Here is a 144179-nt window from a genome sequence, read left to right on the forward strand (position 1 = left end):
TTAATTTTTTTTTTAGATAAAGAAGATCAGAAGCTATTTAGAGATTGAGGTAGAATAACTGAGTGAAAAGAAAAACCAAAGACTGAAGATATAATACGGTATTGGAAAAAAAATGGAAGGAATGAGATTAGGAACCCAAATAGAAGCATTAGACTTAGAAAAGGGGGATGGTATGGCTGAAAAGAGGTAAGCCTTAAAGGTAGATGAGAAAAAGTTGTGAATAGTCATGACTAATACCTCATGTTTTTTCCCCCTCTATGTAATAGGAAACACAGTCATCTTTGGCAGGTATAGGAGACTTGAGAATAAAAAGTCTGTAATAACCTCTCCTGAGGAACAGAATAGGAAACTACCTAGGAATGGGAAGTTCTGCTAAGCAGCATTGAAGGTCCCATGGAGCATATGGCTCTCCTAAATAGTTACAGGTGTTTTGGAACATTTAAGAGAAGTCAATATTAATAAAACAAAGAGACAAAGCCAAGCCCAATTGTCATAAAATATGGATATTTTATTCCTGCTCTGGGAAATGAAAAAAGAGGATAGAGAATATATCCTTCCACAAACCATTCTAATTTAGCTGACATTAATGTCACAGTTGGGAATTGATAGTGGGAAAAAGCTAAAGCAAATCTATGTGTATATAAGTGCATACATATTTTTTCAGATCCTAGTCTCATCTCATAACTGTTCACATATTTACTCTATTTGTTGTTTATAAACACCCTTGTCATCAAATGCATCTTCATCTCTGCCTCTTCACCAATCATTTAATAATGTTTCGATTGTATTTTCTGTTTGTGTTTTAATCACTTCCTTGATTGGTCAAACTGCACATTAGAAGATGTATGGGATAAATTTGCTTTAAATTATGCTCTATGAATCACAATTACCCATTACACGGTTTCTTTCATTATCATTTGGAACTTCACACATCTTGTAATTCTCTACGTAGACTATTTCAGCTTCTAGTGCTGTACATATCTACATCTTCTGGATGGGACTGTCCATGATCCATGAGCTTGGGGTCAGGTATAAACTGTGTAGCACCTGGTAAAGTATTAAAATGAAAAAAAGTTAGTCATTCACTCAGCAAATTTATTGTTGGAACTAGGAATACATCAGTGGGGGAAAAAGTTAAAAATCTCTCCCAATATGGACATAACATTCAAGTTGGGTAAAACAGACAATTAAGTAAAATAAATAATATGTCAGATAGAGGTAAGCACTATGCAGAAAGATAAAACAGGGAGGGGCATATGGAGTACATGGGTAATTTGCAATCTTAAATAGGGTGGCCAGAGAAAGCTTTCTAGAAAAGTGTAATTGAAGGAGATAAGGATGTGAGCCCATAGATATCTTAGGGAAATGCCTTAGAGGAGCAGAACAGAGCAAGTATAACATACCTGAAGCATGTCTGAATAACCACAAAATGGCCAATAGGGCTGAAACAGAGTTGGCAAGATGTGGTGATGATGGATGCAGTGAGAGTAATAAGAGACATGTTCAGAAAACAATAGAATGCTAAGACACAAAGAGACATAAAGTTTTTATTTTTTATTTTAAGTGAGAAGAGAAGCTAGTAGGCAGTTCTGAGCAGAGGAGTGGAATGATATGTTGTTTTTTTTTTTTTTAAGATCACTCTTAGCTATGGGGAGAAGTGACTGTAGGGGGAAAATGGGGAAAGAAGGGAGATGGTTTAGGAAGCTATTTCAGTACAGCAGGAGAAAGATGCTATTGGCTTTAATTAGGGAAGTAGCAGTGAAGGTGGTGAAAAGGGACTGGGTTATGGAGAAGTCCTATGGTATAATGGACAGGATTTCCCAAATGGATTGTACATATTGTGTGAGAGACACTGTAACTTAAAAAAAAAAAAAAAACCCTGCAAGAATGGAGTTGTCATTTATTGAGATAGGGAAAAAATGCGGGAGAAGCATATTTGGGGGAGGCAAATGAAGTGTTAAGCTTTGGATATGTTAAATTTGAACTCCTAAATAGTCATCTAAAGATGTACAGATGTTGACTAAGCAGCTAGCAATGTGAATCTATAGACTGCAGGAGAAGTCTGGGCTGGTTTATAATTTTCACAGTCCTAGCCTATATGCAGTATTTAAAACTATGGGACTACATGAGATCATCTAGAGTAGGGGTGTCGAACTCAATCAGAGAAGGGGCCAAAATCTAAAATCCAGCCTAAATCGCGGGCCGAATGGTTTACTGAACAGTCATAAACTGTCATTGTGATGGAAACGCAGCGGAGTGCAGTGATGACAGCGCGGTGCGGGACACATTGCAAGGCCTGGCGGGATGGATTTGGCCCGTGGGCCTTGTGTTTGACACATGTGATCTAGAGCCTCAGAAAAGAGGACTAAACATTGAGCCATTTGTATACTCCAATTTTTTGAAGTTAAGAAGACTAGGAGAATATAGCAGAGAAGACTGAAAAGGAACAGCCAGTCAGTAAAGTAAGAGAACCAAAAGCAAGTGGTATCCCAAAGGCCAAGTGAAAAGACTGTTTCTTGGAGGTGGGAGCAATAATCTGTGTTAAAAGCTACTGATGGATTGCATGAAGTGGGATTGAGAATTGATTCCTCGATTTGGCAATGTGTATATCACTGGTGATTTTGATCAGCTGCCTGTATGCCAGGAAGGATGCTATGTTATTTTCATGCATTGTCTCTGAATACCACCAAGAGATAGATGAGACATTTATATTATCTTTGTTTTACAGATAAAAAAATTTTAATTTAAAGATGTTAAGAAACTTGGCCAATGTCACTCAGCTGGTAAGTGGAGGAGTAACATGAACCCAGGTTTACCTGATCCCCAACACAACCACCTAAGCTCGTCAGTAAAATGGAGATTAGGAGGAGTAACAATGTCATATAACTATTTTAGCAATCAATATAATAATGTGCACAAAGTTCTGTGTATAATACTCTGTATGTGCCAAGCAAGCAAGAGAGAACTACTTTTATATTTTATGACATCAGAAACAAAATATTTTTAGGAAGTTTTTATTTTAAATATGTTTTTTAAAATCTGATTGGTTTTTAAATGATTTTACTACATTTTTGAAACACACCTTTCCCCCCCACAGACATTTAATTTCCAGTTTTACGGTGAAAGACAAAGATAAGAAATAAATGTATATACAATGATTTCTTTTACACCTGTTATTTTAGGAAAATGATATACCTATATGTAACTTCACCAGTAAAAACATTACAAACAACCAGATCATTAGTAATCACTACCCATGGAACTGATACAGTTTTCCATAGAATGCAGTGCTTAAGTTTAGGGAGGTCTGTGGATAGAATTCGTGTGATCTATGAACTTGGATGGGGGGAATTTATCTTTACTTTCATTAACCTCTAATTAAAAATTGACATTTACTTCAATAATGAATGTAAGAAACAAACCAAAATAGTATTAACAGTATCTTAGATTCTATCACTAATAGAAACAGCAGATATTTTTGTATTACACTGCAGTTATAGTTATCTTAAAATATTTATACTTACAACTACTTCAAAACTATGGCCTTTATTAGGTATTTTCTTATGTATTGTTGATTAATACATTTAAGGAGGTCATATATTACTATGTATTTTATTTAATGCATTAAAAAACATTATTCTGAGAAGGGGCCCATAGCATATAAAAACATTAAGTGGTTCTCCCTGCTCCCTTCCAAAATGTATCTTTACTGCCATCTTGTGGCAGCCTTTGCTCGGTGCCAGTAAAAAGTGTTTCTAGGGAATAGTTTTATCAGGCATACTACAATAAGCATGTAACAAATATTTTATATAAGTCTGAATCTGTCTAATTTGCTTTAAAATGCCATAAACTGACTAAGTTCTCTAACACTTCTATTTATTTTCACAATTTATGTTCTTGTTCAAAAATCTAGTCAAAAATTCAGCTCACACAAATGTGAAAGGCCCCTTTACCTTTAGGCTGTCACTTCTCAAAAATTGTTGAAAGGCTTCAAATTTTTAATTTACCTATAGCTTATGTCAGACATTATTAAATAAAGGAATGAGTTTTTCCTAAAACCACCTGCTTGGAGGCCTCACCACGGGAGATTTTGACTTATATTTCTTAGTTTGAGTGAATTTTAGAAAACAGAAAACAAAAAACTCAAATAATTGTGATGTGGATCCATCTGGTTTAGAACCAGCTAGCCTATGTAATTCTATTCCTGCCTTTTTAGAAGATTCAATCTCATGATATTCTGAGTAATTAAGGCTAATTTCACCTCTCTTATCAAAGGTTCTCTATCCTCCCAAAAGATTAGGCATCATAAAATCTCTATCTTGACTCTTAATCTCCATCGTTATATTGTGTTTCTTTGTACTTCCTTATTTTTATCTCTAATAAAAACACTTTGTGCATAAAGTTCTTAGCAGGCTTTTTTAAAAAAGCTAGTGTTAAAACAGGAAAGGAATAAAGGTGTGTAAAGTTATAAAATAGTAATGAGTTATTGTTATAAATAGCCACTAGTGACATCTGTTGACTAATAATTTAGTTTACATATAATCTCATTTATATTACAAAACATGGGACAGATCAGTAATAAATTGCTGAGTGAAGTTAAAAGTGTTAGACATTATATTTTTGTTTCTTTTGTATAAAATTGGGATGATATCCAGCATTCAGGTCCTCAGTAATTGGAATACTTAAATATACTAGTCCCTACAAGATACTTTCTCATACTTTCTAGTCTTCCCATTCTTTTTGCTCTCTCTGCTTCAGCTGGGCTCTTTTCTATTGACCTCTATTTGAGTTCATTATTTCAGCCCTCCCTTGTACAGGGGAGGGCAAAAGTAGATAGATTTACAGTTGCTAGTATCCTATACAATAAAGAGGCAATATGCAAATTGACCATCACACCATCACACAAAATCGCCACCCCCATGTGGTCACAAGATGGCCGCCACAAGATAGCTGGCAGGGGAGGGCAGCTGTGGGCAGTCAGGCCAGCAGGGGAGGTCAGTTGGAGACAGCAGGGAAGGACAGTTTGGATGACCAGGTCAGCAGGGGAGGGCAGTTGGTAGGGACCAGGCTTTCAAGGGAGGGCAGTTGGGGGCAATTAAGTCTGCAGGAGAGGGCAGTTAGGGGTGACCAGGCCAACAGAGGAGGGAAGTTGGGGGTAACTGGGCCTGCAGGGAAAGACAGTTGGGGGGGACCCAGGCCTGCAGGGGAGGGCAGTTAGGGGTGACCAGGCCTAAAGGGGAGGGTAGTTAGGGGCAAACAGGCTGACAGGGGAGCAGTTAAGCATCAATCAAGCTGGCAAGGGAGTGGTTAGGGGGTGATCAGACTGGAAGGTAAAAGCGGTCAGGAAAGCAGGCAGGTGAACAGTTGGGAGCCAGCAGTCCTGGATTGTGAGAGGTATTTCCAACTGCCCGTTTAGACGGGCAGTCAGACATCCCTCAAGGGGTCCCAGATTGGAGAGGGTGCAGGCTGGGCTGAGGGATACCCCTTTCCCGTGCACAAATTTCATGTACTGGGCCTCTAGTATGTGTGTGTGTGTGTGTGTGTGTGTGTGTGTGTGTGTGTGTGTGTAGTTTGCGAGTTCACCCAATCTATTCTATAAGTTGATTGATGATGGCCATGACTAGTTTCCCCAGCTAATTAATATGCTCCCAAAGTGTGCTCGATGAAAATAAATTTGTTTAATGTCAAATGGCTAATTACAGTAGTCAAATGATAATAATACCTTTTAACATTCATGGAGAGACTAGTATGTGCTTGATACTGTACTCTGTGCTTTACATGCACTATTGCATTTAATTCTCACAACTATGTGAGGAAAAATACTATTGTGGTCCCCAATTTTTGAATAAGAGACTGAGGCTTAAGGATTTCAGACACATGTCTTATTTTAAATCTGTGCTTATAATTACTACTGTTTTTTCAGGTCTTAGACCTTTGGAATTGCATGTAAAAAGTGAAGGATGGAAATGATGAATCACAAGGGTCTACTGCATAATAAACTCTGAATAATATGTGATAAGGATAAATGGTACTGGCATGTCTCTTTTCTCATGTATCCCTAGAATGCTTTTCATATACCAAGTTACCCATGGGAAGGGAGGGGTAAAGGGTTCCAGAATCTATCTATCTATCTATCTATCTATCTATCTATCTATCTATCTTATCTAATCTATCATCTAAATAATGATATTGGTTAGGGATGGATTGGTCCCATTGTAAAACTGTAACATGTTTCAACTTCACAAAGATACTCTGGAATTGACAGGCATTTAGAAAAATGACTAGATATATTATATACTGTATTTTTCGGACCATAAGACACACCGGACCATAAGACGCACCAGTTTTTAGAGAAGGGAAATGAAGAAAAAAAGATTCTGAAACAAATAGTGTCCTAAAATATTTTATGTGCAGTAAAACCCAACATCACAGTCATAAACACATGTAATCAACCCTGTAAAGTAAACAGCAGCATTTAGAACCATTTTAGAGCTGGGCAAGCACACAGAGACCACACAGAGCTGGGCAAGTAAAAAAACTTTTTTTTTTAAAGTATATGTGTAGGCTATATTTGGACCATAAGACGCAGGGACTTTTTCCCCACACTTCTGGGGGGGGAAAAAGTGCGTCTTATGGTCCGAAAAATACGGTACTTGTGGACTGTAGATTACTCAGAGAGAGAGAGTAAAAACTGTATGCCATTTTGGTTAAAAAGGAGAGGTGACAGAGGAAAAGTGTAAAACAAATCAGGTTTGTTACTCAGTAACAGCTTTTATAAAGATTACATGAGAAAGGAAGAGGCTGAAATCAGAAACTAAACTCTGGTTTTAAATTAGCTACTTTGTACACAATGGAAAGATTTTGAACTTTGGTGTCAGGTAGATCTAATCTGTAAACACAACTCTGCTCCTCATGAGCTGTAGAATTTTGGGAAAGGTACAGAGTCTCAGTCTCTTCATCATAAACTGATTACAATTACATGTACATCAGAGGTTTTTGTTTTGTTTTGTTTTTGGGTGAGGATTGAATATCACAATATATTTATAGCTCTTTGCACTACAAAGGAGGTGCTCAATAAGGGCACCTGAATAATGAAATATTATCATTATTTCCTAATTCTTTACCTTTGAGTTAGTCCTATTTCCTTTGCAGTAAGACAACTTAATGGGTAGTACCATTGACACTGTACAAATAGACAAACCTATGTAAGCCAGTGACTGGTGAATTTATTTGAATACATATTGAAATGCTTTAAGCACTCTGTTACCTTCTTATTGATCACAGTAAAACTATTACAGTATTTGTGTAGAAGGTATAATTGTCACTAACTGGTACCACAAAGTTCTACTTGTCATTATCTAATACTAGAGGCCTGGTGCACAAAATTCGTGCACTGTGGGGGGAGTCCCTCAGCCAAGCCTGCCTCCTCTCACAGACTGGGAGACCTCAGGGAATGTCCTACTGACGGGAAGCGGGCCTAAGCCACAATCTGGCCTTCCTCTGCGGGAGGTGACTGGGCTGATCAGAGGAAGGCACCAGCCCCATCACCCCACTGCTGCTGCCATGGTCACAGCCGCCAAGGTGTTTTCATCAACAGGGACTCCAGTCCCTTCACCATGAAAAAAATGACAACTTTCTTTAAGCACTTTCAAGATGTGTCTTTCATAGTATATGACATTTCTTTTTTATTCACCTGAGGATATGTTTCCTTTGTTTTCTAGAGAAGAGAGAGGGAAATACAGAGAGAAACATCAATGTGAGAGGGACACTTCGATTGGTTGTCTCGTGCGTGAGCCCTGGCCAGGGAGGAGCCTGAAACCTAGGTGTATGACCTTGATCAGAATCGAACCCAGACCCTGCGATTGGCAGGCCGAGGCTCTATCCACTGAGCCAAACTGGCTAGGGTAAAATATGAAATTTCTTAGCCCCTGCAGCAGCAGACCTTAGTTTTTCTTCCAGGAGTGTGGTGGAAAAACCCTAGATCACCTTCTTGGATTCTTATTACTCAAATTACCAAGAACACTGTGAGAGGCAGCTTACAGGGAGCTTAGCCAATGAGCCTTCAGAAAAGGTGTTTCCTCTGCAGCTCATGCACAGAGGACCCCCTGCATTGTGTCCCCAGGACTTCTGTCTGCTGGGCAGGGGGTGTGTCCTAAGCCACTTGGAGGCAGCTCTGAGCATGGCCCCAGCCCAGTGTCTGTCCACTTGGGGTGTTCCAAGTCGTGCTGTGGCAGCTCAGAGATCACCCCCAACCCAATGCCCACTTTCTGTCAGCTGGGCTTCTGTCTGCTGGCCCAGGGGCGTGTCCCAAGCATGGAGAAGTGGCTCTGAGCAGCCCCCCGCCCAGCGTCTGTCTGCTGGGCATGTCCCAAATCTTGAGACAGTGGCTCAGAGCAAGTCCCCGGCCCAGCAGCCCAGCATTCTGTCTGTAGCCCTTCCTCCCTCTGCAGCCTGGGAGTGGGACACTAGCACCCCACCCTGGCGCTATGGACACTGCCATTTTTGTAGTGGAGTGATGGTTAATTTGCAAATTACTCTTTCATTAGATAGGATTAGCAAAGCTATTAGTATTATAATTGGTGCTATTTTTACAATTTGATGTTGAAAGTTCTCCTAGTATGTAAACTAAATAAAACTGATGGGGAAAGCCAAGACTGCTGATGGCATAAATAACATAAGAAATGGAAAGCTGATATTCTTCTACCTAGATGTGGCTCATATTTATAGCCTGTAAAGAGACAGAGTGAAGAAAGGTTCATTTCACTCCACCCGATTAAAAAGTTCACATTTATAAAGTGGTTGTAAATTCTTCACTCATCCAACCTGCCAGAGCTACTCTATACCCCCAGTGAAAATATCTGTGTTATGAACTATCAGTCGCAATAAGAAAAGTCCCAGGTACCTGAGTACCTCATACCCTAAAAATACATACAGACTACAGATATGTGAAAGAAAAATATGGAAAAACATAAATACGTTTAAACTAATAATTATAAAATCAGAAAAATTGTAAATAAATAATAGAAACAAAATTGAGTTATACAAACAAACCTGAGGTGAATTCTGATTTTGTCTTCATTTCAGATCTGGGTTCTGTTGGCAAACCCATTGAGTGCTTCGGGTTCTGAGCTGTTTTTGCAGGTATTTCTATTTCAGCAGAGCTTTCTAGCTGTTGAGCAAAAAGATTTTCCTCATGAGTAAATCATTTTACTAAAAGAATGAAATATTTTATAAAAGTTTAGCATGCAAAGGTATTATGTTCCTTCATCTTTTTGTAATTCTGTTGTTGACCTCTGTCCAGGACTCCCATTGCAAGCCAACACCCACCCAAATAAAACTTTTGGTCCCTTTAAACTCCACCTTAATTTTTTCTTTAGGTTCAGGAAGTGACTCCTTTTTGTTGTTTTTTGTCCACAGTGATTTAACTGCTTCATAAGTGTTTTGACTTGTAGCATATGCCTTTTTCCCAGCGACCTAATTAAAACAAAAAGTGAGACAAATGACCTATTTTTAAGAGTTAAAATAAGAAGTATTAAAAATATATGTCAGGTATTTTATATTAATACCCAAGTTAGAAACAACAGAAAGTATATGAATGAATTTTTAGATGATATAATACAAAGCCAAGCCCCATTTTCTAAATCTTATATGAAAAGTTATTTGCCTCATGTAAAAGGCTAAAAAAAGTATATAGTTAGTACAACACCAAGAGTGAATCCTAATGTAAACTATGAACTTCGGGTGATAATGATGTGTTAATGTAGGTTCATCAACTGTAACAAATGTAGCAGTTTAGCAATGGATCAGAGGAAGCTATGCATGCATGGGAGCAGGAATTGTACTGGAAATCCCTGTACCTCACCTTCATTTTATTATAAACCTAAAACTGCTAGAAAAATAGTCTTAAAAACTGTATAGCTAGCACTCACACTGTGAATTTAAAACTAAACCATTTTTGTTATTTTGTTATGAACATAAACTGCTCTAAAAAAATAAAGTCTTAAAATTTTATAGTTAGCACTCACACTGTGAATTTAAAGCAAAGCCAATTTAAGAGGAGTATGGGAAGGATAGTTTGAGATAATAAACAGCTGACTGAGAAAAGATTTTAACATGCTACAAGGTTAATGCTTCTGTTTGAATGTAATGTTGCTTTCTCAAGGTATAAAGAAAAAGAATCAATATATTTCTACAGAGAACAATACTCTTTTTATTTTTTCAGAGACATGAAATAAAAAGTGAACTACAAACACAAAAGCAGAGGCTAGGTTGCTGACTGAATTCTTGAAGCTGCTGTTACACTTTCATTTACATCTCTTCCTGTTTGAAAATCTGACTCCTTCTTTCTTCTCCCATCCTTATTTATGTTCCTTATGGTAAAGGTAATTTCAACAGCTACTGATCATTCACGCTGTAAAGATCTTTTGAGGAGCTTTCCAGAATTACAATTTCTATAAACAAACTTTTAAAAACAATGTTTTCTTCCATTAAGTAGAAATATTTCTATTATTTTTGCTAAGTACATGCTACATTTAAGAAAAATAAATCAATCCACTGGTATACAGAAAGCAGTCTTCCTCCCCCCCAGCATAAGCTTTAATTGTTGCATGTATATTCTTCCTGAACTTTTACTCTTATACTAGAGGCCCAGTGCATGAAATTTATGCATGGGGGTGTGTGTCCCTCAGCCCAGCCTGCACCCTCTCTAATTTAGGACATCTCTCTCACAATCCAGGACTGCTGGGCTCCCAACTGCTCACCTGCATTTCTGATTGCCCCTAACTGCTTCTGCCTGCCAGCCTGATTACCTCCTAAATACTCCCCTACCAGCTTGATTGATGTCTAACTGCTCCCATGCCAGCCTGATTGCCCCTAATTGCCCTTCCCCTGCAGGCCTAGTCCCCCCCAATTGCTCTCTCCTGCAGGCCTGGGTTCCCCCGCAACTGTCCTTCCCTGTAGGCCTAATTGCCCCCAACTTTCCTTCTCTGCCAGCCTGACCAACTCTTACTGCCCTCTCCTGCAGGCTTGATTGCCCCCATCTGCCCTTCCTTGTAGGCCTGGTCCCTCCCAACTGCCCTCCCCTGGTGGCCTGATTGCCCACAACTGCCCTGCCTTGCAGGCCTGGTCTCTCCCAACTGCCCTCCCCTGCTGGCCATCTTGTGTCCACATGGGGTCAGGATCTTTGACCACATGGGGCAGCCATCTTGTGTTGTAGTAATGATCAATTTGCATATTACTCTTTTATTAGATAAGACAGAGGCCTGGTGCAAGGGTGGGGGCCAGCTAGTTTGCCCTGAAGGGTGTCCCAGATCAGGGTGGGGGATTCTCTGGGGGCATGGGATGACCTGTGCAAGGAGCCTGTGGTGGTTTGCAGGCCAGCCACGCTCCCAGCAACCCAAGCAGAGGCCATGGTATCTGGTATTTATTTATCTTCTATAATTGAAACTTTGTAGCCTTGAACGGAGGCCAGGGTAGGCCAGGGTGGGCAACCCAAACCTCCTGCTCTCTCCAGCTTCGTGGCTGCTGCCATTTTTGTTTGGATTTACTTATCTTCTATAATTGAAACTTTGTAGCCTTGAGTGGAGGTCAGGACCAGCCAAAGTGGGTGGGAAGCTTGACTTCCTCCATCACTGGGGTAACTCAAGCCTGCTGCTTGTTCCAGCTCTATGGCCACTACCACATTTGTTGGGTTAATTTGCATACTCACTCTTGATTGGCTGATGGGTGTGGCTTGTGGGCATAGCACAGGTACAGTCAATTTGCATGTCTCTCTTTTATTAGATAGTATAGGGGTGTCGAACTCAATCAGAGAAGGGGCCAAAATCTAAAATCCAGCCTAAATCGCGGGCCGAATGGTTTACTGAACAGTCATAAACTGTCATTGTGATGGAAACGCAGCGGAGTGCAGTGATGACAGCGCGGTGCGGGCCACATTGCAAGGCCTGGCGGGACTGATTTGGCCCGCGGGCCTTGTGTTTGACACATGTGCATCTTGTATACTACAGGCCCAGTGTACAAATTCGTGTACCAGTGGGGTTCCTCGGCCTCGCCTGTAGGATCGGGCCAAAACCAGCTCTTCGACATCCCCCGAGGGGAGATTGTGTGAGGGCGCAGGTCAGGCTGAGGGATCCCAATGGTGCACAATCGAGGCTGGGGAGAGACACAGCAGGTTGGCCAGCCAGGGAGACCACAGGAGGGCTCCAGGGCATGTCAGGACAGTCTTAATCAGTCCTGATTGGGCTGGACCCTAGCAGCAAGCTAACCTACCAGTTGGAGCGTCTTCCCCCTAGTGGTCAGTACATGTCATAGTGATTGGTCCACAGTCAACTGTCTGGCCCCTGGTGATCAGTGCACATCATAGTGAGTGGTTGAACAGCCTTAGCATATCACACTAATATATTATGCTTTGATTGGTTGAATAGATGACTGAATGACCAGGCACTTAGCATATTAGGCTTTTATTATATAGAATTATATACATTCACGCATAGCATTTTAAAACAAATGGAATGTAGCCCAATCCAAGATAGAGGCAAAGTAGAAGGGAGTCACACACACCACTTCCTAGGATCAAACTAGAATTACAATTAAATTATAGAACAATCAACCTGACTAACCAACTGAAGATTATCTAAACAGATGTATTATACCCAAGAATTTACAGAAGAAGACATATCAAAACAGGTAGAAAGGGCAGATATGTGTAAAGGGCTGCTTCTCCCTCCTCCCTTGGGCATGAGCTGAGATTCTGGAGGGATATCTCACCTGCAAAGATATGCTGAGGTTTGTGGTGTCTGAACAAGAAGCCAGGCTTCCCATCCCAGAGCACCAGAGCCAGGAAGAAGCAACCACATATCTAGCTGTGAAATTTGGTGGGGATTATGTCCACCAGGGAGATTTAGAGACAGCTAGGGACACAGGTGACCTCTTTAAGGGCCAATGCACAAAATCTCATTCACAGCCACTCACCCTGGGCTCCAGCTGAGGGATGGCAGAGCAGACTAAATTCCAATGAGCAGATACTGGATTTTGTAGCTCTGGGGAGAGATCTGTAGGGCCAGCCTCCAGAATCCCTGTGCTGAGTCCATCTCCCACACCACAGATAACATCTTTCTTGGGTGGAACACTTCCTTCATTAGGACATCAGCCTAGGGGAATGCATAGCCCCAGCCTCTAGAGTCTCCGTTGCCCTACCCTATAGAGCAGTGTTTCCCAAAGTGTGGTACGCGTACCCCCAGGGGTACAGGAGGAGTTTGGTGGGGGTACGTGTTGCACCGGAGTTTGGTGGGGATATGCACTGCACCGTGCTTAGCTGCGCCTAATTCTACGTTCTCATGAGTACGAGGGGTACTCAGCATTACAAAAATTATAGAAGGAGTACACATATGTCAAAAGTTTGGGAAACGCTGCTATAGAGCATCACCTTGTGGAAGTGTCAGTTGCCAAGGTTGGTTGTAGAGATTTGGGCAGACTCAGGCTGCCAGTGAGTGAGTTTTGTGGTTTTGAGGTAGAGCCCATTATGCACACTTTCTGGTGAACCTGACAGGTGCCTAACCCTCACAGGAGATACTCTAGCCCCACACTTTAGGCTCTGGGTAGCCCTACCCTCCCTAATCCTGTGGCCACTGCCCTGATGAACATGGGCTCCCCAGGAGTTCTAGGAATAATCCAAGACAAACTGAATAGTGTGGCTCTGGGGTTAGGGGCCACTACCCCAACCTTCCCACAAGACTGACCAGCACCACTCCCTCATGGGATGTCTACTAGTTCAACCTTCATGATTCCCAGCAGTCCTGCCCTGGTAAGCTTGGGCTATTGGCAGAATCTGGAGCAGACTGAGTTTTGTAGCTTTCGGATAGGGGAAATTTTTCCCTTACACATCTGATCAGTGCAGAGCCCTCCCTTTACATAGTCAACTCTTGGTCTCTTTGGACCTGATAAACTCTGTAGGATTCACCCTGATGACTCTGAGACCCTATCCCACCACAAAGGTCTGCTGGCACCTGGGGGTGGCAGCTAGACTTGATATACCTTGTGACTTTTCTGAGTGGCCTCAATCCAATCACTGGCACTGAATTTGAACTATCAATCTGGTGAACACAACTATCCCCTACCTGGTGATTCAGCTTCATCCTTCCAATGCACACACAGGCCCAGTAGAGGCACCCACAAACTGTGGACTGCTTTGTAGCATCAAAAAGGCTACTCAGAGCCAGTCACAAGCAGTGTCTGATATTGCTCTGCACCAGAGTCCCTCCCAAGAGGCTCCCAAAACAATAAGACAATGACCAACTTCAGATAACAACAGGGCAGGGTCAAGTTAGCTTCAAAAATGGCATATTGAAAAGAAATTGCAGCAGGCACCAGCCCCTACTGAGGTGAATTTCACTTTGTGTGGTCAGCACCTGCATAGAATTGTACACTGTGGTCAGAGCTAACCCTAACACTAAGCCATTCTGAATGTCAAACCCATGCATGAATGAGCCAAAAGCAATCAAGATTCAATTAAAAAAGGGAGCACTCACAAAACCAATAAAGGATATTTTTGAAGCACCCAGCTCAGGTGATCAAGGAGACTGTGCTACTGGATCCCAAATGAAACTTACTACATAAAGCCACCTTGCCAAGACTGGGAAACACAGAAGATCTGCCTAATACATAAAACATACACAAAAGAGGCAGCTAAAATGAAAACACAAAGACACATATCCCAAATGAATAGGAGAAATATCCAAAAACAGCAAAATGGAGGCAAGCAATTACCAGATATAGAGTTAAAAATATAATGGTTATTAGAATGTTCAAGGAACCTAGTGAAAACTTCAACAATGTGAAAAAGGACATAAAAACCATAAAGAAGAACCAATCAGAAATGAAGAATACAGTTTCTGAAATGAAAAATTCACTCAAAGGAATAAACAGTACGTTGGATGAAACAGAGGATCAAATCAGTGATTTGGAAGATAAGGTAGCAGGAAACATCAAATCTGAGCAGCAAAAATTTAAAAAAAAGTAAATGGCAGAGATAACTGGGAATGCAAGAAAATGGAGAGGACCATAGAATGATATGGCACCTGCCCCTATCTATACTCTATCATTGATTTGGAACCCCAGAGGGCTTCAGCTTCTAGAAGTATTCCTGGGAGGGGGGAGGGGGGATTCCAAAATGGTGGCAGAGTAAGTGAAAGCTACACTGACATTCTCCCAGGACCAGTTTGGAATTACAACTAAAATACAGATAAGTCATCCTGAATAACCAATTGAAGGCTGGCTGGAGAGAACCCTTACAATCAAGGACATAAGGTGGAGGCCACATTGGGACTAGTAGGAAGTAAGGAGACGCAAGAGGGCTGGCCAGGCTCACAAGCAGCAGCTGAAGTTTAGAGAGATATCTCAGCTATGGGGGGTTCCCACTGAGAACTCTGGGGACTAAATCCCAAGCTAGGCTCCCCTGCTAAGCATAACAGAACCATGAAACGTGCCCACATAACATCTGGCTGTGAAAAGCACAGAGGATTCTGTCCAGCAGGAAGAGATGGCAAGAATCACAGGCACCCTCTTAAAGGGCCAACACACAAAATTGTGTGTGCAGACACCTTGGGCTCTGGCATAGAGAGGGAAGAGTGTACTAGAACAGTATGAGGAGAGTCTCAGGTTGGTGGCTCTAGGAAGAGAGCTGAGAAAACAGCTACCAGTATCTTTGGGCCGAGTCATTCCCTCATGCTGCAGACGTTATATCGATATTTCTCAGGCAAAGCTTTCCCATCAATGCAGCTTTAGCCTGGGAGAAGAAATTGCCTCACCCATTAGAAACCTCCTCTACCAATCCTTTGGAGTTGATGCTCTGCTAAGGACTACAACCTGAAGCTCCTTTAGTGAGGGAGACTAACAATCATAGGTGGTTCTCTGATTATTTGAGTAGTTGCCTGCCCTACTTCTGGCCCCGAGGCTAGGAAATCACACTTCTGTGCTTGCTTGGTCATTTCTTTACACATCCAGCCCCAGCAGAGGGAGCCACAAGATGTGAATCAATTATTGCTCCAAACAGGGTACTCAGGTCCGGTAACAAACAGTTGCTGACACTGGCCTGCATCAGAGACCTTTGAAGAGGTCCCAAACCAACAAAGCTAGTGGCTTGCTTAAGACAACTACGGAGCAGGATCTAAAAAGCTTCACATGCAGTATGTCCACAGGAAGATACTGGCAGGCTCCAAACCATGCAGAGGTGAATTCCACATCCTATGATAGGCACCTGAACAGGAGTGTGCACACTGTGTTAGGGTTTGAGCCTCACTGACAGCCAGCCTGTGAGTGGAGCACAAGCACTAGCCAATAGTAATCAAAACTTAATTACAACAGGAGTGACACACAAAGCCCACAAGGGACACACTTAGAGAACCTAGGTTAAGTGATCCAGAAGACTGGGAGTCATAGTAGATCTACCTAATACATAGAAACAAACTCAAACAGGCAGCCAGAATAGGGAGACAGAAAAACAAGCCCAGAATGAAAGGACCAGAGAATCTCCAGAAGAGGAGCTCAATAAAATGGAGATAAACAATTTATAAGAGTATCGAGTAATGACTTTAACGATGCTCAATAGCATGAAAAATACCATAGAAATTATGAAAAATAACCAGTCAGAAATGAAGAATGACATAGCAGAATAAAAAATACAGTGGAAGGAATAAACAGCAGATTTGAAGAAGCTGATTATCGAATCAACAAATTAGAAGACAGGGAAGAAAAGAATTACTCAATCAGAGATGCAAGACAATAACAATTAAGAAACATGAGGATAGTTTAAGGGAACTGTGTGACAACAATGCAGTGTAACAATATCTGCATCATATAAAAACAGAAGGATAAGAAAATGAGCAAGTAGCCATTATGCTCAATTAATATTTGACGAAGTTCAGAGCATACAATGGAGTCAAAACAATCTCTTTAATAAATGGTGCTGGGAAATTTGGACAGATACATGCAAAAAAATGAAACTAGACCACCAACTTACATCATACACAAAAATAAACTCAAAACGGACAAAGGACTTAAGTTTAAGATGGGAAACCGTGAAAATATTAGAGGAATCCACAGGCAGCAAAATCTCAGACATATGCCGAAGCAATATCTTTATAAACACAGCCCTTAGGGCAATGAAGACTAAGGAGAAAATAAACAAATGGGACTATATCAAAATAAAAAGTTCCTGCACAGCAAAAAACAAACAAACAAAAAACAAAAAACCACCATCAACAAAACAACAAGAAAGCCCACTGCTTGGGAGAGCATATATGCCAATGATATTTCTGATAAGGGTTTAATCTCCAAAATTTACAGAGAACTCATACAACTTAACAAAAGGAAGATAAATGATCCAATTAAAAATATGGTCAAAGGATCTGAATAGACACTGTTTTGAAAGAGGACATACAAAAGGCCCAGAAACATATGAAAACATGCACAAAGTCACTAATCATCTGAGAGATGCAAATCAAAACGAGATACCATCTCACAGCTGTCAGAATGGTTGTCATCAACAAATCAACAAATGAGAAAAAAAAATGGCAGCGATATAGACAGGTGCAGAGCCTTGTCCGGGAGCAGATAGAAAGAACAGCTGAGGGTAGCACGGGGAGTATTTGTTGGTGAGTTAATGGACAGCTGTCCTCCAGGAGAAGGTGGGGTACTGTTGGATGGGGTTCCCCTGACAGGGCAGCCCCCACTGCTGCTGGTTCTTCTATCAGAACTGTGGGCTTGGACTTGGAGACAGTGCCATCTTGAAGGGGAAAGTGGTCTTCTTGGAGGACTGAAAAGCTACCACTGTGGCAACCACTAAACAGCTGAGAGCCCCATAACACAGGGCCCAATTGACACAAACACGCAGATTCAGAGAAGCTATGCATCCCACCATGGAAAGGTCAGATTTTGCCTGGGATAAGGTGAGTTCTCTGGTCCCAGTGGGAGAGAGAAATGCATGCTTTGTGGGAGCTGGAGGACCAGGGAAGTTGGTATCTAGAAAAATCCATTGATATTGGGGCTGGTGGGATTCGTGAATGTAGAAGTGGGTCCTCAGAGCTGCTAACATAGGTGATCTCTAAAATGTGGCCCATTTTGTTCTGACCTAAAAGGACATCCTAGGAGTCCTAAAAGTGTGCCGGCTGCTTAGACCCAAGGGGGAAAGGACTGTGCAGACTTGCCCGCAGCCCCGTTGTTCACACACTTGGACTTTTCCTTTTTAAATCCTTGCTTCTGATTCCTAAACCCAATACATAGGATCACCCAGTTGGGACATTCTGGGAGACTGCAGGGGAAAGTTGTTTTTCTGGAACCTGGGGATCGGAGTGGGGAATGACCATCAGAGAGCCAGCTCTGAGGGAGCCCACTCCCACACACCGGTATTGAGTGCCACAGGGAAAAGAAGGCTCTAAACACAGGCTAGAAAGACCATATATAGACCTGGAAGTCAATCCAGAAACACTGCCACCCAAGGACTGAATTACAAATTGACTCTTGTGTAATCAAAAATAAAAAAATACGAGAAATTACGACATTGTCTGCTTAAAAATCAGGACTGGCTTACAACACTGAGGAGCAGTGGAACACAGCTATCTGCAACACTGTCCTGACTGGGAAACTGGCTTGCCAAACCGAAGAAAGTGAATGACCTTCACTATAGCAATTTTATTTTTTTAAATATTTATTTTTTATTTTTATTTTCTTCACTTTTACTTAAGAAACTATTTTTTAATTTTTTTCCTCACTTTATTTTACCTTTTTTAATTATTACATTATTTTCAATCAGTATTATTACTACTACTATTTTACCTTTTTTTAAGTGCCATTTTATTTTCTCTTTATTTTACTTTGGGATGAGTGTTCTACACTATTTTCATCTTTCCTTTAGCATCGTTTTACTCTATCTCAACTCTACCTTTATGCCCTTACTCTTTTCCCCTTTTGGTGTCCTGTTTCTCTTACCCTTTTCCTGCTTTAGATTTTCCCTATTCTTTCTGTTTACCCATTAAAATTTCACCCTACTTATATATCTAATTTCCAATCCCCTGCTCCAAGTCCATACACACCTCTCTCTTCTCTGTATTAATTATCCAAAAAAATTGTTTTTCTCTCTGTCCTTATGTTGTTGTTTGCTTGGATGATGATTATATCAATTCTATATGCTTTTTTGTGAGATTGTTTTGCTTATTCTTTTTTGTCTTTTTTGTTTGCTTTTTTTTTTTTTTTTTGCTTCTGTTTGCTCTCGCCTTACTTGATAGATGTTGTTTGTATTAATCTCCACATACTTGTTGCTGGCATTTGCTGGGATTAGTGGCTGTTCTCTTGGATTTTTCTCCATATATATATATATATATATATATATATATATATATATATATATTGTTACCCTTTTCTTTCTTAGTCTCTTCATTTTGTCTTACTTTTTTTTCCTTTTCCCAATTAAATTTTGGCACTCCTTTTTTCTTTTTCCTCTTCATTATTTCCTATCCCCTAATATAGCTTTCTATGGTGGTCACCTTTATTGGGGGTTATTAATATCGTGAATACTTTCATGTTCAGGGCCTTGTATTTTGTACTTAGTTGTGTTGTGTTTTGTGCCTTTAAATCAATGCAGAAGAGGGAGAACTACATAACCAGACATCCAAAAAAGAAAGACCATAGGGAGACAAAGAAACAGCCTGCATATAAAAGAAAAGCAGGCATCACCAGAAAAGGAAGTAAACAAAATAGAGGCAAGCAACATGTCACAGAAAGAATTCAGAGAATGGGCATAAGGAGGATGAATAGAATGGAACACAAATTCAACAATATGAGTAAGAACCAAGAGGAAATGAAGATCCAAGAAGAAATGAAAAATGATATCGCTGCTGTAAGAACTCAAGAGAAAGCATCAAGAGTAGACTAGAAGAAGCAGGGGACTGCATCAGTAAGCTAGAAGACAAGGTGGGGAAAAAATACCCAATTAGAGCAGCTTCAGTAAAAAAAAAAAAATTGAAAAGCAGGAGGAGAACCTAAGGGAACTTTGGGACAACACAAAACAAAACAACATCCATATAATAAGGGAGCCAGAAGGAGAGGAAACTGAGCAAGAAATAGAAAACCTGTTTGAAGAAATAATGACAGAAAACTTCCCTGATATAGCGAAGAAAAACCCCACACATATCCAAAAAGCTCACAGAGTCCCAAGCAAAATGAACCCCAAAAGATCAATGCCAAGGTCATTATGAGGTCATTATGATTAAATTTGCAATTGCCTTAGTGGATAGAGCATCGGCCTGCAGACCGAAAGGTCCCAGGTTCGATTGCAGTCAAGGGCATGTACCTTTGTTGAGGGCACATCCACAGTAGGGGGTGTGCAAGAGGCAGTTGATCGATGATTCTCTCTCATCGATGTTTCTAACTTTCTAACTCTCTATCCCTCTCTCTTCCGCTCTGTAAAAAATCAATAAAATATATTTAAAAAAAGAATCTTAAAAGCAGCCAGTCAGAGACAGAAAGTCACATACAAAGGAACCCCCATCAACTAGCAACTGATTTCTCAACAGAAACTCATCAGGCCAGAAGGGAATAGAATGATATATACAAAGTCATGCAAAGGAAGGGTCTGAATCCAAGAATACTGTACCCAGCAAGGCTATCAATAAAAATTGAAGGTGAAATCAGGAGCTTCATGGACAAAAAAGGACTAAAGGAATTTATCACCACGAAACCAGCAATTCAAGAAATGTAAACTGTCTGTTGTAAAAAAAAAAAAGAAAAAAGAAAAAAAAGAAAAAAAGAAAAAGGAACACAGGGTAAAGAATAAAAATGGTGAAAAATAAGTACCTAATAATAATAGCTTTAAATGTAAATGGCTAAATGCCCCAATCAAAAGACACAGTGTAATAGATTGGATAAGAAAAAAAGACCCATATATCTGCTGTCTACAAGAAACCCACCTCAGAAAAAAACACCATATATACTTAGGGTAAAAGGATAGAAAAAGATTTTTCAGAAAAATTGAAATGAAAAAAAGGTGGGGTAACAATACTTATATCTGACAAAATAGATCTCAAAGTGAAGGACATAACAACAGATCAGGAAGGCCACTTCATAATACTAAAGGGAGCAATCCAACAATAAGAAATAACCCTGGTAAACATATATGCACCCAATACAGGAGCATCCAAATACATACATAACTCCTGTAGGATACCAAGGGAGAGACTGACAGCAATATACTCATAATAGGAGGCTTTAATATCCCACTATTATCATTGGACAAATCCTTTAAACAAAAAATCATAAAAGAAACATCAATCCTAAATGACTCATTAGAACAGATGGAATTAATTGACATCTTCAGAACATTTCACCCCGAAGCCACAGAATATACATTCTTCTCAAGTGCACTTGGGTCATTTTCAAATATTGCCCGTATGTTGGGATATAGGCAGTCTCTTCAAAGTCAAGAAGATAGAAATCATATCAAGCATCTTCTCAGATCACAGTGGCATAAAACTGGAAATAAACTACAATAAAAAACAATACAAAAAAAATCAAACACATGGAGAGTAAACAGCATGCTATCAAACTGACTGGGTTACAACAGAGATCAAGGAAGAAATAAAAAACATCATGACAACAAATGACAATGAAAACACAACAATCCAAAATCTATGGGACACTGCAAAAGCAGTCTTGAGAGGGAAGTTCAGAACTCTACAAGCCTACTGCAAAAAATAAGAAACAATGGTAATAAATTACCTAACCCTACAACTCAAAGAGTTAGAAAGAGAGCAACAAGAAAAGCCCAGTGTAAGCAGAAGGAAGGAAATAATAACGATCAGAGTGGAAATAAACGGCATAGAGACAAAAGATCAACAAAACCAAGAGTTGATTTTTTAAAAGGATAAACAAGATTGATGAACCTCTATCCAGGCTCACCAAGAAGCAAGAGAGAAGATCCAAATAAACAAAATCAGAAATTAAAGAGGTGAAATAACAACACACCCCACAGAAATACAAAGGATTGTTAACACTATGAACAACTTTATTCCAACAAACTGGACAACCTGGAGGAAATGGACATAGTCCTAGAAAAACATAACCTTCCAAAAATCAATCAGGAAGAATCTAAAAATTTCAATAGGCCAATAACTATAGAAGAAATTGAAGTAGTTATCAAAAAACTTCCAGCAAAAAAAGCCCAGGGCCAGACTGCTTCACAGGCGAGTTATACCAAATATTCAAGGAAGAACTAAAACCTATCCTCCTCAGACTATTCCAAAAAATTCAAGAGGAAGGAACACTTTCAAGCTCATTCTATGAAGCCAGAATTACCCTAATACAAAAACCAGATAAAGACACCTCAATGAAAGAGAATTACAGGCCAATATCCCTCATGCACATAGATGCCAAAATCCTCAACAAAATTCTAGCAAATCGGATCCAGCAGTATATCAGAAAGATCATACACCATGACCAAGTAGAATTTATCCCATGGATGTAAGGATGGTGCAATACCCGCAAATCAATAAACATGATATATCAATAAACAAATTTTTAAAAATATTTTTTATTGATTTCAGAGAGGAACAGAGAGGGAGAGATATAGAAATATCAATGATGAGAGAGAATCACTGATTGACTGCTTCCTGTACACTGGGGATTGGGATTGAGCCTCAATTTAGGCATGTGCCCTGATCAGGAATCAAACCCTGACCTTCTGGTTTTGATGCTTAACCACTGAGCAACAATGGGAAAGCCCAAAACTGTTTATCTTTCCTGTCATGGATTGGAAATGTCACCATTATCATTTACTAAAATCTCATCACATAAACAAATTGAGAAATAATAATCATAGTCATATCAATTGATACAGAAAAACATTTGAAAAAAATCCAACACCCTTCTTGATAAAAACTCTCAGCAAAATGGGAATTGAGGGATCATACCTCAACATAATAAAAGCCATATATGACAAACTCACAATCAACATCATACTCTATGGGCAAAATTTAAAACCATTTCCCCTAATAACAGGAATAAATCAGGGATGCCCATTTTCACCATTTCTGTTTGACATAGTACTGGAAGTACTAGCCATTGCAATTGACAAGAAGAAATTAAAGGCATACAAATTGGAAAAGAAAATGTAAAACTGTCCTTATTCGCAGATGACATGATACTGTACACAGAAAACCCTAAAGACTCCATCAAAAAATTATTAGACTTTATAAATGAATTTGGCAATGTAGCAGGATACAAAATCAATGCCAAGAAATCTATGGCATTTCTATATGCCAATAGTGAACTTACAGAAAGAGAGTTTTAAAAAAAATCTCATTTACCATTGCACCATAAAAATTAAGATACCTAGGAATAAACCAAACTAAGAAGGTAAAAGACCTTTACTTGGAAAACTACAGGACACTGAAAAAGAGATAGAGGAAGACATAAACAGATGGAAGAACATACCATGCTCATGGATTGGTAGAATAAACATCATTAAAGTGTCCATATTACCACTCCCCATTAAAATGTCAACGGCATATTTCACAGACCTAGAACAAACTGTCCAAAAAATTCATCTGGAATAAAATAAAAGACCCCGAATAGCTACAGTAATACTGAGAAAGAAGAAAAAATTAGGTGGGATCTCAATACCAGATTTCAAGCTGTATTACAAAGCCACTGTTCTCAAAACAGTTTGGTACTGTCACAAGAACAGATATATAGATTAATGGAATAGAATACAAAACCCAGAAATTGACCCAAACCACTATGCTCAATTAATATTTGACAAAGGAGGCAAAGACATATAATGGAGGGAAGAGAGTCTCTTCAATAAATGGTGTTGGGAAAATTGGACAGATACATGCAAAAAAAAAAAAAAGAAACTAGACCATTAACTTACACCATACATAGAAATAAACTCAAAACATACAAAGAACTTAAGTTTAAGAAAGGAAACCGTAAAAACGTTAGAGGTATCCACAGGCAGTAAAATCTCAGGCATATGCTGAAGCAATATCTTCATTAATACAGCTCCTAAGGCAACAGAAACTAAGGAGAAAATAAACATATGGGACTACATCAAAGTAAAAAGCTTCTGTACAGCAAAAGAAACCATCAACAAAATTACAAGAAAGCCCACTGCTTGGGAGAACATATTTGCCAGTGTTATCTCCGATAAGGGTTTAATCTCCTACATTTACAAAGAAGTCATGCAACTTCACAAAAGGAAGATAAAGAACCCACTCAAAAAATGCACAATGGTCCTAAATAGATATTTTTCAAAAGAGGACATAAGGAAGGCTAAGAGACATATGCTCAAAGTGACTAATCATCTGACAGATGCAAATTAAAATGAAAATTTGGTATCATCTCACACCTGTCAGCATGGTTATCATCAACAATTCATAAGGACGGTAAGGGGAAGGGGTAAGGGGGAGAAATCAACCAAAGGACTTGTATGCATACATATAAGCCTAACCAATGGACACAGACAACAGGAGGGTAAAGGCATGAGTGGTGGGGATGGGGAGGGTAATGTGGGAATAAGGACACATATGTAATACCTTAATCAATAAAAACAAACAAACAAACAAACAAGCACACAAATCAACAAATGACAAGTGCTGGTGAGGATGCGGAGAAAAAGGAACCCTTGTGCACTGGTGGTGGGAATGCAGACTGGTGCAGCCACTGTGGAAGATAGTATGGAGTATCCTCAAAAAAATAAAAATGGAACTCCCATTTGATCCAGTGATCCCACTTCTAGGAATATATCCCAAGAAACTAGAAACACCAGTCAGAAGGGATATATGCACCCCTATGTTCACAGCAGCACAATTTACTACAGCTAAGATTTGAAAACAGCCTAAGTGACCATCAGATTAGTGGATTAAAAAGCTGTGATACATCTCACAATGGAATACTATGCTGCAATAAAAAAGAAAGAATTCTTACATTTGCAACAACATGGATGGAACTGTGGAGAGCATTATGTTAAGTGAAGTAAGCCAGTCAGAGAAAGATAAATATCACATGATCTCACTCATTTGTGGGATACAACAAACAACATAAACTGATGAACAAAAACAGATCCAGAGACAGAGAAGCATTGATCAGACCTTCAAACCTCAGAGGGGAGGTAGGAGAGAATGGGGGCTAGGGGGAGAGATCAATCAAAGAACTTGTATGCATGCATATAAGCCTAACCAATAGACACCAAGGGCGTGAAGGCATGAGAGGGGGGGTATAATGGGGGACAAGGACACATATGTAATACCTTAATCAATAAAAAAAACCAATAAATTTTTAAAAGGACCCATATTATAGATATATACATTTCTATCTAATGTATACAAATATATATTCACATAAAATATCTAATATATATATATATGTTATATTAGAATTCACCAAATATTTCATATGACATTGTTATGAGACATTTAAAAGAAAGTAAGAGTCCAAACTCTAGAAATTTAAGTAACAATTATTTAACCACAAAAGAACTTTTAGGAATTCATATTAGTAACTCTTAACATATAAATTTTTATTTAAAGATAAGCAATTCTTTTTTTATATTTCCATCTGTGAAAGTAAATTGAATTTAATTATTTATTTATTTATTTAATTATTTATTTTTTGTTCTCTGGTGGTTCTTTCTTTCTTTCTTCTTTTTTTTTTAAAATATATTTTATTGCTTTTTTACAGAAAGGAAGAGAGAGGGATAGAGAGTTAGAAACATCTATGAGAGAGAATCATCGACCAACTGCCTCCTGCACACCCCCTACTGGGGATGTGCCCACAGTCAAGGTATATGCCCTTGACCGGAATCGAATCCAGGACCTTTCAGTCCGCAGGCCAACGCTCTATCTATTGAGCCAAACCGGTTTCGGCAATACTTTATTTTTTAAATTCAAAATAAAATGCATACTATGATCCTGTTCTTATACACCCACCTATTTTTCTATCTCTACACAGGCATGAATAAATGACTAGAATAACATCCTATCAAATTTTAACACTGATATTTTTCTGAATGGATGAATTTCAGGGGCTTTGTTTTCTCCTACACTTTTTTTTTAATACTTAAATTATTTAAGGATGAGTAGGTATCAATTTTATTTTAAAAACACATGCTATCATTAATGTAAACAAACAAAAAGAATCAGTGGCAGTATCATGCACTGGGAAGATAAAATGAACATGAAAGTACAACAACTGAAGCTGAAGAGAGCCCTAGACAAATTAGATACTGTGACATTTTCTGGGCCAGTTAACTGAGAAAGTTGAATGTAAAGAGATCAAAGGTTGCTTTCTGTACTAATATTACATGAATTTAAGTAGCTAATCCTTCATTAATTTTAGGAAAGATTTAAAAAAATAAGTGTATTATTTTATTCATCAATTATCTCAAGTATAAGATTTAATGAATAATGTTCTGTTTGTTTGCTATATGCTTCTATAATTTAATTATATTACAAACTACAGAGGGTTCTATATCTTTGACATTTTAAAGTACTGAACACACATTTTTATTTACATCAATAATTTAAGAGATTCCATAATGATAAGTACAGAAAGCCCTTTTGGTAGCACTATACACTGCATCAGTGTGAGGGGGAAATTTTAAATATTGGTAATTAAAAGAAGAAGGAAAGAAAGGAAGAAAATACTGAATATTACAAAGCTCTCCTCACTCAGAATCTGTGTTAAAAACAAAATAAAATACTGACACATGTTATTAAAATTACTAGGAAAATATTTGGATTTGCAGATAAACAAACAAAAAAAAAAATGACAAAACAACCATAATATGGATTTTCATGGGAAATGTTACTTAGTTCCAGATGGTTTCAAAATTTAGTTTATATATGTGTATGTATTTATTTTCCACTTTCAGAAGCCTCTGTTATCTTGTCTGGATACCTACCAAATGGCTGTTTCTTACATTATGTTAATTTGTCCAAATGACAGCTGCCAGAAGGTATAATTTTCTGTTATTTGAATTTTACATAACTCTACAATAGAATGAATGGTATTTATTCCCGTAAATTCTTTTTAAAAATATTTTTATTGACTTCAGAGAGGAAGGGAGAGGGAGAAAGAGATAGGAACATCAATGATGAGAGAGAATCATGGATCGGCTGACTCCTATATGACCCCTACTGGGGATGGAGCCCGCAACCCCACCATGTGCACTGACCAGGAATCAAACTGTGACAGGTCAATGCTCAACCACTGAGCTACAACCGGTTGGGCTATCTCCATAAGTTCTAATTCAGCGTCTCTGAACTTAATCATCACATAGCATTTATAATGATGAATTATGTTGAAACAAATTCATCCTATTTATTTGTGATGATCACGTAGTTAGGAATGGCATTGCCATGTTGAGATGCTAATGTGATTCTGCCAATGTAAGAGATGATACTAAATAAATGTCTCTGAAAATTAAATGTTCTAGATACTGTATGACATTAAAATATTATCATACTAAGAATGTAAACAAATACTGAAATGCAGCTTTCACTTAAAACAACTTACCTTTGCAATTATTACAGACTGAACTGGGTAACAAACAGTTGCTCCTAAAGTGGCCAATCCCAATGGATAAGCAATTTTCTTAAATCTAGAACCTAAGAAATTTAAAGAAACTATTAAACTCCTAATGGATACTACGAAAAACTTGATGCTTTTGTAATTTAATATTATCTTTATTCCCATTAAGCCATCACCCTATGTTAAATTACACATTAGGTAATAATACCAATCAAGATGTTCTTAAGGATCACAATTCAATTAATATACGTTAGTTTTCACATCCAATTTAAGAAAGTATTCTCAATCTAACATGATAATTACCTATACAAAGGTGATTGATGATTCATTCTTTTTTAAACTAGATATTTTTTCACATCCTAAGCCATGTTAAATTGAAATGGACTTACTTTATATATCTTTTTATGATTAAGTGTTTAAGAAGGTGAAAGATCCACTTAACTAATCAGCTAAGGACTTTAAAAAGTATATAACTCCTTCATGTCATTAACTAGGAATAGTGAAGTAACCATTTAATAATTACAAGTAACGAGATAATCAATTCATTTCTAAAAGTGTCTTATCTAAGCACCTAAGGGTCATTTTCAAACCATTTTGTACAGTAAAATCCTTTTCAAAACAAATCTTAGAGACAGACTGTCACTAGCAATTTCATATATAAAACCTATAAACTTGAAACCACTCTGATTAGCTCGCAGGAGGGAAGCCCAGTGTTGAGCACTACCTGCATAGCTTTTCCCTTCCCTATTCCTCATACCACCCCTAAACTTCCACCAAACGCCGGGTGCTGTAAAACAGTTCGAAACCCATCACTCTAAAAGCCATAGCTTAATTCCAACAGACCACTGTTGCAAAAACAATATGTATCTTTAAATGCTTGTCTGGGTACCTTAGAATCTTTAAATATGATCTCCGTAGTTAGATGATGGGATTTGTAATTGGGGATAAGTACTTTAATTCTCTGGAACAACTCTTTACATTCCTTAATTTAAAATGAAACAGCCTATCTGATATATCAGGAAAGACTAAGGTGAAAAATATATGGCAGTGTTTGCAGGCAACTTTACAGTTTAGGGAAAGTGAAAACATGTTTAAGGAAAACAAAACAGTTAAAACCGGTTTGGCTCAGTGGATAGAGCATCAGCCTGCAGACTGAAGGGTCCCAGATTCGATTCTGGTCAAGGGCATGTACCTTGGTTGCGGGCACGTCCCCAGTGGGGGATGTGCAGGAGGCAGCTGATTGATGTTTCTCTCTCATTGATATTCTAACTCTCTATCCCTCTCCCTTCCTCTCAGAAAAAAAAAAAAAATTAAAAAATTAAAAAATAAATAAATAAATAAATAAAGTTATCTGATAACAGATTCCAGACTGGTTCAGAGCTGTGACTTCCAACTCCATGTAATTTACTTTGGGGACAACGATTGACAACTTAGTTGTGGACAGAGGATGAATGAAAGATGACCAAAATGACTACTGATGCTTAGAAAGGACTTGACTAAGGAGAGGAAGCAGTAATAATGTCTACTGAGCGGTTTCTATAACTAGAGGTGGAAAATACAAAATTCACCACATGCTTATGAAGAAAGTTATTTAAAGATATGGAAAAAGGAGTTAACAGAGTATGTCCAAGACTGCCATTGTTAGGAAGGCCTGCTTGCCAGGCTGGCTCTTATCTGGCATCTGGGTACTTGTTTGGTAAGCAGTTCCTTACAATGACAGTAAACATTCCCTGATTGATAAGATGTTACACTGTGCCTAAATTGTTTGTATAAGTAATGTGGTTTATGATGAACAACTATCTCAATACTTTCCTTCTGGGAGTCTAGAATTTGCATAGATGCTAGACAGACAATATGTACATGACCAGCCCCGATAATAACCTTGGTCACTCAGTCTCTAAAGAGCTTGATATCAATGACATGATGTCACAAGTCATTAGTGGAGGATTTAAGCACTTTATATGGCTCCACTGTGAGAGGACTCTTTTTAAAAAAATATATTTTATTGATACATAGAGGAAGAGAGAGAGATAGAGAATCAGAAACATAGATGAGAGAGAACATCCATCAGCTGCCTCTTGTACACCCCCTACTGGGGTTGTGCCCACAACCCTTGACCGGAATCGAACCTGGGACCTTTCAGTCCTCAGGTTGACGCTCTATCCACTGAGCCAAACAGGTTTCGGCTATGTGAGAGGACTCTTGAAAACTTATACCTGGTTTCCTCTAAGTTGTGCTTCACGTGCCTTTTCCCTTTGCTGTTTTACTTTGCATCCTTTCAGTGTAATAAATCTTTGCAATAAATCTGCCTTCCTAGCTAATGGGAAAACCTGGAGGTGGTCTTAGGACTCACTACACAGGTAGTACGGTGGGAAGGAAGGACAAATTTGGTAGAGATATGGAGTGCAAGGAGGGTGGAAAGAAAATAAATTAAGTGTGATGTACTAAAGGAAAGTGGTGAGTCACTTGCCTACTTTTCAAACTCCATTTTGAGTTGGCTGATGTCAGTTCCAGCAATCTCAGGATCAGGAGGGAATACATTTTTTTCTCATATGTCAATATCTCTGTCTCAAATCCTTAATATAGCCTCCAGAAAATTGGTTGTTATGACTAAGCAAGGAAAAGTAGTTTGAGTGGTTAGTTTTACATTACTGTAAAACTCTCAAGATCTTTTTCTTTTTGCTAGCTAGAGATTCTTAAGACCTTTTAAAAATAGTTCTCTAGAAGATGGGAAAGAATACATTATAATATTAATAGGAATAGCTATATTTTTTAAAATATTATTTTTAAATGATCTTATATAGATATAGAGTTGTGCAACCACCACTACAATCACGATATAAAATAGCTCTATTGCCGAAATCGGTTTGGCTCAGTGGATGAGAGCATCGGCCTGTGGACTGAAAGGTCCCAGGATCGATTCCGGTCAAGGGCATGTACCTTGGTTGCGGGCACATCCCCATTAAGGAGTGTGCAAGAGGCAGCTGATTGATGTTTCTCTCACATCGATGTTTCTAACTCTCTATCCCTCTCTCTTCCTCTCTGTAAAAAAATCAATAAAATATATTTAAAAAATAAAATAAAATAGCTCTATTGCTCCTAAAAATATCTCATGCTATCCCTTTGTATTGACACCTTATCTCTATTCCTAACCCCTGGGAACCAGAGACGTGTTTATTGTCACAATAGTTTTGTATTTTTGAAAAAATCATACAATGGAAATCATACAATATTAAACTTTTTGGGAATGTCTTGTTTAACTCAGATTCATCAAGATTTTTGTGAGTATCAATGGTTCATCCTTTGTTGCCCAAGTAGAATTCCTTTTTATGATGTTCCACAGTTTAGTTAATTGCTGAAATACATTTAGACTATTTCCAACTTTTGGTGATTATGAATAGAGTTGCTATTAACATTTGTGTTCACCAAAACCAGTTTGGCTCAGTGGATAGAACATCGACCTGCAGACTGAAAGGTCCCGGGTTCGATTCTGGTCAAGAGCATGTACCTTGGTTGCGGGCACATCCCCAGTGGGGGGTGTGCAAGAGGCAGCTGGTCAATGATTCTCTCTCATCGATGTTTCTAACTCTCTATCCCTCTTTCTTCCTCTCTGTAAAAAATCAATAAAATATATTTTAAAAAAATACACATGTTTTTCATTTCTCCAGGGTAAATTCCCAAGAGTGGTGAGCATATCTTTAATTTTATGACAAACTTTTGACAAACTATTTTCAGAATGACTGCATCATTTTGTATTCCCAGCAATAGTGTCTGAGAGTTTCAGTGGCTCTACATTCTTAAATATACTTGGTATGGTTAGTCTTTTAAATTTAATTTTATCATATTTTTTGTGTGCGGGGTGGAGGGCTGGAGGAGTGTGGGGGCAGGGAGAGGAGAAAGGGAAAGGCAGAAGGCAGGGGTGTGCTACCAGGAGGGAGAGCTTTTTTAATTTTAGACATTCTGAAAGGTGTGTAGTAGTATCTCATTGTAGTTTTTATTTGCATTTATAATAACTAGTGATGTTGAACATCTTTGGAAATTCTTAAAAACACAAAAAGGTTTTAATAAAAGTAATCATGCTGTACTGTAGAATCTAAATGTTTTAAGGTAGACTATCCTAATAATATTCAATAAAAGATATGAAGTTTTTCTGTGACAAAATTCAGAAATTAATATACTGTAATTGAAAAAGAGAGAAAAAATATTTTTTAATCCTACCTTTTCTTGCTGAAACCAAGCCTGCTAATCCTGAAACTGTAATCACACCAACTTTTGGAAGAAAATCTCGTGGTGGATTCTTCAGATAAACATATGCATCTCAAGAAATCAGTGAAAAATTAATATAAATGATAATACAACTGGGCATTCTAAATAGGTATAATGCAGAAAATTTAGAGATAATAGCAAAAGGTTTAAACACTCTTCAAAAGAACTATACAAAATAATGATTTAAGCAGCAAATTAAAAGCTAGTTATAATAGTTACTTGTTACAAAATTAAATCTTCCTTCCATAGCTGATTTTATATTTGCTTTCTGAACAATACAGGTTATTACACTTCAATGAAATATGATGCTACAGTCAATACCTTAATATGGATTATTATAAAGTAAATTTTTGATTAAGTACTATATACATATAATAGAAATTATTATGACCTTATCTACTCAAACATTGGTAGGATCCAGTAAGCAATGAAATAGATACTTTATTAGAGAACTTTAAATAATAGTCTAGGGATACATGCAGCCATTAAATCCTGCATGCCACTACTCCCAGTAACCTCAGAGACGATGTTGATCTTGGTTAAAATCAAGATGATCAGGCCCTGGCCGATTATCTCAGTGGTTAGAGCTTTGGCCTGTGGATCGAAAGGTCACGGGTTCAATTTCTGGTCAAGGGAGGCAACCAATTGATGTGTCTCTCACATCAATGCTCTCTTCCTCTCTCTCTCTCTCTCTCTCTCTCTCTCTCTCTCTCTCTCTCTCTCTCTCTCTCTCTCTCTCATTCCCCCCCTCCCTCCCTTCTACTCTCTCTGGAAATCAAGGGCAAAAATATCCTCGGGTGAGGATTAAAAAAAAAAAATGATCAGGATGAGAAGTGAGCCTAGACAAAAAGTAGATGTAGAGTGTGCAGAAGACTGGATTTCTTAGCTTTTTATACATTTGAATTGTATTGGTTCTATGCAGTCCACACTCTTCTATTATTGTTAATTATTTAATGGCAATCAGTTATTTAATGATGTTCCTCAAGATTAATGAGAATATAATTTGAAATTAATTCCCATAACATATATAAAATAATGATAATACATATACTGGTCATCAATATCAATATCATAGAAACTTTTAAGATTTTACCCTGATCTTTGTATCTTCTATACATTTATTTTGACAACTGGCTTAGGTAAAAAATATTAAGAACCTATATCTGATGCCAAACACCACTATCAAACTAAAGACTCAAACACATTAGCCCAAATATTATAGGGTGTGACTAAATGGTATAGTGTTTCCTAATAATCAATAGCAAAATACTAAGTATTTTAACAGCAAGTAGCACTTATTAAAAGTAACTGATAACAATGGATCATGTTTCTAATTTATGCTTTATGAATATATAATATAAAACAGACAGTTTGACATTTTGAGTTCAGATGCTGCCACTTACTAATTATGTGGTCTTGGCAACCTACTTAATCTTTCTAAACCCCAGTTCCCTCATCTGCAAAAGGAGAATATTTAAAATACCAAGTCACAAAGTTACTACAAAAAGTAAATTAGAAAAGTTATGTAAAATGCTTATAATAATGACCTAGCATATAATAATGGTCAAATAAATTATAGATAGTATTGTTTTGGTATTATTATTATAAACTGCTATGCAGAGTATCTTTACTGTTGTTAAAACTTAATAATGGATAACATACTATGTTTATTTTTTCACATTTTAATGTTGCAAGTTAATAAGACAATAGAACATTCCTAATTACAAATGATTTATTCACCTACCTTTTCCAAATTGAACTGTATCCATTATCCCATTTTTCACAAATACATAAACACCCTAAGCAAAAAGGGGAAAAAAGGATATCAGCATTTTTGAAAATGTTGACAATTAGATCAAACAGTTGACATCACAGATATTATATTAAAATGTTGACAGCATTGTATCCAAATCTAAATCAAACTGTCCTATTTATTCACTATGAGGATATTTGTTTAACTTAGCTTCTCTTGATTTCTTTCTTTTCCATCTATTTAACATGGATAATATTTGTTTACTATTTTCCTCATATTAAATAAGTATTGCCTATAAAATAATCAGAACAGCTCAGACAAAATTTATTACAGAAATACAAATATTTGTCATCTGATTTTATAATAGCCTAGAAAATTGAATGGAATTTAAATAAAGCGTAAAGAAAGGTATATTTAAGCTTAGAAGAAATATTCTAATATATAAAAACCCTGTGTCCATCACATCCACAATGACTGAGAGGCTCGACCAACTGGAAGTAAGTCCTGCAGTCAGCACTGGGTTGCCATGGCAACCCAGCACTGACTGCTGAAGGGGCTGCAAATCAGGCCTGGAGAGAAGCCTGAAGAGAGAAGCAGGGCCTAAACTAGGGGTGTCGAACTCAATCATAGAAGGGGCCAAAATCTAAAATCCAGCCTAAATCGCGGGCCGAATGGTTTACTGAACAGTCATAAACTGTCATTGTGATGGAAACGCAGCGGAGTGCAGTGATGACAGCGCGGTGCAGGCCACATTGCAAGGCCTGGCAGGACGGATTTGGCCCACGGGCCTTGTGTTTGACACATGTGGCCTAAACCATAGCCTCGGTGGCAGCTGTTGATCAGCACTTGCCTCTCTTTCTTTCCAGGCCTGGTCAGCAGCCATGCCTCCATTTCTCTCCAGGCCTCCACCAGGGCTGCTGATCAGCCCTGCCTTTCTGATCAGGCCCCATTGATAGTCCCAGAGATGCTGACTGGCATAGAAACTGACCAATTGGAACCAAATTGGCCGGCAGAGGAGGGCAGTTGGGGGCGAAATCAGACCTGTAGAAAAGGGCAGTTGGGGGGAAAATCAGGATGGCAGCCGCGGGCAATTGGGGGTGATCAAGCAGGCAGAGGCAGTTAGGGGCGATCAGGCCAGCAGGGAAAGGCAGTTTGGGGCAAGATCAGGCTGGCAAGGGAGCACAGTTGGGGACAACCAGTTTGGCAGGGGAGGGCAGTTGGGGGCCAGTAGGCCAGCAAGGGAGGGCAGTTGGGGGCAAGATCAGGCTGGCAGGGGAGCACAGTTGGGGGCAATCAGGCCAGCAGGGTAGGGCGGTTGGAGGCAGGGGAGCAGTTAAGCATTGATCAGGCTGGTAGGGGAGTGGTTAGGGCCACAGTCAGCAAACTGCAGCTTGCGAGCCACATGCGGCTCTTTGACTCCTTGAGTGTGGCTCTTCCACAAAATGCCATGGCCTGGGCAAGTCTATTTTGAAGAAGTGGCTGTAGAAGAATAAGCTTAAAAAATTTGGCTCTCAAAAGAAATTTCAATCGTTGTACTGTTGACATTTGGCTCTGTTGACTAATGCGTTTGCCAACCACTGGGTTAGGGGTGATTAGGCTGGCAGGCAGAAGTGATTAGGGGCAATCAGGCAGGCAGGCAGGCAAGTGGTTAGGAGCCAGCAGTCCTGGATTGTGAGAGGGATGTGTGACTGCTGGCAGTTGGACATCCTCCAAGGCAGGCGTCCTCAAACTTTTTAAAGTGGGGGCCAGATCACGGTCCCTCAGAGAGCTGGAGGGCCGGACTATATGAACTACTAATTCCTACTGTAACACCTCGGCTGCGCTCACTGCCCAAAAAACCTGGCGGGCCAGATCAGACTCCTCTGCGGGCCGCATGTGGCCCGCGGGCCGTAGTTTGAAGACGCCTGCTCCAAGGGGTCCCAGATTGGAGAGTGTTCAGGCTGGGCTGAGGGATACCCTCCCTCCAGTGCACAAATTTTGTGCACCAGACCTCTAATCTGATTAATAAAGATGCAGCAGCAACAACATAAAGCCTAAAGAAAAGTACTTCACCTCCTTTTTAAAAAGTGTGCATTAGAATGAGAAAAAAACCAATTATGGTAAGACATTTATCTCAGGATAGAAATCATCCTACACAGGCTAGCCTCCATCTTGTTTTTAAATAGCAACAGCAACATAAATTATCTACAAATCAAGATTCATTAACTCATGGAAGGATTAAAGCTTTAAGCCAAATTTTTTATTTTACTTATTTCCAACTAATTTATTTTGATACAAGAAATATTGTTATACACATTTATTAAGTGATAGGTACTATCTCAATTACAGCAGAAGAAAAATAAGGCGTGAAATTATTTTTTTTCATAGTAATTCCACATAGACATGCTGTACTCCATTGAAGAAACCAAAAAACATAATCTAAATATATGTTCTCCTCCTCTAAAATAGCTGCTGTCAAACCATGGGATAAAAACAAGAAAGAAAGATTTTCAAAGCAAATAAAATGGAAAAGAGTATATTAGATGGAAAACGAATAAATTATTGGTATTGAGATATCTTGATTTTAATAACTTTGCTTCAGATATTTTCATGGTGTTCAGAGATACACAGGTTCATTTTGTTCACTATGGTTTCAAGCTGTACAAACCAACATAGACCTAATTGCCACCAAACTACTTCTCTTTATGGACTTCCTCGAGAAAATTTCACCTTCATATTATCCTTATTCACCAGGTGACTGGGAAATCATATAACTATTGAAGAAACAAACTAGTAACTTCTTTTAGAAAATTTTCCTTAGCTAGGTTTAGAAATTCACTTTTACCACTGGGGATCACTGTTATCTAAATTTCAAAATATCATCAAGAAGTAGGAGTAGAAATTGAATTTGCCCTACATGATTCCAAGTTTAATGCAGAACGTAATTTGAGTCAGAATTAATTTTTAAAGAACATATTACATTTTAAAGGAAATTTAGGGAGGAAACATTATTTACATTGAAGATGAAATACATTAAAAAGTGACCTTCTTCAACCTAATTGTTTCAGCCTATTAACAGAATATACAGTTCTTTCAGTCTTAAATTGGATGATAGTTAAATAGCAATTTAAGTATCACACTGAACAATTTACCTCACTGAAAAAACAACTTTGGGACAATATGGAAAATTAGGTCTCAGGAGACTAAAATATGAATCATCTAGTTGCTGGCATGACTCAGATCCATTAGTTAAGATATTTCACTCTGAGATTAAACTATTAAGAGTGTGCAGTACCAGCAGTACCATTAGAATTATTTGATAGGAAATAAAAAAATAATACCATATATTCATTGGACGTTTTAAATATCTAGAATACCTAGAGTTCACAGATTTGGTATTTCAATCAGATCATTAGATTTTTCTTTAAAAAAAATGGATTAGAAACAAAAAAAGCACAAAGTTCACAATTGGCTAGATTTGAAACAAATTAGTGTAGCTATTACAGAATAATGAAAATAATGGTACCAGCATTATAATTATGACACTGAAAATTCAGACATTGGTGTTAACATACTTATGTTTATCCAATGATAAAGCAACATCAGTCAGTACTGTATTAGCTTATTCCACTGCTGCTGAGTACTGCTGATTATTGGCTAAATATCAAAATAAGGTGAATTATATTTTGCCTCATAGCTCATTTTAGTCAAATTGGTCTTTTGAGCTATACAAAACAAATGAAAATTTTGCTTAGTCAAATAAGAAGCAATTAAAAAGCAATCTCAGGTCAAAACCGGTTTGACTCAATGGATAGAGCATCGGCCTGCGGACTGAAAGGTCCCAGGTTCGATTCCAGTCAAGGGCATGTACCTTGGTTGCGGGGACATCCCCAGTGGGAGGTGTGCAAGAGGCAGCTGGTTGATGTTTCTCTCTCATCGATGTTTCTAACTCTCTATATCTCTCTTTTCCTCTCTGTAAGAAAATTTTTTTTTAAAATTCATATATATATATATATATATATATATATATATATATATATATATATCAGAATTTCATATAACAGGCTAACCAAAGTTTTGTACATGGTAGGTGACATAAATATTTGTTGAACTACTTTAATCTATGAAGTAGTGGTAGATATGGCCACAAATTATTTGCTGCTACTTGTAATTGAGGGGTGACATTTTTTCCTTTCCTTCAGAAAATTGGATTAGCCTTAGTGACTTGACAACACTAGAATGCTATAGAAGTGATTTTCTTAGACATCTGAGGATAAGTAAGAACTTTGGCAAATTCAAACTATGGCCTCTTGTAAAATTTTCTAAAGGAGCCCTGAATTGTCCATGTAAGTTATCTGGGCACCTTGCCTGAGCGGCAATGTGTAGGTGCTTTAGTCAACATTCCCAGCTCAGCCCACTGCTCTAGCATCTGTGACAAGTTGCCAGGCATGAGAATGAAGCTGTTTTGGACCTATAGATCAGGCCATTCACCTGATGAATACCGATGAGTGACCTCTGTGAACACCAGAAGAATCACTTGTCTGAACTCCAATCCAATCCCTGATTTACAAAATAATGAAATATAATAGAATGGTGGTTGTTTTAAACCACTAAGTTTGGGGGTAGTTTGTTACACATCAGTGGGTAACTGGAACAACTAGTATGTAATACAAATAAGAAATCCTCCGATACTGAACAACTATTAGAATAGACTTACCTTGCACCAGCCAATGTAACGACCAGTTGTAGTGCGGATGGAGGCAAAGCCCATTTGTAATTTACCAGGCTGCTCTTCAATATATTTAGATTGAAGAGGTGGTGAAGTATATATGGGGAGCTAGAGGCAAAAATAAATAAACAAACAAACAAACTTCATGTCAAAAATATAAAAGAGCTGACATTACTTTTCCAACAGTATGGCAGAATAAGAATCTTCATCAACATTCCTGCTAACTTCAACTAAAAATACTGATTATATACTTTTAATTTAATTTAATTTATTAGAGTGACATCCTATATAATAAAGATGTAAAAGATTTAATATGCAAATGGTTGTTACGCCGTGAAGCATAACAACCAACCCAGTAATGGCTGGATCACAGGATCACGGATCATCAGGAGAGTAGGGCAGGGAGCTACAAGTGGGTGGCAGAGAGCTCTAGGAAGGAGCAGGGCAGCAAGCTCTGAGGGGGAGGTGGGGATGAGGGGAGCTACAGTAGAGTGGGGAAGTGGGCAGAGAGCTACAGGAGGGGGCAGGGCAGCAAGCTATAAGTGGGGGAGAGGGCCCAGGGGAGCTACAGGAAGGTGTGGCAGCGAGCAGAGACCTACTGGAGGGTGGCAGCGAACTACTGGTGAGCTACTGGCACAAGGATTCCTGTGCAGGGCTACTAGTTGGTTAATAAAACTATATAGTTTCAGGTGTACAATTCTGCAATACATGATCTGTATACGTGATTGTGTGTTCCCTACACCAAGTCAAGTCTCTTTCTATCATCATTTATTCCCCCTAAACTCCCTTCTACCTCTCCCACCAGACGCTTTTCCCTCTGGTAATCACCATACTATTGTCTGTGTTTTTCTTCTTCAATCCCTTCAATTTTTTTTTCATGTAGCCCCCAATATGCCTTCTCTCTGACAACTATCAGTCTGTTCTCATATCTATGAGTCTGTTTCTATTTAGTTATTTTATTTTATTTTTAAAAATATATGTTGTTGATTTTCCACAGAAAGGAAGGGAGAGGGATAGAGAGCTAGAAACATCAATGAGAGAGATACATCGACCAGCTGCCTCCTGCACACTCCCTCCTGGGGATGTGCCCGCAACCAATGTACATGCCCTTGACGGGAATCAAACCTGGGACCTTTCAGTCCACAGACTGACACTCTATCCACTGAGCCAAACCGGTTCGGCTGTTAGTTTATTTTGTTCATTAGATTCCACATGAGTGAATTCATATGTTACATGTCTTTCTCTGACTAGCTTATTTCACTTAGCATAAAGATTTCCAGGTCCATCCATGCTATCATAAAGGGTAAGATATTCTTTTTTATATCCAAGTATTCCATTGTGGAAATGTACCACACCTTTTTTATCCATTCATCTACTGATGAACATTTGGGCTGTTTATGGATCTTAGTTATTGTAAATAACTCCGCTATATGCATAGGGGTGCATATATTCTTTCTGATTGGTGTATTAGGTTTCTTTGTATATCAGTATATTCCCAGAAGTGGAATTGCTGGGTTATAAGGTGTTTCCATTCTTATTTTTTGAGGTATTCCATACTGCTTTCCACAGTGGTTGCAACAATCTACATTCCCACCAACACTGCAGCACTCTATTGTTTGTTGATTTATTGATGAAAGTCATTCTGACAGGTGTGAGGTGATATACTATCGTGGTTTTAATTTGTATTTCTCTGATGATTAGAGACAGTGAGCATCTTTTCTTATGATTATTGGCAATCTGTATGTCCTCTTTGGAGAAGTGTATATTCAGATGCTTTGCCCATTTCTTTTTGTCTGTTAATCCTCACCTGAGAATATTTTTCCCATTGCTTTTTAGAGAGAGCACACAGGAGAGAAGAGAGGGAGGGAAGGAGAGAGAGAGAGAGAGAAAGAGAGAGAGAGAGAGAGAGAGAGAGAGAGAGAGAGAGAGAGAGAGAGAGAGAGAGAGAGAGAGAGAGAGAGAGGACATCAATGTGAAAGAGACATTGATTAGCTGACTCCCGCAGGTGGCCAACCTGGGCTAGGATTTAACCTGTAACCCAGGGTAGGGAGAGGCTAAGGGTTATGCCTTGGACTGACCTGCGGCAGGGCCACAGAAAAGTTCCAGCTTGGAGGGCAGAGCCCTCTTAGCATAACTAAGCTTGACCTTATAGTCCTCCCTTGCTCCTTCCTAGGTAGCTAATGGGCTGTGGGAAGTGCAGCAAGTGCTGCCAAAACAAAGTGAAACTCACAAGAACATTAGAAACATGTTGATTTTCTGTTTGGAAGACCTGCTAATGTCAGTGGGGTGTAAAAATCACCTACTATGACTCCATTACTGTCAATCTCTAGCCTTATGCCCATCAACATTTGCTTTACATATTTAGGTGTTCCTATGTGGATGCACAAATGTTTATCAGTGTTATATCTTCTTGTTGGACTGTTCCTTTTTATCATTATTTTGTGTACTTTGTCTGTTACTATAGCCTTTAATGTAAAGCCAATTTTGTCTGGTATATGTATTGCTATCCCAGCTTTATTTTCCTATCCATTTATGCAAAATAACTTTTTACATCCCTTTATTTGTAGACTGTGTATAACTTTTGTTCTGAGGTGGGTTTCTAGTAGACACCATATACGTAAGTCTTGCTTTCTTATCCATTCAGCTACCTTATGCCTTTAAAAAAAAAAAAGTCTATTATTCAGATAATAGACTTATTATCAATGCCCCCTCTTTTTCCCCCACATTTTCCTCTCCACCTCTTTTTTCCAGTTAATTACAAAGGAGTGGCAATAAATATTCAGAGTGATATATAACAAGGACCTACAAACAAGATTACTCTATCCACAATGCTATCATTTAAAATTGCGGGTCAGATAAAGAGTTTACCAATGCCCCCTCTTTTTCCCCCACATTTTCCTCTCCACCTGGTTCTTGCCCCAAAACAGGCCTTCACCGCCCTACCACCTTCCCTCTGAGATTCATCAGTCTGTTCATGTTTCCATGCCTCTGGTTCTATTTTATTCATCAGTTTATTTTGTTCATTATATTTCTTATTTATTCTTATTTTTAGATTGAGTTGTTGGTAGATATGTATTTATTGCCATTTAATTGTTTATATTTTTTATTTTTTCTCCTCCACACTCTCGTCCTCCTCCTTAAAGAACACTCTTCACCCTAGCTGGTTTGGCTCAGTGGATGGAGGACTGGTATGAAGACTGAAAGGACCTGGGCTCGATTCTGGTCAAGGGCACATGCCCAGGTTGGGAGCTCAATCCCCAGTAGGATGTGTGCAGGAGGCTGCCAATCAGAGATTCTCTCTCATCACTGATGCTTCTATCTCCCTTCTTCTCTGAAATCAATAAAAATATACTTTTAAAAAAGAACACCCTTCACATTTCATGTAATACTGGTTTAGTGGTGATGAACTCTTTAGCCTTTTCTTGTCTGAGAAACTCTTTATCTGACCTGCAATTTTAAATGATAGCATTGTGGATAGAGTAATCTTGTTTGTAGGTCCTTGTTATATATCACTCTGAATATTTATTGCCACTCCCTTGTAATTAACTAACTGCTTTTCTTTTGCTGCTTTTAGGATTCTCTCTTTGCCTTTAACCCTTGGGATTTAAATTATGAATTATCTTAGTATGGGCCTCTTTGGGTTCATATTGTTTGGGACTCTCTGCACATCCTGGACTTTTATGTTTTCACAAGGTAGGGGAAGTTTTCTGTCATTATTGATTCAAATAGGTTTTCAATATCATGCTCTTTGTTCTCCTTCTGATAGTTCCATAATACAAATGAATCCCACAATGCTTGAAGTTGCCCCACAGTCTCCTTACACTATCTTCATATTTTTGTATTCTTTTTTCTTTTGCTCTTCTGATTGGGTGTTTTTTGTTTCCTCATATTCCAAATTGTTGATTTGATTCTTAGAATCCTATACTCTACTGTTGAATCTCTGTAAATTGTTCTTTTTCTCAGCTAGAAATTAAGTTTGCTTAATTTCTGACTGGTCCTTTTTCATGTTTTTGATGTTCTTACTAAGGTTCTTGAAATTTTAATTAAGATCCTTGAAAATCTCACCAAGTCACTTGAAGGTCTCATTAAGATCCTTGAGCAACAATTGTTTTGAACTCTGTATCTAGTAGTTTGCTTGCTTCCATTCCATTTAGTTCTTTTTCTGGAGATTTCTTCTATTTTTTCATTTGTGACATGTTTCTTTGTCTCTGCATTTTGGCTGCTTCCCTGTGTTTGTTTTCTGTGTTAAGTAGAGCTGCTATATCTCCTGGAATTGGCAGAATGGTCTTATATACTAGGTATCCTATAGGGTACAGTGTCTTGGCCTCCCCAGTCACCTGAGCTGGGCACTCTATGTGCACCCTTGTGTGGGCCATGTGTACAGTCTTGTAGTTGAGCCTTGATTGCTATTGGCATCACTGGGAGGGATTAACCTCCAGGCCAACTGGATGTGAAGACCGGCTGCAACTATAGTGGAAGACTGCTGTGCAGGAGACACCCCTATGGAGCAGAACTTGCTTCAGTGGGCTTTTGAGCTCACTGAGACTGCCCCTTGAATGTGTCACTTGTAGATGTGTAGAGTTGTAATCTGGTGTGGTCTGAAGCTGTCCACCAGCTGCATTGGCTCTGGGGCCTCCTAAGAAGTACAAAGTCAGCCACTTCCTGGGGCCACCTGGCAGGAGCTACACATCAATCTGTAGATGGCTGATACTTGTGTTGTGTTTGGAAGTGCCCCAGCAAGGCCAAGCTGTGAAGGTCTTGGGCCTCTTATTGATAGGTATGCAGTACAGAGACACGAGCTGCTGCTTGTTTGAGAGATTTTAGAAAAATCTGAAACCTGAGATATTCATATGAAAAAGCTGTTGCAAACAACTTGGGTGGGGCTGAAAATTGGATGAGGAGGAATCTCTAGGATGGAGGGAACAGTGTGAACCAGGCTGATGGAAACTCAGATATGACTGCCAGTCAGCTCTGCAATAGGGGTGGTCTGGGCATAGATCTTTTCCTGATGCCAAACAATCCAGTTCTACCCCGGATGTCCCTGGATCCCCCAAAGCCATTGTCCTAGCACAGAAACTCAGAGGGAGGGTGGCCAAGTAAATTCATGCACCAGTCCTTTAAGAGTAATTGCCTGGGTCTCCAGCAGCCACTGTGTCACTCAGTGACAATCCTTGCTTGTTTTTACAGCTTGAAGTTATAGGGATTTCTCTTCCCAGCTCTGGAACCCTGGGCTGAGAGCCTGGTATGGGACTGGGACCCCTTGCTCCTCAGGGGAGTCCTCTGCAAATGAGATATCCCTCTCAAAAAAATGTCACACATGGGTGCTGGACCAGACTTCTCTGCACCTCCAACCTTTCTACCAGACTCGATGCACTTTTTTCTTTACTTTTCTAGTTACCATAGGTGGAGTGAGAGAAAAATGAGGTGAAAGAGTACACTTATGTAAGAAGAATAAGTTTCAGAGATCTAATTATATGCAGCATGGTGACTATAGTTAACAATACTGCATAGAACACTTGAAATTTGCTAACAGGGTAGCTCTGAGTATTAATACAAACAATGGTAACAAAATGAGGTGACAAATATGTTAATTAGCTTGATTGTGGTGATCATTTTACAATACATATATATACGTGTGTGTGTGTGTGTGTGTGTGTGTGTTTGTGTGTGTGTGTGCGAGAGAGAGAGAGAGAGAGAGAGAGAGAGAGAGAGAGAGAGAGAGAGAGAGGGAATATCAAATTGTGCACTTTAGTAAAAGGCGAAAGATTTATGCAATCTGAAGAGAAACCAGAGTATTCAAATTGTGCACTTTAAATATATACAATTCTTGTCAAATATATCTCTATAAAGCTGAAAAAAAAGATTCAATCCTACTATGATTATTCTGTTTCCACTGAGAGAAGAACAATCTCATTATGTATTCTATAAAAATAAGTTGCTTATATTCAATTAGAAATTGCAATTAGATTCATTTAGCTATAAAACCACATTTAAATTAAATTTAACAAAAGTAACTATAACTCCAAAATCAATATTCTCCTCTGTAATTTTTTGGTGAAAACAAGCAAGTAAGAAGAAAATGAGTCAAACTCATATGTTATAGAAATTTAAAAAAAAGAAATATCCAGTGATGGCTGAACATATCTACACACAGCCCAATTGCCAGTCATTTTACAGATCTGAATACTGCAAATTTCATAATTTAAAATGAATGGTCACTCCATAACTCCCCAGAGTTTTCTAGTAAAGAGGTATTCAATTATATTCACTAGATAGTACTTAATAAGACAGGGGTATATTTCTACTTTTTAAAGTCATGCTTAACAAGAAGAATTGAACTTAAAAAAGGACATTCAATTAGCCACAAGTTTATCAGAAAAATCAATTAACCAAAACACCTCATTTATACAGTGTTTTGGTTAGTAGAGACTTTATTATAATTAGATGTAAGTAGATCCATAACTCACTTTACACAATAAAAATACATGGAAAAGTTGCATGCAAATCATATTTTCATTCCTTTATAAATTGTAAGTTCCTCAAGAAATGGGCCCTGATTTTGTGAATGATAGTCCTTAGCACTTAGCATCACAAACTTTAACAAGTAATTGTATTAAATTCTATTTCAAATGTACTAGGGAAAACACTAAATATCAAGGAATTCTGTTTATTCTGTAATATAGTAAAGGGCACACAAATTTATTTTTAAGTTCCAAAATATGCAAATGCAGATATTGGGATCAAATGCTAGTTACTGATCTTCCTACCTAGATTTTAAAGTGTCAAGGTAGGCTTAAAAATGTCATCTCTCTAAGACTAAAAAAGGAAAAAGAAAACTGGGAGAGAGCAAGCTGGAAGGAAAGTGAATCTATCCTATACTGCAAATGAAAATTAATAAAAGTTTACAGATTTATTATTAAAATACTAGAGGTCTGGTGCATGAAATTCATGTACTGGGGGCGGGGGGGAGATGTCTCTCAGCCCAGCCTGCACCATCTCCAATCTGGGACCCCTGTGGGATTGCGCCTAAACTGGCAATCGAACATCCCTCTCACAATCTGGGATTGCTGGCTCCCAACCGCTTGCCAGCCTGCCTTCCTGATTGCCCCTAACTGCTTCTGCCTGCCAGCCTAACCACCCCCTAACCACTCCACTGCCAGCCTGATTGAGGCCTAACTGCTCCCCTGATGGCCCGATCGCCCCCAACTGCCCTCCCTTGCTGGCCCAGTCACCCCCAACTGCCCTCCTCTGCTGGCCTTGTTGCTACTAACTGCCCTCCCCTGCCAGCCTGGTTGCCCCCAACTGCCCTCCTCTGCCGACCTAGTTGCCCCCAACTGCCATCCACTGTCAGCCCGGTTGCCCCTAACTGCCCTCCCCAGCTGGCCTGGTTACCCCTAACTGCCCTCCCCTGCTGCCCTGGTCACCCCTAGCTGCCATCCCCTGCAGCCTGGTTGCCCCTAACTGCCCTCCTCTGCTGGCCTGCTCACCCAAAACTGCCCTTCCCTGCTGGTCTGATCACCCACAACTGCCGTCTCCTGCTGGCCATCTTGTGGTTGCCATCTTGTAACCACATGAGGGCAGCCATCTTATGTGAGGGCATAATGGTTAATTTGCATATTACCTCTTTATTATATAGGGCAACTAGAGATCCAGTGCATGAAATTCATGCTCTTGGGGTGTCTCAGCCCAGCCTGCACCCTCTCATATTTCGGGAGCCCTCAGGGGATGTCCATGGGGAGAGAGCCTATGCCATCAGTCAGACATCCTTAGTTCTGCATGGAGGCAGGAGGGGCTCCTGCCACTGCCATTGCACTCGCCAGCCATGAGCTTGGCTTCTGGCTGAGCAGCATTCCTCCTATGGGAGCACACTGACCACCAGGGGGCAGCTCCTGCATTGAGTGTCTGCCCCCTGGTGGTCATTGTTCATCATAGCAACTGGTTGTTCTGCCGTTAGGCTGAAACTGGCTCTCCAACATCACCCATGAGGTCCCAGGTTGCGAGAGGGCACAGGCCATGCAGAGAGACCCCACTAGTACACAATCTGGGCTGGGAGGGGAGGGACGGGGGAGGTTGGCCAGCTGGGGAGGGACTGTGAGAGGGCTCCAGGGCATGTATGGCCCATTTTGCTCAGTCCCGATCAGCTGGATCCCAGCAGCAAGCTAACTTACTAGTTGGAGTATATGTCCCCTGATGGTCAGTACACATCATAGTGACTGGTCAGCTGGTTGACTGTCTGCACCCTGGTGGTCAGTGCAAATCATAGCAAGTGGTTGAGTGGCCTTAGCATATCATTAGCATGTTACACTTTGATTGGTTGAACAGCCAACTGGACACCAGACATTTAGCATGTTAGGATTTTATTATAAAGGATGCTTAGACTAGTGCCTCACACATATGCAAGAGGAGCTGAGGAAGTAATTTTTGTTAAATTTTATACATGTCAGTTTGACAATGTATTGAAATTTTCATGCATTCTGACCTACAATTCCATTTCTATAAACTTATTATAAGGAAACAGTTATAGATGCACATACAGCTTTATATATAGAATGTTTCAACAAAGTACTATTACAGTAAACAAATTATTATAAATAAACTAAATTTTAAAAAATTATGTAATTTGTACATTTGATAATGGTACATTCATACAACAGACTGAGACACCAATAAGAATTCTGTCCAATATTATCCAAATAGTCAGTGGTGGAGTCAATATTTAGATTCCGACCCGTCTAATTCAATATACAATACATTTCTAACTATGTACAGACACTTTATGGTGAGTTAAGGCTAGAAAAGAAAAAAAAGTAAAGTAGAGACCAAATCAGTAACCACAATTAGATATAAACAGGCCTATACGATAGACTATATCAATAAGATGAAAGTTAAACAGGCATATACACTGAGTGGCCAGATTTTTATGATCTCTGAATGAATAATAATCTGGCTACTCAGTATACTTCTCTTAAGTATCTCATTTATTTGATATCTTTGATACCTGATTAGTTTCCATTTTTGCACTGGCTGATAGAAAGCTCAGGGCAAATAGGTGGCTGATCTCCAGCAAAAGTCTGAAATACTTTTGGTACCCATTTGAGATACAAATACTTAGTGGCCATATTATTATGTGTTCAGAGATCATAATAATCTGGCCACTTGTATACATACCTGCAACGGAATCCCAAAAGTCTGTATGCATAAGTACAATTTGGGAAAATATATACCTTACGAGTAGGCCATATAAAAAAAATAATAAATTTTAAGAACTACAGTACTCGCTGCAAGAACCTCTGAGAGGGCACCTTTCTCTCAGTGGTGCTTGCAGCGAGTACCAAAGGACACTGTGAAACACTGAGGCTCAGGAGCCACATAGGGCGGGGCTGAGGGAAGCCAAGGCTATAGGCTCCACCCTGAAACTACATCCAAGCAGAACACAGAGACTTTTAATGCTACCAACTCAGGGAAGCTGTAGAAATGCAGAGATAAGGCAAAAGATCACAAACAAAAGAAATGGAGGACAAAAAGTGACTGGATATAGAGTTCAAATCTACGCTTATAAGGTTTTTCAAGAATTTCCTAGAAAAGGTCGATAAGACCTATGAGGATATGAAAAGGGATCAACTAGAATTAATAAGGAATCAACAAGAAATAATAAGGGATCAACAAGAAATAAACAATACATTGTCTGAAATAAAAAATATTATATAGAGTACTAAAAACAGAATGGAAGATGCAAGAATCAAGTCAAAGATTTGGAACATAAAGAGCCACAAGACACTCCTCCGCAGAAGCAAGAAGACAAGAGAATCCAGAAAGTTGAAGATAATGTAAGAAACCTCTCGGACAACTTCAAGCAAACCAACATCAGAATTATGGGGGTCCCAGAAGATGAGAGAGAGCAAGATATCAAAAACATACTGAAAGAAATAGTGACAGAAAACTTCCCCCACCTGGTGAAAGAATTAGACTTACAAGTCCAGGAAGTGCACAGAACCCCAAACAAAAGGCATCCAAAGAAGACCACACCAAGACAAATCATAATTAAAATTCCAAGAGCAAAAGACAAAGAGAGTATTAAAAGCAGCAAGAGAAAAGCAGGTAGTTACCTATAAAGGAGCACCTATACGATTGTCAGCTGATTTCTCAACAGAAACCATGCAGGTCAGATGGGAATGGCAAGAAATATTCAAGGTGATGAATAGTAAGAACCTACAGCCAAAAATAATCTATCCAGCAAAGCTATCACTCAGAATCAAAGGCCAGATAAAGAGCTTCACTAATAAAATAAAAAAAGCTAAAGGAGTTCATCACCACCAAACCAGAATTATATGAACTGCTGAAGGGGGGGGGGGGGGTTCTTTCGGAAGAGAAAGTAAATAAAGATAAAAATTATGAACAACAAATACGTAAATATCAACAAGTGAATCTAAAAACCAAGGAAATTAAAAATAAAAAATCTGATGAACAATATTAACTGGTGAATATAATAGAATCAGAAGTATGGAAGGGGAGTGAACTGATGATTCTTGGGGAAAAGGGGAGAGGGGGGTGTGGGAAGAGACTGAACATAAACTGTGCACCTATGGATGAGGACAATGGGGGGTGGGGAAAGGGCAGAGGGTGGGGTGGGAACCTGGTGGAGAAGAGCAATGGAGGGGGGGGGGGAAGAGGAACATTTGTAATAATATGAACAATAAAGATTTATTAAAAAACAAAGAACTACAAATTCACTATGTCATGGTCAAAGGTAATTTTGTTTAATTTTATACATGAGATTGATTGTGAGGACAAAGACAAAAATATATGTAAAAGTGAATGTGATCTTAGGCAGCTTCAATATAAATATATTATGTATATTTATATTGAAATATAAATATAGAAATCAGAGTCTGACTTAATTGAGCAGTGGTCAAAATATTTACACCTGAGGAAAATGCTAACCATCCCAAATATGCATGGCAGAGAATAATCAAGAGAGTAAAGGAACTGCCCAGCTGGCATAGTTCAGTGATTGAGCATTGACCTATGAACTAGCATGTCATGGTTTGATTCCTGGTCAGGGGCATTGTGGGTTTGTGGGTTTGATCCCCAGTATGGGGCATGTAGGAGCAGCCAATCAATGTTTCTCTCTCATGATTAATGTTCCTGTCTCTCTTTCATTCTCTCTTCTTTTCTGAAATCAATAAAAAATATATATTTTTTAATAAACGAAGGAACTAAAAGCTATGGACATACGAAGAAAGGTGAAAGCTACTAATATACTTATCCAGGAAGCAAAAGTAGTTAATATCTGAAGAGTTGTTTGGTGGAAGAGAGATGAGAATTTTCCTGAATGATACCAATATAATAGATACAGGGCAAATGGGCAGAACTTATTATGACAAAGGTTTGCCTGACCTATGGAAGGACCTCAAATTGAATGAGGAGCTGCCAGCAAATTGAATGGATTCCTTAGGTTCCTTAATCCAGAGTTATATTCATGTAGAAGATAAATGGTCGCTTAGTGTACCTATTGTATCTTAGTAACATACAGAAGGCTGAACTATAAAACATATAAAGTCACTTTCAAAAATGAGATTTTAATGAGTTTCTTAAACTAAAGCTTCCAAATACCTGTATACATTTTCAAGAAAGAAAAACCAGACAGCTTAAAAGTACTAAGACCTTGTACTACTCATTGATTATTCATTGAGAAAAATCACCAATTGTTTTCCCTTAGAATGAGGATACTAGAGTTTTGAGTTAAATATAATACAGTGTTTATTTTAAGACACCTTATAACTGTTTCTCTCAACTTATAAAATGTGTTTAACAAATATTTCAAAGATATTTTTATGAGTAGAGGTAACAACAACATAATAAAAATTCATTGAAACATATTTGTATTATAAAAAAAATTCACAAACATTTATACACAAGTTACCTGCTCTGGTTTCATTAGCTGCTTTTTGGATTCCTCTTCTTTGGCTGCATGCACACTTATAGATGCAAATATCAGCCCTGCAGGCATGATTGTCAGCTTTCGCATCTGAGAAAGATACACACAATAAAGAATATATATGTATAACATTTATTTTTATTGTTGATAGTATTACAGATGTCCCCCATTTCCTGCCCTTTGCACCTCTCCACTGGGGTCCTGCAACCCTCCAGGCATTCACTACACTATTGTCTGTGCCCATGAATTACACATATACGTTCTTTGGTTAAATTTCTTCCCACAGCCCCTCTCCTCTTCCCTCTAAGAGTGGTCAGTCTGTTGCATGCTTCCACGTCTCTGGACCTATTTTGTTAATTAGATTACACATATAGTGTAATCTAATTACACTATACATATAAGTGAGATCATGTGATACTTGTTTTTCTCTGACTGGCTTATTTCACTTAGCATAATAATCTCCAGATCCATCCATGTTGTCACAGTGGGTAAGAGATCCTTTTTTTATAGCTGCATAGTATTCTATTGTGTAAATATACTATAACTTTTTTATCCATTCATCTACTGATGGGCACTTAGGCTGTTTCCAGATCTTAGCTATTGTACATAATGCTGCTATGAACATAGGGGTGCTTGAAAAGTTTCCCATCTTCAATTTCCTAATAAATTTTGTGGGCATCTGTGGAACACTATGGCTTTCATTAAAACATTGAAAACTGAAGCATTACAAATTACCTCTTCAAACATTTTTAGGATATAATTCCTAAACTTATCTTCTCATACTAGATGGTAGAGTATTATTTTTAACAATAAGTTAACTGCCTACTTCATATGGAACATAGCAACATACAATAATTACTAGGAAGAAATGAATATAAAACTTGAGGGATGAAGTGGGATAGATCATGGTATTCGTTCAGTCCACAAATATTAACTGAGTAACTACTGTGTGCCAGACCGGGGTCTCAGTGCTTAGGATACATCAGTGAACTAAACAAAGATCCTTGCTCTCCTGCAGCTGACATTCTCATAGAGCAGAGTCAGATAATAAACACAATAACTATATTATGTGAAATATAACAAACTGATAAATATTATGAAAAAATAAAGGAAAAGGTGATTTGAAGCACTAAGTAAATCAGGTTACATCTTGAAATGCAAATTTACATTACTAATTTAAAAAGTTCCCTTCCATTACAAATACCTTTCCCTTAACACTCCCAATGCATTCTTTTTTCCCCCTGGTTTCACAGAGTAGAAAGCCAACATGACCGGTGTTTTTTTTATATAACTTGATTTGAATTTAAAATACAGGAAAAGTATTGGATCTAAGAATGAAGTGTTCCAGTGTTTATTCAAGTACCAAAGTAATTTCCAAAAACTACATATTCAACAGGCCAAATGAAAAGCTTTCCAGGAAACAAATATTTTAAGATCTTGATTCTTTAGAAGCGAATGGAGACTTGCTGAAATCAATAAAGAACATCCAGAGAGAAGAGGTCTCTGGCATACATGCAAGTGTAATTGTGCAGAACTGGAAGAAATCCTGGGGAAACATTTCTAAATGTTCTCTAATAGTGTCTTTATTTCATTTCTGAAACATTTTTCAATATTTTCTGAGTGGAGTAAGGAAAGCTACAGGAACTAATTAAGTAATCCTATTTAAACTAGGTAGGACTCTAATTTAGATTGAGATTCCAGAAACACAGGGTAAAATGAAGACTCAATACTAATCAGAGAAAATTTGTTCACTTTTTCCATTTTCAAGCCTCCCACTAATACATATGGTATCACATAATGATTTAGCTAGGCCTGCCTTCCCAATACATCATTTTTTATTTTTTATATCCAGTAGGTATTTACTAATCAAATAACAAGATCTATGTCGTGTCAATAAAAATCATATTAAAACTGATGCCAGCAACAATGCTCTCCCGTGTACTTGGGAAATTTTGGTAATAAAGCCCTGAAATGATTATTTGGACAATGCCAATTCTTATAACATTTATAAACTATTTTTAAAACACCAAATTAGACCTTACTCCCTAGATATAATAAAAACACTTTTGACATATACTAATACCTGAAAAATTTTCAACACTCAAGAGTATAATCATTTTACTTTGAATAATGTAATAATAAATGTAGACTATAAAAAACTCATAGGTACTACTCGGTAATTATGATCTAGTGCTCTAGAATCTGGATTATCTGAACTGTAAGCTAAAAAAGATAATATAGTTTAAAAATGCCTTAAGTATCTTTGCTACACTTTCTACTCAGATGGACAGGGTTCATTCACCTTGACTGTTTTTTTCATATATATTTTTATTTATTACTTAAAATGAAAACTACAGGAGTGACATTGGTTCTAAAAATTATATAGGTTTCAAATGTACATTTGTATATTATACTAGCACCCCAGTGCACAAAATTCATGCACATTAAAAGGGAATTAATTAGAGGAAATATTTTAATATTGCTATCTGCCCTTTTTCTATAATAGTAGTATAAGAGATGAAAGAAAATTAGTAAAATGTATATGAAAATCTTCCTCCTGTCAGAGCCTGGGGCATGCCGCAGAAGCCAGAGTCAAGTGCCCGGGGGTGCCCCCAGCCCACCTGTGCGCACCTCAAAATCACGTGAGACCCAGACCTAGCCAGCCCCACCCCCACTGGGTGAGATCCAGACCCGGACGGCCCCACGCCTGTCAAGCCCCACCAGACAGGGGACATAGACTCAGGTCCCCCAGCTGGGCGCCAGGCAGGGGGTGCAGCCTGAGGTCCTCTATCCTGGCATCAGGGTGGGGGAATGGCCTGCGGTCCACTGAACCAATGCCAGGGCAGGGGCATGGCCTTAGGTCCCCCAGCCTGGTGCCAGGAAGGGGGCACACCTTGAGGTCCCAAATCAAGCCTCACCAGGGCGGGGGCTGTGGCCTGAGGTCCCCTACCCAGCCAGGCAGGAAGGTGCGGCCTGAGGTCCCCTGTCAAACCCCAATGGGTAGGGGGCGCAGCCTAAGGTCCCCCGCCTGAGCCCGGTGCCATGCAGCTTCAGGTCCCTGCAGATCACTCATTACGGAACCCTGCTTCTGCTAGTGGGCACAGCTATCATGTGTTATGGGAATCCTGCTTTCGCTGTGCGTGCAGCCATCTTGTGTTACAGGAACAGCCATCTTGTGATGGCATGAGGGCTAATTTACATATAACCTCTTTATTATATAGGATTGTTTCCCCTACTTCCAAACTCAAATCTTCAGTCATCATATATTTGAACTCTTTTACCCTTTTTTATCCTTCAAAGCCACTTCCCACTGGTAACAGCATACTATTATCTGTGTCTATGAGTTTTTGTTTGCTTGTTTATTTATTGCTCTCAATTATTCCATATGACTAAAATAATGTCATTCTTTAGTTTTTCTGTCTGACGTATTTCACTAAGCATGATATTCTTTTTAAAAATATATATATTTTATTGATTTTTTTACAGAGAGGAAGAGAGAGGGATAGAGAGTTAGAAACATCGATGAGAGATAATCATTGATCAGCTGCCTCTTGCACACACCCCACCGAGGATGTGCCCACAACCAAGGTATATGCCCTTGACAGGAATCAAAACCAGGACCTTTCAGTCTGCAGGCCGACGCTCTATCCACTGAGCCAAACCGGTTTCGGCAAGCATGATATTCTTAAGATCCATCCTTGTTGCAAATGGTAGTACTTCATCTTTTCTTATGGCTGAGTAGTATCCCATTGTATATACACTGAGTGGCCAGATTATTATGATCTCTGAATGCATAATAATCTGGCCACTCAGTGTATGTTCTACTTCTTTATCCAATTATCTATGAAAGGACACAATGGTTATTTACATTACATTCCTATCCTGAAACAGGAAGAACTGGAAAATCTAAATAGAAAGATCATCGGTGAAGAAATTGAAAGAACCATCAAAAACTTCCCCAAAAGTAAAAGTCCACAACCATATGGCTTTACTAGTGAAATCTACCAACCATTCAAAGAAAATTTTATACCTTTCTCTAACTTTTTTGAAAAATTAAAGAAGCTATATTTCCTATCACATTATATGAGGCCAACATATCCCTAATACCAAAACCTGGCAAGGATAACAAACACACTAAACAAACAAACAAAAAAAACTAGAGTCATATCTCTGATGAATACAGGTGCAAAAATCCTAAACAACAAAGTAAAAAATTGAATACAACAATACATTTAAAAAAATAATATATCACTTTCAAGTGGGGTTCATTCCAAGGGCACAGGGATGGTTCAACATATGCAGATCTATCAATGGATTACACCACATGAACAAAACAAAAGATAAAAATTATATGATGTTATCAACAGATGCAGAAAAAGCATGTGATAAGATACACCATCCATTTATAATTAAAACATACAACCAAAAGTGTACACAAGAAAAGTACCTCAATATAATAAAGACCATATGTGACAAGCCCTCAGCTAACATCTTACTCAATGGTGAAAGCTAAAAGCTTTTAATCGAAGATCAGAAACAAGAAAAGGATTCCCACTCCTATCACTCTTATTCAACATATTGCTAGAAATCCTAGCAAGAACAATTAAGCAAGAGAAAGAAATAACAGGTATCCAAATAGGAAAGGAAGAAATAAAATTGTCACTTTTTGCAGATGATATAATTCTTTATATAGAAAACCCTAAACACTCCACCAAAAAAATATCATAACCAATAAACAGATACAGTAAAGTAGCAGTATAGAAAATCAATGTACAAAAATCCATTACATTCCGATATACTAAAAATAAAATATCATAAAAAAATGAAAAAAAATTCCATTTTCAATTGCAACAAAAAAGAACACAATACCTAGGAATAAACTTAGCAAAGAATGTAAAGAACCTACATACTGAAAACTAAAAGGCATTATTTAAAAAGATTGGAAAAGACACAATAAAGTGGAAAGATATTCTGTGTTGATGGACTAGAAGAATCAACATAGTTAAAATGGCCAAATTATCATTTAAAGCAATCTCCATTAAAATTCCAATGATATTTTTTTTCAATAAATAGAATTTAAAAAAATCATCAGATTTTTGTAGAACCTCAAAAGACCCCAAGTGGTCAGAGCAATGCTGAGTAAAAAGAAATAAGCTGAAGGAATCACACTACCTAACTTCAAAATATACTACAGGCAACAGTAATCAAAAGAGCAATGGAATACTATGCAGCTATAAAAAATAGGATCTCTTAGCCTTTGAGGCAGCATGGAGGGACCTGGAGATTATGATGCTAAGAGAAATAAGCTAATCAGAGAAAGATAAGTATCACATGATCTCACTTATATGTAGAATCTAATGAACAAAATAAACTGATGAACAAAATAGATCCAGAGACCTGGAAGCATAAAACAGACTAAGGAATCTCTGACGAAAGGGGGTAGGTGGTAAGAGATTAATCAAAGAATTTGTATGCATATATGCATACCCATGGACACAGACCAATAGTGCTATGAAGGCCTGGGGGAGAGGGGAGGAAATGGTCAATGGGGGGTAAAGGGGACATCTCTAATACTTTCAACAATAAAGACAATTTTAAAAAATGGTGCTAGGGCCCTGGCCAGTGTGGCTCAGTTGGTTGAGGGCCATCCCATGCACCAAAAGTTTGCCAATTCAATTCCTGGTCAGGGCACATGCCCAGGTTGGGGTTCAGTCCCCAGCCAGGGTTGCATGCAGGAAGGAACTGATCAATGTTTCTCTCTCTCTCTCTCTCTCTCTCTCTCTCTCTCTCTCTCTCTCTCTCTCTCTCTCTCTCTCTCTCTCTTTCTCCCTCCCTCCCGCCTCCCTCTCTAAAATCAAAATCAATAAAAAGCTATTTAAAAAATAAATGGAGGGAAGGAAGATGGCAGCAAAGGTAAACAACTGAACTGCCGCCTTGCACAACAATTTCAAAACTACAACTAAAAGACAAAATGTCTATCACCCAGAACCACAGGAAAGCTGGCTGAATGGAAGTTTTACAAATAGAAGAAAAGAGAAAGGATCAAAAACAGTGAAAAGCTGAGATATGGAGGCACATGGATCAGGCTGGTGGCGGGTGACTGGGCACGTGGCTTTTTTTTTTAACCCGAAGGGAGACAAGCTTCCGAACATTCTGAAATCCAGTTTCTAGGGACACGTGGGGAACCCAGATGCCTACTAGGAGAAGCTGGTCTGTTGACCATTGGGTCAGAAAGTGACGGTGACTTTTTTTTTTTTTTGCTACAGTGATCTGTGATCAGTGATCTTTGGTGTTACTGTTTTTTGTTTTTACATTTTTTTATTAAATTATTATCTGTGTACATATTTTAACATTGCCCCCCCCCCATACATACCCTCCCTCCCCAGAGTTTTGTGTCAATTGTTTGTACTTATATGCATGTAAACAAGTCCTTTGGTTGATGTATTATCTCCCCCAGATCTCCCTACCCTACCTGCTATAATTTGCTATATCTATCTTTTGGTTCATCAGTTTATAATGTTGTATATTATCCATAAATGAGTGAGATCATATGGTGTTTCTCTTTCATTGACTGGCTTATTTCACTCAGCATAATGTTCTCCAATTCCATCCAGGTTGCTGCAAATGATGAGAATTCCTTCTTTTTTATGGAAGCATAGTATTCCATTGTGTAGATGTACCATGGTTTTTGGATCCAATCATCTGCTGACAAGCACCTAGGCTGTTTCCAAATTCTAGCTATTGTAGAATGTGCTGCTATGAACATAGGGGTGCATATATCCTTTCTGATTGGTATTTCTAGTTTCTAGGAGTGGGGTTACTGGGTCAAATGGGAGTTCCATTTTCAGTTTTTTGAGGAAACTCCACACTGTTCTCCACAGTGGTTGCACCAGTCTGCATTCCCACCAGCAGTGCACGAGGGTTCCTTTTTCTCTGCAACCTCGCCAACACTTGTGAGGGTGACTTTTTGCAGAGATGCGCACAGCAATTATTGTTTACTGTGCTGGGGCATGGGACGTGGGGACTTGGAAACGTGGAAAGGCAGAGAAAGCTGACAGCAGCTATGGCTGTTTGCCACGTCCCAGTCTAGTGACACCCTAAGACCCTGCCCCACACATTCTATAACCCCCCCCCCCAGGCTCCACACAGCAGCTTTTGCATATAAATGGCCTGCCCTATGGCAGCTTAAGGAAATAAACTGCAGCTCCAGTCAGACTGTTCCAAAGCCCTCGAAACCCAGCAAAGAGGAGAAAACTGTAGTTCTTGCTGTAGCTCCTGCTGGGTGGCCTCAGACAGTAGATGACCGGCACCCCAATGGAGATCCAGAAACTAGTGTATCTAGTGGTCGGTGTGAGACGACACCAGATTTCAACTACTCTCATAAGGGACACATTCAAGAGGAAGACTAAATGAGCACCAAAGCCCTACTGGAACAAGTCCTGCCACATAAACTTGTCTCCAGCATAGCAATTCTTCCATTATAGACACAGTGGGTCCTCACAGCCAACTGGTCTGGAGGCCAATTCCTCCCAGTAACACCAACAACAATCAAGACTTAACTACAAAAAGGCTGAACACACAATCCACAAAGAGGTGCACCAAGAGTGTCCACATCAGGTAACTGGGAGGCTGACCCATTGAACCATATAGGACATCGAGCACACAACTCAGGGAAGCAACAAAAATGAGACAAGGAAACAGACCACAAACAAAGAAATAGAAGAGAACAAACGACTGGACACAGACTTCAAAACCACGGCTATAAGGTTTTCCAAGAATTTCTTAGAAAAGGCCGATAAATTTAAGGAGACCCTCGAGGATATGAAAAAGGACCAACTAAAAATTAAACATACAATGACTGAAATAAAAAATATCATACAGAGACCCAACAGCAGACTAGAGGAACACAAAAATCAAGTCAAAGGTTTGGAATACAAAGAGTCAAAGGACACTCCTCCAGAGAAGCAAGAAGACAAGAGAATCCAGAAAGTTGAAAATAATGTAAGAAGCCTCTGGGACAACTTCAAGCGTACCAACATCAGAATTATGGGGGTGACATAAGAAGAGAGAGAGCAAGACACTGAAAACCTATTTGAAGAAATAATGACCAAAAACTTCCCCCACCTGGTGAAAGAAATAGACTTACAAGTCCAGGAAACACACAGAACCACAAACAAAAGGAATCCAAAGAGTACCACACCAAGACACATCATAATTAAAATGCCAAGGGCAAAAGACAGAGAATCTTATAAGCAGCAAGAGAAAAACAGTTAGTTACCTACAAGGGAGCACCCATATGATAATTGGCTGATTTCTCAACAGAAACTATGCAGGCCAGAAGGGAGTGGCAAGAAATATTCAAAGTGATGAATAGCAAGAACCTGCAACCAAGATTACTCTACCCAGCAAAGATATCATTCAGAAGTGAAGGTCAAATAAAGAGCTTCACAGATAAGAAAAAGCTAAAGGAGTTCATCACCACCAAACCAGTATATATGAAATGCTAAAAGGTATTCTTTAAGAGGAAAAAGAGGAAAAAAGTAAAGATAAAAATTATGAACAACAAATACATATCTATCAACAAGTGAAACTAAAAGTCAAGTGAATTAAAAATCTGAGGAACAGAATAAACTGGTGAATATAATAGAATCAGGGGCATAGAAAGGGAGGGGATTGATAATTCTCAGGGGGAAAGGGATGTCTGTGTGTGGGGTACGGGAAGAAACTGGACAAAAATCATATACCTATGGATGAAAACATTGGGGGGGGAAGGGGGAGGTAAAGGCAGATGGTGGGGTAGGGACCAGGTGGAGGAGGAGTTATGGGGGGGGGGGGAGGAGAAACAATTGTAATAATCTGAACAATAAAGATTTATTAAATTAAAAAAATAAAAAATAAATGGTGCTAGGGAAATTGGAAATCCATATGCAAAAGAATGAAAGTAGATTATAATTTTTCCCTATGTATAAAAATTAAGTAAAACAGGATCCAAGACTTAAATATAAGACCTGAAAGTATAAATTACATAGAGGAAAACATAGGTCCTAAACTTGTTGACCTTGATCTTAAAGAGGATTTTATAAATTGAACCCGAAGGCAAGGGAAGTAAAGGTAAAAATAAATGAATGGTAGTATATCAAACTAAAAAAGTTTGCACAGCAAAAGAAACCAACAAAACAAAAAGGCAAGTGACTAAATGGGAGAAGGTATTTGCAAACTATAGCTTTGACTATGGGTTAATATCCAAAATATATAAAGAACTCATACAACTGAGCACCAAACAAACAATCCAATTTAAAAATGGGCAGAGGGTCTGAAGAGACACCTTTCCCAAGAAGACATACAAATGGCTAACAGATACATGAAAATAGGCTCAACTTCACTAGGTATTAGGGAAATGCAAATCAAAACTACAATGATTTATCACCTCACACCTCTTAGAGCAGCCATTATCAACAAGACCAGTAATATCAAGTGTGGAGAGATTATGGAGAAAAAGGAAGCCTCATTCACTGCTGGTGGGAATATAAACTGGTACAGTCACTATGAAAAACAATATATAGTTTCCTTAACAAATTAAGAAAAGAGATACCATATGCCCCAACAATTTCTCTTGTGGGTATCTACCTGAAAAATTTAAAATATATATTCATAAAAGTATCCTATATAATAAAAGGCTAATATGTAAATCGACCAAACAGCAGAACAACTAGTCACTATGACATGAACTGACCACCAGGGGGCAGAGGCTCAATATATGAGCTGCCTCCTGGTGCTCATTGTGCTCCCACATGGAGAGAGCTGCTCAGCCAGAAACCAGGCTCATGTCTGGCGAGTGCAGTAGTGGTGGTGGGAGCCTCTCCCACCTCCGCAAAGATGTCCAACTGCCAGCTTAGGCCCAGAAGCAGGCTTAAACCATCAGTTGGACATCCCCCGAGGGCTCCCGAATTTTGAGAGGGCACAGGCCAAGCTGAGGGAACCCCCTCCAAGGGCACAAATTTTGTGCACCGGGCCTCCAGTGTGTGTGTGTGTGTGTGTGTGTGTGTGTGTGTGTGTGTGTGTAATATATAGTAGCTGCAGAATTATTCACAGTGGCCAATACAACTTGACTTTTACTGATGAGGCAGAGTGGCATAATGGAAAAAACATGAGTTTAGAAGTTGTGAACACCTGGTTTTCATTTGCAGTTGTGAAATATAGTGTCTAAATCTGGGTGATTTACTTAATCTCTTAGAGTTATACTGCTCAATATGATAAATACTAAGTAACACGTGGTTATTTAATTTCAAACTAATGAAAATGAATAAAGTTTTAAAACTTAGTTTTTTAGTCAGTCACACTAGCCCCATTTCAAGTGCTCTATAGCATACTGCAGAGTATAGATATACAATAATAAAACTACTAAATAAATTTTTAATGGACAGTACTATCCTAGAATCTCAAGTAAGATATCTGAAAAAAGGGGAAATGCCTTCCTTTTTATTATCATCATGGAGGTTGGCCCCAGAAGCAAGCTAACCAACTGCCGATTCCATAAGGAATCAGGCTCCCTCCTCCCTCCTGTCTGGGTCCGAAGTGTGGGTAAACCAGATTCAGGGCTGTCAGGGCCCCAGCAGCAAGCTAACCAATGGTCAGTTCCCTGAGGAATCAGGCTCCTCCCTCCTGTCTGGGGCTGAGGTGCAGGTGAACCAGATTTGCAGCTGTCAGGGCCCCAGCAGCAAGGTCTGGGTCAGTGCACATCATAGCTACTGGCTGGTAGTCTGGTCGTTCCAGTCTTTTGGTCTAAAGGTAGCTTAGGTTTTTATATAGGGAGATTATATTTTACATATTACGTAATATTGTGCTATATTAATACCGTGTTTTCCCGAAAATAAGACATCCTCCGAAAATAAGACCTACTTACAGGTTTCCTTCTAAGTGAAATATAAGGCATCCCCCCGAAAATAAGGCCCCCCAGGCTAAACATGAGAGATTTGGTCCACTGATTCTGAAGGAAATGAAGTCACAAGAAATTCACCAGGAAATTCAGGAATTGGTTTGTTATGATGATGTTCCAGAAGATGATGACATGATTGTCATTGAATAAATGAGTAAATTCTTGATACTGTAGGATTCACAGTTTGTCTGGTTTGTGTTGACAACTACCGTACTACTGTACCGTATACAGGTAATACATTTTCTTTATTTTCATTGAACAATAAATGTGCACCGTATTCTTCTTCATGGAAAAATAAGACATCCCCTGAAAATAAGACCTAGCACATCTTTGGGAGCAAAAATTAGTATAAGACACTGTCTTATTTTCGGGAAACAGGATATATATGACATTGTTCTTTGTACTTTTATGTTTGAAATTTTCCATAATAAAAATCTTAAAAAGATTCCTGCTAAACTTAGGATATATTGCATTATAATCTTTTAACAGTATTTTTCCATTGATATGAGGATAGTTTACTAAGAGTACTGACAAAAGGCAAGAACGGAAGAAAGCACTCTAGCATTATCAAGCAATATTCTACTGCTACTCTACTCTGAAGTACAAAAGTGAAATATTTTATTGTTTATGTCTCTTGTTTTCTCCTTGCTGTCTATTGTTTCATTCAATAACAGGTTCCTACTGTACAATTATATTAGGTGCTGGGTTACAAAAGATTAAGATATGATCCATGTGCTCAAAGAATCACATTCTAGGAGCGGAGACAGATATATAATACAAAAATTGCCTACAATGATGAGATCAGAGTGGGAGAATCTGATCAGGGGCAGGCTGGCAGCAGAGAGAGCAGAAAGTTTGGCCAACCAGCCCCACCCCCTGATTGTGTGGTTCATTGACCACAGTGAGTATCAGAGCGACCATTCATTATGATCATTATGGCTCTTATGTCACTGGCTTTTTATAAATATAGATAGCTATGTAACAAGTAACCCATGCAAATAATCAGACCTTCAAAATGAAATCTGTAAATAAATTCAATTGTGCTTACAATATTGGAAGTGTAAATTGCTTTCAAATACTTGCCTCAACAGCCTTGTATTTCCAGCACTAATGAGCTGTGACAAATTGAGATTAGTCATCAAAATTCAGGACAGCCATTAGCAGCTTAACAGAACTTTGCATGCATCAGTGTCCTTTTATCTGTTCATTGTGAAAACCTGAGAGGAAATAGTGATATAGTGGAAAAAACAATAGACTGTAAATTGGAAAAGCAGAGTTCTAGTCTGGACTCTGCTCATATCTCATTATGTTAAACTAGAGGCCCAGTGCACGAAATTCGTGCACGGGGTGGTGGGGTGTCCCTCAGCCCAGCCTGCACCCTCTCCAATCTAGGATCCCTCACAATCTAGGACTGCTGGCTCCCAACTGCTCGCCTGCCTGCCTTCCTGATTGCCCCTAACTGCTTCTGCCTGCCAGCCTGATGACTCCCTAACCACTCCCATGCCAGCCTGATTGATGCCTAACTGCTCCCCTGCCAGCATGTTTGCCCTCAACTTCCTTCCTCTGCCAGCCTGGCAACCCCTAACTGCCCTCCCCTAAGGGTTGATCACCTCCAACTGTCCTCCCTTGCAGGCCTGGTTCCTCTCAACTGCCCTCCCCTGCTGGAGATCTTGTGGTGGCCATCTTGTGTCCACATAGGGGCAGGATCTTTGACCACATGGGGGCAGCCATCTTGTGTGTTAAAGTGGTCAATATGCATATTACTCTTTTATTAGATAGGATAGAGGCCTGGTGTATGGATGGGGGCCAGCTGGTTTGCCCTAAAGGGTGTCCCAGATCTGGGTGGGGGTTCCTTTGGGGCATGGGGCAGCCTGGACAAGGGGTCTGTGGTGGTTTGCAGGCCGGCCACACCCCCCAGAGACCCAAACAGAAGCCCTGGATCTGGAATTTATTTACCTTCTACAATTGAAACTTTGTAGCCTGGAGTGGAGCCACACCTTCTGTTCACTCTGTGGTGGCAGCCATTTCTGTTGGGGTTTGTGTATCTTCTATAATTGAAACTTTTAGCTTTAAGTGGAGGTCTGGGCTGGCCAGGGTGTGTGGAAAGCTTGGCTTCCTCCATCGCCAGGGAAACCCAAGCCTCCCTCCTGCTTTCTCCTTGGCCACAGCCATTTTGGTTAGGAGTTAATTTGCATACTCTCCCCTGGTTGGCTTGTGGGCATGGCTTGTAGGTGTAGCAGAGGTATGGTCAATTTGCATATTACCTTTTTATTAGATAGGATATGCATTGCCCACGGACATGGGTAATTGGGTGGTGAAGACTTGAGGCAGGTAAGTTGGGGCTGGAAAGTGAGGGGGTAAAGGTAGCATAAATGGGAGACATCTATAATACTATCAACTATATATACACACATATACATACACATATATATATATACACACATATACATATTAAAAAATTCTATAAAGACCTTTCTTCTTTTCCAACATAATCTTTTTAACTCTGTAAATGCCCTTTAAGCACTGCTGTGAGTTGCATTTTACAAACTGTGATGTTGAATTTTTATTTCTCCTGAGACTTCTTTGACCAATGAACTATTTAGAAGTGTGTTGTTTTGAGTGTTTGGAAATTTTCCATGATCTTTACTTTATTGATTTTTATCTTAATTAAATTTTGGTCAGAGAGCATACTTTGTATGATTCTAATACTTTTAAATTTGTCAAGCTTTTGTTTTATGACCCAAGATATTGTTTATTTGGGTGGATGTTCCATGTGCACTTCAAAACTGCTTTTGCTAAGTGAAATGTTTTGTAAATTTGGTTGATTGTGTTGTTCAGTTCCTCTGTAGTATTAATTTTTTTCTTTTTTAAATAAGTTAAAATATGATTTAATTATTTTTAAAAATATAAATAAAAAACAAAGACTATATCTGAGGGCAAAGAAAGAAAGCCTGAGCTCTCTTGCTAGAAATAGCATTTTACTTTGCTTGTGCATAAATAAAATTCTTGGCCAAAGTAATGTGATTATTACTGGTATACTGTATCAAATAAATACTTTTAATTTAATACTTTCTATCTAATTTATGTATTTTTCAGCTAGAATGGTCAATAATACCCTGATAAAGGTATCCATTAGGTTAAATATTCTTTTAAATGACAATAGTTTAAATATATATTTCATAGGTCTCATTTGCAGATATCAAAAGATCCAGAAATGGAGCGGAATTGGAAACATATGAAAAGTAGTTTCCCTTTCAGTGTGGAATTGGTTTCTGAAGCTCTGTTCACAAGATCAATCTCCTCACCACACGGCGGTTTATGACTCTAGATTAGGGGTGTCGAACTCAGTCAGAGAAGGGGCCAAAATCTAAAATCCAGCCTAAATCGCGGGCCGAATGGTTTACTGAACAGTCATAAACTGTCATTGTGATGGAAACGCAGCGGAGTGCAGTGATGACAGCGCGGTGCGGGCCACATTGCAAGGCCTGGCGGGACGGATTTGGCCCACGGGCCTTGTGTTTGACACATGTGCGAGATCATTAGACTTGAAGGGGAAGAGAGGGAAATTATATGCCATCCTTGGTAAAGGGAAAAAGTAGCATAACAACTTCCAATTGCTTTCATTTTTTCCGCTTTCTTTTCCTCACCTCTTTTCCCCCCACTACTTCATTTTTGCCCCCAGCACCATTTGTTCCAGTTAATTTTCATTTATTAAATTTTGTTTTTCAATGTCAGAAATATAGTCAATAATATTTTAATAACTATGTATGGTGTCAGTTGTTTTTCAATCCTTATTTTACCTTTACATTCTACTTTGTCTTCCTTCTACTTTTCTTTCCTTAGGTAGATAAGAAAGGCTAAAGTTTGCCTTAACAGCAGGGAAGGTACTGTGACTATATCAGTACTGTTCTTTCTTGGTGATTTCTTTTGTCCACAGACCTAATGTACAAATACTCCGAGGAAAACAAACACAGGGGCATAAATATACATCTAATAACATTTAGCCTCTTCTTAAATACCAGGTAAGAGATAGGAGGGACACAAATTAACTTAAATTTATAAGCACTGCTCCTGAATAAACTAATGACTTTTGAATCCAACTTAAAATGGTAAGAGAGACTGGTTTCAAAATATAAAACTGTGTTTCAGGCATATCACTTTCTTTGTACTAGAGTTTTAGTTTTAGAAAGCAAAGGGACCTTAAATGCCTTTTAACCATTCCTGGTACTAGAATCCCTTCTATAACACATTACCAAGTGACCCTGCAGTCTATGTATGATCCCCTTCAGCAATGGGAAACACCACTAATAGACAATTCCATATTTTTTACAATGATATGCAAAACTTCTTCCATAAACTGAACTGAAACACACATGTCTATATAATTTTTACTGGCCCTGATTTTCCTTTTTTGGGTCATATATCACAGGTCCAGCCAATCCTGCCCATAAAAATATTTTAATTCTTCTTTACTGACTTCTTAAATGCACCCCTGTATCACCTATAATAAAGTTTCTTAAAAATGACAAATACTACTAAATCTATATTTGCTTTAACAGAAATACTACTGTATTTTCCCAACTAAAAGTGAAACAATAAAAGGTGCTAACAATTTCGTTTTGTAGTTATAGCTTAAGAGCTATTTATTGACAGCAACATCAAAGTCTTACAAAGGTGCCCACTTTTAGAGTAATCACCAGTGAGCTACTAAGAGAAGATCTGTATATATCATAGTGCTTATTTTCTTCAGAAAATAATGAGTGAGTGAATCAACTCCAAGAGAATAAGCTATCATTAGATGTACTGAGAAAAGTAGAGCCTACCAACTACGGCACTATTTATTATGCTGGTACATGAAAAGCAGATACTTAGCTGAAATAGGAAATTTAAAAACTTTTGACTATTCTGTCTCACAAAATAATAGTGATACTACAGAAATGTACATATATAATTTGGGCCTTCCATGTCGGCATTTCAAACAGTCTATTTCAAAGGATTTAAGTGCTAAAATAAAAAATAAAGAACCCGTGGAAAAGCTACAGGAATAGAAAGCCTTTAGTATCTCAATCTTCAAAATTTTAGGACTCTATTCTGCCTTATGCATTCTTATCAGTTAGACTTTCATAGACTATCAATGAAAATAGCACTCTCATTCACACTCACTAGAATTTTACTTCTTTCAATGTGGGTTATTCTTAAACTTTTCTTAAGTCATGAAAACTATTTAATAGTCCACAGGATTTTTTTTTGAGTGAACAATCTCTGTAATAACTTCTACATTCAAATTTCTAGCTTTCTGTGTTTGAACAAGGAAGAAAGGAGATTAATTTTATACATAATGAATATGGCAATCAAACATTACATTTAATACTTTTAAAGATTACTTATGTCATTAAATCATTGAGGGTCTGACAGAAATAAAAATAAGTCTAAGAAGGAAAAAGCCTAAACATAAATATTAATAATAAAAACTGATAATGTAACACATGTACACTGTTGTGAGAAACAGGCTATCAGTCCATTGGCATGAAGGAAGTGAGTCTTAAATGGGATCTGAAAGTCAGAAGAAATATGACATTACACTAGGTGCTAGGAATATAAAGATTCTTTTAAATATTAAGAACAACAACAACAACTAGAAATTATTGGACTATTTCTATATATCCTGGGCGTAGGGCGGTGCACATCATGTTACCTTCTTAATATTTTGTGGTAGAGAACCCTAGGAAATAAGTACTCTTCTTATCCTAATTGTTCAGATAAGAAAAATGAGGTTTACACAGGTCAAGTGATTTACCCAAAGTCATACAGGTAGTACATGGCAGAGCAAAGAAACTCTCACATGAGTCCAAGAAGCCTTGCATACAATTGTTCATAACAGCATTATTTATAATAGTAACATGGGTGGTGGAAGTGACTACAAGAAACATTGAGAATGAAAAAATAATGTGGTATATTCATACAAAAGAAGAATATTCACAGTAAAAATGAGTTAACTAGAGCTATGTGTATAAACCTGAATAAATATCACACAAAAAATGCCAATTGATAAAAACAAATCACAAAGAAAAAATATAGCATAAGTAAATTTTACACAAAGCTTAAAAGCAGACAAAACAGTCATGTATGAGGTTTAGGAACACATGCATATATATATATAGCAAAAGTCTAAAATCATGCATAACAATGTTAAATACAAAAGTCAGGAGAGTGGCTATAGGACGTGGTTCAAGGAACAAGGAGAATGCAATCAGAGTTAGAAGGATATACAGGAAGTTTCAAATGCATTTGCAATATTCATTAATACCTCTTTATACATCTGTAATATTTTATATTATATTTTAAAAATCATAAATCATTTCTGGATTTGTTTCAATGGCTTCTGCTGCCTTCAAACTAAAAATCCAATTTATCCTAGCACTCAAAACACTCCAAAATCTTGCTGTTTCTACTCCAATTTTATCTTCTGTAAGTAAAGCCCAAATTAACCTTTCTGATTTGGCCAGCCTAATGGCCTTAAGTTCTTGGAATATATCATAATGTTCAATCTGAGCTATTGCTGACAAGCTAACTCTTCATTCTTGGTAATCTAAATACTATCATCAAGGTCTGAGAGGACTTAAACTATTACAGTATATGAGAGGTCTGGTGCACGAAATTCATGCATGGAAGTGGGGTCCCTCAGCCTGGCCTGAGCGCCTTCTCACAGTCCGGGACCCTTGGTTCCTTACTGCCCGCCTGCTCACTGCTCCTTACTGCTCAGCTCGCTGCTCCTTAGTGCTGCTGCAGAGGTGGGAGAGGTTCCTGCCACCACCGCTGCACTCCCCAGCCAAGAGCCTGGCTTCTGGCTAAACAGCACTCCAGCTGTGGGAATGCATTGATCACCAGGAGGCAGATCCTGTGTTGAGCATCTACCCCCTAGTGGTCAATGCACATCATAGTGACCAGTCATTCTGATCTTTCTGCCTTAACAGTCCCTGGGCTTTTATTGTATACATACAGGTCACTTCTTCAATTGCTAAAGATTTATGATCTATATTACCTGTTATAATAGTTAAATATATGCTCCTATAATAGTATCCACTGCATGAGAATATGTATTCTTTACTATTATAAATTCCTTCAGAGCAGAAATAATGTCGTAGAATTTATGTGTATCTGTACTGTACTTGGTGTGTAATCAATGCATTTTTAGTTGTTGAAAAGAACTTAAAGCATTTTATAGAGCTAGAATTCTCAGATAGTTCAGACCTTACTGTGATAAGGAATTCCTATATACAGTTTAATTACAGATTCAGGGAAATTTAAACACTTTATCTTCAAAAGGTATTAAAGATACAATCCTTAAAAAGTAACTACATGCCACTATTTGAACACAAAAAAGGTGTAGAGTGAATAAAATGATATAAAATGAAGTATAGATCACAATTAAATATTTATTTTACCAGTATAAGGTAAGGATTTTAGAGTTGGGATTATTTTTGTTTTTAAAAATGAGAAGCCTCAATTGCTCAAAAGAAAAGCAAATAAGAAGCATAAATTAACTCCAAGTCACAGCCGCAATCACAAAGAATACTCTCCTACAGAAACATTATCTAGTTTGTGTAGTTTCTGAGAAATATGCTGCAATTCTCACCTCTATTCCTCTTTATATAAAGTGTATTTCTTCTCTGGCTGTTTTCTACATTTTTCTTTCAATTTTTCAGCAGTGTGGAAATGATGTGTACAGGAATATGAGATGTGTCTATGTGTATAGTATTTATCCTACTTGAGGTTCTTTCCTTTTCTTAGAGCTCTGACTTGATATGTGTCATTATTTTTAGAAAATTCTCAGTCTTTGTTTCTTCAAGTATTTCTTCTGTCCTACAGAAATATTATCAATAACTATGAATAAAGGTTCAAACTTCAAGTCACTAGTAATACTCATTTTAAAAGCAAATTGTTTTCAAATGATTTTTTAAAATAAAGTATATTTAATGTTAACATTACCCTTTTAGTAATATATTTTAAATCTGTATCATAAATTTCCCTCTAAATGTATTTAAATATATGTACTTAAAAAATAAAAATTTAAATCTATTTGTGTACATGGGCATCAAAGAATGCACTCATTCATTCATTCAACAACCATTCAAGTATCTGTTAATACTATACCTCAAGAGCCTGTGAGACTTGATATACAAATGTGAATAAAACATTGTCCCTATTTTTTAAGGAAACTCACAGTTTAATGTGGGAGAAAAATGTAAAAATAAATGCAATACATGGTTATAAGCAGTGTAACAGAGGTGTGTCCAGGGGGGAGGAGAGATAAGAGACATATCCTCATTTTTAGGTTTTTCAAAGAGATGGGAAAAATTACCTTCAAAGGACATGAATTATCTGTCTACAGAAGTCCAGGATAATTTAGAATTTAACCATGTACTATTTCCAACTATAATTTTTTTTTTTACATTTTTCTAACCAGGATACGTTTTTCTGAAGGCAAAAAGTCTAACAGTTATTCCAGTTTTAACTTAGTCAACAAACACCTCCAAAACAAACACTATGCACTACAGTTGCTATCTTAGCCCATGAGGGATATAACTAAGCAAAGACCTTGTTTCTGCCCTTAAGTAATGTATAATCTCTAGTGGGGGAGTCAGATAAAGAGGACTTCCACTTCTGGAAAGATGGAGTAGATATGCATTCCTTCCACTAAGTAAAACTCAAAATCCTAGATATCATATAAAAATAAATATAAAAAAAAAACTCTGGAAAATGAAGAGAAGATGGCAAACCAGTTTGGTACCTCAGAACCTGAGCAATGACATGGTAGTGAGGTCCCTGGGGTTCTTTTTGTTTCATATTATCTTGGACTGGGTGCTGGAGAAGCCAGTGACACAGAAATGGCAACTGGTGCAGACAAAAGACCCAGGAAAAGTGTGCTTTCTCCAGTCAAAAGACCAAGAAAAGGAGCAGTCTAGCAAGACATAACAGTTTTAAGCTATAATCACGCTAATATAGCCAAACAGGACAGGCAAAACTAAGACAAGTTATCCACCCACACAAGCAAAGCCTCAGAGGAAAGCTTATTCTTTAACTCTGGCTAGGCTGAAATAAGGCATTGTTAGATAAGGTGGGACTTTTACCCACACCAGGCAGTAAAGAGTCTAGCCACCAAGATATCTGTAGAGACTACATGGGGAACCTTAATATCTGTCATCAATGATGGTAAGGACACACCTCTCCCCTTCCCTGCCAGGGAGGTATCCAAAAAGGGCTAATGAAGTCAGGATATTTACTATCATCAGGTGATAATAACAAGGGCACCCCCAATGGTGGTATTACTTGAGGACATATAAGGAGCATTAACAAGGCACTGCTACGCCACCCAGCCAGAGTGATAAGAGCAAAGGCCTAGTAGGGACCTAAACATTCACCCTTAATCAAAAATAACAAGGAGGTCTTCCCCTCCTTGGGTGTTAAGAGAGACTGAGCAGGGAACCTTAACTTCTAACCCTCACTTGGTTACACGTAGGCAGCACTGCTTTCCCTTGACAAAGTTGTATTAGAGAAATCTAAAACAGAAGTTTTGAATATGATCCAGAGCATTATATCATAATAGCAAAATATCAATTGGAAACTCATCATAACAAGACCCAGGAAAAGATCAACTTGAATAAAAAAGGACAAAAGATATCAACATTGAGTTCAGAGATGTTAAATTATCTAACAAAGATTTTTAAAGGATACATCACAAAAAAATGTTTCAACAAGCAGTTCTGAAAATACCTGAAGCAAATTAAAACATAGAAAATCTCAGTGCAGAAACACAAAGTCTTAGCAAAGAAATCTATACTAATAAAAGCCTTGGGGGTGATCAGGCCAGCAAGGGAGGGTAGTTGGGGGCAATCAGGCCAGCAGAGGAGCAGTTAGGGGGCAATCAGGAAGGCAGGTGAACAGTTAGGAGTCATCGGAGATTGGAGAGGGTGTAGGTCGGGCTGAGGGACACACACACCCCCGGCCCTGTGCAAGAATCTTTGTGCACTGGGCTCCTAGTATAAGATATAAAGAAAAATCAAATGGAAAATTTAGAACTGAACAACATAATGACTGAATTTTTTTTTTAATTTCTAAAAAATATATTTTATTTATTTTTTTTACAGAGAGGAAGGGAGAGAGATACAAAGTCAGAAACATCGATGAGAGAGAAACATTGATCAGCTGCCTCCTGCACACTCCCCACTGGGAATGTGCCCGCAACCAATGTACATGCCCTTGACCAGAATTGAACCTGGGACCCTTCAGTCCGCAGGCTAATGCTCTAGTCACTAAGCCAAACCGGTTTCAGCATGACTGAATTTTTAAAAATTCAATGCATGAACTCAACAGCACAGTGGAGATGACAGAAGAAATAATGGCTGAGAACTTCCCAAATTTGGCAAAATACATAAAACCCATGAATATAAGAATCTGAGCAATTCCCAAATATAATAAACCCAAAGAAATTAACCCAAAACACATCAGAGTTGAACTTCTGAAAAGTAAAGAAAAAGAAAAATATTGAAAACAGCAAGAAAAATAACACCTTACCTATAGAGGAAAAACTGATTCAAATGATTGTGTCAGAGTATAAAAAAAAAATTATACTGCACTCAATAATATCACCCCTCCCGAAGATTTCTCAATCTGAATGCCAGAAGCTATGAATATGTTCCATAACATGGAAAAAGAAACTTTACAAATGTGATTCAATTATGGATTTTGAGATAAAGAGATTCTGATGGATTATCAGAGGTCCCAAGGTAAACATGACTATCCTTATAAGGAGACAAGTGAAAAACTTAACCAGCCATTGCTGAGTTTCAATATGGAACAAATGATCATGAGACAAGAAACACAGTTGGTCTCTAGAAGCTAGAAAAGGCAAAGAATCTCCAGAAGGAATGTGGGCCTGACAAAACTTTGATTTTACTCCAGTGAAACTACTTTTAGACTTATATCACCCAGAACTATCTATACATATAAAAGCCTAAGCGGCCATCACAACTGAACAGACAACTGATCAGGCTGTGTGGGGCGACCAGGCCAGCAAGGGGGTGGGGGGCAGTTAGGGGCGATCAGGCAGGCAGACAAGTGAGCAGTTAGCAGTCAGTGGTCCCGGATTGTGAGAGGGATGTCTTGACTCCTGGTTTAGGCCTAATCTCCAGGATCGGGCCTAAACCAGCAGTTGGGTATCCCCCGAGGGTGCAGGCTGGGCTGAAGGGACCCCCTCCCTCCCCGGGGGGTGTGTGCAAATTTTGTGCACTGGGCCTCTAGTAAGGTAATAAATCTGTGTTGTTTTTACCATTGAATCTGAAGTAATTTGTTATATCAGCAATAAGCAATCAATACAAGGGTCAATCTATTATGCAATTTTAAACTTAACATAATTACTATATGACCCAGCAGTCACACTTCTGGGCATTTATTCCAGTGAAATGTAAACTTATAACCACATAAAATCCTGTACACAATTGTTCACATCACCTTTATTTTAACAGCTCCAAACTGGAAACTTGCATATGGATTTGAATGGCAGTGTGACAAGCTTGGAGAGACATCTATTAAACTAGTAAAATCAGCAAATTCTCTGAATATGAGTCAAAAGGTTTACAACAAATTGAGATGTATTTGTTTAGCAAAATATGTAGAACTTGGTAAGAGTGGGAGGCAGTTGCATACAAGTTATACCCCTTACCCATCTACCCCCAAATGTTAACTCCCATCTTCCACAGATACCAGAGCTTAAAAAAAAAAGTATTCTAGGTGTTTTTGGTGGCTGGTGAAAATTTGCAGATACCATATACACTGACTTCAGATCACTGAGTTGCTAAAGAGCCTGCCTGATGGCCCCTAACTGCCCCCCACCCCCTTGCTGGCCTGGTTGCCCCACACAGCCTGATATCTCATAGAACCTGATTGAAATTTCCTGCTATTTTCTAGGTTAGTGGTGCAAAAGCTATCCCATGTGTATTTGGCAGGGCTTCTACTTAGGGGATAATCAAAACAAGACTCAAAGACTGGCAACACCCTACTGCTGCAAAAGCCTATACTTTTAATTTGGAACACACTGTTATCAACAACAGCAGCACTATAAGCTAGCAATCAGGGGAAATTAACCATTTGGTATGAGCCAGAATTTTATTGAAGAGTTCATAGAAAGAGACAAAAAGAGCCCTGCTAAAACCACAATAATCCCCAGTGGTCCAATATGCTGGACACATACATAAAAGATGCACTGTCTGAAGAGTGACTAGAGAGAAAAATCTTGAGCCTTGAGTCCCTGCCTGAATACAAAGCAAACTCCTAAACTCCCCGAATTGTGAAAGCAGCTTTAAGTCAAAAACAGGCTAATTGGTAAACAGTAAAACCCTCAGCGGTTTGAGGTGCTTAAGTAAAACTTCTGACCAACCCGGTCAATCATTAAGCAGTGCTGACACAAAGGGCATCCTTTAGGAATCTAGCCTTGAATATAAAAATAGAAAAAGTACCTATGCAGGAATATCGGAGATGAAAGGCAGGGAAATAGAAATCACAAAGTCAGTCCAGAAAAGCCACTAAACAAATAAATGAGCAAACAAGCAACAACAATAAAAAGCACCCTCGAGCCTGAGGGGGTAGAAACCCAAGTTGCTATATTACTTAAAATGTACAGTTTACAACAACAAAACCTATAAAACCTGAAAAGAAACAGAAAAAAATAGAAATAGACTCTTTTTCTATTCAAAGGAAGGGAGGGGACTAGAGACTGTCTTAGAGTGAACTCAGATGATGGACATAGCACAGAAAATCTTAAAAGCAGCTATTCTAAATATATTGAGAAAACTATACGAAACCATTTTGAAGGACTTAAAAGGAGGAGAGGTAACCTCACAAAACAGAGAACAATACTGATAATACAGAAACTACTTTGTAAAATACATCCAAAAATCAAAAAGGAATTCTGGAATTGAGAAGTATAATAGCTGATTAAAACAAAAAATCACTAGAGTGGCTCAACAGTAGATCTGAGCGGGCAAAAGAAAGAATCAGTGAACTTTAAAATAGATCAATAAGATTACTAGTATGTTATCCCAAGAACAGAGAGAAAAACAAATGAACTATAAATTAACATAGCCTCAGAGAAATATAGGTCAGCATTAAGTGCACAAATATGTATGATGAGAATATCCAAAAGAGATGAGATAAAGAAAAAATGTTCAAGAACTATAAGAAATACTTCCTTATTTGATGAAAATTATAAATATAAAACATTCAATGAACTTTAAGAGAAGCAAAAAAAGATATCTAAACCCAGACACATTGTACTCAAAATGTTCATAAAAAAAGACAAAGGGAGAATCTTGAGAACAGCAAGAGAAAAATGACTCATCACAAAAAGGAAACCCAACAAGATAAACATCTGACTCCTAATCAGAAATAAGTCAGAAGGCATATTCAAAGTGCTGCAAGGGAAAACAAAAAAAAAAAACACACACACAAAAAATACCTCAATAAAGAAATCCTATATGTAGGAAAAGTATCTTTTAAAAAATGAAAGCAAAATAAAGACATACTTAGATCAATATAAGCTGAAATAACTGATTGTTAGTGTACCTACCTTATAAGAAACACTAAAGCAGTGGTTCTCAACCTTTCTAATGCCGTGACCCTTTAATATAGTTCCTCATGTTGTGGTGACCCCCAACCATAAAATTATTTTCACTGCTACTTCCTAACTGTAATTTTGCTACTGTTAATGAATCATAATGTAAATATCTGTGTTTTCTGATGGTCTTAGGCTCTATCATCTCAACCCACAGGTTGAGAACCGCTAGCAGGGTCGCTTAAGACCATAGGAAGTAGCAATGAAAATAATTCTATGGTTGGGGGTCATGGCATTAGAAAGGTTGAGAACCACTGTCCTAAGGTAACAGTTGCCCAGGGTCTTCTTGGAGCACAATGAGGACTTATGTAAATTAGACCTGAGACCCTGGTGGGGTGGCTCAGTTGGTTAGAGCATTGTCCAGGTACACCAAGGTTTTGAGTTAGATCCTCAGTCAGGGCACCTACAAGAATCAATCAATAAATGCATAAATAAATGGAACAACAATTCTCTCTCTCTTTCTCTCTCCAATCAATAAATAAATTTAAATTAGACTGGAGAGATTCAGGACAGTATCTAGAAAAAAGCATTTTGTACTTAGCATACATGGAGGCAGTACACAATTTCTGTTAAATGAGTGAATGAACTAAATATAAACAGGAACTATCTAGATGAGGATGGGAAATAGCACTTCAGGCTCAGAGAAAGAGAAGGGGGAAAGGCCTGGAGTACAGATGCTAAGAGAGTTCCTGAGAGACACGTGAAGCTCTAAGCCAAGGCAGGGTGTCCTTGGACATAGGAGTCCGAGCTGACCCCAGAGGGCAGGTAATAAGAGTGCCAATAACAGTTTTTAAATAGGGGAGGGGCATAATCATATTTGCATTTTAAAAAAATATATTTTATTGATTTTTTTACAGAGAGGAAGGGAGAGAGAGAGAGCTAGAAACGTCGATGAGAGAGAAACATCGGCCAGCTGCCCCTTGCACACTCCCCACTGGGGATGTGCCCGCAACCAATGTAAGGGCCCTTGACTGGAATCAAACCTGGGACCTTTCAGTCCGTAGACCAACGCTATACCACTGAGCAAAACCGGCTTCGGCCATATTTGCATTTTAGTATTAGTACTACTCTGCCAGTGAAAGGAAAAAGTGATTCATGACAGCCAGGCTAGAGACAGTGAGTCCAGTTAAAAAGGTGTTCTAATAACTCATTTAACTATGAGCCAGAATTGCAGAAATGGAGTGAGAATACCCAATCAAGCCAGTTACTAAACCAATTTAAAAACTAACCGAAGTGAATTCTTCATATTTGTATCTACTAAAAGCAGTTCATTTAACAACAATAACCCACATCAAATATAGGTATTTCTCAACTACCTTACTGTTATTGAAACCTACTTAGGGAACTGAGGCTAGCAGCCAGCCAAGTCACTTCCTGTACACAGATTTCCAAGTAGCACCTTTTCCCATACAGAACTCAAAAGAAAAAGGCTTGTTACTCAAACTCGGAAGTTAACAACAGTAATACAGAACTGCGCAGTACAGAGTCTTGAGATATGTCTATCCCGGTCTATTTCACCCCAAATAACGTTTTAACCAAGTCCTTCAAAGGGTCAGGAGGCCCAATCCCGAGCACCCGGACAAATGCCCAGGGTTCTTTCCTCTTTGTTTCAGATCGAGAGCCAAAAGTCTACCGCTGTTTGTCGCTCAGCGGGGCATTTTCACCCAGCAGTTCCCCACTTTGCATTGTGCCGCTGTATAAACAGTCAAACGCAGGGCATTCAGGAAAGAGTACTCCCAGGCTGAGGAGCCTCTGAAGAGGAGAGGCGGGTGTCTTCAGGTTTCAAACATAAAAAAGATACCCAGACCTTGCCAATTCTCTCACAACCCCACCTCCACCCCGCCTCTTGCTGTGGGCGCCCTTCTAAAGTTACAGAGCTCTCTTCTATAGTAACCGGAATGCTTTCTACCCTTAAAGAAACGAAGCAAGTTTGTGTGTGTGTGTGTGTGTGTGTGTGTGTGTGTGTGTGTGTGTGTGTGTTTTAACTTACCCTTACGGCCGCCGCCATATCTGTGACCCTGTCACACCCAAGTTTTCTGACGGAGAGCGAAGTCGGACAAAAGGCTTCCACTCAGCAACTCCTCACTACAGCCCCGCCTGGTTACGCCCCTTGTCTGCCTCCTCCCGCCCTTTCTCCGCCCCCCCTCCACTCCCCCCTCCCCTAGAGCTTCTTGGGGAAGCTGCTTCACAATTGGTCCACTGTCTTCAGGAGAAGCCATTTATCCCTATGGGAGACTGTAATACTGATCAATCCATAATCGAGTTAAAAGTTACTTTATTGGTGCAGAACTTTTCATTGTTGTCCTTGTAACAAATATATGCGACTTATCTACATAAGAATTTAAAACTAAAACCTGGCTGCCTTAATATATAACTATGTCGTCACAAAGAAAATGTTACCTCTGCAATAGATTTTCAAGTTCATACATTCTAAAACTATGTCACTAAGCGCCTACTGTATGCCAGGCACTCGTTCAAGGTACAGAACAAAGTCAGAGGTACCATAAAATTTATTTAGAACTTAGATCAAGAAAAAGGTTTTCTATGGGGGAATATTTTATCACTGACATTGCAGTGTGTGGTGAGAATAAAAAGCTGAATAATTTTATTTTGTTTTAAATTAATTTTAAATTAGCTAAAGATAATTAATCTCCGAGTGTCGTTCCTGTCCATGAGACACCATAGTCTGTCATTGTTCTATGCACTGCATATGAAGCAATGAACAAAACAAACATAATCTCTGGTCTGATAGAGCCTAATTATAAATTTTTTTAATCAAGAAAACAAAAAAAGAAAGGAACACGATCATTGTGAATAGCGGTAAATACTAGAGAGGATGAATGGGATGAAGTGGGAATTATTTTACTTTGGGAGAATGGAGAATACTTCCGCAAGGAACAGACAGCTGAGCTGAGAATTGAGTAACTGGGCAGAAACCCTGAGGTGGGAGCACCTAGAGGGAAGGAGAGGGGTAGAAGAGTCAAGCAGGAGCCAGATTACATGTAAAGAATTTTTATTTTCTTTTTATAAAAATAATTCAAAATATCGATATTATTTAAATGTTGTTTAATTTATAGCTATAGATTTACCAGTTACTACTACTTGCTTTGGGCACAGAAAACAGATTTGTGTAATGAAAAGTATTAGAATCAAAATAAGGTTTTATAAGAGATTTTACAAGAGAAGTCTTATAAAATAGAGTTGAACTAAGTCAGAGGTGCTGAAAGGTAGTATACAAAAGAATCACCTGGACAATTTCATAAATGTAGATTACTGCATATTACTTTACATCATTTGTTCTGATATAACGGAATTGTGCAAAAAGAGTTCCTCAGTTGTTTCTAATGTGGGCATTTCTTTGATATACACTTTGAGAAACTAATCAAGTCCAGTTAGATAGATTAGATGATTTATAATGCTATGTCACTTCTGGCACTGGCATTCTAGAATTCTATCAGGGTTTTTAACTAATAGAATTTGACTACTCTGTGTAACATCACTATTCTTCTGGACACATGATATCCTCACATTTACTAAACTTTACTCCCACTCCACCTCAGCCATCCATAATAATAGCTATCCTCTTAATTTTATTATCACTTTCACCTCTGAAAATTTAAACTCAAACATTCTCTTTCCTAAACATAACTATGATCCTTAAAGCTCTTTGACACACACTTTTTTTTGTTTCATCAAGATCTCTAGACCTTTATGTCTGTATTATAGCTACATAACAATTTACCCAAAATTTATAATTATAAAAACAATAAAAACGTTGTCACAGTTGCTGTGTATCAGAAATTTAGAAATAGCTTAACTGTGTGATTCTGCTCCCAGGCTATTCATGAGGCCTTTATTATTTTGAGTTACTTTCTTTCTATACATTTATATTGAGTATTTTAATCATAAATGGATTATTACAAGTGTTGGTGAGGATGCAGAGAAAAAGGTGGAAATGCAAACTGGTACAGCCATTGTGGAAAAAAGTATGGAGTTTCCTCAAAAAATTAAAAATGGAACTCCCATTTGACCCAATACTAGTAATTCCAATTCTAGAAATATATCCCAAAAAATCAGAAACACTAATCAGAAAGAATACATGTACCCATATGTTCATAGCAGCACAATTTATAATTGCTAAAATTTTGAAACAGCCTAAGTGGCCATCAGCAGATGAATGGATTAAAAGACTGTGGTACATCTACACAATGGAATATTATTCTGCTGTGAAAAGAAAAAAACTCTTACCATATGCAACAGCATGGATGGAATTAGAGAGCATAATGCTAAGCGAAATAAGCCAGTCAGAGAAAGATAAATATCACATGATCTCACTCATTTGAGGAATATAATGAACAACTTAAACTAATGAACAAAAATAGATCCAGAGACATAGAAGCACAGCAAACTATTATTCTTGCACACAGCTCTGCAATCAAGCCACCCTCACTTTCCTACCTGATGGCAGACAGTCCAGCTTCTCCCCAGAAACTGGATTTCAGAGATCAGGAGCTTGTCTCTCTTTGGGTTGAAGAAAGCAACTCCCACCACCAGCTGGATCCGCTGCCAGCCCTTATGCTGTGCATGCCTCCATACCTCAGTTTTTCAGTGCTTGTGCACTGAATGCTCTTTTCTCTTTCCGTCTATTGTACAATATAACTTCCACTCAGCCAGCTTTCCAGTGGTTCTGGGTGATAGATGTTTTGTCTTTTAGTTGTAGTTTTGAAATTGTTGTGCAAGCAGCAGTTTAAATGTTTACCTATGCCACCATCTTGGATCTCTTTCTCTATCTTTTTTTTTTTCTTTTCTTCATCAGATTATAATTTTCTTTATTTTCCATAAATGAGTGAGATCATGTGGTATTTTTCTTACATTAGCTGGCTTATTTCATTTAACACAATGCTCTCCAAGTCTATACATGCTGTTGCAAATGGTAAAAATTCCTTCTCTCTTTAAAAAAATATATTTTATTGAATTTTCACAGAGAGGAAGGGAGAGGGATAGAGAGTTAGGAACATCGATGAGAGAGAATCATTGATCAGCTGCCTCTTGCACACCCCCTACTGAGGATGTGCCCGCAACCAAGGTACATGCCCTTGACCAGAATCGAACCTGGGATCTTTCAGTCCCCAGGCAACGTTCTATCCACTGGGCCAAACCAGTTTCGGCTCCTTCTCTTTTTTATAGTGGCGTAGTACTCTATTGTGTTGATGTAACATTGTTTTCTAATCCATTCATCTGCTGATGGGCACTTAGACTGTTACCAAATCTTAGCTATGGTAAATTGTGCTGCTATGAACATAGAGATACATACATATATCCTTTCTCATTGCTGTTTCCAGTTTCTTGGGATATAATCTTAGAAGTTAAATTATTGAGTCAAATGCGATGTCCATTTTTAGTTTTTTAAGGAAACTCCATTCTGTTTTCCACAGTGGCTGCACCAGTTTGCATTCCCACAAGCAGTGCACAAGGATTTATTATAATACTTTATTAGGGAGCATATTCCCAAGGTAACTAAATCTCAGAAGGGAAAGTCAAAACACAAGGATGTGTTACTGAGCTGACCACTATTTGAAGCAAACAAAATTAATTGGTTATGTTGCTCAATCTCAAAATTAATCTCATCTTTGAGAGGATACATGTACCATCTTAGGACAGTATGGCTGTGGGAAGAAACAGAAATTATTTATTTATTCATTCCTAGCATCTATTCACTAAATATATGCCACAGAAGGTTGTTGTCCTCAAATCTGATATTGTGCATGTATAGGTATTGGGTGGGTCTATAGCATTGTCTGTCAGCAGGAAGAGCCCTGGAGTACAAGGCAAGGAGTACAGCATGAGCATAAGGCAAGGTGCCATCAGATTGCCTCTGTTCTCCAAAATTATTTACAGCTATTGTTTTGCCTCAGCAGCGGCAAAAAATAAAAATTGACCAAAAGAAAGAAGACAGAAGTGAAACTACTGGATCATAATGCATGCCTTTGTTCAACTTTAATATATACAACCAACAATTTTCCAAAGTGATAGTACCAGATTACATTTTCCAGTAGTGTTAAAGGCTCAACATCTTCATCAATAATTGGTCATTGTCTTTTCATTTTAGCCATTCTGTGTAGTGTTATCACATTCAAGTTTTAATTTACATTTTCTTGATGTAAAGGAAATTGTTCACCATTTCATACTTCATTTGGCCATATGGATATTATATTTGATTAAGTATGTGCTCACATTTTTTTGTTAACCTTTTTCCACTGTGTTGTCCATTTTTAAAAGATACATTTTTATTTATTTCAGAGAAGAAGGTAGAGGGGAAAAATACAAAAACCAATGATGAAAGAGACATATTGGTTGGCTGCCTCCTGTATGCCTCTCACTGGGGATTGAACCTGCAACCTGGGCATGTGCCCTAACTTGGAATTGAACCATAGCCTCCTGGTTCATGGGTTGACACTCAACCACTGATCCATAACTTCTAAGTGTGTAGTCCATTTTTTACACTTAGTTGTAGTTTCTCTTTATAAGGACATATACAGTTTACTAGTTAAATGTGTTGTAACTCAATACAACTCAATAAAAAAAAAAATCTGATTTAAAAAATGGACAGAGGACAGAAAGAGACATTTCTCCAAAGAAGACATACAGATGGCCAGCAGGCATGAAAGATGCTCAACATCACTAATCTTCAGGAATGTGAAAATAAAAACTACAATGAGATACTACCTTACACCAGTCAGAATGGCCATTATCAAAAAGTCAACAAATACCAAGTGTTGATGAGTATATAGAGAAAAGGGAACCTTGAACACTGCTAATGGGAGTGTAAGTTGATGCAACCAGTATGGAAAATAATATGTAGAGTAGGGGTGTCGAACTCAATCAGAGAAGGGGCCAAAATCTAAAATCCAGCCTAAATCGCTGGCCAAATGGTTTACTGAACAGTCATAAACTGTCATTGTGATGGAAACGCAGCGGAGTGCAGTGATGACAGCGCGGTGCGGGCCACATTGCAAGGCCTGGCGGGACGGATTTGGCCCACGGGCCTTGTGTTTGACACATGTGATGTAGAGTCATCAAAAAACAAAAGTAGAACTCCATGTGATCAAGCAATTTCAGTTCTGGGTATTTATCCAAAGAAAACAAAAACATTAAAAAATATATGAACCCTTATGTTCATTGCAGCATCCTACATAATAAAAGAGTAATATGCAAATTAACCATCACTCTGCTACACCCACAAGCCATGCCCACCAGCCACACCCTCCAGCCAATCACGCAAGTATACAAATAAACCCAGCCAATATGGCTATAGCTACAGGGAGCAGGAGGGAGGCTTGGGTTTCCCAGGCAATGGAGGAAACCAAGCTTCCCACCTGCCCTTGCCAGCCTAAGCCTCCACTCAAGGCTACAAAGTTTCAATTATAGAAGATAAATCCAAACAGAAATGGCAGGAGCCATGGAACTGGAAAGAGTGGGAGGCTAGTGTTGCCCCCCGACTATGGGAGAAGCAAAGCTTTCTGCACACCCTGGCTGGCCCAGGCCCCGTCTTAAGGCTACAAAATTTAAATTATAGAAGATACCCAAACCCCAACAGAAATGGCTGCTGGCCATGGAGCAAGCAGGAGGCTTGGCTTTGCTCTAGGCTACAAAGTTTCAGTTGTAGAAGGTAAATAAATTCCATATATCAGGGCCTCCGCTTGGGTCACCAGGGGATGTGGCTGGCCTTCAAACCACCATAGACCCTTCGTTCAGGCCACCCTATGCCCCAAGGGAACCTCCACCCTGATCTGGGACACCCTTCAGGGCAAACCAGCTGGCCCCCATCCACACACCAGGCCTCTATCCTATCTAATAAAAGAGTAATATGCAAATTGACAATCTCTCCAACACACAATATGCCTGCCCCTATGTGGACACAAGATGGCAACCACAAGATGGCCAGCAGGGGAGGGTAGTTGGGAGGCACCAGGCCTGCAAGGGAGGGCAGTTGAGAGGGACCAGGCCTGCAAGGAAGGGCAGTTGGAGGCAATCAACCCTGCAGGGGAGGGAAGTTAGGGGTGACCAGACTGGCAGAGGAGGGAGGTTGGGGGCAAACAGGCTGGCAGGGTAGTAGTTTGGGGGGTGTTTAGGCTGGGAGGCAGAAGCAGTTAGGGGCAATCAGGAAGACAGGCAGGCAAGCAGTTAGGAACCAGCAGGTCTGGATTGTGAGATCCAGGGATTGGGCCTAAATGGGAAGTCAGACATCCCTCGAGGGGTCCCAGATTGGAGAGGGTGCAGGCTTGGCTGAGGGACACCCCCTGCCTCCGTGCAAGAACTTTGTGCACTGGGCCTCTAGTTATTTATAATGGTTAGGGTAAGGAAGCAACCTATGCATCCATCGATAAATGAATAGATAAAGAAGAGGTCACACACACACACACTGTAATATTACTCAGCAATAAAAAGAATAAAATCTTGCCTCTTGAGAAAACATGGATAGACCTAGAGGGTATTATGCTAAGTGAAATAACTCAGAGAAAGACAAATACTGAATGGTTTCACTTATATGTGGAATCTAAAAACAAAACAAACAAGCAAAGCAAAAAAAACCAAACCAAACAAACAAACAAACAAACAAACAAAAAACAGACTCATAGAAATAGATTAAATTGATGGTTGCCTGAGGGGAAAAGTGGGGGGATTGGTGAAACAGGTCAAGGGGAATACAGTCAATAATGTTATAAGTTTGTGTAGTGACAGGTGATTTATTAGACTTAGTGTGGTGATCACATTAAAGTATCTATAATAATAAAAGCGTTATATGCTAATTAAGCTGGACAGCTGAATTACTATCCAGACATTACCAGGGCTGTGAGGGCCTAGGCAAGCTGCCCTGGCTCGAAGGCTGAGCCCCTTGCACAAATTTGTGCATTGGGCCTCTAGTATAAATATAAATTACTATATTGTACAACTAAAACTAATATAATGTACACCAAATATATTTACATTTACAGATTCCACATATAAGTGAGATCATGTAATAGGACAAGCAAAATAGATCTAGAGACATGGGAGCATGAAACAGACTGGCGAATTTCAGAGGGAAAGGGGAGTGTGGGGAAGAGATTTACCAAATAATTTATATGCATATATACATAACTCATGGACACAGACAATAGTTCAGTGAAGGCCTGGGGAGGGGGCTAGAATGGGGGGGAAGGGGTCAATGACAGTGAAGGGATATCTGTAATACTTTCAACAATAAAGATAAATTTTAAAAATAAATAAAATAAGATGGTAAAACAAACAAACAAACAAAAAAAACAGTTATAGCTGGACACCTACTCATAACAGAATCCTGAGATGTGATAAAGTTTTTGTTTCTCAGAAACCCTGAGGTTGTTTCATAAGGTTTGTTTATAAACAATTAGGTTGAACAATCAAGTACTCCATATTTAAAGTAGTACCACCAAACTTTCTTGACAATTTTTTAAATGACTGGACTATGTTGTGTGGGATATTGCTTTCAAGTTTTCATTAACAAGTACTTAACTCTATTGTTATCTGCCTTACATTAAAGATATCTGAATTAGAGATGCTTATAACACCAAGGAAAGTGTTTCTAAAGAGAAACAAAAAAGAAAACCAAATATTTGAATGCAGATGACACCATTTATTGAAATCTACACTTACAAATGAAGTGCATAAAGCGAAAGGCAAATTTCATTTCAGGAAGAAATATATTCTTTTCATTATTGTGCCAAATATATATTTTAAGCAAATTGATGAGTTAGAAAACATTAATATTTTTGCAGTGCACCTTACACATCATTGTAATGTATTGGAAATATATGCCTAATGAAGAGAACACAGTGATGCTTATCATCAATAAATTTTACCAGACACAAAATATTAACAAGGTAACATGGCAGAAATGTAATAGGAAAGTGGTATTAATCACAATTTATTTGAAGAGATGGAAGAAAAAGAGTAATTCATCTTATATAACCAAGAAAGTATTAGTCTAAACTTGGCATAAATACAAAACTGAAAATATTTAAGAGGAACACTATTATCCAGGAGTTGAAATTTGGTTTAAAGATATAAGAGGGGAGGAAATTAATTTATATTTCTGTAGTACCAAACATTTTAGTGTTTTAGTTTATAAGGTTTCTAATCATATTTATGTTTGAGTAGAGTTCACCTTGTGAAAAAAGAAAAACTAAACTTTAGATGTGATTTTGTATATAAATTAAACACATGAAACATACAGAACCAAAAAGATTTTCAATGTACAAGTCTGGAGATTATACATTTTTCTATTTTTATTCATAGTTGATTAGGACACAAAAGTCAACATTCAAAATATCTCTTCTCCAGCTTGCCAACTTAGCAGAGCAAAGTTAAGAACTACAAGTTTATATTACGAATGCAGATGAAATTATCTTGAAAGTTCAATAATATGGAGAAATTATTCTCTTGCAAATTGTGAATTAATGCTTTTGGGGTACTAAAAAAAAAACACTATTCTGCCAATGATCAAAGAAAGTGCTAATAATAATGTCTACATTTATCTCCAAATAACCTTGTTTCTCTGTGACTCATACATGTGTGTCTACACACACACACACACACACACACAGTCACAGAGAAAAATCCAAAAATTGAAAATGTCCACATCGTGGCATTACTCTTGGACAAATGAGCATGAAATAGAAGTATCAGGTAGATGTATCAATCATCAGGTACAGAAGTTAAGTTTGGTTTCATCCATTTTTTAAAACAACCCTAATGAATGTTTGGTGAACTTTGCTACAGAAATAAAATTTATTTAGTAATTAAGATTTTAAATCATCATAACCCCTCTATAATATTCTGTATTAGAATTTTAACTAAGTAAAATATTGAAGTAACTATTGTAAGCTTTGCAAGTTTAGGATAATCTCATAGACTGAGAACCAGCAGTTCTAGAGACTAGAGCTATGATAATTCAACCCCTGAATAAATAAATGCATCACATCAATCTACACCACACTTTAAAGATATAATACAGCCAAAATACACATATCACAAATACATTAAAATTTCACCTTGAATGGTACAATGCTTAAACATATTACAATAGGTACTTAACAAATGAGACAACAATTCAAAAATGGCCAGCAATTAATAGTAATATACACATTTTTTAAATGTAAATACAGCATGAGTATAAAGTTTCATAATACCAGTGTACTTTACTGTCTTTCTTTTCTTTGAAAATAAAATCAAGTCAGATGCTTCATTTTCAAAATGTGGACATTTTAAATCCATAACAAATACTTAAACCATAAGCTTTGCATCTGCTCTCACTGATTTCTTTGGAACATTTGAGGGCTGTTATTTTTTTCCCCAATTAAAGACAGATTTGTTCTTTAATCACTGGTGATAAATGTGGCAAAAGAGAAATACGGAGTTACTTGCTTAAACATGCTAGACATAGTCATGACAAACTGAAACAGTTGGTCTGAGTTTGATGGGTTTAAAGGTTTGAAGGTATAATGTGTAGAGGTGTTATTACCAAATTTTTACAGTAATGTGTATTTCCAAAATTAACAACACTTTTCACTAATTTTTCTTCTTCATAGACTTTTGAATTCCTTCATATACTGCACATGTACTAGCAATAACTCTCATTACATAGTACTGGAAGGTTTAAAGAATGAACTTTGGCCATTATAATTCTTCAACTTTAAAATAATCAAATTTGTGTGTATTTATATTTGAAAGAATAGATATGAAGGAATTATTAAAATTTGTCAATATCTTCTAGATTTGGGGGCTTAGGGGATAAATCAGTTATATTAACTTTTGATATGCCAAACATTGTTTTGTATTATATTAACTATAATTTTTAATGTCACTGCATTTTAAAGTGAGCTTTATTTTAAAGATAACTTTTTAATTTTATTCCAATGTATGTATTGATATAATAGAGATTTTGGTTTCTAGATAGATATTGGTTACATCAGGTAACATTTACTAGAGGTGAGAGTTTAAAAATTAAAAATTTTAAATATAACTTTTTAATAGCAAAAATATGCTTTGATAAATCCAAAAATATGCTTTGATAAATGCATATTTTATCTTTTTTCATTAACATATTTTACAATTTAGATTAAGAAATTGGTAGTGTATATCTATTCATGTACTCAAAAAACCATAAAATGATTATTTCTTTAGATGAGAGGTATCTTTATAATATATGAAAGAAGAAAAAATATACAAGTCTTTTAAAAGTCATTCAAAATTAAAAAAAAATAAAGCAGAACAGATTTTCAAATCACATTTATATGTGTTTTTATAATATTTTAAAGGCTGGCATAAACCAGTGTATTTTCACTATTAAGAATTTCTTTGGGGTATAAATGGTAATCAGGTCCCCATATTTTGATAAAATCATTTTGATTTACCTGTGCTGATATCATAAATGTTATAATTTGGGATATATTGACTTTCTGGAAAAATGAAACTATAGGGTTTTATTTTAATAGTCATCTTTACTTCATTCATGGTCCTCACATTAGTCTTTATTCTATCCTTAACTCTGAAGGTCAAGATTGAAGGAGAGTTTAAGATTAGTGTTGGGGTGTAGTAGAAGGGCAAAGATGTGGTGATGCTTAGAATGTATGAGGTAAAAGGTGGGGTGAGGGTTGAAATTAATTTTAGGAATAGGCTAAATGAAAGGATGATAATAAGGAATATGGTAGGGTGTATAAGGAGGTGGAGATAAAAAATAGGGTGTGAGCTTAGAATGAGATGGGAAAAGAAAAAAGTAGAGAATGGGGTGAGGGTAAGAGATGAGGAAGATATCCAGAATAAAGTAGGGTGAGGTAAGGGTAAGGGAAGGATTAAGTCGGGATAAGGTATGAAGGTATGGAGAAGAGGTCAAGGATGGGGTAGATGTGGTGGGGCTGGGGTGGGGTGTAAGGTGAAGGATGAATTGGAATAAAGGTTGTGATGAAGAACAGGTATAAGGGGTGAAAATTAGGAGATTGAGGACAATAAATGAGTAAATAACTTGAAGGCTTATTTTTTCATATTAATAAAGAAAAATGACAACTTTTGAAAGAGCAAAAAAGAGAAAACATTTTTTCAAATAATATTTTTAAAAAAATAGCATTTACTTTAAAAGCTAATTCTGGTATTTGTGCTTCTCTTTTCTATGTCTCATTTTCTACTAGACTGTCACTCACATCAGTGAGGCTCCCTGCTCCTGAAATATGAACAAGGCACATGTACTTTATAACCTATAACCTATTAAAAGCACTGTTATATTTTTAATTTTTACTTCTAAAACATACTTAAAATATAATCATTAGATATGAATAGCCCATGTAATTAATGAAGCCCTCTAACCAATTAATGAATTTTGGAATAAATAATGCATATTGCATATATTTTCTTCACTCTTAAACAGAGATACCATTATACATTCATCTCCTATTAGAACAAACATAAAAAAGAAATACCTTCCCTGGATTTTTCTGGGGTTAAATAGTTTTTCTATAGTTGAATGTTTTAATTCCATAACTCTTGATATTTGGTTTTTTGAAATAAAATTTTCACTACATGTATTTCTCCACTTATTCTTCAAGTCTCCATTTTATTTTTTAATTATGGACACAATTTGGTCAGAATTGAAAATTTAACATCATTTTTATAATTAGTCAAAATTCAGTTTTCTTAGGTTGTTCTTTATGTAAAGTATATTTTCTTTCTCAGCCAGCTCATTTTGTACACAAGGTGGTCACTCTGCTTTGTTAGTTGGACAGCTGTAATTTTCTAATGTGTTATGTCTCACTTTTGGTAAACTTCAACTTTAAATAACAGGAGGTTATTCAATATATAAATGAACATTTCTACTTTATATGAGTTTTAAATTTATTGTTCTTATTCAGTAAAAATGAAATTGGTTTTTATGGATGTTCCAAATTTTAATTATAGACAGATCATTTCAAATATCTTTTAAAAATATATTTCATAAACTGTTTAAGTTCTTTTGGTCCAAGTTTCTTGTTGTGCTTATGGATGAATGAGTTCTCTACTAGGAATCTTTCAAAAATATTCAATTCAATAATGTGAGGTATTTTTTATTATGTTGATTGAAATTAAGTTGTCAGTTATGTGATTTGACTACCATATCTTTGTTAATTCTTAGAGGCGTGTTTTTGTGGTAGTTTTTCCCTCATCCTATTTATTAACCATTGAAAATATTTTTTCATTTGGTTAATTTTAAAATTTTAACCAGAGGCTAATAAAACTTTATTTATTAAAAAAAACTTTTTTTTTAAAATTTCAAGTTAAAATTGCTTAGTAATTTGTGAATTACATATCATTTGGACTTGTTTGAATATACACTGTGCAATTTAATTTAACTTTAGAGTTATTTCTCCAACTTTATGCCATCATAGATTTTAGCAAGTGATGATCTTATTTTATAATAAATGTATTTTGATATATAGAATATATATGAAAGTTAATTTAATCTTTTATTTGGTAAAAGCAAGGGAATTATAAATGACTCATTGTTTTCTTTCTTCAACAGTACACATTTAGATTTTCAATTTAAAACTTTTAATGAAAGCCTTAGATCCACTTTGTGTGAAATTTGTGAAGAAATTTTCATATTCAATATATTACACCCTCTGCTCTTATTTTTCTGTAGAATTGTGATGATTACTGATTGACTTCAGATAATTTACTTGACATAGATAACCCTAAGACAAGGCACAATCTTTGCAGATAAATAACTGTATCACTGAAAGATTTACATTGCTCAGTTCTGAACTAACAAAATTTAGCAGAGTGAAACCAAATGGTAAAAGTAACTTTCTTTGCATAATTGATCATTATTTTCGGAGACTATCTTCACATTTTATTTTTTTACCAAACTTAGCCTCAATTTCTTAAAGTTGTACAATGAAGAAGCGGTCAGCCATTTTACATATAATTTTTACATTTAAATTTTAAGCCACTAGACACAATATCAAATATTACAAGGATTATAAGCATGAGGAATAACAATCACAAAGCAAGGTTTTTTTGTGTTTTTTTTTTTGTGTTTTTTTTGTTTGTTATTCTTAATGATGGTGTTTTCTTTAGTTTTAGTAACCATCTTCAATTATATATCAGTGTTATCTATATTTGAGTATAATTTTGTTTGCTGTCTTTCCTTTCCTTGATGTTCTCAGTAAATATTAGTTCTTAGTAAGCCATCTCTCAGTTTTCACCTTAATGTACGCTTTTTGTACTCACAAGGTGATTCCTTTTGTAGGTTAGAAATGTAAAGGTTCTGTTTCACAAAGTCAGTATTTTAACAGAGCATATAGTGTAGGCTATCTGTTAAATAAGATGAATGGTCATTTTGGTTTTTCTCAGTCCAGGATTGGCAGTAACTGAAGTATGGCAGCCTATATTCTTCCATTACTTCTGTGGTTTTGCCAGGCCATGTAAGATTCATGTTACTGTAGTCTGAAATAGTACCCAATCTTCTGAATTGGTAAGAAGTAGGAAAGAGAAATGTCGCTACATTTCCTTTTCTTCGCAGGCCAAGGCTCTAGTTCAGTAATCACTCTGAACCAGAGGAGAGTGAAAGAGGGAGGCCAGCTAGCCTCTTTACCTCCTTTCTCATAGGACAAATGGAACGTGTAAGTGGGCAAGAGTTTTCACTCAGACCACAGATTACCACCCCTTACCCTATGTGGTAAGGCACACAACAAGGGGTTAGGTGGCATCCATCATTTAAGTTGCCCTTGTTTTGTAAACACAACAGCTACCAAGAAAGTTGCAAATTTAAATGTACAAATTGATTAGTGACCCATATAACCTGAAAATTTGGACAAAATTTATATTATGTATGAATATAAAGTAATGATATTATTTACCCATGTAGTTTATGGAGTGTGCTTTATCAATCCTAAGAGATTTGTGAAATAATTTTAAATAACAATTTTCAGAGATAAATATTTTTGTGTGATTTGAATACTATACCAATCATTTAGGACAATGAAAAGTGATCCTCTTTCCTCTAAGAAAAGAATGCTGTTCAGTAATTTGGTAAAAATATTTCAATATTTTCTCCCTTCTGTTTTGTGTATTTTTATGCCAATCTAATTTAGTAGTTGGGAAGAATAAACAAAAATAATTTCTTAACGAAAAATATTGTTTGAGCATGTAATATTTTAGGCATCCTGTGGTGCTGTTAGTTTTTCCTACCCATATTATTTACATCACACACGTATGCTATTTACAGTTCTACAGTTGTTGTCTCCTTATATTTTTTAAGGCTTCCAGTAAATATTTACAATTTTGTTAGATATATATCACAAAAAATAAATATGTATTTTAAATACTCTTGTTAGTGAGCTTTTTACAGAGGTCCTTTCTGGACACTTCTGAGAACTACTGTATTCAACAACCTTCTGCTGAATTTTCTGGATCCTTAACTTTCAGTAAATAAATTTCTTGGACACTTACTTGAACCCTCCCAGTTAACTTAATAACTATGGGGTTGCTTTCATCTGTCCATCAATGTATCCAGGGAACCCTGAAGTTTTTTAATCTATGAATGTACAATATTATTTGGAGATTAGTTATTTTGACAAATCATAAAGAAGGTGTATCTCTACTAAACAGAAATTAGGCTTGATGAATTAAACACTGTACTATTACATAAACCACCACCTTCCAAAATAAAGTATCCTACAGATTAATGAAAGGTTGCCATTCAGAATAAAGTAGCAAATAGATTAAAATCTAGTTTCAAAAATTCTGGTAAGACCATCCATAATAAATGTATTTACATATTTGTTTATGCTTTTTGAATTTAGGTTTCCATCTACTATTTTGGATTACAAGATTTGATACAGCTCTGTTTTTATGTTTAATGTATTGGTATATTTATTTAATCATCAGGATTACTTTTGTAAGATGCCAGTTTTATACTCGGTGTTCACCTATCTTTGAGAGCTCAATAAGAGGAGAGGATACAATAGGTCTGGAATTTCCAACATTATTCCTGGGATTAAACACTGGCATTCTAATAGCATGGCACCTGGGAACTCCACCAATGCCTCTAGGAACTTCAAGATTACCCCTGGGAACTCCAAAATTATTCAAGGGAACTGCAGCATTATCCATGGAAACCCCAACATTAGCCATGGGAATCATTACATTATTTATGGGAACTCTAATATTGCCCCTGGGATATCTACCATTGCCTCCAGGAATTCCAAGTTTACCCTTCATTGAAGTAGAATTATCAACGCTGGGATTGATAGAATGTTCTCCAGAAGCTGACAAAATGGCTTTTTGCCAAGTCTCTTTGATGCTCTCTTTTTCATTTCTGTTTTCTAAAATAAAATAAAATAAAAGTTGCTTTTAAATTATTGAAGATTGACTTCTTTTTTTAGGAGAAATTCTATAAATTAGAATGACACAAATTTGTCTAAACTTGACCCCAATCCAATCAATTTAGCAGTTTAAAATCATATAGTGATAATACCACAATATATAACCTTGTTTGGCAAAATATCTCTATAAGCTGTTTTGGGTGTAAAAGATAGACAGTATAAACAAAAATCTGACTAAATAGTCCCAAACAATTGCCAGAAATTTGGAAATAATGAAAAATATAGAAATGGGAGAAAGGAGAGGGAGAGAGCAGATGAGAAACATTAAGTGAGAGGACTGCAGCAGGATGTTAGTCAATGAGAAATTACAGTGGTGATGGCTGAACAGTAATGTTATTTATTTTGCAGTATTATAAATTAATGAGATTAAGAATTAAGTGGCTTGCTGAAACCAGTTTGGCTCAGTGGATAGAGCGTCGGCCTGCAGACTGAAAGGTCCCAGGTTCGATTCTGGTCAAGGGCATGTACCTTGGTTGTAGGCACATCCCTGGTAGGGGGTGTGCAAGAGGCAGCTGATCGATGATTCTCTCTCATCGATGTTTCTAACTCTCTATTCCTCTTTCTTTCTCTCTGTAAAAAATCAAATATATATATATATATAAAGAATTAAGTGGTTACATGAAATCAGAGAGGGGGTAACCATAAGAATGGAAGTACCTCCAAACTTCAGAAATCTTGAGGATATAATTGGGGTTTAGCCAATTTTATAAATATTTCAAGGAATGAAGTGATCTCAGCTGGGTTTAGGTTATACTTTAATTTCATCTATTGATAAATAACTCATCAAAGCACTAAATTTGCATGTAAAAAGAAACAAACTACATAATAGCCAGATTATGATTTTCCAACAAATTATGGGCTAGATTCCAGATACTTATCTCAAACTACCTTCAGATGTTTGATGGAGGTACTTCTACAAAATATTTCTGATTGGTGACACCAATCTCAGGAAGTTATGGGGAGGCTACTAACACAAGCTAGAATTAAAAATTCCTAATACTATTTTATATCCAAATAGCATTTTTGTATATGTTTAAGTAACTGTAATGATGAAAACACAAATAATGCCTTATAATTAATAGCAAACATCACTGTAGAATTTTAAAAATACATTATAAAAATTATAAAATACATTATAAGTACTATTAACATTAATTTCAAGCAATCATAGGTTATAATATTAAGCATTAATTTTCTCATTAATGCTTTCTAGCCACTAGAGAGCTCACATATAGGAGAGAATTATTATTGTTATTTTTAATCAACAAGGTCAGATCTATTAACCACTTCACTTTCTAATCTAAGCATCAATTATTTAGCTACTGGGTGATGGGTGTGCTAGAGGGTAAAATTTTCTGTATATGGGATAAAAACTGTACTAGAGTGAGGACTTGTCATTTTTAGAGAGAATTGATATTTTTAGAGAGCGTAGAATGGAAGGGGAGAGACAAAGAGGAAAATATTGATATAAGAGAGACACATCAATTGGTTGCCTCTTGCACATGTGCCAACCAGAGTCAGGGATCAAGCCTGCAACCGAGGTACATGCCCTTGACAGGAATCAAACCTGGGACCCTTCAGTCCACGGGCCAGTGCTTTATCTACTGAGTCAAACATGCTAGGGCTATAAATTATTTTATGAGAAAATATGTATTTAAAATTTCTGATGTTAAAAAGTGGGAATAGAGGGAGCATATCTCAACATAATAAAGGCCATGTATGACAAACCCACAGCCAACATCATACTCAATGGGCAAAAACTAAAAACATTTCCCATAAGAACAGGAACAAGACAGGGATGTGCACTTTCACCACGCTTATTCAACATAGTGCTGAAAATTCTAGCCATAGCAATCAGACAAGAAGAAGTAAAAGGCATTCAAATTGGAAAGGAGGAAGTAAAACTCTCATCATTTGAAGGTGAAATGAAATTGTACATAGAAAGACTCTACCAAAATACTGCTAGATTTAATAAACGAATTCGGAAATGTAGCAGGATAGAAAATCAACACCCATAAGTAAATGGCTTTTTTATACATCAATAATGAATTCCCAGAAATAGAAGCTAAACAAACAACCCCATTTATCATTGCAGCAACAACAAAAAATTAAGATACTGTGGGAACCTCGCCAGGTCCTCAGATAGTCAAGACCAATAGGCGCACACAAGCCTTCTATCAATACACCAGGAAGGCCAAAGGAAGCTCTGTCCAAAGACTTTGATCCTGAGAATCCTAATCAGACCAAGATATTATGAGCAGTGCAAGGCCATAGCACTCTCGTGGTACACTGTGCCCTTCAGTAGCCAATATGACTGATGTAACTATTGACACAAAACCTCCTTTGTCTAAATAGTGTAAAAGTGAGTTACTGACCAGTTAGTTGGCTCAAGTGTGTAAAAAAGTCTGCTAGAGAGAGCAGCTGGGCAGAGCAGAGCTAGAGAGCACTCAGAGAAACAGAGGAGATAGGCATAGAGAATGTAGCTCCTATGTGTGCAAGAGAGGCTAGAGAGCTCAGATGGAGCTGAGAGCTGATACTGACTGCTATGATGTAATGCAGTGAGATAGGCAGCATGCTGCTGCTCAGATACTAACTGTGGGTACAGAGACTGATGATGCTTTATGGGAAATATATGTATTTACCAGTCAGTGTCTGGCTGCCTGCCTGTATGGACTTTGCTGTAAGGAGTTTGTCTGATGGCTATGTGGCCACTGGCTTCTGCAATAAAGACTCATCTTATACACTCACAACTCCTGGCTTCTCCATCTGACCCACTCTGAGAATTGACCTGCTGTGTCTCTGAAACCTGGTGTCAGAGGATAAAGGAGAAACTTGGACTAAGTTCCCAAATGTTAGTACAATAGGCAGGGTTCAAGAAGGGAACGTGCCCTGTGCTTGGTACTGTTGAATGGGAGAATTTAGAATTCATGGACTCAAAGTCACTCAGAGCACCAGAGCTTCTGCAGGGCTCTGGCTGTGCTCTGACACATACTTAGGGATAAACTTAACCAAGGACGCAAAAGACCTGTATTCAGAAAACTAAAGGACATTGAAAAGAGATAGAAGAAAATATAAACAAGTGGAGGAATATACCATGTTCATGGACTGGTAGAATCAACATCATTAAAATGTCCATTCTATCAAGGAAATCTACAGATTCAATTCAATCCCCATTAAAACACTAACAGCATATTTCACAGACCTAGAACAGATACTCCAAAAATTTATATGGAATAAAAAAAAAAAGACCCCAAAGAACTATAGCAATTTTGAGAAAGGAAAACAAAGTTGGAGGAATCACAATACCAGATTTCAAATTATACTACAAAGCCACTGTTCTCAAAACAACCTGGTATTATCACATGAACAAGCATATAGATCAATGGAACAGAACAGAGAACCCAGAAACTGACCCAAGCCATTATGCTCAATTAATATTTGAGAAAGAAATCAATAGCATACAATGGAATCAAGAGAGTCTTTTCAAGAAACGGTTTTGGCAAAGTTGGTCAGATACATGCAAAAAAATGAGACCAGATCACCAACTTACATCATACACAAGAATAAACTCAAAATGGATAAAATAATTAAATGTAAGTCATGAAACCATAAAAATCCTAGAACAAACCATAGAGAAGAAAATCTCAGACATCTTTCATAGCAATATGTTTGCAGATACATCTCCCAGGGCAAAGGAAACTAAGTAGAACATAAATAAATGAGACTACATCAAAATAAAAAGCTTTTGCATAGTGAAATAAATGACCAACAAAACAAAAAGAGAGCCCACTGTATGGAAGTACATATTTGGCAATTATACATCTGATATAGAGTTAATATCCAAAATATATAAAGAACTCATATAACTTAACAAAAGGAAGACAAACAATTCCATTAAAAAATGGGCAAAGGACCTAAATAGACATTTCTCCAAAGAAGATATACAGATGACCAAGAGACATATTAAAAAATGCTCAAAGTTACTAATCATCCGAGAAATGCAAATCAAAATGATAATGAGGTACCATTTCATACCTGTCAGAATGGCTACCATCAACAAATCTACAAATGATAAGTGCTGAAGAAGATGTGGAGAAAAAGAAACCCTCGTATGCTATTGGGGGGTGCAGCCACTGTGGAGAACAGTATGGAGTTTCCTAAAAAAATTAAATATTGATCTGCCATTTGACCCAGTGATTTTACTTCTGGAATGTAACATAAGAAACCTGAAGCACTAATCAGAAAAAATGTAAGTACCCCTATCTTCTTAGCAGCACAATTTACCATAGCTAAGATCTCAAACAGCCCAAGTGCCCATTAGTAGATGAGTGGGTAAAAAAGCTGTGGTACATTTATACCGTGGAATACTATGCAGCAGTGAAAAAGAAGTATCTCTTATCCTTTGAGAAAAGCATGGAGAGACCTGGAGAGTATCATGCTAAGTGAAATAAGAAGTCAGAGAAAGACAAGTATCACATGATCTCACTCATATGTGGAATCTAAGTAACAAAATCAACTGATAAAGGGAGTGAATCCAGAGACATAAAAGCATGTGACAGAGTGAGGAATCTTGGAGGGAAGGAAGGAAAGGGTGGGTAAGTGGGTGGGAGGTAATCAACCAAAGACCTTGAGTGTATATATGCATACCCCAGGACACAGACAATAGAGTGCTGAAGGCCTGGGGTGGGGATGGGGAAAACAGGGGCAGGCTGGAGGGTGTCAATGGGGGAAAAGGGGACATATGTAATTCTTTCAACAATAAAGAATTATTTTAAAAAATTAAAAATAAGAAAAATAAAACTTCTGATGTTATAACAAGTCTGTGTATTTTAAGGTTTTATTTTCACATGATTATTACTAGTGTCTGATTGAATTTATACAACTTAAAGTCAGACCATAATTACCAAATACAAGGAATGAAATTGTAGGATGGTAACCAATTCTCTTAGAATAAGCTAATTTTCATGTGATAAAAAGAAATAAATTTACAGGTGGTTAGTTTGAAAATAAATTTATTAATGAAAGTCTCCTTGTCTAAAAAATTATATGTAATTTATAAAAGGAGTTATAGCAAGTTCAAAATCTTACCTGGTGTAAACAAAGTATGTCCACTTGGTAAGAAGTGTTTATCCTCTGGGTTTACTTTTAACATGGGTGCAATAAGTTTTTGGCTTCTGATATCACTGTATCTTGCTGAACTAAGACTGTGCTGCCTTGGGAGGTTAGTACGTTGTGGCAACAATGGGAATTGGCCTTGCAAAACATGGAGATGGTGACTTCTGTGTGAGGTGGTTGCTTGATTTTCCTCCGTTTGTGGCAGCTGAAGGTAGCCAATCTTTTTCTCTTCTGCAGAAATAGTAGTTTGGATAATGTGGAGCCCTTCATTGTTTAGTGGTGCCTCTAAGAGTTCCTCCCAGGAACGCCGAATGATGGCTCTTTCTCTAAAAGGGTGCATGCTTCTTGCTACTTTGAAGTCATCATTTCCTAGGGACTTTGTGTTTCCTGGAGAATACAGCCAGAGATTTGTTGGGGCTCGTGGACGACTGTGTTCTGAGGATAAAAAATATTTATTTATTAAAGCCAGCAGGTGTATAAAGGACGGTGATATTCAAAGTTGGAATTTCTATATGATCTAGCTCCTAATTTCCAGACACACCAGCAATAAATATTGCAGTGCCTTTTCCTCTCTCCTCTGGAATGGCAATTCCTTTAACTTCTAGGAGTTTGAGAAGGCTAACCCCTATTTTGTAAAACTACTGTTTGGAATTCTCTGCTGTTGTTTTAGATGGACTCTTATTCTGAAAAATAACTTTGCTTTCTAGCCTGCTTTAGCTTGCTTGAATAATGAGGAAGATAAACTTAGCTGTGTCTGACCTTGTAGGCTAGAGACTAGATATGCCCATAATTTCAATGCCATGCCAGCAGCAAGATAACCACTAAGTGCACGTAGGGCTGACTCCTTAATAAAAAAGTTCTACTTGTAGCCTTGCTTAGAATTTGAATTCATTTTCTCTAAGCCCTCCGCAGTGAATAAAGTGTGACTCCAAACTCTCAGGCATTGTTTGATTATTCCAGTTCTCTGTAACAAGTTGAGATTTTGGTATCTTGGAACTTTAACTGGCATTTTCTCTAGGTGAAGAAGCCCAAGATTTTGGTCTTATAAGGGCAGTGCTCTATAACTCTTTGATTAGTGGGGGTGGGGGTGGTCACCATAACCATTTGATTTATAATCCCCAAGTCCCTCTGATTGAATATGGTGGTCCCTTCTTTGGAAAACTGCTGTTTGAAACTACTGTTTGAACTACTCTGTTATTCTTAGACAGTCTCTTATTTTGTAGGTCAACTCTATTTTTTTTTTAGATAGTCTCTTATTCTGTAAAAATATAACTTGGTTTTTTAGCTTTAATAATATAAAATATAAACTTAACTGTCTGACCTTGTAAGCTATCCATCTAATGTAAGGGGCTGATACACTGATATTGATAATGCTCCCATGCCAGGTGTCTGTATAGATATGACATGTACTCAAGGTTACAGGTGTTTGTTAGATATGATATGTACTCAAAATTACAAGTTGTCTGAATAGATAACTTACACAAGACCTGAAAAATATAAAAAGAGAATGCTTCCTCCTTTGGGTCTCAGAATTTGACAGAGGTATTCTGCTCTGAACCTGAGCGCAATAAAGGACTCCTAATTAATTGGCTCGTTAAGGCGTCTTGTATCTAGCTCATTGACTGACAATACAGCATGATAAATACCTTCTTGAGTAGGTTGATGGGGGATAGGACGAAAATAGATGAACTCATCAGGAACATCTTCACTATGTCTGTGTAGGAATTTTTGACGCACAGAAACAATCTGAAAAAAAAATTCAAGTTCAAAACATTACATAATACAGTAAAAAGCACATCATTCAATTGTTAAATAGTACTGAAAAGCAGATTATAAACTTTTTCACTATCCAAAAATAAGATACAGTTCATTGCATTACATCAACACATTTAATATCCTTTTATTTTTTAAACATTCTAACCTAGAGCTGTGAGGCTAGTAAAATACTACAATAGATACTATAAAAACACTCAGATTCATCCAAAACAATCCTGAAAAGAGTTATTTTTTCCTTCAAGGAATAGATTATTCTAATCTGGTATTTTCCAAAATGTATTTCCTAAAACCTTAATCTTATGAAAGGCTCTAATGCGCGCGCGCACACACACGATTTCTTGTCTAATAATTTGGAAAATGATATATATTCTGTCTTCACAATGTACAGGAGTCTATTAAAGGCTCTGAGAAGTCTTTTTTATTGATATGTAATTCACTGTATAAACCTTGTATTCTATTTTCTGTATTCTGATGCATTGACATTTGGGGTCTTGGTGACTCTGAAAGAATTGTCCCTCCCAAGGTCAGCCAATTCCTGGAGATAGTAAGTAACTCACCCAAGAGCTAGCCTTTCATATGTAAACCAACCTATTCAGAGTCCACATGCCAACCAAATCCTTTATCAGGCTCTCACACTTTGGGCCAGTATCTACTTGCCCTAATCATCCCAGGGCAGGTACCAGACAACTAGAGTCAGCTCCTATGCCCCAGAGCCCACTGAAATTATACAAAGTTGTCAATTTAAAACCTGCTTATCCAGCCTAGCCTGTTTCCTTCTGTGGAAAATATAGTGAAGTCTCTTTCCCATTTTCCTAACCCCTCTACCTCCTGACCAACCCTTGTGATTTCTTGCATGGACTCCTAGAGGGAGGTTGCTCCCTGCCCTGAGGATTTATGAATTATAATAAACTATCTTTTTCAATGGCAATCATCTCCTGATCTGTTGGCATTATCATACCTAAATAATAATTAAAATAACTGACACAGTGATCAGGGTAGTTTCGCTTCAGTCTGAAATATTATGCCATTAGACTGTTCTTGACTTAGTTAATAACTGCCTGAGACACTTATCTCTGCCTGCTGGGATGCATATACTTGTATAGCTATGGCTGTGACTGCTGTTCCTTTTGCTGCGTGTCACCATGAGTTCCCAGGTTAAATACAGAATTCAAAAGCTGGGTCCTTCTCAAATTCTGGTTTGAGAAGGGTCAATTGCCTAGATTCCTGGGGGCACCCTTTTATATTGACTAGCTAAGCTTGTGAAAAGCTCTTCTGAATGTAGCCAGGTGTGATTTTTCTCTGAATGCTGTGGGAAAAGAGCTGATTAGTTGAGTCAACACTGATAAGTGGTGGAACAATTTGGGTTGCTTTTTCCCCAGATATTTCTGCTTTCCCTGTTGAATAGGAGAGTGCGATTCAGATGTGCCCACATGCTGTGAGGCACAAACAGAGTCAGTGTAACATTTACCTTAGGGACTATAGCATAAAACCACAAATAAAGGTGCTGTCTGGATATAAACTCTTGTGTTGCTGCTTGCCTTGCTGCTGTTGCAATTAGTCATCTTGATAGTGGGGAAGGGCACATAATGAGAATAGAGCCACAGATGTTTAATAATTATTCACCTTATAACTATAGATAAGAAGTTTTCTTAAGACCCCGGGAAACTGGAGGATGAAACAAGGCTATATATATATATATATATATATATATATATATATATTGCCCATTACTCAGAAAAAAAAAAATACATTTTGAGAATAGACCAAGGGCAGGACATGCTTTGATTTGGTTGCTGTGCCCAGATCCTGAACCCCCTCTGGGAGTTTTTTTTCAGGAACACTGACTATTCTCCAATCTCAGGAAAGGGCTAAGCTGTTTGTAACATCATAGAAGATTAGCCACCTTGTTATCGGACTTTGAGCTCTTGAAGGCCGGACTGCAGACACTCCCCTTCCCTTTCCATGTTACACTTGCAGCTCACAGCTGCACATTATATCTTCTCCCTTGTGTGTATATAATCAGCCAACTTGTTACAGAAAAACAAAGAAGACCAAGCAATACTTAGAGACATGGAGTTACATTTATTACGTGGGTCCAGAGGAAAATGTCTCTCAAATTCTGGCCCCCAACATGAAGGAATTTCCCCTATTTATATGTTTTTATCTTCTTTGTCTCCAAAATATGGAGTGTTTCCAGCTACTTTTGCAAGTTCTTAAAGAATCCATATGTACTGGGCCTTGAGACCTCAACCAGAGGCCTAGCCTGGCGCCAGCATTGATAACCTTGTCTGGGGAAGGTTTAATGGCCTCTCTCAAGTAGAAGTAGTGTTACTAAGCAAGAATTTACAGAAGTGAAATAGCAGGGTAAAAATTTAAAACAGTAGTTTTTATATAAGATGGATGCTTCAAACTGGCTATGTTAGGAGAAACAGAATATTGAGGACCAGCTACAATTATAAGAAATATTAATCATGCTCTGTTAACTATGATGGCTGGCTCTTTTCTGATTAGAGAAAGTACATTTTCACCTGGCTGGGAGTTGTATGCCCTGGGACATGGGAGCTAACATCAGAATGCAGTCCATCCTCCTGTACCCAGAACTGCCTATCATTATGGCTGAAACAATCTAGTCTTGGAGGCACTTGCTCGTTACAACCCACAGCCCCCATTGCCTGTAATCTGGTCCCAGGGCACCCAGAGGCACTCACCCTCTGTGACCATTCTCCCCACCCCAGTCCACATGACTTGTAAACTATAATTATTATCCTGTTCCCACTTTCCCATACCTGTAATTCCAACTTTCCCATGTAATCTTTGTCCTTCTACCCAATATAAACAGCTGGCTTATGGGGAGAGGCAGAATAGACTTATGTGGATGACCTGCTATTCTCCCATACTGCCAGCATTATTTGAATAAATGCTCATATATGATTTAACCTTATCTATGCTTAATTAGCTCAAGTAATGGCAGGCAGCCAAGACCCCTTGGTTGTCTGGTTACAGATAGAGGGGTCAGAGCAGAATTTCCAGGATGACTGACTATTCTCCCTATACAATCAGCATTACTGGAATAAATACTCATATAGGATTAAACCTTGTCTCTGCTTAATTTGGCTCAAATAGTAACAGGTGACCTCGAACCCATTGTGTCCAGTTTCAGTCTGACCCAGTGTGGTATAAAGATACTTGTCACTCTTTGAGATAAATGGCACAATGCATAATGAAAAAGGAAAGAGGGAGGGGACACTATTACTTCCCCACCTAAGACCCTTGAGGACTGTATAAAATGCTTTACTGAGTACTGTTTCTTACCAACATGCCTAGGTTATTATGCTCAATACCTGAGACTCAAAAATACTGATAGCGCCACCATCACTTTCCTAGAAGTATATCCAGACACATCAAATGTCAGTTGGGATACTCTAGACTGGTCAATTAAAATGGGTTCTCAGCAATACCAGGAGTTTATCTGGTAAGCAACTAAAGGATTAAAATAAGTTAGTTAAGGAAATAAAAGAGAAAAAATGATAGAAGTAAAAAAGAGGGAAATACAGAAATTTCATCTGTCTAGAGATAAAAGCTATTCTAAAAAATTTTGTTCAAAAAAGTAATGACAAAGGATTAATAATACTTCAAATAAGGGGGGCTAACTGTACTGTCCCAAAGAGAGGTTGCTGTAGCTCTCTGGGTTCAAATGCCAACACTAGCAAACCTTGAAACAATAAACAACTGCCTGCCTCTCTTTCCCTCCTTTTCCTGTAACCTCTTAGAAGGTCTACACAATGAGTTATTTGCCAGATACAGATGCTAAAATATTAGTTTTAGGCAACTATAAGCCCCACCCCCCAAGAAACAAAACAAAACAAAATCAAACAAACAAACAAACAAACAAACACCATGGTGGCCGGCAGAATGGGAATGAGGGAGAAAGTGTGAATAAGGGAGTGAGAGAGGAGTGTGCGGACATGTAGTGTGTGTGTGTGTGTGTGTGTGTGTGTGTGTGTGTGTGTGTGTGTGTATCAGAGGCTGGCAGATCATGTTCCCCTGGAAAGTGAGCCCCTGCTACCACTGGAGACATTCCCCAGACTATGTGGCTCTGGCACAGAAACCACACCATCCTTAAGGGGCGAGAAGCCAGGGTTAGGAGTGCAGCCTCATCACCACCCACACTGGCTTTGGACACCACTTTGGACAGCACAGTGAGCTGCAAAGTGTATACCACTCTAGCCAGAGTCACACCACTCAGGCCACTGGCTCTGGACCCCCCCCCCCCGAAGTGAGTTGTCATGTGCATGCACCCTGGCCAAAGTCTTACCATGCCAGCTGCAGACATTGGGACCCCTGCTTCCCAGGCCATGTGCTTCAGGAATCCAGCAGTGTGTTGCACCACCCTTGCCATGAGCTCTGGGACCCTACAGTGTGTCATTCCACCTGCAGGGCAACTAGTGCAGCCTCACCCAGCCTCAAGCTCTGCAGAGGAAATGAAAAATCTGAATAGCCCCAGAGAGCCCCGAGGGACTGGTTTGAGGTTCTGTTTGGTCCCAGAAACACTCCCAACTAAAGTCTGTGTAAGAAGTAGACACTTGCCCTAATAGGTTTGGCTCAGTGGATAGAGCGTCGCCTGCGGACTGAGGGGTCCCAAGTTTAATTCCAGTCAAGGGCATGTACCTGGGTTGTGGGCACATCCCCAGTGGGAAGTGTGCAGGAGGCAACTGATCATGTTTCTCTCTCATCAACGTTTCTAACTCTCTATCCCTTTCCCTTCCTCTCTGAAAAAACAAAACAAAACAAAACAAAACAAAAAAAGAAAGAAAAGAAAAGAAAGAAATAGACACTTGTGTGAATAAGCCTCAAAACAGGCAGACAAACAAAGCGAGCAGATTGATCCCTCCTGCCTGCATCCTAGGCTGTGGAGACAGACACAGAGGAGTGGTGGATCGCTGGGAACTTTCAATATGGTGCCATCTAACAGAAAATTGAGAAGTGGCAGGCAGAACAGTAGAGAGGGATCCCACGGAACATTAAACCTTGGCTGAGGTGAACAACACTTCACATTTTATTTTTATATTTTACAATATTTAAGGGAGAAAAAAATGTTTTTTATCTCTCTTTTTTTTTTTAAACTTTTATTTCTTGTACTGGAAGCCCAGTGCACAAAATTTATGCACTGGTTGGGGGGCAGTGTTTCTCAGCCCAGCCTGCACCCTCTCCAATCTGGGATCTTTCTCACAATCCAGGACTGCTGGCTCCCAACTGCTTGCTTGCCAGCCAGCCTGATCACCACCTAACCACTCCCTTGCAGGCCTGGTTACCCCCAACTGCTCTTCTCTGCTTGCTCAGTCACCCCAAACTGCCCTCCCCTGCAGGCCTGGTCCCTCCCAACTACCGTCCCCTGCTGGCCTGATCGCCCACAACTGCTCTCCCCTGCCGACCATCATGTGGTAGCCATCTTGTATCCACATGGCAGCGGCCACCTTGTGTGTTGGAGTGACGGTCAATTTGCATATTATTCTTTTATTAGATAGGATTATATTTCTTCATTCTATTTTAATTTTTATATCATTATTTTATTTTATCTTAGTTTTTCCCCCCACCCTTTTATTCCTCATTTCTCCCTTTTTCATCCCATTTCTCTTCTCCTGTCCCAGCTTTAGTTTTTCTCTCTCCTTTCTTTTTACCCCTTGTTAAAAATTGATCTTCTTTATCTGCTTTAGCAATGAATTATTATTATTGTAGTCTTTGTTGCATTACTCATATATCTAATTTCCTGTTGCTAGCTCCAAGTCCATGCACCCTTCCTTTTTCTCTCTCTTCACTAGCCAATTTTAAATGCTTTTGGTTTTCCTCTACTCTCTTGCTTGCTTCTTCTTCTAATCACTTAATTAGTTTCACTCACTAAACTCAAGCATATCTGTTCTCTCCTCTGTTTTCCTTTTCTAAAAATAGATGAACATATTGATAGATAAATTAAAATTTTAAAATATTTTTATTAACTTATTGATTATTTTTCTTTTTCTTTTTATCCATTCATTCTCTTTCTATCTCCACTATACTGAACCATGGCATTTCCCTACTCATTAAATTCCTTTACTTTCTGGATATAAGCTTTGCCTCTATAGATTCTGACCCCTCTTTTTTTCTGGGTGCTTGTTTTTTCTTGTTCTGTGGAGTTTTCTCCCCATGTATGTATATTATTTTTCTTTTCTCTCTTACCTTTTTTTCTTTTTTCAATATCATTTTTGCTCTCTCTTATCTCTCCTAATTCTCTTTTCTTTGGTGAGCAATTTTATTGGAGTTATCAGTGTCATGAGTACATTTGTGTTTTGCTCATTTGTGTTGTGTTTTGTTGAGTTGTAATTTGTAATATTTAGTCAATATAGAAGAGAGTAAGGCACATAACCAGACACCCTGGGAGGAGACTCCATCCACAAACAGGACCATAACACTCAAGACCCAACTACATCAAGAAAACACAAATATTCCAAGTAGGGTACATCCTTAGAATACCCAGCCCAGAAAACCTGAGAAACTGCACTACTGGATCCCACAAAAGATCTACTATATAAGAAAAATATAAAAAATATCTGAGTGACATAGAAGTTTTGTCTAATACGTAGAAACAACCACAGAGGAACAGAAAATAGGGAGACAAAGAAACAAACCTCAAATGAAGAAAAGAAGGAATCACTAGAAAAACAAGTAAACAAAATGGAGGCAAGCAATTTGTCAGAGAAATAATTAATAGCAATGGTCAAAAGGACAAAGAAAAGGATGGAAGACAAATTCAACAACGTGTAAGAATCAAGAGGAAATGAAGATTAAAAAAGAATTTAAGAATGACAGAGCTGCGGTAAAGAACCAAACAGTAGACGAGAAGAAGCTAAGGACCGAATCCATGAGCTAGAAGACAAGGTAGAAAAACAAAACAAAACAAACAGAGCAGCAACTAGGAAAAAAAAAAAAAAGCAAGAGGAGCTGAAACTGGTTTGGCTCAGTGGAAAGAGTGTCAGCCTGCAGACTGAAAGGTCCCAGGTTTGATTCTGGTCAAAGGGCATGTACCTTGGTTGCGGGCACATCCCCAGTAGGGAGTGTGCAAGAGGCAGCTGGTCAATGTTTCCCTCTCATCGATGTTTCTAAGTCTCTATCCTCCTCCCTTCCTCTCTGTAAAAAATCAATAAAATATATTAAAAATAATTTTAAAAAACAAGAGGGGGTGTAAGAAAGCTTTGGAATACCATGAAATGAAACAACAGCCACATAATATGCATGGCCAGAAGGAGAGGAAATGAAGCAAGGAAAGAAAACTTGTTTGAAGAAATAATAACAGAAAACTTCCCTGATATTGGGAAGAAAAAACTCACACAGTCTGAGAGGCATACAGAGTTCCAAACAAGATGAACCCAAAAAGACCAACATCAAGACACATTGTGATTAGATTGGCAAATACCAATGACAAAGTAAGAATCTCAGAAGCTGCCAGAGAGAGACAGAAAGTTAGCTATAAGGGATCGCCCATTAGACTGTCAGTTGATTTCTCAACAAAAACACATCAGGCCAGAGAAGAATGGAATGAAATATACAAAGTAATGCAAAGCAAGAGACTGAATCCAAAATACTATATTCAGCAAGGCTTTCATTCAAAATTGAAGATAAAATCAATAGCCTCACAGACAAAAAAGATCCAAAGGAGTTTATTACCACAAAGCCAGCAATGCAAGAAAAACTAAAGGAACTGTTACAAAAGGCAGGAATATGAAAGGTAGAAGGAACATAAGCATAAAGAATTAGGGGGGGGGGGGAAGATGATGACTGGCAAGAAGGTAGGGCGGAAGAGTGTGTGAGAGAGTGAGGGAGCGATAGAGGAGTGTGTGGTCATGTGTGGGTGTGGGTGAAATAGGGACAGTTAGATCCTGAAGTTCTTCCAAGGGGATGGCAACCTGAGCAGTCTTAGACAGCAAAACCCTGCTGCTGCAGCAAACTCTCCGGGGAGGACATTGGTGGCACAGAGACCATACCATCTTGAAGGACAGAGCTCCTTGAGACTATGATCCTAGCCTCGCCACCATCCAGTCTGGTCTCAGTAGAAAACTGGGACCCTACAACCACTCTGGTAAAAGACCTGCAACCACAGCTGCAGACCCAGGGACACTAAAACTCCTGGCATCCCAGCCACAGATTTCTGTGAGAAACAAAACCAATATCCCTTCCCCGCCACCCCATGGCAGTGGAATAGGAATTACCAGACCCTGGCCACACAATAAGGCTCTCTGCACACACACAGCAGCAATAGCTCTACCTGACTTTGAGTCTTGGTGTTGGACATGGGAAGTTTGTTTCCCAGGACCAGGCTCCATGCCCAGGCATGGAGATTCTGCTGAATTTGAGCCTAGGTGCGCATCCTTGGGGAGATTGTTTACTGCGACCAGATCCTGCACCCACACAGGGCAGGGAAATAGTGCTGAATTTGAGCCTGTGGGTACAAACCCAGGGAGTTTGTTTCCCATGACTAGATCAAGCTAGAAGGGAATGGAAGGAGATATACAAAGTGATGCAAAACAAGGGACTGAATCAAAGAATACTCTATACAATAAGACTATCAATCAAAATTGAAGGGGAAATCAGGAGCTTTGCAGACAAAAAAAAAAGGCTAAGCCAGCAATGCAAGAAATGCATAAGGGAATGCTGTATAAAGAATAAATAAAAAGGTAAGAAGGAACACAGGCTCAAAAAAGAAAAATGGCTACAAACAAGTACCTATCAATAATAACTTTAAAAGTAAACGGACTAAATGCTCCAACCAAAAGACATTGAGTGGCTGAATGGATAAAACAAAAAACAAAAACAAACAAGCAAACAAAAAAATGAACTATATATATGCCGTCTATAAGAGACCCACCTCAGAACAAGGGACTTACACATGCTGAAAGTGAAGGGATGAAAAAATCTTTCAGGCAAATAAAAAAAAAAAAAGGCTGGGGTAGCAATACATATATTTGACAAATTAAACCTCAAATTGAAGGCCATAAAAAAAGATGAGGACCATTTCATAATAGTAAAGGGAATAATTCAACAAGAAGATTTAATAAACACATATGGACAATATAAGAACACCTGAATATGTAAAAAACAAACAAACAAACAAACAAACAAAAAACCTTCTAAAAGACATCTACACAATTATAGTAGTAGCATTTAATACCCCATTGACACCACTGAAGAAGTCCTCTGAACAAAAAATCAGCAAAGAAACGCCAATCCTAAATGACTCACTAGATCAGATGAACTTAATTGACATCTTCAGAACATTTCAACCCAAAGTTTCAGAAAATACATTCTTCTCAGGTGCACATGGGTCATTTTCAAAGATAGACCACATATTGGGAGAAAAGGAAAAGTCTCTTCAAATTCAAGAAGATAGAAATCATATCAAGCATTTTCTCAAATGAAAATAGCATAAAATTAGAAATCTACTACAATAAAAAACAGTAGAAAAAAATTCAACATCTGGAGGCTAAATGGCATGGTATTAAACAATGATTGGGTTACCAAAGAGATCAAAGAAGAAATAAAGAGAATTCTGGTAACAAATTACAATGAAAACACAACAATCCAAAATCTATGGGCTACAGTGAAAGCAGTCCTGAGAGGGAAGTTCCTAGCTCTACAGGCCTACATCAAAAGACAAAAATAAAATGGTAATAAATAATCTAACCCCACAAGTTAAAGAATTCGAAAGAGAGCAACAAGAAAACCCAGTGTAAACAGAAGGAAAGAAATAATAAAGATTAGAGTAGAAATAAATGACATAGAGACAAAAAAAAAAACACACCAAAATTCAATAAAATCAAGAGCTGGCTCTTTGAAAGGATAAGCAAGATTGATGAACCATTACCCAGACTCACCAAGAAGCAAAGAGAAAGGACACAAATAAACAAAATCAGAAATGAAAGTGGTGAGGTAACAACAGTCCTCCACAGAAATACAAAATATTGTTTTTTAAAAAAGTACTATGAGCACCTTTACTCTAACAAATTGGACAATCTAGATCAAGTGGACATTCTTAGAAAAATACAAGCTTCCAAAACTCAATCAGAAAGAATAGGCCCATAACTACCGACGTAATTGAAGTGGTAATAAAAAATCTTCCAGCAAACAAAAGCCCTGGTCTTGACAGCTTTACAGGGGAGTTTTACCAAGCATTCAAGGAAGAACTAAAACCTATCCGTCTCAGACTATTCCAAAAAATTCAAGAGGAGGGCACACATCCAAACTCTTTCTATGAAGCCAGGATTACCCTAATTTAAAAACAAAACAAAAACCCAGATAAAAACATTACAAAGAAAGAGAATTGCAGGCCAATATTCCCGATGAACATAAATGCTAAAATTCTCAACGAAAATTCTCAACAAAAAAGATAGGTCCAGCACACTAGAAAAATCATATATCATGACCAACTGGGATTTAATCCAGGGATTCAAGGATAGTACAATATCTGAAAATCCATAAATGTGATACATCACATAAACAAATTGAGAGACAAAAATCACATAATCATATCAATTGATGCAGAAAAAACATTTGACAAAATTCAACACCCTTTCTTGATAAAAAAAAAATCTCAACAAAGTGGGAATAGAGGAATCATACTTCAACTTAATAAAAGCCTTATATGACAAACCTACAGCCAACATCATACTCAATTGGCAAAAACTAAAACCATTTCCCCTAAGAATAGGAACAAGACAGGGATGCCCTCTCTTTCCAATCCTGTTCAACATAGTATTGGAAGTGCTAGCCATGACAATTAGACAAGAAGAAATAAAAGGCATCCAAATTTGAAAAAGAGTAAAACTGCCATTATTCACAAATGACATTATATTGTACAAAGAAAACACAAAAGATTCTAAGAAACAAAAACAAAACAAACAAACAAACAAACAAAAAACGATTTAATAAGTGAATTTGGCAATGTAGCATTGATACAAATTAACACCCAGAAATTTTTGGCTTTTTTATACACCAATAGCTAACTCACAGAAAAATTAACAAACAAAAATTCCATTTACCATTGCATCAAAAAAAAATTCAGGTATATAGGAATATACTTAACTTAGGAGGTAAAAGACCTGTACTCATATATCTATAGCATATTGAAAAAAAGAGAGATAGAGGAAGACATAAACAAATGTAAGAATTTACCATGTTCATGGTTTGGTAGAATCAACATAATTAAAATGTCCATACTTCTGAAACAATCTAAAGATTTAATGCAATTCCCATTAAAATACCAATGGCATTTTTCAAAGATCAGAACAAATTCTCCAAAAACTCATTTGGAATAAAAAGAAGACCCTGAAGAGATGCAGCAATCTTGAGACAGAAGAAAAAAAAAAGGAAGGATCACAATACCAGATATCAAGCTATATTACAAAGCCACTGTTTTCAAAACTGCTGGGTATTGGCACAAGAATAGACATATACTGGTAGACCAATGGAACAGAAAAGAGAACCCAGAAATCTACCCAAGCCTTTATGCTCAAATAATATTTGTCAAAGAGGCAAGAGCATACAATGGAGTCAAGACAGTCTCTTAAAAAATGGGAAAATTGGACAGATGCATGCAATAAAATATGAAAGTAGATAAAAAAAACTTACACCATACACAAAAATAAATCAAAATGGAGAAAGAACTTAAATGTATTGTAAGATGGGAAACCATGAAAATCTTAGAAGAATCCATTGGCATCAAAATATCTGACTTATGTCCTAGCAATATCTTTACCAATACAGCTCCTAGGGCAATGGAAACCAAGGAGAAAATAAACAAAAAGGAAAACATAAAAATAAAAACTTCTGCACAGCAAAATAAACCATTAACAAAACAACAAAAAATCCCACTGTATGGGAGAACATATTTGCCAATAGTATATCCAATAAGGGCCTAATTTCCAAAATTTATAGGGAACTCATACATGTTAACACAAGGAAGGTAAATAATTCAATTTAAAAAATAGGCAAAGGAGTTAAATAGACACATTTTGAAAGTGGACACTCAGAAAGGTAAGAGGCATATGAAAACATGTTCTAAGTCACTAATCATCTGAGCGCTGCAAATCAAAATGACAATGAGATAGCATCTCACACCTGTCAGAATGGCTATCATCAACAAATCAACAAACAACCCATGATTGTGAGGATGTGGAGAAAAAGGAACTCTCGTGCACTACTGGTGGGAATGCAGATTGGTGCAGTTACTGTGGAGAACAGTATGGAATTTCTTCACAAATTTAAAAATGGAACTCCCATTTGAGACAATAATCCAACTTCTAGGAATATATCCCAATAAATCAGAAACACCATTCAGAAAGGACATATGCACCTCTATGTTCATAGCAGCACAATTTACAATAGCTAAGATTTGAAAACTGCTTAAGTTCACATCAGCAAATGAGTGGATTAAAAATTGAGGTACATCTAAGCAATAGAATACTATGTTCCTGTACAAAGGAAAGAAATCTTACCATTCACAACCGCATGGATGGACATGGAGATCATTATGCTATGCGAAATAAGCCAGTTGGAGAAAGATAAATATCACATGATCACTCATTTGTGGAATGTAATGAACAACATAAACTGATGAACATAAATAGATCTAGGGACAGGGTAACATTGATCAAACCATTAAACTTTAGAGGGAAGGCAGGGAAGGCAGATAAGTTAAGAGACCAACCGAAGGACTTGTATGCATGCATATAAGCATAACCAATAGACAGAGACACTGGAGTAGTGAGGGCATGTTTTGGGGAATAGGGGTGGCCAGGGAGAGGTCAATGGGGGAAAAAGGAGTCATATGTAATACTGCAGTTAATATTTTTTTTCTTATTGTTTAAGGTATTACAAATAGTAATACATATGTCTCATTTTCCCCTCCCCCATTAACCCTCCCTGCCCACCCCACCCCCCAGCCTCCCCTACCCTTGGCCAACAATTAAGCAAACAAAACATTTCCCTTAAGATCAGGAACAAGACAGGGATGCCTGCTTTCAATGCTCTTTAAAAAAAAAATCTTTATTTTTGAGACTTTTCCAATGTCCCTTCCCCCATTGCCTCCCTCCACCTAATTTCCACCCCACTCCAGTCCTTAACCACCCTATTATCTGTGTCCTTAGGTAATGCTTATATGGATATAAAATCTTTATTTAATCTCTTACTGCCCCCCCACTCCCCTTCTCTCTGATAATGGTTAGTCTGTTCCATTTCCATGCCTATTGTTCTATTTTATTCACAACTTTATTCTGTTCATTACATTTCTTGTTCATTTATTTTTATTTTTAGATCCAGTTGTTCATATATATATATGTGTGTATATATATATATACTGTATATATATACATATATATGTATATATATGTGTGTGTGTGTGTGTGTGTGTGTATTTATTGCCATTTGTTGTTCATATTTTTGTTTTTTTCTCTTCTTTCTGTTCCTAAAGAATACCTTTTAGCTCTTCTTATAATACAGGTTTGGTGGTCATGAATGTTAGCTTTTCTTCTCTGTGAAGCTCTTTATCTGATCTTCAATTCTAAATGATAACCTTGCTGAGTAGAGAAATATTGGTTGTAGGTCCCTGCTATTCATCACTTTGAATATTCCTTGTCACTCCCTTCTGGTTACATAGTTTTGATAAGAAGTCAGCTAACAGTTGTATGGGCATTCCCTTATAGGTAACTAACTGCCTTTCTCTTGCTGCTTTTATGATTCTCTCTTTGTCTTTAGCTCTTGGCATTTTAATTATGGTGTGTCTTAGTGTAGTCTTCTTTGGGTTCCTCTTGTTTGGGACTATCTGTGCTTCCTGGACTTGTAAGTCTATTTTTTTCAACAGGTAGGGGAAGTTTTCTGTCATTATTTCTTCAAATAGGTTTTCAATATCTTTCTTTCTCTCTTCATCTGGCATGTCCATAATACAAATGTTGGTATGTTTGAAGTTGCCCCAGAGGTTCCTTACACTATCTTTATATTTTTGGTTTCTTAATTCCTTTTGCTCTTCTGGTCAGGTGTTTTCTGCTTCCTCATATTTCAAATCATTAATTAGATTTTCAGAATCCTCTACTTTACTGTTTAATCCCTGTATATTATTCTTTATTTTAGTCAGTGTATGCTTAATTTCTGACTGGTCCTTTTCCATGTGTTTGACATTCTCACTAAGATCCTTGACAGTCATTAAGTCTGTTGGAGGTTTCTAGAAGATTCTTGAGTAACATTATAACTGTGGTTTTGAACTCTATATACAGTAGTTTGCTTTCTTCCATTTCTTTCATTTGTGACATGTGTCCTTGTTTCGTTTCTACATTTGGCTGCTTCCCTGTGTTTGTTTCTATTTATTGGGTAGAGCTGCTATGTCTCCTTGGGTTGGTGCAGTGGCCTTGTTTAGTAGGTGTCCTATAGGGTACAGTGCCTCAGCCTCTCCAGTCACCTCAGGTGGACACTCTAGGTGCACCCCTTTGTGGGCTGTGAGCACAGTGTCATTGTAGTTGAGACTTTATTGCTGTTGGTGTCACGTGGAAGAATTAACCTCAAGGCCAATTTGCTGTGAGTACCATCTGTGACTACGGTGGGAGAGCTTCTATGCAGGAGACAGCCCTATGGAGCAGGATTTGGTTCAGTGGGGCTTTGTTGATAGCTCAGTCTGCCTCTTGAGTGTGTCATTTATGGATATGTAGAGTTGTAATCTTATATAGTCTGACACTGATACTAGGTACACTGGCTCTTGGGTCTCCAAGGAGGTGCAAAGTCAATCACTGCCTAGGGACACCCAGCAGGAGCTACACAGAGATCTGCAGATTCCTCCTCTTTGTGTCAAGTTTAGAAGTGCCCAGATGAGGTTGAGCTATGAAGCAAGGCAGGCTGGTTCTGGTGCCAGGTCTTGGGATTTTCATTGATGGTGCTCCCTGATCCAGCTGCAGCTTGTTTGAGACTTTCAAGGACAGGACATTCATGTGCAAAAGCTGCTGCAGGCTGCTTGGGTGGGGTTGTAAATTGGATGAGGTGGGGTCTTAAGGAATCACCAGGGAAGAGCAAACAAAAATGGCTGCCAGTCAGCCCTGCAACCCCTTGGTCCTGGCACAGGAACAATGATCCATGCATGCATCTCCATTTGAAATAAAGCCCCCACACAAGTTCCTGCCATGATGTCAGAGAAATATGTCCCCCAGAGCCTTGCCCTTGAGCTGGAGCTCAAAGGAAGCAGGACCTTGTAAGTCCAATTTGTGGTGTTGATGTTTTAAAAGGCTGGGTCTCCATCAGCCTCTGTATCACTGAGCTCCAATCTGTATTGTTTTTTACAACTTGTTGTTACTATAAATAAATCAACAAATAAGTTCTGGCAAGAATGTGGAGCAAAAGGAATTCTTGTGCATTGTTGGTGGTTATGCAGAAACTGTGGAAAACCATATGTATTTTCCTTAAAAAATTAAAAATGGAACTTCCTTTTAATCTAGTATTCTGAATTCTCACTCTATATCATAAGAATCCTTAAATCAATCAGAGATAATATATGCACCCCTATGTTCATAGCAACATTTTTACAATACTGCTGATATAGAAATAACATGAATGCCCATCAGTAGATGAATGGATATAAAAGTTCTGGCCCATTTACACAATGTAATCCTACAAGGTGGTAAAAAATAAGAAAACCTTAGCCTTTATGACAACAAGTATGTAGCTGGAGATTATTATGCTAAGCAAAATAAGCCAGTCAGAGAAAGACAAATACCATACAATCCCCTCACTAATATGTGGAATTTAATAAACAAAGTAAAGTGACAAACACAATAGAACTAGATGCATGGGTACATGGAACAGATTGACATATGTCAGATGGGAGGGTGGTGGTGGGATTGGAAAAGGAAGGTAAATTGATTACTTAAATGCCCAGTAGACACAAACAATAATGTGGTGAAAACCAAGGTGAGGAGGTGGGGGCTGGGTGGAGGTGGGCAAAGGGGTAGGAGATGGGAGACGTCTGCAATAGTGTCAACAATATGAAATTTAAATAAAAATAATATCTAGAAAACATAAAAATAATAGTGATAAGCTTAAAGCTTTTAAAGATTAAATACAATATTAGGTACAAAATCTGGTACAAGGCTGTTTAATAGTGAGAAACTCAAAACTCAAAGGTTTATAAGATCAGGTTTAATGCAAAGGATTCCCCTCTCACCACTCATTTTCACCATCATACTGGAAGTTCTAGCTAAGGACTAAGACAAGAAAAGAAATAATATGTATTCAGATTGGCAACAAAGAAATCAAACTCTCTTTGTTCACAGATGACATGATAATCCATGTAGAAAATATAAAAGAATAGATAAAACAAACAAACAAAAAACTCTTTTGGAACTAATAAGCAATTCTGATAAGGTTGTAGGACACAAGGTTAATACATAAAAGTCAACCACATTCCTGTAAACCAGCAATGAATAATCAGAATTTGAAATGAAAAACATATATTATTTACTAGAGGCCAAGTTCATGAAAATTCATGCACTGGAGGGGGTAGTCCTTCAGCCCAGCCTTACCCCTCTCACAGTTCAGGAGTCCTCAGAGGCCAGAGGTGACCCAGCGATCAGAGAAATGTGATGCCCCCATAACGCCTCTTCTGATGCCTCTGCCCACAGCGCAAGCCTCAGTCAGCCCTAGTTACCTTAGACTTGGGAGACCCCGGGCAGCCACCATCCAAGGCTTTCCTGAACCTCGGGCCAACCCTGGGTGGCTGAGGGGCTGAGAGGACTGGGAACTCTGGAGGCAGGCATGCGGAGTGGCTAGACCCGCCTGGGGATGGCCCGGCCATGCTGTGTGCCTGCCGCCCCTGTGGGGCTGAGGGAACTGGGAACTGCCATCTTGTGGCTGTGGGTGCCATCATATTTGTAAGGATATGATGGTCAATTAGCATATTTCCTCTTTATTAGATAGGATATTAGTAGCCCATATAAAAGAAATACTTAGGTATGAACCTTGCAAAATATATATATAGGATCTGTATAAGGAAAATTATAAAGCTTTGAGTAATATCAATAAATGGAGAGATACTCCATGTTTATGGATAAGAGTACTCAAGAGTGTCAAGGTTTCATTTATGCCTAACTTGTTATGTAGAATTCAATGCAAGTCTATTTTCCTCCCTCAAATCCCAGCAAGTTTTGCCTGTATCAACAAAATGATTCTGAAGTTTGTAGAGTCAAATATACTGACACTACCTCATTTTAAGACTTACCTTCTACAAGACCAGTGCTCTAACCCCTGAGCTATGGAGACTTACCCAGCTTATATAACTAAATAAAAGGAAGATAAATGATCCAATTAAAAAAATGGGCAATGGGAGAGAGACAAACTGGCGGAAGAATAGATGGGCAGATTCTGAGCCTTGTCCAGAAGCAGAATGAGAGAGCAGCTGACAGTCTCTTGCTGTGTTTATCAGCAAGCCAAGAAACATCCGAACACCAGAAGAAACTGCTGGGAGGCCGCTGACCAGGGTGCCCCTCACAGGGAAGCACCCACCGTGGGGCTAGGTCCCTTCCCGGAGCTACCTACCGGCTTGGACGGGGAAATCTCGCCACCTTGAAGGGAAATTCGATTGTGTCAGAGGCCTGAATATCCACAGCTGCGGTGACCACCAAGCAGCTGTGACCCCCAGAAAGATGATTCCAGGCGGCGCGAACACTTGGACTCACAGGAGTGCCCCACCGCATGGTGAAAAGATCAGACTTCGTTGGGAGAGGGTGAGTGAGTGCTCGAGGAGAAGACAAAGGCCTGCTTGCACAGGGCATGCGGAAACTGGAGGACAGGGGCAGTGATTACAAGTAGAAGCCACGGCTGTTGGGCGGGTGTCACCTGTGAAAGTGGACGGGGCTCCTAACAGGGGAGATATCTAAAGAGCAACACATTTGGATCTGGCTCAAAGGGATATCGGAGAGTTGCAGGAGATTGCAGTTGGCTTGGACTTGCCCCCTCCCCCCTCCATAGATCAGTGCCACAGAGAGGTGGGGGGGGGAGGGGAAAGAAAAGCTAGAGATGCTTTAGAGCACATGTGTCAAACACAAGGCCCGCGGGCCAAATCCGTCCCACCAGGCCTTGCAATGTGGCCTGCACCGCGCTGTCATCACTGCACTCTGCTGCGTTTCCATCACAATGACAGTTTATGACTGTTCAGTAAACCATTTGGCCCGCTATTTAGGCTGGATTTTAGATTTTGGCCCCTTCTCTGATTGAGTTCGACACCCCTACTTTAGAGCCTGGGAAGTCAACCTAGAAACACTGCCACCCAGAGGCTAATTCACAAATTGACTCTAGTGTAATAAAATCAAAGCAATACCTGCTTAAAAATCAGGACTGGATTACAACAATAGAGGAAGCGAATGACCTTCATTACTGCAAATTTTATTTAAATTAAAAAAATTTTTAATTTTTTAATTTTTGTTTTTTATTTTTGTTTTCATTTGCAACGTTTACTCAAGAAACTATATTTTTTTCTTTTTCCTCACTTGATTTTACCTTTATAATTATTACATTGTATACATAATCAATATTATTACTACTACTATTTTACCTTTTTTATCTTATTTTCTTTTATTTTTATTATTTTTATTTTATTATTATTATTATTATTATTTTATTACGGGATTACTGTTCTACAGTCTATATCTATCTTTCCTTCTCCAACGCTTTATTCTATCTCAACCCTACCTTTATGCCTTCACTCTCTTTCCAACTTTTTCCTTTGGTGCCCTGTTTATCTTAACCCTTTCATGCTCTAGATTTTCCCCATTTTTTCTGTTTACCCCCTGCTAAAATTTCACCCTACTTGTATATATCTAATTTCCACCCCCCTACTCCAAACCCATTCACACCTCCCTTGTCGCTGTCATAAAAAACAAAAACAAAACAAAAAAACAGTCTTTCTCTCTATCTCTGTGGAGTTGTATGTTGAATGTTAACTATACTGAAGTTGTATGCTTTTTTAATAAGATTGATTTGCCTATTCTTTTTGTTTGATTGTATGTTTTTGTTAGCTGGGTTCTAGTCACCTTTATTGGAGGTTATTAATATCACAAACACATTTCTATTCAGTGGCTTGTGTGTTGTACCTGGTTGTGTTGTATTTTGTGCCTTTAAATCAAAGCAAGAGAGAGAGAACTACACAACCAGACATCCTAAAAAGAGAGATCATGGGGAGACAAAGAAACAGCCTGCATATGAAAGAAAAGCAGGCATCACCAGAAAAGGAAGTAAATGAGATAGAGACAAGCAACCTACGAGAGCAAGAATTCAGAGTAATGGTCATAAGATGGCTAAAAAGAATGGAAGACAAATTTGACAATATGAGTAAGAACCAAGAGGAAATTAAGAAGAACCAAGAAGAAATGACAAATGACATCACTACTGTAAAGAACTCAATAGAAAGCTTCAAGAGTAGACTAGAAGAAGCAGAGGATCCCATCAGTGAGCTAGAAGACAAGATGGAAAAAAATACCCAATTAGAGCAGCTTCTGGAAAAAAAATTAAAAAGCCAGAGGAGAGTCTAAGGGAACTTTGGGACAATACAAAACAATATTAGAATAAAAGGGGTTCCAAAAGGAAAGGAAACTGAAGAACACATGGAAAACGTATTTCAAGAAATAATGACAGAAAATTTTCCTGAGATAGAGAAGAAAAAACCCACACTAATCCAAGATACTCACAGACTCCCAAGCAAAATGAAGCCCAGAAGACCGACCCCAAGGCACATTATAATTAAACTGGCAAACAACAACGACAAAAAAAAGAATTTTAAAAGTAGCCAGGGAGAGACAGAAAGTTACATATAAAGGAACCCCCATCAGACTAGCAACTGATTTTTCCACAGAAACTTATCAGGCCAGAAAGGAATGGGATGAAATATACAAAGTCATGCAAAGGAAGGGTCTGAATCCAAGAATATTGTACCCAGCAAGGCTATCAATCAAAATTGAAGGTGAAATCAGGAGCTTCACAGACGAAAACAGACTAAGGGAATTTATCTCCACCAAACCAGCAATGCAAGAAATGCTAAAGGGTCTACTGTAAAATTAAAGAAATGGAAAGCGAAGAATGAACACAGGGGTATTGAATAAAAATGGCGTTAAATAAGTACCTATCAATAATAACTTTAAATGAAAATGGATTAAATGCTCCAATCAAAAGACATAGGGTAACAGGTTGGATAAAAAAACAAGACCCATACATCTGTTGTCTACAAGAAACCCACTTGAGAATAAAAGATGCACACAGACTGAGGGTGAAAGGATGGAAAAAGGTTTTCCAGGTGAATTGAAATGATAAAAAAGCTGGGGTAGCAATACTTATATCTGACAAATTAGATCTCAGAGTGAAGGACATAACAAGAGATAATGAAGGCCACTTCATAATATTAAAGGGAGCAATCCAACAAGAAGAAATAATCCTGGTAAATATATATGCACCCAATATGGGAACACCCAAATACATAAAAAAAAAAAAATGCTGGAGGACATTAAGGGAGAGATTAATAGCAATACAATCATAGTAGGAGATTTTAATACCCCACTGTCACCTTTGGACAAATCATCTAAACAAAAAATCAGCAAAGAAATATCAATCCTAAATGACTCACTAGACCAGATAGAATTAATTGACATCTTCAGAACATTCCACCCCAAAGCCACAGAATATACATTCTTCTCAAGCGCACATAGGACATTCTCAAAGATAGACCACATTTTGGGACATAGGTAAAGTCTCTTCAAATTCAAGAAGATAGAAATCATATCAAGCATCTTCTCAGATTATAGTGGCATAAAACTGGAAATTAACTACAATAAAAATAATCCAAAGAAATCAAACACATGGAGACTAAGCAGCATGCTATTAAACAAGGACTGGGTTACCAGAGAAATCAAGGAAGAAATTAAAAACATCCTGGAAACAAATGACAATGAAAACACAACAATCCAAAATCTATGGGACACAGCAAAAGCAGTTCTGAGAGGGAAGTTCATATCCCTACAAGCCTATTGCAAAAAACAAGAAAAAATGGTAACAAATTATATAACTCTACAACTCAAAGAGTTAGAAAAAGAGCAACAAGAAAAGCACAGTGTAAGCAGAAGGAAGGAAATAACAAAAATCAGAGCGGAGATAAATGACATAGAGACCAAAGAAATAATACATAAAATCAACAAAACCAAGAGCTAGTTCTTTGAAAGGATAAACGAGATAGATGAACCTCTAGCCAGGCTAACCAAGAAACAAAGAGAGAGCACTCAAATAAACAAAATCAGAAAGGAAAGAGGTGAAATAACAACAGACCCCACCGAAATACAACGGATTGTTACAAAATACTCCTAACAACTCTACAACAAACTGAACAACCTGGATGAAATGGACATATTCCTAGAAAAATACAACCTTCCAAAACTCAATCGGGAAGAATCTAAAAATCTCAATAGACCAGTGACTTGGGAAGAAATTGAAACTGTCATCAAAAAGCTTCCAGCAAACAAAAGCCCAGGGCCAGATGGCTTCACAGGAGAGTTTTAACCAAACATTGAAGGAAGAACTAAAACCTATCCTCTTCAGACTATTCCAAAAAATTCAAGAGGAAGGAACACTTCCAAATTCCTTATATGAAACCAGCATCACCCTAATACCAAAACCAGATTAAGACAACCCAATGAAAGAGAATTACAGGCCAATATCTCTCATGAACATATATGCCAAAATCCTCAACAAAATTCTAGCAAATAGGCTCTAGGAGAACATCACAAAGATTATACACCATGACCAAGTAGGATATACTCCAGGAATGCAAGGATAGTACAATACCCGCAAATCAATAAAGGTGACACATCACATAAACAAATTGAAAGATCAAAATCATATAGTCAGCCGAGACCGGTTTGGCTCAATGGATAGAGCGTCGGCTTGGGGACTGAAGGGTCCTGGGTTCGATTCTGGTCAAGGGCATGTACCTTGGTTGCAGGCATATCCCCAATAGGGGGTGTGCAAGAGGCAGCTGATTGATGACACTCTCTCATTGATGTTTCTAACTCTCTATCTCTCCCTTCCTCTCTGTACAAAATCAATAAAATATATTAAAAATAATAATAACAAAATCATATAGTCATATCAATTGATGCAGAAAAAGCATTTGATAAAATCCAACACCCTTTCCTGATAAAAACTCTCAACAAGGTGGGAGTACAAGGATCATACCTCAACATAATAAAAGCTATATATAATAAACCCACAGCCAACATCATACTCAATGGGCAAAAACTAAAAGCATTCCCTCTAAGAACAGGAACAAGACAGGGATGCCCACTCTCGCCACTCTTGTTTGACATAGTACTGGAAGTACTAGCCATTGCAATTAGACAAGAAGAGGAAATAAAAGGCATCCAAATTGGAAAAGAAGAAGTAAAGTTATTCTTATTTGCATATGACATGATATTATACATAAAAAACCCAAAAGACTCCATTAATAAACTAATTGACTTAATAAATGAATTTGGCAATGTAGCAGGATACAAAATTAATGCCAAGAAATCTATGGCATTTCTGTACACCAACAGTGAACTTATAGAAACAGAGACTAAAAGAACAATTCCATTTACCATCGCACCAAAAAAATTAAGATACCTAGGAATAAACTTAACTAAGGAAGTAAAGGACCTATATGCGGAAAACTACAGGACACTGAAAAAAGAGATAGAGGAAGATGTAAACAGATGGAAGAACAAACCATGTTCATGGATTGGTAGAATCAACATCATCAAAATGTCCATACTTCCTAAAACAATCTATAGGTTCAATGCACTCCCCATTAAAATACCAACAACATATTTCACTGACCTAGAAATAACTCTCCAAAAGTTCATTTGGAACAATAAAAGACCCCAAATAGCCACAGCAATCCTGAATAAGAATAGTAAAGTAGGAGGGATCTCAATACCAGACTTCAAGCTGTATTACAAAGCCATTTTTCTCAAAACAGCCTGGTACTGGCACAATAACAGACATATAGATAAACAGAATCGTATCAAGAACCTAGATATCAACCCAAATCACTATGCTCAATTAATATTTGACAAAGGAGGCATAAATATACAATGGAGTCAAGACAGTCTCTTCAATAAATGGTGTTGGGAACATTGGACAGATACATGCAAAAGAATGAAACTAGATCACCAACTTACACCATACACAAAAATAAACTCAAAATAGATACAGGACCTAAACATAAAACGGGAAACTATAAAAATACTAGAGGCATCCACAGGCAGTAAAACCTCAGACATATGCCAAAAGAACTTCTTCACTGATACTGCCCCTAGGGCAATGGAAGCTAAAGAGAAAATAAACAAATGGGACTACATCAAAATAAAAAGCTTTTTTACAGTAAACGAAACCATCAACAAAACAATAAGAAAGCCCACTGTATGGGAGAACATATTTGCAAATGTTATCACTGATAAAGGTTTAATCTCCAACATCTACAGACAGCTTCTACAACTAAATAAAAAGAAGATGAATGATCCAATTAAAAAATGGGCAATGGACCTAAATAGAATATTTTCAAAAGAAGACAGAAGGAAGGCCAAGAGACACATGAAAACATGCTCAAAGTCACTAATTATCCGAGAGATGCAAATCAAAACAACAATGCAGTACCATCTCACACCTGTCAGAATGGCCAACATTAACAAATCAACAAACGACAAAAGGCGAGGTTGTGGAGAAAAAGGAACCCTCGTGCACTGCTGGTGGAAATGCAGATTGGTGCAACCATTGTGGAGAACAGTATGGAGTTTCCTCAAAAAACTGAAAATGGAACTCCCATTTGACCCAGTAATACCACCCCTAGGATTATATCCCAAGAAACTAGAAACACCAATCAGAAAGGATATATGCACCCCTATGTTCAAGCAGCACAATCTACAATAGCTAGAATTTGGAAACAGCCTAGGTGCCCGTCAGCAGATGATTGGATCCAGAAACTATGGTAAGTCTACACAATGGAATACTATGCTGCCATAAAAAAGAAGGAATTCTCATCATTTGCAGCAACCTGGATGGAACTGGAGAACATCATGCCGAGTGAAATAAGCCAGTCAATGAAAGAGAAACACCACATGACCTCACTCATTTATGGATATTAAAGAACATTATACACTGATGAACCAAAAGATAGATATAGAGACAGTAAAGCAACAAGCAGACTGTCAAATTACAGTGGGGATGGTAGGGATATCTGGGGGAGATAAGAGATCAACTAAAGGACTTGTATACATGCATATATAATAAGTACAACCAATGGACACAAAACTCTGGGGAGGGTTGGTATGTATCAGAGGGGGGGCAATGGTAAAATATGTACACAGATAATAATTTAATTAAAAAAAAAGACTTACCTTATAAAGTACTAGAGTCCTGGTACACAAATTTGTGCACCAGTGGGGTCCCTTGGCTTGCCCTGTGGGATAGGGCTAAAATTGGCTCTCTGACATTCCCCAAGAGGTCCCAAATTGCAGAGGATGCAATCCAGGCCAAAGGATCCCATTGGTGCATGATTTGGACCAGGGAGGGATATCAGAGGTTGGCCAGCTGGGGTGCGACTACAGGAGGGCTTCTGGGCATGTCCAGCCCTTCTCGCTCAGTCCTGATCATCCAGACCTTAACAGCAAGCTAACCTACCATTGGAATGTCTGCCTCTTGGTGGTTAGTGCATGTCATAGCGAGCAGTTGAGGGGCCTTAGCATATCATTAGTATATTATGTTTTCATTGGTTGACAGACTACTGAATGACCTGACACTTATCATATTAGGCTTTTATTATATAGGATAATATGGTATTGGCAAAAGAAAAAAAAATCCAAAAAGGTCACTGTAATAGAATTGAGAGCTCAGAAATAGATCCACACAAATATATAGTCAACTTATCTTTAACAAAAGAGCACTACAATTGGAAAGGGATAGTCTTTAAGAATGGTTTTGGAGCAAGTGGACATATAACTACATGCAAAAATATTAAACTAGAAACAAACATTATATCCTTCACAAAAATTAATTTAAACAAATACTCATCTAAATATAAAATACAAAAATTTTAAAATCCTAGAATATATCATAAAAAATCTAAATTATCTTGCATACAGTGATGACTTTTAAGATATAACACCAAAAGCATTATCTATGACATATATAACTGATAAGGGGGACTTAATTAAAATTAAATATTTCTACTATGTAAAGGATAATGTCAAGAGAATGAGAAGATAAGCCGCAGACTGGGAGAACTATTTCCTTTATCAGAATTATCTGATAAAGGATTATTATTCAAACTATACAAAGAACTCTTAAAACTCAACAATAAGAAAATGAGCAACCTGATTAACCTTAATAAATAGTCTACCAAAGAAGATATGCAAGTGGAAAATGAAGATGAAATATTTTCCACATGATACATCATCAGAAAGATTAAAATTAAAACAACAATGATATATCACTGCACACATATTAGAATGGACAAAATTCAAAACTCTGAGAGTACCAGATCCTGGTGAGAATGTGAAGAACCAAGATCTCTAATTCATTGCTAATGATACAGCCACTTTATAAGACAGCTTGGGCTTTTCATATAAAACTAAACATAATCCTCAGAAACTCATCATCCATCACACCCCCCTCAGGGTTGATAACCTGGGACTGGGCCAACCGGAGCACAGGAAGAGAAACTATCTATCCAGGATAGACAACCTCCTGGAGATCTGAAAAGCTAGATAAATGCAAGAGAGTTAGACATTTGTAATTCAACTTGGAAAATAATGGAAATACTCTTTGTATTAATCTGCTAGAATAATGCCACTCATACATAGATGCCTAACAGAGAAGGCATCCATCAAATACCATAATTAATTAAGGTAATGAGGCAGCTCAGATACAAAAAGAATAATCTCCAGAAAATAAACTTAAATACATAGAAATATATGATATAAATTATAGGGATTTCATGATTGCAGTTCTGAAGAAAACTCAAATGATATGTAAGAATATACAAATAGGCAATGTAATGAACTCATAAAACAAATCAATGAATAAAATAATCACTTTACTAAAAACACTGAAACTTGAAAAAAGAATCAAACAGAAATTATGGAGATGAAAAATTCAATAAAAGAGAAAAAGAATGTACTAGCAAGGATAGGAAATAGAGCAAAATTTATGTAGAAAATAATTATTAATATTGAAGATAGAAATCTAGAAATGATGCAGAGGAAGAAGAAAGATACTTGAGCATAACAAATGAAAAAAACAAACAAACAAAAAACACAACCTCTTCCAGATATTGGAAATGGACGATAATTCAGTGATTGTTGTTGGGACTCAGGTAGGAGGTAGAGGAGAGTATAGGGGGGATAAATGGTGATGTACAGAGACTTGACCTGTGGTGGTGAACACCTAATACAGTGCACAGATGATGTGTAGTAGAATTTTGAACCCGAAACTTGTATAATTTTGTTAACCAATATCACCCCAATACATTAAATAAAAAGGAAAAAAAATAAATGTACAACTACAAAAAAACAAAAACAAAAACAAAAAACGTGTACACTATTTGGCTCCATCAAAAAGAGTAATATATATATATATATATATATATATATATATATATATATATATATAAAAGGCTAATATGCTAAGTGTCTGGCAGGCCAGTAGCTATGATGCACACTGACCACTAGGGGGCAGAAGCTCAATGCAGAAGCTACAAGCTTCAGTGACTTGGCAGCAGAGGTTCTCAGGTCACACACCCCAAAACCAGAGAGAATGGAGGCCAATTCCTTGCATGGCCACACAATTCCACCTTTGGCCATGGGTTATGTTGTTGCTGGGGCACTATTGGCCTGGAATCTTCTTTACTACACACTCGCATTTGTTTTCCACATCCTGTATGATAGCAACTTTGCATATTTCCCTCTCACACTCTGGGACCCCTCAGGGGATGTCAGAGAACCTGTTTTGTCCCAATTCCAGCAGCTCAGGCAGGAGGGACCCTGCTCACTCCACAGATGCCCTTTGAGTCTTGGCACCACCCCAGGTGTGACCAGCCAAGGAGGAACCATGGAAGATTGGCTCCAGGGCATGTCCGGCCTGTCTTGCCAGTCCTGCCCTGCCAGCCTCCTTTTAATTAATTTCTTTTCAATGTGCATGAATCTGAGCACCAGGACACCAGTATTAGAATAATAGGCATACCAAAAAGAGAGAGGGGGTGGGGGAGTAGGGAATGGAATGCAGAGTCTATTCAAACAAATAGTTGACAAGAAGTTCCCAAACCTATGGAAAGAGCTATATCCTTGAATCCAAGAAGCAAACAAAACAACTAAATACTTAAATCCAAAACGGCCTTCTTCAGGGCACATTTTATTAAAACTATTGAAAATTAATGACAAAAAGGATTTCTTAAAACAGCCATGGAAAAGAAGAAAGTTACTTATAAACTAAAGCCAATCAAGTTATCATCAGACATCTCAGTAGAAATCCTATAAACAAGAAGAGATGGTAAATATTCAAACTACTGAAAGAAATCACCAGCGAAGAATAATATATCCAGCAAAATTATCCTTTAAGTATGAAGGAGAAATTAAGACTTTTCTAGATTTATAGAAGCTGAGGGAATTTATCACCAGAAGACCACCATTGCAAAAAATTCTCAACAGCGTTGTTTTACCTGAAACAAGGAACAAAAGGTTATAAACTACGGATAATCTCACCAAGAACATACAGCATAAACATAATTTGTGACAATAAAAAATGAAAGGAGTAAAAGACAAAATTTGCAAAGGAAGAAGAAGATCAGATGCATTAAAAAGAAAAAGGACTACTGCATATATGAAAGTTTATTTTTCATAAACTTAATGGTAACCACACATACACACACACAAACAAACAAACAAACAAACAAACTGAGACACATAGTTAAAAAAAAAGAAACAGAAGAAATAAGTATAGAATACTACAGACAAAAACACAAAGGATAATAAAAAATGGAGGCACAAAGCTACTAGAAAATGAGAAAAAATAGCTATAGGAAATCCTCATATATCAATAATTACCCTAAAAGTAAATGTCCTGAATTCACCAATAAAGAAGTACAGAGAAGCAGATTGGATAAAAACAAAACAAAACAAAACAAAACAAAACTCAACCGCATGCTGCAACATCAAAGTTAGACTCAAAGTGAAAGACAGGAAAATGATTTTCTAAGCAAATTGCATCCACAGAAAAGCAGATATAGCCATACTTATAGCTGACAAAATAGATTTCAAGATAACAAATGTAACAAGACACAAACTTGGATGTTTTATAATGATAAAGGGGACAATTAACAAGAATACATAGGTTATCAAGGAGCACTGAAATATATAGAGCAACTACAAACAGAATGAAAGAGATAAAAAGGTAAAGAACACAATTATAGTTGTTTTCCTTAACAGTATATTGACAGCTCTAGATCATCCAAACAGAAAGTCCATAAAGAAATATCAGCCTTAAATGACACGTTAGACCAAATGGACATACTTGACATTTACAGAGCCTTTCATCCCAGAACTTCAGACTATACAATCAATGAACATGGAATATTCTCAAGGACAGACAAAATATAAGGTCACAAAACTAGTCATAACAAATTCCAGAAAATTAAAATTATTCAAAGCATATTCACTGACCACAATACTTTAAAATCAGAAATTAACTGCAAAAAGGAAGTAAGGAAACCCACACATATGTAAATATTTAATAACATGCTACAAAAAAATTGATTGAGTAAAAGAAATAAAAGGTCAGAACAAAAGATATATACAAATAAATGAGAATGACAATACAACATATCAAAACTTCTTGGATGTAGCAAAAGCAGTAATAACAGGGAAGTTTTTATAATCATGTGCCTATCTCAAACAACAACAACAACAACAACAAAAGAAATCCAAAGTAAACAACACAACATTACATCTTTTTAAATTGAATTTATTGGTGTGATACTGGTTCCAAACCATACAGATTTCAAATGTACAACTTAAAAAATCATCTGCACACTGCATTGTGCACCTATCACCCCAAGCAAAGTCTCTTTCTGTCCCCATTTTTCCTCCTTTCCCCCAACCCTGCCTTTCTTCCCTCTGGCTAAAACCACACTGTTATCTCTATCTATGTGTAATATACTGAATATAGTTTCTTGCATAATCTCTTTACCTTCTTTCCAGTCCTCCAACCCCCTTCCTATCTGACAGCTGTCAGTCTGTTCCACTTAACATTGTATCTTAAAGGAATAGAAAAAGAGCAAAAAAATATAGTCAGTAGAAGAAAGGAAATAGTAAGAGAGAACAATTAAATGAGATAAAGAACAAAGTGACAATACAAAAATTAATATAAAAAGAGCTGGTTCTTTGAAAATATTAATAAAATTGACAAACCCCTGGCTAGATTCACTAAGGAAAAAAGAGAAAATACTCATATAAACACAATCAATCAGAAATGAAAGATGAGACATCACCACAGACAGCACACATAGTATACAAATTATCATCCTAGAGTACTATGGAAGGCTATATGCCACCAAGTTCAATAACTTAGAAGAAATGGACAAGTTCCTAGAAATACATAACTTTTCTAGACTATCATGAAGAATTGAAATAGTCCATTCAACAGAGAGGAAATTGAAACAACCTCCAAAAATCTTCCAAAAAATAAAATTCGAGGACCAGATGATTTCACTAGTGAATTTTACCAAACATTCAAAGATTTGATACCTATCCTTCTCAAATGCTTCCTAAAAATTGAAAAGACAATACTACCTAACACATTTTATATATTAGAAACAATAAAGCATTATTAAAAGACATTGAAAAAGATACAATCAGACAGAAATACTTCCTGTGTTTATGGTTTAAAAGAATCAAATAGTTAAAATGATCACATTCTCCAAAGCAATATACAGATTTAATGCAACCCCCACCAAATCCTAATGTAATTTTATTTAAAAAATAGAATAAAAATCATCAGATTTATATAGAAACACACACACACCATGAAATAGCCAAAGCAATCCTGAGAAAAAAGCATGAAGCCAGAGGTATCACACTACCTGACTTCAAATTATACTACAGAGTTATGATAATCAAAACAGCATGGTTTTGGCAGAAAAACAGACACAGAAACAAAAGGAACAGAATTGATAGCCCAGGAATAAAACCACATGTATATGGGCAAATAATTTTTTACAAAGGATCCAAAAACACACAACAGAGAAAAGAAAACCTCTTAAATAAATGGTGCTGGGGAAACTGGAAAATCACATGCAAAAGAATGAAACTAGAATACAGATTGTACCCACTTAGAAAGATTAATTCAAAATGGATTAAAGACCTAAATATAAGACCTGAAACAATAAATTACATAGAACTAAACATAAGTACTAAACTTTTGGACCTTGCTCTTAGAGAACATTTTATGAATTTGACCCCAAAGGCCAGGGAAGTAAAGACAAAAGTAAATGAATGGGACTATATTCAACTAAAACTTTCTGCACAGCAAAAGAATCTTCCAAAAGCAAAAGGCAACCAGCTGAATGAGAGAAGGTATTTACAAACAATAGCTCTGAAAAAACATTAATATTCAAAAACTATAAACACCGAGACTGGGAAGAATGCGATGAGGAGCGGGAGCCACTGCCGGGCGCCTGCAAGGCACCGGGCGACAGGGCCCCCCGGGGGGAGGTGCCGCTGGGCCCTTGACCACTGATCGCAGACCACGGAGCTGAGGCCAGGGGCTGCTTCCTGGGCAGCGCTGACCCCGGCAACAGGCTGAAGCCACACAGGAGGCCCCGGAGAACAAAGGGGCGCTGCAGGTCAGCCTGCTGAGCTTCCAGGACGAGGAGGAAGAAACCGAAGAAGTTTTCAATGTTAAGAAGTCAAGTTATAGCAAAAAGATAGTAAAATTACTTAAGAAAGAATACAAAGAAGATCTTGAAAAATTGAAGACTAAGACAGAACTGAACTCATCAGCCAACATTGCAACATAAATGAGTTAAAAAAAAAAAAAAGACAGAATGTTGGTGTGGCAGCAGCCAGGGCCAGAGCGGCCAACCCCCGGGCAGTGGCAGCCAGGCCTGGAGCAGCAGCAGCCAGACCCAGAGCAGCGGCAGCCAGGCCTGAAGGAGCCAGGCCTAAGGCAGTGGCAGCCAGGCCTGGGGTGGCAGCAGCCAGGCCCAGGGAAGCCAGGCCTGGAGCAGCCAGGCCTGGGACAGTGGCAGCCAGGCCCAGGGCAGTCAGGCCCGGAGCAGCCAGGATGGGAGCACCAGGCCTGGAGTGGCTGGGCCCGGAGCGGCCAGGCCCGGAGCAGCCGAACCCGGAGCAGCAGCAGCCAGGCCCGGAGCAGCAAGGCTGGGAGCGGCCAGGCTTGGAACGGCTGGGCCCGGAGCAGCTGGGCCCAGAGCAGCTGGGCCCGGAGCAACCAGGTCGGGAGCAGCCAGGCTCGCAGCAGCAGCAGCCAGGCCCGGAGCAGCTGTGCCTGGAGCAGCAGCATCCAGGCCCGGAGCAGCCAGGCTGGGAGCAGCCAGGCCCGGAGCAACAGCAGCCAGGCCCGGAGCAGCCAGGCTGGGAGCAGCCAGGCCTGGAGCAGCCAGACCCGGAGCAGCCAGGGGGGAGCAGCCAGGTCGGGAGCAGCCAGGCCCAGAGCATCCAGGCCTGGAGCAGAGCATCCAGGCCCGGAGCAGCCAGGCTGGGAGCGGCCAGGCCTGGAGCAGCTGGGCTGGGAGCAGCCAGGCCTGGAGCAGCCGGGCTGGGAGCGGCCAGGTCCGGAGCAGCAGCAGCCAGGCCCGGAGCAGCCAGGCCTGGAGCAGCAGCAGCCAGGCCTGGAGCGGCATCAGCCAGGTCCGGAGGAGCAACAGCCGGGCCGGGAGCAGCTGGGCCCAGAGCAGCCTGGCTTGGAGCCTCAGTGGCCAGGCCTGGAGCAGCTGGGCCCGAAGCAGCAGCAGCCAGGCCCGAAGCTGCCAGGTCGGGAGCAGCTGGGCCCAGAGCAGCTGGGCCCGGAACAGCCCAGTCGGAAGCAGCCAGGCCAGGAGCAGCAGCAGCCAGGCCCAGAGCAGCCAGGCTGGAAGCGGCCAGGCCCAGAGCAGCAGCAGCCAGGCCCGGAGCGGCAGCAGCCAGGTCCAGAGGACCAACAGCCGGGCTGGGAGCAGCTGGGCCCAGAGCAGCCGGGCTTGGAGCCTCAGTGGCCAGGCCAGGAGCAGCTGGGCCCTGAGCAGCCGGACCTGGAGCAGCATCAGCCAGGCCCAGAGCAGCCAGGCCCTGAGCAGCTGGGTGTGGAGCAGCTAGGCCCTGAGCAGCAGCAGCCAGGCCCGAAGCTGCCAGGTCGGGAGCAGCTGGGCCCAGAGCAGCTGGGCCCGGAACAGCCCGGTCGGAAGCATCCAGGCCAGGAGCAGCAGCATCCAGGCCTGGAGCAGCTGGGCCCGGAGCAACAGTGTCCAGGCCCAAAGCAGCCGGACCCGGAACATGTCGCTCCTTGCCTGCCCATGCCCCAGGGCTGCTTCTCAGACATGGCTGGAAACTTTTGGGGGAACTTGAGGGTCTGCTGAATCAAGTGATGAAGGCTTAGATCTGGATGTGTTGAATTGTTGTAGCACTAGGGTGTTGATCTGTGAGTGCCTTATGTGGGGTCTGGATGAGGTTGGTTGATCTATTTGGATGTGTCTTTTGTTTCCTTGGGAATGTGGTGGTATTATTAATTTGAGAAAATGCTAAGTAATTGATTTGCTACCTGAAAAATTTAAAGTTCTGAAAGTTTAAGGTCTCTTGCCACAAAGAGGTTTTAAAGCTAACACCTTAATTTTAAAGGAGAAAGGGGAGGACATGCCCTTCCCACCCAGAACAGGTAATCCAATTCCAGCCAGCAGCTATCTTTCAACAATGTGTTCATTTACATTTGAATGGCTACGCCTTTTGATAGCCCAAGGGCAAGTTTACATGTAAACAAGTTTGCTTCTCAGTTCCCAGGGCAGAAAAAACAAGGTTTAAAATTATTAGATTTTAAAATTTATTCTTAAAAATATAAAAGTTTATTAATTAAATAAAAAAGAAAATTAAAAAACCTGATGAACAATATTAACTGTTGATTATAATAGAATCAGAGATACGGGAGGGGAGTGGACTGACAATTCTCAGGGAAAAGGGGAGTGGTGGATGCGGGAAGAGACTGAACATAAACTGTGCACCTGTGGATGAGGACAATGGGGGGTGGGGAAAGGGCAGAGGGTGGGATGGGAACCTGGTGGAGGAGGGAAAAATGAGGAACTTTTGTAATAATGTGAACAATAAAGGTTGATTTAAAAAATATATTGAAAGAAAAACGAAAAACAAAAACAAAAAAACTATAAACACCAAAGAGACAAAAATCCAATTAAAAAATGGGCAGAGGACCTGAACAGACATCTTTTCAAAAAGACATACAAATGCCAACAGATAGATGAAAAGCCTTTTAACCTCACTAGCAAATAAACACTACAATGAGATACCACCTTATAAACAAGACAGGTAATAACAAGTATTGGAGAGGTAGAGGAGAAAACAGAGCCCTCATTCACTTCTAGTGGAAATGTAAACTGGCACAAACATTATGGAAACAGTATGGTGGTTCCTCAAAGAATTCAGAATAGAGTTACCATGTGACATAGCAACAACTCTTCTGGGCATTTATCCAAAAAACTTGAAAACATGTATTCACAAAGATATATGTACCGCTATGTTCATTGCAGCATTATTCACAATCGCTATGATATGGATACAACCAAAGTGTCCTTCCATAGAAGATTGGATAAAGATGTGGTACATATTATACTATTCAGCCATAAGAAAAGATGAAATTCTGCCATTTTTGACAACCTGGATGGACCTCAAGAATATCATGCTAACTGAAATAAGTCAGTCAGAAAAAGCTAAGAACCATATGATTTCACTCATATGTGAGGTATCAAACTTCCTTGTGAGGAGACAGAGGGAAACTAGATAGACAAGGACAGGGACCATGATGGGGGGAGGAAGTAAAACCAGAACATAACTAGGCAGAGTTACTAAGATACCACAAAAAAAAAAAAAAAAAGGGACATCCATAAGAGGTACACAGTTTGGAAAGGCAGGAAGTTTGCAGATAACCAATCCCAAGAATACTATTAAAGCAGAATTCTTTGAAAGGACCAGTCAAAAGCTAGCAAAACATATATCCATCCCCTAAATTAAAAGGTCTGTGCTTCCTCCTCTTACCCTGGCATACTAGATTCTTGGGTTGATAGCAGGAGATATGATCTCCAATACCCACATGGCTTACGGCCATGTGGGGCTCTGCACATGGACTAATAGACTTTAACTACCAACTGTAACATGGAAAGGAAGCTCTGGACACTGGCCTGCTCCTGGCACCCCAGCTGCACCATTTCTAAGACTGCTTTCTCTCTCAAAAAACAAAAAACAAAAAAACAACAACAAAAAAAACAACAACTTTGGTTCTGCTAACTGTTTTGTCTGAGACTTCATTCTATGAAAGACAATGAACTTGGACTCAAACACCACACATTTTGATTTCACTTGGGTATATTCAACATAAAGGAGGGGATAGCCTCCCTTGTCCTAATTCCCTTGGTGCTAGAAAAGTTTACCAGCGTTCCAAAATGGCAGTGCATTAAATGAAAGCTACACTGACACTCTCCCAGGACCAAACTGGAATTAAACTAAAATATAGAAAAAACAACTGAAGATTAGCTGGAGAGAACCTTCTTAACCAAGGATGGAAGTGGAGACCACATAGAGACTGATAGGAAGTGTAGAGACCACATAGAGACTGATAGGAAGGGCTGGCCAAGCTCCCAGAGGCAGCTGCTGAAGTTCTGGAGGGATATATCAGCTGTGGGGGGTTCCCACTGAGAACTCTGGGGTTTAATCCCCAAGCTGGGTTCCCCTGTCCAGATCATGAGAACTGAGAAAGCTGCCCACATAACATCTGGTTGTGAAAAGCAGCAGTATTGCTGTCTTGGAGAGGCAGCTGGAAAAGCAGTGCTGGGAAAAGCAGTCACCCTCTTAAAGGTCCAATACACAAAATTTTTGTGTAGCCACTCACCTTGGGCTCTGGTGTGTGTGTGTGTGTGTGTGTGTGTGTGTGTGTGTGTGTGTGTGAGGGTCAATTAGATCAGGTGTGGTAGTCTTGGGAGCAGGTGGTTCAGAATCTCCTGGCCTGGCAGATGCTGATACTGCCAAGGCTTCCCTCCAGGCATGGCTCTGGCTTGGACACCACATGCTATTGCAAGTTTTACAAGACCCTCCTCAAGAGGAGGCTATGGGGAGCACCAGTGGCAAGGCGCCCAGCCTGGACACCACACAGACTTGCCACAGCCAGCCCACATCCAAGCTCACCACACCCAGGACCCTGTGTGCCCACCAAGGACACATTCCTGACCAGCATTACAACCAAGGATATCACATAGAGCCTTGTGACTGCCACTGATCTGCCAAGACCCCTACTGTGGACTCATCTCCTGCCATCACTACTATGCTGCCACCACCACCCTAGAGCTCAGCTACACTTCCAGGGCTTAGGAGCAGGAAATGTGTTGAAGGCCAGAGAGGTGGATATAGTCTCCCTTTACCTGGACCTAGTAGAACTATGAACCCGAGGATAATGAAGAGGCTACAGATTTGTAGGTGAGATGGGAGATGGGACTAAGAGAGGTGGCCTAGAGGGAATTGGTTGTGGAGACTGGGGAGTGGTTGCAGCAGTGGGAGCCTAGGGCTGAGTTCCTGAATAGAGTAGTATTAGCACCCTGCCATCATGCAGCCTGGGAGGTTTCTCCTAATCAGTGGGAAGGGCCTCTCAGTGGAGCTTAGGGCCTGAAGGACACATTGGAGGGGTCTGAAAGACACACCCAACAATGAGCCTTGGGGGTTCTCTGTTTCTTCAAGGAACTTGTGCTGGTGAGCAGAAAAGGGGCTGGACAGTAGGATCAGGAAGGATAAGCTCTGCCCACTTGGAATATAGGGGAAATACACTCTTTGCCATCAGCAAATTAGCTGCCTCTGACCCATCCTGCAGCTACCTGAGGTAAGGGGGGAAAGCACGGGGTTGGAAATCTGTGCCTATGCAGGTTGAAGAGAGGAGGTGCCAGCAAGCCAGGCAAGGTAAAGGTATTGGAAGGAGAAGAAGTGCCTGTCCCCCTCGCCCCCTCCTAAAAGATACTGGCACCAATCCCAACTTGAGTCTGATAAAACCATCCTAGCCAAGACTAGGATAGCCCCAAAGAACCTAGCTACCTAGAGGAAAGGAGAACAGGTCAGAACAAGGAAACTCAAGGTGTGAAACTTGAAGCAGGCCTAGCCTCTGGGCTAAGGAGGTCCTGAGCAGTGGACCACTAGGGGCTTCAACCTATTGGGACTCAATCAGGTTACCCAGGACCAGAAAGGGCAGTGCCTTATATTGGCCTGCACCAAAGAAGTTCCCAGGAGGCCTAGGATAGAGAAACCAAGGGATCAGATTCAATATTAGAGCAAAATCCAGTGAGCTCCACAAATAGTGGACCCAAAGGTTTTTGAATGTGTGAGTGCATGAGGTTGTGTGTGTGTGCGCGCATGCGCGCATATCTTTTTGTTGTTGTCTGTTTGTCTTTCTCCATTTTTTTCTTGCTTATCTCTAATTTCTCTCTGTCCTTTGATTCTACCTTTTTGTTTCTTTTTATTACCATATTCATATCATAGAAGTGAAAGAAGGTGGAAAAAGTGAGCAATGAATTAGAATGTGCTTGAAAAGATAACAGGAGAAAACTTGCCAAACATAGTGAAGGAAAAAGTCACACAAATTCAGTTATCACAGAACATCCCAAGCAACAAGAGCCCAAAAAGGTCAATGTCTAGATATATCAAGATTAAAATGCCCCAAATTAAAGACAAAGGGAGAATCTTTAAGGCAACAAGAGAAAATAATCTTGTTATCTATAAAGGAGCTCCCAGAAGGCTGTCATCTCATTTTTCATCAGAAACTCTACAGGCCAGAAGGGAATGACATGAAGTAACTAAGGTAATGACTCAAGGATCTGAAACTAAGATTACTATATCCAGCAAGGCTATCATTCAAAATAGATGATGAAATAAAGAGCTTCCTAGACAAAAAAGGATAAAGGAGTTTATCATTACCAAACCAGCACTGCAAGAAATACTAAAGGAACTGCAGTAATAATAAAGAGGAAATAGAAACATATGCATAAAGAATAAAAGTGGCAATAAACAAGTACCTATCTATAAAGTGATATCCTATCTAATAAAAGAGTAATATGCAAATTGACTGCAAATTAAAACCACAATGCCATATCACTTCACATAGGTAAAAAAAGAGGCATCTCTTACCATTTGGGACAGCATGGATGGCCGCCCCCATGTGGTCAAAGATGGCTGCTCCCATGTGGACACAAAATGGCTTCCACAGATGGCTGGCAGAGGAGGGCAGTTGTGGGCAGTTGAGGGAGACCAGGCCAGCAAGTGAGGGCAGTTGGGGTGGGGGCACCCAGGCCGGCAGGGCGGAGGACAGTTGGAGGGAACCAGGCTTGCAGGTGAGGGCAGTTGTGGGCAATCAGACAAGCAGGAAGGGCAGTTGGGGGAGACCAGGTCAGCACGGGAGAGCAGTTGGGGGGAAACAGGACTACAGGGAAGGGCAGTTGGGGGGGACCAGGCCTTCAGGGGAAGGCAGTTGGGAGGGGTTGGGCCGGCAGAGTAGGGCAGTTGGGAGAGACCAGGTTTGCAGAGGAGAGCAGTTGTGGGCGATCAGGCCAGCAGGGAGGGCAGTTAGGGGTGACCAGGCCAACAAGGAGGGAATTTATGGGGAGACCAGGCCAGCAGGGAAGGGCAGTTATAGGGGGACCAGGCCTGTAGGGAAGGAAAGTTGGGGGAGGGGCGCAGACCTGCAAGGAGGGCAGTTGGGGGTGACAGGGAAAGCAGTGGAGGGCAGTTAGGGGTGACCAGGCCCGCAGGGGAGGGCAGTTGGGGGGGGGACCAGGCCTTCAGGGGAGGACAGTTAGGGGCAACCAGACTGGCAGGGGAGGGCAGTTAGGGGTGATCAGGCCGGTAGGGTAAGGCTGTTAGGGGCAATTGGGAAGGCTGTCAGGGGAACAGTTAGGCATCAATCAGGCTGGCAATGGAGTGGTTAGGGGGTGGTCAGGCTGGCAGGCAGAAGCTGTTAGGGGCAATCAGGCAGAGACAGGTAAGTGGTTGAGAGCCAGCAGTCCTGGATTGTGAGAGGGATGTCTGACTGCCTGTTTAGGCCCAATCAGACTGGGCAGTTAGACATCCCTCAAGGTATCCCAGATTGGAGAGGGTGAAGACTGGGCTGAGGGACACCACCATAACCCGTGCATGGGTTTTGTGCACCAGCCCTCTAGTATCACATTAAAAAAATTGGAAAACAAAATTTACATGATCATATCAATAGATGCAGAAAAAACGTCTGAAAAAAATCCAGAACCCATTATATATATAAAAGCCTAAGTGACTAGATGCATATATATAAAAGCCTAAGTGACCAGTGACTATGATGCAAACTGACCACCAGGGGGAAGATGCTCAATGCACAGGCATGAAAATACGGAACGGAGTGATGAATCTCAGAGGGAAGAGGGGAAGGAGGAGGGTGGGAAGAGATTAACCAAAGATCTTATATGCATACTAGAGGTCCAGTGCATGGATTTGTGCACCAGTGGGGTACCTTGGCCTGGCCTGTGAGGATCAGGCCAAGAAAAGCAGTTTGATACCCCCTGAAGGGTCCCAGATTGCAAGAGGTTGCATACCAGAATGAGGGACCCCACTAATGCATGAACTCATGCACCAGGAGTTTAATTTTTAATAAACACTCTCACAAAAATTGAATAGAAGTGTGCAACCACAACACAATAAAGTCCATATATGACAAATCTATAGCCAACCTTACACTGAATGGGCAAAAACTAAAACCATTTCTCCTAAGAATAGGAAAAGTCAGGGATGTCAGCTTTCACCACTCTTATTCATCATACTACTGGAAGTCCTACCGTAGCCATAGCAATCAGACAAGAAGAAAACATAAAATGCACCCAAATTGGAAAAGAGGAAGTAAAATTGTCATTATATATGCCTAAGTAACCATTATGAACAAACAACTGGAACAGCTGGGACAACCAGAATGACCAGTTGAGCAGTTGCTAAAGCGTGCACTGGCTGCCAGGGGGCAGATGATCAATACAAAAGCTGTCTTCTGATGGTCAGTGCACTCCAACAGCAAAGCTTCCATGGCCAGCCAACCTCCCCCTGTCCCTTCCCTTGGCTGGAAAACCTCCTGCAGTCCCTCTCCTCATCTGGCGGCTCCTTATGGCAGATTCTGTTTGATGGCTGGCAGCCCCCCAGGCCCCAGCCAGTGGCCAGCAGCAGGCAGGCCCCAGCCAGCCTGGCCCCAGTTGGGACTGGGTGAGACTGCCCCATTAAGCTCTGATTTCTGGCCAGGCATAGGGACCCCACCCATGTACAAATTTTGTGTACCAGGCTTCTAATTCTCAGGTATCATAATATTGTACATAGAAAACCCTGAAAACTCCATCAAAACCTACTAGATTTAATAAATGAATTTGGCAATGTATCAGGATACAAAATTATACCCAGAAATCCATGGCATTTTGATATACCAATAACAAATTCTTAGAAAAGGAAACTAAAATAACAATCCCATCTACCATTACAACAGCAATATTTAAGATAGCTAGGAAAAAACTTACCTAAGGAGGTAAAATCCTATATTTGGAAAGCTACATGACTTAGAAGAAAGAGATAGAGGAAGATACAAAAAATGGAAGTGTATACCATGTCCTAGATTGGTAGAATAAATATCATCAAAATGTCCATATTACCCAAATCAATCTATAGATTCAATGCAATTCTTATAAAATTACCAATGTCATATTTCTCAGATCTGGAATAAATTCTTCAAAAATTTACATTGAACCAAAAAGACCCTGAGTAGCTACAGAAATCTTGAGAAACAAGAACAAATTGTAGAGATCACAATACCAGATAGCAGGATATACTGCAAAACCAATTTAATAAAACTGCCTGGGACTGGCACAAGAGTGTGAATATTGATTATTATAACAGAAAAGAGAGTCGAAATCAACACAAGCCATTATACTCTATTAATATTGGATAAAGGAAGCAAGAGCATACAATAGAGTCAAGATGGTCACTTTAATAAATGGTGATGAGGAGTGAGAAGATGGTGGCTAGCAGGACAGCAGTGAGGGAGAGTGTGAATAAGTAAGGGAGTGAAAGGGGAGTGTGTGGACGTGCATGGTGTGTGTGTATGAGAGAGGCACAGTTATATCCTACAGGAGGCTCAGGGGCTGGAAGACCAGAATCTCCTGGATGAGGAACCCCTGCTACTGCTGGAGGCACTCCCTCAGCAGCCCAGATCTGGCACAAGAACCACACCATTTGAAGAAGAGGGCTGTCATGACAAGGAGCCCAACCTCATCATCACTAAGACTGGCCTCCAACAACCTACTGATCCCAGACTCCTGCCTCCTCACTCTCTGGCTCTTGGACCACTTGGTAGGACCCTCTATGGCCAAGACCATGCCAATTCAGCCACATTACCCAGCTTCAAGCCACTAGACCCCTTGGTGAGACACAGAGTGCACCTCTCTGGCAAAGTGTGTGCTTTTTCAGTCACAGACCCCACTGACTTGAATCTCTTGGCTACCAGCTCCTGGAACCCTTGGTCACAGAGGGTGTGACACTTTGGTCAAGGCCACACTGTTCAGCTGCAGATCCCGTTACTCCTGACTCCCCAACTTCTGGCTCCTGAACACCTGGGTCATGCAGCTTCAGCTGCAGACCTGTTCCCCCATAGACCCAGTAAGTGTCTTTTGGATCCCCTTCTGATTTGCAGAGTGAAATCACCTCAGCCAGAGTCCCACCGCTTTACCCATAGCCTCCAGGATGCCAGCCTCCATTACCATGGAGTCCAGGATCCCCACAGGGATTCATAGAGTGATGCCACCCTAGCAACAGTTATTACACACCAGCCAGATCCATACTACCTCAACTGTGGCCCCAGGACTTCCATGAACCTGCAATCACCATTGAGACCTGCGATCACCATTGAGACCTCAGGCAACCCCTGCCACAAGAACCAGAACCATGAGCACATCCACAATAGCTTGCACAATGAGACTGAGGGTGAGTCACATTGTCAGACAACCTATGAGGAGAACACATCCATGAATGAAAAACTAACATTTAAGATCCAACTATATCAGGAGACACAAATAAGTAGGGGGCTCCACTAGAACACCCATCTCAGTAGATCTGAGAGACTGCACCACTGGACCACACAAATCACTGACTACATAGAACAACCATCCCATCCCTCCTCTTCCCCCCTCCACCCCCCCCCAAAAAAAAACAACCCAAAAAACATTGGTAGCAGTTTGATCTAAGATATAGAAACAATTGCAAAGGGACAGAAAATGGAGAGACAAAGAAACACCCCAAAAGTAAAGGAAAGAAGGAATTGCCAGAAAAGGAATTAAATGAAATGGAAGCAAGCAATTTGTCAGAGAAAATATTTATTCAGAGTAATAATTATAATAATGCTCAAACGTCTGGAGGCAAAATACATACAACTCAATTAGAATTATAAGGAGCTGAATTAAAATTTCAGCAACATGAAAAAGAATCAAGAGGAAATGAAGAATGACATAGCTGCAATAAAAAACACAATGGAATGTTTCAACAGTGGACTGGAAGAAGCTGAGGACATCATCAGGGAATTAAAAGACAAAGTAGAAAACACTTAACCAGAGCAACAACTGGAAAAATAATTTAAAAAGAGGAGGAGAGTTTAAGGGAGTTTTGGGGCAACTTGAAATGAAACAACATCCACATTAGAGGGGTTCCAGAAGGAGAGTAAACTGAGAAAGAAATAGAAAATCTGTTTGAATAAATAATGACAGAAAACTTCCCAGATTTGGGGATGAAAAAAGTCACACAATTACAAAAAGCACAGAAGTCCAAGAAATATTTACCTGAAAGACCCACTCTAAGACACACTGGAATTAAATTGGCCAGCATAAAAGAAAAGAATCTTAAAAGCTGCAAGAGAGAGATGGAAGGTTACCCACAAGGAATCTCTCATAAGTCTATCAACTGATTTCTCAACAGAAATATATCAGGTAGAAGGGAATTGAATGAAGTACACAAAATGATGCAAAGCAAGGGACTGAATTCAAGGTTTGTCTATCCAGCAAGGCTATTATTAAAAATTGAAGGTGAAATCAGGAGATTCACAGACAAAAATAAATAAATAAAAGGTAAGAGATTATTACCACCAAACCAGCAATGCAAGAAATGCTAAAGAAATAGAAAGAGAGAAAGGAACACAGGCATAAAGAGTAAAAACAGTAACAAAGAAGTACCTATCAATAATAACCTTAAACATAAATGGATTAAATGGTTCAATCAAAACACATAGGGTAGCTCAATAAAATTAGAAAATATGGCCAATATACACTGAGTGGCCAAATTATTATGATCTCTGAATGCATAATATTCTGGCCACTCAGTGTATAGCCTATATAACAAAAAGCTAATAAGCAAATTGTCCCCTCGACCAGGAATTCAACCAGCAGGCAGGCTGGCCAACTGCCCATGTCTTCTCCCCCTGGGCATGCTGACTGGACCCCACGAATTAATGTACTGAGTTTCTACACACACACACACACACACACACACACACACACACACACACACTTGGCCAGATTATCATGCGTTCAGAGATAATAATAATCTGGCCACTCAATGTATATATATTATCTACAATAGGCCTTAGAAAAAAAGGACTCCCACAGACTGAAAGTGAAGGGATAGAAAAAAGACTCTTCAGGCAAATAGAAATGAAAAAAAAAAAAAAAAAAAAAGGCTGGGGTAGCAATTTTTATATCTGACAAAATAGGCCTCAGAGTGAAGGCCATAAGAAGAGATAAGGAAAGCCACTTCATAATACTAAAAGGACCGATACAACTAGAGTATGTAACTCCAATAAACACATATACACCCAAACAGGAGCACCCAAATACATAAAAAACAAACAAAACAAAAAACAAACAAAAAAAACTTCAGGAAGATATCAAGGGAGAGATTGACAACAACATAATCATAGTAGGACATTTTAAAAAATATATATATTTTATTGATTTTTTACAGAGAGGAAGAGAGAGGGATAGAGAGTTAGAAACATTGATGAGAGAGAGTCATCGATCAGCTGCCTCTTGCACACCCCCTACTGAGGATGTGCCCGCAACCAAGGTACATGCCCTTGACCGGAATCGAACCCAGGACCTTTCAGTCTGCAGACCGACACTCTACCACTGAGCCAAACCGATTTCGGCCATTGTAGGACATTTTAATACACCATCAACATTGCTGGATAAATCCTCAAGACAAAATATCAGCAAAGAAACAGCAATCCTAAATTACTCACTAAATCAGATGGAACTACTTGACATCTTCAGAACATTTCATCCCCAAACTGTGGAATATACATTATTCTCATGTACACATGGGACATTTTAAAAGATTGACCACACGTTAAGGATACAGGCTAAATCTCTACAAATTCAAGAATATTAAATTTATATCAAGCATATTCTCAGTTAATAATGGCATGAAATGAGAAATCAATTACAATGAAAATAATAATAAATAATCAAACAGATGGAGGCTAAATAGCATACTATTAAACAGCGAATGGGTTACCAAAGAGATCAAAGAAATAAAAAGCATCTTAGGAATAAATGTCAATGAAAACATAACAACTCAAAATATATGGGATACTGTGAAAGTAATCCTGAGAGGAAAATTCATAGCACTACAGGCCTACCTTAAAAAATAAGAAAAACTCATAATATGTTATCTAACCTTGCGACTTAAAGAATTAGAGAGCAACAAGAAAAGCTCAGAGTAAGTAAAAGGAAGAAAATAACAAAGCTTAGAGCATAAATAAATGACAGAGACAAAAAAACACACAACAACAAAAAACAAAACAAACACAACAAAAACAAAAAACAACCCAATACAAAAGATCAATTAAACCAAGAGCTTGATCTTTGAAAGGATAAACAAGATTGATTAACCTCTTGCCAGATGGACAAAAAAATAGAGAGGACTAAAAAAAAAAAAAAAATCAGAAACAAAACAGGTGAAGTAACAACTGACCCCATAGTGATACAAAGGATCATTAAACAATACTATGAACAACTCTACTGAAATAAGCTGTACAACCTTGACTAAATGGACATGATCCTAGAAAAATATAGTCTTCCAAAACTCAAGAAGAATGAGGAAGAATCATACAACCTGAATAGACCAATAATTACTAATGAAATCAAAGCAGTAATGATAATAATATTAATAATAAAAAAAAACACTCCCAGTAAACAAAAGCTCTGATCCTGATGGTTTCAAGGGAGAGTTTTACCAAACTTTCAAAGAAGAACTAACAACTATCTTCCTGAAACTATTCCAAAATATTCAGAAGGAAGGCACACTTTCAAGCTCTTTTTATGAGGCTAGCATTACCCTAATCCCAAAATCAAATAAAGACACCGCAAAGAAAAATAATTATAAGCCAATATCCTTGATGAAGATAGATGCTAAAATTCTTTACAAAATTCTAGCAAATCCAATCCAACAACTCATACACCAGTGCCAAGTGGGGTTTATTTCAGAAATGCAAGGTTTGTATGATATACATAAATCAATATATGTGATAAATCACATAAATAAACTGAAAGATAAAAACCATGTGATTATATCAATAGATGCAGAAAAAGCATTGG

The 144179-nt window shown here is 38.5% G+C and overlaps 1 protein-coding gene across 2 annotated transcripts; it reads right to left on the minus strand.

The window, feature by feature from the left end:
• Positions 1–487: 487 nt before the first annotated feature.
• APOOL (apolipoprotein O like) lies at positions 488–76956 on the minus strand. 2 transcript variants are annotated; one of them, XM_036439804.2, is made up of 9 exons: positions 76837–76956; positions 50227–50331; positions 38292–38411; positions 33587–33641; positions 31795–31893; positions 27562–27653; positions 9361–9474; positions 9052–9169; positions 488–1047 (listed from the first exon to the last, which is right to left on the minus strand). In XM_036439804.2, exons 1-9 carry the CDS (start codon positions 76852–76854, stop codon positions 959–961), a joined length of 810 nt encoding a protein of 269 aa, XP_036295697.1. In that variant the 5' UTR covers positions 76855–76956; the 3' UTR covers positions 488–958. The 2 variants fall into 2 exon arrangements, with proteins under 2 accessions (XP_036295697.1, XP_045438326.1); XM_045582370.1 differs by having other exon boundaries at positions 9361–9470; positions 27558–27653; positions 76837–76869.
• Between the last annotated feature and the right edge of the window lie 67223 nt (positions 76957–144179).

This window comes from Pipistrellus kuhlii, unplaced genomic scaffold (assembly GCF_014108245.1).
Source record: "Pipistrellus kuhlii isolate mPipKuh1 unplaced genomic scaffold, mPipKuh1.p scaffold_m20_p_16, whole genome shotgun sequence".
Taxonomy (NCBI): domain Eukaryota; kingdom Metazoa; phylum Chordata; class Mammalia; order Chiroptera; family Vespertilionidae; genus Pipistrellus; species Pipistrellus kuhlii.

Coding starts and splice junctions, on each gene's coding strand:
- APOOL (XM_036439804.2), bottom strand. Junction 38,412..50,226: donor AGCTAATGAAACCAGAGCAG/GTAACTTGTGTA, acceptor TTTTGCCTCTAG/CTCCCCATATATACTTCACC. Junction 1,048..9,051: donor AAAATCAGAATTCACCTCAG/GTTTGTTTGTAT, acceptor ATACTTTACCAG/GTGCTACACAGTTTATACCT.